This window comes from Pyrgilauda ruficollis, unplaced genomic scaffold (genome assembly GCF_017590135.1).
Source record: "Pyrgilauda ruficollis isolate IOZ18807 unplaced genomic scaffold, ASM1759013v1 scaffold1, whole genome shotgun sequence".
Lineage (NCBI taxonomy): Eukaryota > Metazoa > Chordata > Aves > Passeriformes > Passeridae > Pyrgilauda > Pyrgilauda ruficollis.
The window spans coordinates 20216715-20360893 of NW_024508100.1; the positions used below are offsets into that span (position 1 = coordinate 20216715).

Below are 144179 nucleotides of genomic sequence, written 5' to 3' on the forward strand. Positions count from 1 at the left end.
GTTTTGAGGGGGGCGGCCCTAGCCGCGGGGAAGGGGGCATCCGCCATCCCTCGTTCGTCCCCAGGAGAGGGAGCACACCCCTCCAGCCGCAGTCCCTACAGCCGTGCTGGAGGAGGCGGCATGCCGGGCGCGCAGGGGCAGCCGCGGGAATTGCGCGCCGCCCCGACGCGAGCGGCGCAGGCTCGGCGGCTGCAGGCGGCTCTGCGCGGCCGCGGAGCGCCCGGGGGGACGGGCGGGAGGCGGACGATGCGCCGTGCTGCGCTGTGAAATGCGCCAGGGCGTGCAAAACGCAAGGGTATGGGGTTTGGGTTTTTTTCGTCTTTTTCCCTTCTTGTCTCCTTTCGGCTGCTCCCTCCTCCCGGTCTCTCTCCGGAGATGTAGGCGGGAAAGTAGCCAGACATGCCCCCAGCAACCCCGCACAACACACCCGAACCCGAGAAAGAAAAGCACCGCGGCCGCGGCAGATACCGCAGGTTCCGCGCTCGCAGGCTTTGACCGGCCGTGGGGGCGAGTGGGCACGTCGCGGCGGGACCAGCGCTTAGATAACGCGTGTTTCTTCTCTCGGCTTCAGGCTGCCACCAACCCGAATCCCTGACCCCGGCGATGCCCTTGTTCGCAGCTCTGTACCGGGCACTGACGGAGTAACCTGTGCACCGAATTCTCGGTGGAAGTAGCAAACCGTTTTACAGCCATCATCATCATCCTTCTTTGAGTCAAGTTGCCACTGTACACAAATGTAAATAATCCCCCATCCATTGGTTCTTCCTATGAAAAGCAGTGTTATGTCTTCCTTACACATCATCATCTGGTTATTATTTTATATATACAGCTTACTGCTTTAATGGTTAAAGAAACTCACCATGCTTCAGAGAGCTGCAGCACATTAAATGAACATTCAACAACTTGAAAATTAATAGCCAGTCCTGGAGGTACTGGCAGACGGTAAAGGCACATATTATTTCATGACCTGAGGTCTCTTTACTGGTGGATTAACACAGCAGGCAGCATCCTAGCATGATGGCAAAGGCATGAGCTCAGAGCATATGCATTTATTGCAGAGTAAGTGCAGAAGCAGCTCCTCTGCTGCAGCTGGTGGCACTAGCTCCAAGAAGCAGGATTGCTGATCCTCTCAACAAGACAATGAGCACAGCCCACCCCCAAGTGCCCCTCTCTCTGGGAAGTCCCTCTGCCCTGAAAATGGCCATGGTCCTTAGGTTTATTATAAATTTATATGTCAAATTGACTGCATTTTGCAAAATATGCAATGAATGCTTATGTCTTTGCATTCTGATGTTTGTGGAATCATTAAAGCTCTTTACCAGTCTATAAATTTCCACCCTGTCACTGAAAGATATGCAATTAAAGTAACTCTTGCAAAAATTTGACATTAGAAGTTTAAACATACTTACAGGATACCAAGACATCTTTCTACATAAGCAGTTTGGAGCATCTACTTAAAAACTTAATTTCACTCCTGTGTAGATCCAGCAGCTTGCTAACAGTGAAAGAGGTGGAAGATTACAGCTAAAATAACATGTAGCATGAATAGTGAGAAAATGGAATTTTTCATTTTATTTCGGGGTTGAGAACACTAAGGCATATGGAAGTACTGTTAAAAAAATTAAAAGCGGCGCCAATGGTATTTCTCAAATGACACAAAACTAAGGATGGCATCTGGACAAGCTGGTTTGAGGTAGTCCCAAATCTTTATTTTTCTTGTATTTCCATGTTAACAATAGAAATCCATCCCTCTAAAAAGAGAAGAAATTATTCCATAATTAAATAATATACTAGATAAGAAATAGGTATAAAAGTTTTGAAAAGCAAACAGGGAACAGAAAATAACAAAAAAAACTTTTACCATCAGAAGAAAACATGAAGGGAAAGAAATCAACTCAGACTGTCTGTATTCCTAAGGAAAACAAAAGAAGCAATAAATGAATTTTAAAACTGCAAGATAGAAAAGAGAATATCAAATAAAAGCTGGGGAGGTCACCTAGTTGAGTGTCAAAAGAAGGAGATGTTGATACAGGACAATATACTAAAAGATAGTGAGTTAGTTACTAAGGCCTGCAGGTATTTCTCCTCTGCTTGGTACTGGCACAGCTGACCTAACAACAGTATTTCAATTCTCAGTTAAAAACACCTTCTGATGCTGGAAGTAAGAAGGCCGTCTTTAAAAAAACCCACTAAGGTGAAGAAGTGAGTTAATCATGTCTCTTCAGACCTGCTAAGCATAATTTCAGAAACATCAAATTAATCAAAGTTAAAGAAAACTGTAGGATTCACATCACTACTATTACTAAGGAGGAACAAACCAGAATGCCTTCTGCAATGGAAAACCACGTCTGTATCTTCTTCAGTCGCATTTAATGAGTCTATCAATAGAAGAACAGAGCTTCATAATTCAATGTCTTTCAAAACCATTTTAGGTCTATCAGAAATTTGTTAAAGAAGATGCATAGTTCTGGGGTCAGTAGGAAAGTAAGGCCAGCTTTCAGACACTGCTTGAGACTACTGTTAGCAATTAACTTTCCATGTTAAACAGCTGAGTTCTTACAAATCTGCTCTTGAGACTATTGTATTTAACTGATTACTCGCTAAACTAATGGTTTCGAAGAGAAGAAACACAAAAATTTGAAGATGAAAGTTTCAGATTGGTGAAGTCCATTGAAAAAAAAAACGTTAATATATTGTTAAGTCATCACAGTGTAGAATATCAATTATAAAATGGGAAGTGATGACATGCTGACAAATGGAAAAATAAAAATAATTCATGGGTTAAATTTGGTAAAGATTGTGAGTACCTAAATGTAAAATCACATCTCAGCTGCCTAGTAGTAGAAAATCAAGAGAAGACATATATTCAAAATTAACTGAAATTTCTCCAGGATTGTAGAGGAATACAAACAGGAGGAGCACTAATTTGAGCAGCTCAGCACCTAAACTTTGCCCAAGCTCACCGGAAAACTTTCTCTACTCTTTAGATTTATGGAGTGCAAGATAGGATAATCCAATGTAAAAGACCTCTAAAACACAGCCAGGCTAGATTACCAGCTCTCTAATTTCTTAAAAGTGTAATTATTGATTTGGATTCCATGGTAATACACCTAACCTCATGCACTATAAAAGGAGTAAAGGCACTTAGCACAAGCTCTTGATTTCCGGTCTTTGAGTCACCTACTCAACCACAAGGTACCTACAATCTATGATTCATCTAAAAGGATATGAGAATGAATTTTCATTATTAAAGCTGAAGTCCAAAGAGAAGGAGGAGGAAAAAAATCTGCCACATTAATATATAAAAAGCAAATATCACTGTATTTTTCACCTGGGAGGCTTCACACTTAATATTGAAGAGCATTTTGATTCTTCACAATTCAATTGCTCAGGACCACAGAGGAACTTAAAAACACTCTTATGTAATTTTACATAGCTGACGTCCTACATCTGCTGTATTTCTCTTGGATATAGCTACTTCTCTGACAGGAGCATATGAGGATTGATGCCAGATTTGTATGCCTGCATACCATTTTGAGTGCATAAGAGCTTTGAAAACGTGGACTTAGTGGATGGCCCATCTTCGTTCACTGTGCTTGAGGGAAGTTAATGGCTCTCATGTGGTTTTTTAAGGAGCACTTACCTGCTGAGAACAAAGTTATCCAGTGTGTGGAGATGGAAGAACAAATTATTATGGTGTTCTGTCCTTCACAAAAAAACAACCATATAGAACAGCAAGAGCTCAAGGACCACTGCAGTTATGTCTTCAGAAGGGTAGGTTTACATAACAATATTTTGATGAAAATGCACACCTTAACTGTGTATTCACAAAAGAATTTCCTGTGTGGACCTCACACCTTAGATTTATAGAATCAGAGAATACTTTAGGTAATCTGACTTTAAAGGTCATCTAGTTCCAATCTGCCTGTCATGGGCAGGGACAATTTCAAAATGTACACACATGTCATTGTGTGCTTGCATTTGAGTAAGCACAAACATAAGAACAGAGTCACATGCGTGGTATTTAAAACCTGCAATCAAATGAAAACACTTCCATTCTTCTGAGGGAAGTTCAGAAAATGTGGTTTTAAATATGTGTCATCATGGTTACCTACCTGAATGTTTACTCTAATATAAATTTAAAGAGCTATCTTAAACAGCATAGTAGCATAGTACTGCAACAAATGTAAAAACATCTCAAAAATAAAGAAAACTAATGAAAACATTTTGGTACTGGCCTTTTTAAAAGGGGCCTTTAGACTTGATGGTGGTGGATATCCACAGGTGGAGAAGAGAAAGATGCAGAAATGTAACTTCAGTGCACTTGTATTTTGTGATTTGAACCACAAAATAATTGCTTTCAGTGAAACAGTCAACATCTTAATAGAAAATAAATTATAAAATTCTCACTTTTCATAACTAAATACTATTTTAATTAGGATTTCATCTCTGATACATTGATTTAACTACTCACATTACTCATTAAAATTATTACTAACATACACACATCTTTAGCTGCACTTAAAAATTAAGCAAGGGAAGTAATCTCAAGTAGAGAAAAACTGATGAAGAAAGAAGACAGCGCCTATCTTTGCATCTAGGGGAAGGGGAAGTGTTGCAGTATATAAGATGATATTCCTTTACATTTAGCATGTTACACTTCTTCTCCATTCCTCATTAAGATGAAATGAAAAACAAATTGAAGTGTAAATGGATCTGTGGTAACTAGGCTGGAGTGCCTAGGTACAGAAAGGTAACTCCAAACTACAAACATTCCCTTGGTCTATTACTATTGTCATTGCCTTTCACTAGACCTTCAAGTATTTTCAACACAAGCCAGCAAACAGCAAATAAATACTTTCTGATCTTTCCTGTTTTACAAGGCATAAGTCCACAATCCCTAACCCCTCTTCACCCTAAGAGCACAATTTTGACTTGCTTCTCCTTCACCTATCTGACAATTTCCCAGTAAACAGACACTAGGACCCTGTATTTCTCAGGAGCCTGGATTTAACATCTGTCAAAACACATCCTCGAAGGCAGCCAACTTTGATAGGGACTAGTGAGAAGAGGGGAGGGACTTTCAAGTGTGAGACACATGTATGCTGCAGACAAGGTAAGGAGTCTTACAGGGACTTGTACACCAAGGTGCACTCTAGTTCATTTAGGAAGTTAAATCCAGCTTGGACAACCCCAAAGTCATGTGCAGGAGGTGAGCACTATTCAAACTCGTCTCCCGTCTGTGCTCTCTTTTCCCTGTCAAGGAAGTGACGCAGTTCAACCCATTGGACCCCAGTGACACAAATGTACAAGGAGTACATAGTTTACATTGGCACTGCAGTGCAAATGAGGAGAGCTCAATTCAAAAGTGGGCCATGAGATACATGAAGGTGATTGCAGCATCTTTCTGAGTGTGCTGGCCAGGACTGCTGGAATGTACTGTGCTCCAGCACTAATGGATCTTCTGTCCATGGAACTAGATTGGCGCTAGTCTAAAGTAAATCCCCTCCAAACCACACTTACTGTGGCTGCTGGGTTCTGGGTACAGTGGATTGTCTCTTAAGATCTGCTTCTATTTCGCTCCAGTATTTGCCAGTCTAGCCAAAGCCACAGTAAATTATTAGAGGACTAGGACCCTGGCATGAATCATGGCAAAACAGTGTGCCAGTGTGTGTTCGGTGTGTGTTCACCCATACTTCGAAATCCCATAGCAAAGAAATCTTTTTGCTGATTTCTCTTGTCTCCAGCTTGGACAAAAATTCCCTTCAAATGGTTAAGAATAAGAATAATTTCACGACTTATAGGATGCTCTCAGGAGAATACTGTTTGATTATCTGTCTGGTCTTATTTTGTTAGAGGCTAACAGGGCAGCTGCTCTACCTGACTACTGTGAGCACTTACTGTTCCAGCCAGATCAGGAGGACAAAGACATGTGAAAATGAAAAATAATGGGGCAGGCAAAGACTGTGGTCTGTACTTTTTCCAGTTTCAAAAAGATTTGGTTGATACTTGGCCCAGCCTTTGTTGAAAGTTGAAAGTGCCTTTTCAGTAGACCCTATCCTGAGTAATCCTCCTTAGAGTATAAGAAGTTTTTTAATCTGCAAAGCACAAGAGATAAAAAGGTCTCTTCAGAAGGCTGGTCTGTCTGATAATTGGAAAACATTTTCTCCAGAATGACAATTTAAACTCTTGGTAACAGTATCCCATAGCAAATCTAAAGGAAGGGTAAAGTAATTCTGTCCAGAACATTAACACTCTGCCTACAATATATATTATGTCACTTGCTGAACTTCTACAATTGCTATTAATTGACCTCTAGGTCTCTCAATTTTAACAAAAGTCTCTGATATTTAGAGATTGCTTTTTTGGTATATTAGATTGTATTTTGCTTCCTTTTACATTCTCTAAAATTTCACTACATTTATCCTTTTGCATCTCAATTTTTCTTGAGATTCCTCTTCCATCTTCCAGTTGTTGCTCACTGTACTACACTTTATGAAACAAATGTTTAATACCCCAATTGAATACATCACAGTCATAAGTATCTACTGTGCTTACAAGAGAAATAAGCAGAGATCTAGCTGAGCTTCAAATTATTTTAATTGTTATTAATATAATAATCAGATAGAACTGCCCAACAATATACCTTGGTGTAAACTCAGCTGTCAGGTCAATAGATTTACCTACATTTGTAGGATTGTGTCAGAATACATCATGTAAAACCAGCATTCCTCCCTAGTTTAATTATTGAGAGAAAAGTAGTCTATTATGACAGGTCCTAGATTGTGTAAGGTAAACACTGTTGATTATCAGAAATCATTTGTAGATAATGTCAAACATACTGACATTTAACAGTATTGGCATAGCATGGAGGTTAAAGAATATATGCATATTCCACTGTATCCCAATACAGAAGTCTGCAATATTTTAAATACATATTGCATGGTATGTTTTCAAAACTACTTCATTGCATCATCAGTATGATGAAAGTGCTTTGATTTTTATATTTTTTACACATGTTCCAAAGAAGAATAATTTTCCCTCTCAAACAATACCAGAAAATAGAAGACCCTTAGTCTTAAGTCTGTTGCTCCTTGACAAACTCTTTTTTCTGTGCTTGTCTTTAATCACTGACTTGCATATTCCAGCATTTGCATATGATGAAAATTCATCATTCTAGCATGACAAAATAAATATTGCTGTGCAGAGATAATTTTAGTGAATAACAGAGAAAACAACTATTTTTGAAACTGGACACATTATGCTGTGGTTTATCATATGCTGTCAGGAAGGCCATTATCAGTTATGATTATCAATACCAACTCACCCTTTTGATTGGAGACTGATGAAACAGCTGCTTTGATTTGCATCATTGATAACTATTCTTAAGAATGATCCTTCTCTGGAATAAATCAACCATTCTCTTGAAAGTATCTCCTAAAATAATACCACTGACAAGATTGGTGTTACTTATATTCTGCTTCAACTATGTTGCAAATGATACTCTGTATGTCAGTCTTTGATTTCCCTAATAGCTATTAAAAGCATTGCATGTTTTTGTGAAGATTCACCTCAGTGATCACACTGTACTAGCCATGTAAAACAACTTTATGTAGTCTGATAAAAATCATTATAATTTAGTCTGATTTAATAAAATAAAATGTAATTTAATTTTCTCATCTATTTTGTTTCATATCTCCTTTAAATTATTTCTTCTAAGTACTAATTTTTTTCCATTAAATTCTGATTAGCTCCTGGAAAAATATTGTCCACCCAGAGACTCACCTTTATTTTTTAGGAAGTATTGCAAAGGCTGCAGTATGTTAATCACTGCCTGTGTCAGTGTGCCACATTCTTATGACAGGTGTTGAGCAAAAACTCCCATTTGTGCAGTGTTTGCCAGTGTCCCAGAGCTGAGGAATTTCCATGATCTATCTTCCATATATCTTCATCATAGCATGCAGTGTTGGCACCACCATGTAAAAAAGACATAAAGCTATTAGAGAGCATCAAAACGTGGCCATGAGGATGATGAAGGGTCTGGAGGGGAAGCTGTATGAGGAGTGGCTGAGGTCGCTTGGAGCCTGGAGGAGACTGAGGGGAAACCTCATTGCAATCTACAGCTTCCTCACAAGGGGAAGAGGAGGGGCAGGCACTGATCTTTTTTCTCTGGTGACCAGTGACAGGACCCAAGGGAATGGCCTGAAGCTGAGTCAAGGGAAAATTAGCTTAGATAACAGGAAAAGGTTCTTCGCCCAGAGGGTGGCTGGGCTCTGGAACAGCTCCCCAGGGAAGTGGTCACAAAACCAGTCTGACAGAGTTCAAGAAGTGTTTGGTGAGTGAATCCTCTCAGGCACAGGGTGTAACTTTTGGAGATGCCCTCTGCAGGGCCAGTTGGACTCAATGATCCTTGTGGATCCCTTCCAACTCATAATATTCTGTGACAGATCCTACACCCTTCCAGATCGGTACCAGAATCTGGATGCCTGTTTACAGTAGAATTTGCAGCTCTTCCTGCATCACACTGTTTCTGCTATGGAAAGATTACTGTCAGAGCACTATAACCCTACTTGCATTTTTCCAGCTTGAATGTTTTTCATCCCAGACATTTCTCAAAGTAGCCACTGCAGTATCAAAGACTTTGTATAATTTCTTAAACTACCTCATTAAATTTATGAGCTAGTTGCACAAAATGCACTTAGTCAAAAGTGTAGGATTTGAATGGAAAATCCTATGAAAAAAAAAAAAAAACCCAAAAAAAGCAAGGAAAATATAAAGGCAGTCACTCTTTTCAGTGTTGTTGTTCTGCAGAGCTTGTGTCCATCATGAACCTTGCTTGGCTTTGCTAGTTCCACAAATTGCTTCCCGTAGATTGTTACCTTGTCATCTGATAAAGTCCTGCCTCCAGGTTTTGACGTTTATAGCCTGGTTATGAGCATTACCTGAAGTACAGCTGTGCTCCCTTGGGAAATCATGGCAAGAATGGGAGACTTATCTTTTGCTCATCTTTGTTGTAGCTCTACATGCTGGGTTTATAACAAAATAGGATCTACCCCTTGTAATAAATTATTGTTGCTTAGGAATGGTATTCTCCAACTCAGCATTTTCACTAAATCCACATACTGCTTCCCTTCCCACCCCCATCATGGAGTGAGATAAAAACAATTTACTGGAAACAGCAATGAGATGAGAAAGCAAACAGTAACAGCAACAATAACAAAAGATGTAAGAAAAATAAACAATCTGCATGGAAAACTCCCAACAATAAACAAATACCAGACCACTCCATTGGCCATACTGTTTACTCAAACCAGAGGATCCCCTTCTCCTGGGAAGAAGGAGAGTCCTTTTCCCATGGGGCAGCAAGGTGATGTGGATCAAAACACATCAGGGCCGTGATGCAAAAAATTAATCCCATCCTGGCCAGAACCGAGGCATGAATGTTGCACCAATGGAAAAGACACTTTGCTGCTACTTCTTGGCTTTGGGTCACACTCACATTGTGCCAAGCACTAGTCCATGTGTAAGCCCAGATAAAGTGAATCATAGCTGTACAAAGAAACAGGGATTGCCAGACCCTACTGCAAATACAAAATACCCTTCAATAGCAGTGGTGTAGCCCCCAGTCAACTTTGGTATCACAGAACAATTTTGTCATGGTGAGTAAATACTAACTGTCTTTAAGAAGGAAAGCAACTTGCATTTTCAGGATGATGAAGACTTTTGCTAGCAGCAAGTATTCTGGCTGGAACCTTATGTGAATATGTTAGCCAGGAGCACCTATTTCTTGTTTGGACTCAAAATAAGCTGCCTATTCACAAGTATACAACTCTTCAAGACGTGTGACAACTTGTGACCTTACACACTGCATCTGTTGAGGACAGATGAGTTAATAATCCTGTTCAAGCCATTGGTGATTAAGAATATATTGAAAATAAATCCAAAGATTAAATTGCATCTAAATAGAGTTTGGATAACATAAAATGGCAGGATGTGTTATTAGATGTACCTAATGTCATCTTACCTTACATCTGTTAGTGTTTGATCTTCTTTTGTTTTTGGTTTTTTTTTTTTTTTTTTTTTGTTTTTGTTTAGAGAAGTTTCAAGATAGCACAATAAGCTTTTATCCTGTAAGAATGCTCTCTGAAATAACATCATATTTTCCTTGGAGACGCAGTCTGTTAAAAAAAAATTGCTATACTGAAACAATCTTGCTTTTTTAATCTATACCCAGGAAAAAAAAAAAATAACATTTTTAAAAGTCATCTTTATGGTTTACTGGTATGTGTGTTTGGAAAGCAAAGTGCTTAAGTCCAAGTTTTAGATTATCTTCAGGCTGGTACAGCTTGACCACAGTAATATCAATGTCTAAAAATTGAAAGATGCTCCTGAGAACAGCTAAATTGTTTCAGTAACCAAGTGCTAATCCAAAGTTAAATGGATGTATTATCCTAAATTATTCAAGCTACCACATTTCTTTATTAGCACATATGCCTTAGCACTCTGTTGCAGTGGTCCTGTTCTCTCAGCTGTAAGTACTGAATCACTGCTGGACTGTTTCTGGAATGAATGGGTTTGAAAAAGTAAAGTAACTACTATACACACAAGCACTACTCTCACATTGTAGATTGTGGTGGTGGCAGCTTTTAACAGTAATTTTCCTATAGAGTAAGAGAAAATCATATTGCCCTCATTATGTACAGGTGAATTCCATGCAGCCCCATAGATTTGTGTCTGAGTGGAACAACAGGTCACTAACTACTTCCTCATGGGTTGCAGGGGATCCCTGTCCTGGTCTAGCAAGTGAGAAGCTGGTTGTCCTGAGGATAGCTGGCTTTTCTGTTAAAGAATGAGGCAGAGAAGGCATTAAGTACCTCATCCTTGGTGACAAGTGTGGAGTACCTAAGTACCTCATGCCTTTTCCTCATCCTTGGTGACCATGTTGCCCTCCACATCCAGTAAAAAGATGCAGATATTCCTTTTCCCTTCTTTTGTCATTAATATATTCATAAAACCATTTTTTATTATCTTTCACAGCAGTAGCCAGATTGAGTTCTAGCTGAGCTTTCGCCTTTCTGATTTTCTCTCTGCATGACCTAGCAACATCCTTGTACTCTTCCTGGGTTGTTTGCCCCTTCTTCCAAAGGTCATAAATTCTCTTTGTTTCCCTTGAGTTACAGCAACAGCCCTCTGTTCAACCAGGCCAGTCTTCTTCCATGGTGATTTGTGTTTCAGTACATAGGGACAGCCTGCTCCTGCACCTTTAAGATTTACTTTTGAAAGTATGTCCCTCCTTCCTGGATCTCTTTGTTGTTAAGGTCTGTTTCCCAAGGGACTCTCTGAACCAGAGTCCTGAACATGCCAATGACCACCCTGTGGAAGTCCAGTGCAGAGGTTTTGCTGACCACTTTTCTTCACCAAGAATTGAGAACTCTCTCATTTCATGGTCACTGTGTCCAGTACAGCCCCCAACCACCACATCTCCCACCAGCCCGTCTCTGCTTGTGAACAGCAGGTCTAATGGGGTCCCACCCCAGTAGGCTCACTCACCAGCTGTGGCAGGAAATTACCTTCCACTCACTCCAGGAACCTCCCAGGCTGCCTCGTGTGTTAAGTTTCCAGAAGACATCCAGCATGTTAAAGTCTACCACAAGAGCAAGGGCTAGCAATCATGAAACATCAGCCAGCTGCTCATAGAATACTCCACCTGCCTCTTCACCCTGATAGTTTTTAACTACACCACACGTTATAAGTACACCATGTCTTCACCCAGTCTGAAAAAATTGTGAAAAACTCCAAGCAAATCAGAGGTTATGTGCAGTTGCTTTGGATTTACCACGGTTACATTTGTCAAACAGACAAGTTGAAAGCAAAGAGCACTTAGCAGTTGTTTAACAAAGAACTACAAAGAGGTAGGAGATGAGGTATGTTGGTTTAATGATCAATTTGCAATGTGGTTCTCAATAAGAATTTTTGGTTTGAATAGCTTCCTGAATATGTGGTTGCTGGAATTGATGAGAATTGATAATTGGTACCTGAAGGTCTTAAGAAGGGCTGACTTTTTGGAGCTGATTTCTCAGAATACCAGGGGCGTGTTCTGCCACCAGGTCTTGGTGACACTATTTTTCCATCAATTGCTATACGTTTTAGTACCTTTCACTGCCTTTAAATCTTTTATTTAATCTTTTTGAACTCCTTGCCAGATTTATTCATATACCCTTTTGAAAAATCAGCTCAAACTCCACTAACTTGAAGATCTTCAACCAATGCAGCTTATGGAAGTTTTTTCCCCAGTTCTCTTTCTTTTCTGTAACAACTCCTTTCCAGAATTTTATTTTTATAGGTCTTTATTCTAATGTAGCCAGTCCACAGATTTCACTAAGGAATTCTAAGTAATATTTTAAATATGTAACTGTCAAAATGTCTGATCCTGAATGGAAGAGGGCTTGGTAATCAGCATGTTGGTCTGCCCTCGTTCTGTTGCCAACCTGCTTAAGGTGATGTAAATACCTATGCAAAACATAAATGGATTGAAACAACTGTTAAGTCTGTCACCAGAATTAAATCGTGGTTATAATACCAACAAGCTGGAATCAATGAGTGAGAAACTCCCAGTCCTACCTACCAATGAATTTTTCACATGCAATGCACTCAAACAGAGCTGCTCCACAGTTAATCCTACACAGTTTTGACAATGTGCAAAGTGCACTAAGGATTTGAATTCAACTGTTCAAATCTGCCCTCAGCTCCAGAAGCTACTAACTCATACTGACAAGTTATAAACACCAAAAGTAACACACTGTAAACTTTTTAAAATTGCTACTCCATTTCTAGTGACTGAAATCCCTTCTCTGGTAAAGCAATTTCCATAACAGTCATACTGCCATAACTAATAGGTTTTAATAACAAGTAGTTACCAAAACTTATCAGTACACAAATAGATGTGCCCATAGAGAATTCCTCTTTGTGGCATGAACCCTTGAGTTACTCTTGAATGAGGCTGTGTGCTTACTGGATTGTGCCAATATAATGCTACATTACAGGGAAAGAACAGCTCCAGGCTTTGAAGAAAAACAGCTCTCTCCAAAAATTCAAGCACAAGATGCAGAATGGGCCTTAAAAGTGAAAGAGCAGGATGGCATCAGAACTCTTACGACAGCAGACCAGGATAGTAGACTGCATGTAGAGGTAACAAAGGCAGCAAAATTCAAGTATCTAAGACATGGAAAACACACTACATATACTAAACCCCAATGATAACACGGAATTTGCAGACCATTGAAGAAAGAGCAGGTAAGTTATTTAGCAAACACATAAATATAATACCAAGTGAAACCAGAAATGTTAAGGAAGAAGTCCTACTATAACCGCCCTTTTCCTGTCAGTGAAGCACCTCAGATGCTGGATCCACAGTACAACCATGCTCCCCTATTATAATCTGCTTAACATTAACTCCATCTATATACTGACCTAGAATAATAGAGGTATGTGCAAAAGAGACTAGGAAATCTCGGTTCAACAATTGTATTTTAAATGCGAAATTGTTGCAATTGGCTAATTTCAACTGTATGTGCTAACATCATTGTAGCTAGATTGGTAATATAAAATTTGATTAGATTTCCAATACTTTAACTGGACTAACAATAAATTCCTGAATTTGCATGAGGTGTGTGTTTCATTAGCCCAGATGCACTACACAAAGCATTTGGTCTGCTACCTTACCCTTAACTGTAATTTGAATGCACTGTTCTTTAAAGTTATATAGTATATCTCATGCATTATTTATTCTTCTTTACATATTCTTCCAATGTAATGATAGACACATTAACAGGACAGCTCTTCTTTTAATGAAAGGCTGTGCATATATGAAGGCCTAGTGACTAGGTATGTTTCATCACTTTTGATGCCACAACAATCAAAGTGAGAATAGGGGGAATTCTGCCACAGGCTGTCCTAACACCCTTGATGCTGTGGAAACAAGCAGGGATAGCACAAGGTAAAGGCACAAGCTACAGCAAGGGAGGAGCACAAGCCTTCACAGCACCAGCACCAGCTTGCTGCCAGCACTGAGTGGTTCTCCCAAATCACAGGAGTGAGAAGCCCTGTGTCGCACACAAAGAAGTTACCTGTACCCTGAGTTCACTCATACAGGCACTGTTTGACTTCCTGTCCATCTCTGGAATGCCTGCATGCTCTAGTTGCTGCAAATGCAGAAAAATATGTAATCCCATCTTGGTGCAAGTCTGGCTGGAGGGTTTGTCTTTTCCACTTAATTACAGTTCCTCTTCCAATGCTCCTGTGAAGCACCTGAGATCAAACTCTTCCCTTTGCAAAGAAAGTCCTAGTTCCTCCTGTCTGCAGAAGACTTCTATCTAAAATTACATTTCTGAGACTTTTCTGTGAGGAAATCACACTGAAAAAATGTCCCTTAGATGTTTGATATTTGTTTGAAAAACTATAATTTTTCACTAGTAGAGGCAAATTTCATAAAATTACATAAAACAAGTATTTTTTTAAAACAAGTATTTATAAATTAGTGCTCATGAATAGAACTTCTGAAATCCCTTATAAAAATCATGGCCAGTCAGGCCAAGACAGAGTTACCAAAGGACAACAAACTACTTTATATACCACAACACTTTTTTTGATAATATATAGCAGCCCCCTTTGAATACATAACCCTTGCAAAAGTCCTTTCCAGAGAATCCATGTTTTTATCTCCCTGATGTGTCTGATTCCTTTACAGAGTTCTTAAATAATCTGCATCCTTACATAAATCAATATTTTTAAGGATAATACCTTCAGGAAATTTCTTTTAAAAGGAGTAACACAGTAGCTTGTGATTAAATATTGCAGATTATTAATGTGTTTGCTTGTTACTTTCTCCATTCTAAATTATCTATTTTTCCTTTTTTCCCCTGTATCTACTTTGTAGACATTCTTTCCACTTCAAAATACTGTCTCAGTCATAAAGCACCAAAGACCTATGAAAGCTGACTTTATGTGGTGTCCTGAAATCCCTTATGGATGATCCAGCATTCAGCAGATTTAAGTAGTAGTTCTTCAAGGCTGAAATGGCATCTAAGTGTGAAATGTCCTTTTAGGAAAAAAAATAACTCTTGGATACTGTAGTAGACAAACAAGTCTTTTAAAAGACAACTCTTGCAGAGCAAAGTCACCACCTGGGTATTACTATATCTCTAAAGCCTGTTTTCATACACTAAATGAAAGTGTCTGGGATAAAAAAGGCTGCTTGTTCTCCCTTATTGTTTACAGTAGGCAGCACTGAGCTTAGCTAATGCTTAGTCATCTCCCAGCTCTACCTGTTGCTGTGTAAAGGCCTCTCTAATGGAAAACAAACCATTCTCACTTAAAATTAACTGCAAAGTTACCAGCTGGGCTTTAAATACAGCATCTTGAAGATGCTGTGGTGGCTGGATATTGTGCAGCAGCCCTAACATTCTGACAAAACAACTGTTTACAGACAATGAGCTAGAAATGTTCTTACGGCAATAAAAGTAAAATGCTCATGACAATGAAAACACAACTAAAATTCAAGCAAGTAGTGTAGGTAAATTTACTAGTAATACAAATGTGTAGCAGAACTGAGGGATTCTGTTTGTGACACAATACCCCCGCAATTACTCTCCCATGGCTGCAGTACAAGCAGCAGGGCACTGCAGGCTCCTAAGATGTTTATAATGTTGGAGAGAAGAGCCTCTTGCGTTAGCAAAAGCTTCATAAATCTCAAAATCAAACTTAAGAAAAGGTATCTGAGGAAATGAGACTTTGAGGTTGACCTTTCTTTGCTATTATTTCTAGAGAAGGAAGTGATGGGACCATTTCACTCTTCCTGCTCAGACAAGAAAGTACAGATGTGTTCTTTGTGCATGCAAAATATGTGGGAGGAATTCTTGTAAGGCAAGGTAAAGGGAAAACAAGATAAAATTATTTTTCATGCAATTCATACTAACTGAACTGGGAATGGAAATACTGAAGAAAAGGAAATTGTAAAACTCTGAGCTGTATTTTATCAAGAGCTACAATGTGATCTGCTTTAAGAGAATTCCCTGGGGATCAGTCCAATATGCAAGAATTAATATATACTCCTACACAGCATTTCAGTAATAATTTGAAACACCATGCAAGTTGGAAGAGGTAGAAAATATCTTAAATAAATTTAAGTTAAATATCCCTTATAAAAATATTGTGAGTTTATTGAGCCAAGAAGCTCCTTTAGGGCTATTTAACACTTGTTATGATTCTAATTTTCTCCCACATTATTCCAATACTTAAACAATCTCAATTGCTTCTCAGTGGAAAAAATACAGCAAGCTACTTTGCCAAAATACACCAGGTAAAGTGATTGCTTACATCTGATGCATCTAGAGGGAATTTTATTCCCCAAAGTGCTTCTAAGGCACCTGGCTACCTTATTAACATAACAAATGTACTCCATAATTTTTATTATAGACTACAAACATGGGATTTTCTGGGAATTAATAAGGGTTTGAATTGTCTCTAGGCCCTTTCTGAGCAAATTTTGGTTTCTGTAGGAAAAAAACAACCGATGATACAGATCCTCTGCTTGACTTAACTGCATGTTTTCTTTGATGTCTTGATAAATTCTCCCACTGTCTCCAGCAAACTCACTGTAATTCTCCACCATGGATTTTTGGGATAACTTTCATTGCTGCTATTTTATCTTATGCAAGCCCTCTCGTGAGCTGCAAAAGGATGGGTCACACTAACCTGCATCCTGTCCTGCACAGTCTTAAGTCAGTTTGCAAGGGAAAGAGAGGAGACAGCAAACACCCTGGCAGCTGCCAGTTCCCTCCCTGCCCTTGCTGCCCTCCAGGAGCAGGAGGCTCAGTGTGCTGTTTGCACCCATCTGCAGCTCCAAAAACCTCTGAGCATCCCCTCCCTGAGCCAGTGGCTGAGCCAGCCTACAGGAACCAGGCAGAATTTCTCAGATGATTCAGAAAAGCTAAGGAAAGGATTATGGCTTTACATACATTATAAATGCTTACGCCTTCATACCTTCAAACCATCTGCAAAGGGTATTATGTAGTTGAGGTTTGCCTGGTATTTTGCCTGACTTCTCTCCGACGCATGCAGAAGTTTCTGTAAACAAAAATGTTTCTTCCCAAGAGTTCTGTGCCTCATAAATAAGAGGTGCATTGAATTTAATCTTGCTTGGGCTTGAGAGGAGATAGGAGACTCAGAAATGCTCTTTTAAGCTCTCATACTTTTATAGAAAAAAATATGACATTATTTATTGAATCCAAGGAAAAATTCATTTCACTAAGCTAAGAAGGCATTCACTAGAATGAAACTTGTCAGGAAAATAATCAACACCAAAATCTCATAGAAAACAACCCCCAGTACCCAAAACGAATGGAATTTAAACAAATTATTTTCAGAAACGTTTAAAGGTGTAAAAAAAAATTGGAAAAGCACTGGAAAAGCCTGACCCTAAAGAAAAATTATTTTCAACTAAACTGAGGAAAAATTCAATGGGTTGAAATGTGTTAGGAAAAAAAAAAAAAGCAAACATAACCAAATGGAATCTAAACAAACTGGTTTTGTAAAAAGCTATTCTTCCTCAATTGTTCAGCAAGTTTTCTTTGAGAAAGTACAAGTTCAATAGCTCTGTGTTTGTCTGACTTTCTGCTATGAGAAAAAAGCACAAAACTAAAACATTTTTCTTTTGATAAAGCCCTCCTTGCCTTGTACATGCATTACAAAGAGCTGAAACACATTAACAACTGCCTTTATCCTGAACAAGTCACCTTGAGAGGTACAATCTAACCCTGGTTTTATTTATGGTGACTATGAAATATGACTATTGAAATATGACTATATGAAAGGGATATATAGTACTGAACAATGAATATGAAATACGTTTAGTTGAAGTGGTACATTATTACATAATCTCTCCTTTGTTATATAGCCTCTTGTAATCTGATAGAAGACTGCAAGAACAAAAGGGAGACACTAAGTAGAGGAAGGTTTTCTAAAACTCAATTGCAACACGAGCTCTCTGTTAAGTATGAAATCAAATCAGCTACAGTCCCCTCTTCCAACATCTCTGTGGGATAGCTTCCAAATAAAAAGCACATCTAAGTACTAATGTTTTGGGGAAGAAAACTGTATAGAAGAGAAACTCACAAAAATATTTTTTCATTGATTTTAAAGAATCTGCACTTTTTCTTTCTTATGCATACCTCTATCAGAGGGAAACATGCCCAGGCTGGAGCTGCACATCTGCACCATCAGCTGCCTGGGATGTGAGTCGCCTCAAAATATTGCCTATTGAAAATAGCCATAACTTTTCCTAAACACTTATATACTAATTTTAAATTATTCACAAATAGTACGGGTACTGATATTCACATTCTGATGCTTTGTGCATCAGATTGAGTTACTCTCCAATTATCTAACTGATGACAATTACCTAGACTGTGTTTCTGACTCACAATGAGGGAAATAGTCCATGAAATGAAAATACATACTCCTATCCCACAACACATTTACTGAAATCCAGGTGCCTGTTAAATGTTTTTATGCTTTAAAGAGTATTACACAGTTGCATGAGCAGGTGAGATGGAAAATTTATACAGGTTTTCTTATTATTTTTCTAAATATTAAGGATGATTTCTTCAAAAGTAGTCCTTAAAGAACCAGTGATCTCTCTCATGGAAGACATCTCAGTTTTATTATAAGTGCTCCCTATGAATGAGAAACTTAGTTTTCATGCTTGTGTATACAATGTGCTTTGTGTAATCTACATTTTTAACCCTAATCTAAGACTTTACTGAAGTGACCATATTTCCAGCTTGGCAAGAAATATGTCTATTGTGCTTTTTGCTGAACTGTTTTTTCAAACATATTTATCAATGAATCATGTTCCTTTTTTGAAGTCAGATTTTCTGAAGTGCAAAAGAAAATTATAAGGATTAATTCTTTAAGGGTAAGTCAGACTGGGAGGTAGTTTGGATTAGAAACATGAGCATTTTCTAAGATTTTAATTTTAAAATCCATAGAAATATTCAAATATACAAATAATATGCCAAATTGACAAGATTAGTTCTGTAATTTGCTATGAAAATACTGTGAGTCATTATCCTGAAGTATTCTACTTGAACAATTTCTCTCCTTCCAATTATTTCTCAATTAAAGTAATTATTTTCTTAGATGCTTTGCATATTTCATTTTCTTTTATTCCCTATGGTACTATACCACAAAACAGATGTGTTGTAGCTTTTTGCTCTTTAAATTAAAGCATTTTTGGGGAGGAAGAATAATACTTGGGGGTGGGGAATTCACTGAGATACCATCAGAGGGCTGCTAAACAGATAGCCAGGTTATTTTATGGCATCAACATTTCTTTATATTTTAAAAGCTTTTATGCAAAATGCCAAACTATAAAAAATAATGGTCCTTGAAGGTTAGATAATGCCTTCAGGCTTAACTGCTGGCATTGATCCTGGATTAGGTAGTTTGAAAACAATTCTTGGTACAATGCCTATGGAAAGTAATTCTCTTTGCTGCAACAAGACCCCGCTATGGACCACTGCAAGGGGAGGACAGAGCACTGGCCTCATCCTCTTCGCATTCCATCGTCCTTCCTTTGGGACTGCAATTAAACTTATGAATGAGCTGGTCAGGTAGCAGACAACTATGGACTTCCCACTGGTGCACCTGCACCATGAGAGGGTGGTCATCAGGGCTCTTGCCTTCCTCAGGCAGATTTTGGTTTTTGGCTCCCTTCCTATGTATCAAACCAAATAAACTGTCACAGGTCACGAGAACCCACAGGATGTAGAACAGAGAGGTGTTGAGCTTCTACAGTGGCCCCACGAGGTGCCTGCTGGTGTTGAAGGGAGCCAGAGAACCTGGAGGGGAAAACCAAAGTCATGTAGGGCAGATCTGCCCTCACAGCCCGCCAAGGCAGGAAAGTGCTTTGTGAGGAGGCCCATTAATCCAGGATTACCTGAGGCAAGTCACCACCATGTGGGCAAGAGGGCAAACCAGATATGACATGAGTACCAAAGGGTTTTGCTTCAACAGAATCCTGTTCTGCCTTTGGGCACTGTGCCATTAACAAATGTGGGTTTCCTAGGGCCTTCCCCTGGATGGTATTCTGATCACTGCTGCTCCACGACAGGGAGCCCCTGAAGTTCAGCAAGGTGGGAATACTGCCCACACCAGACCACTTCAACCTGGGAGGGCTTGCTCTGCAATTCAAGAAGAGGTCTGAGCTAAAGAGACCCAGGGTGAAGAACTAGTACTTTATAACATTTGATTTGATCTTTTTTCAAAATGAAATTTAATGTGTAGGGTGTTAAAAATGGGAACATCGCACATATCATAAGGTCAGGTGTTCACCAGGTCAAAAATGCTTGCTTCCCTGTGCCACTCCAGCCTTCTTGTTGGTTTTCAGTAGAATGCTGCACTTAATTCCACACTCAAATGCTATGGCTTTCCTCAAGGAATAGACAGAAGCAGATTTTACCATCTCAGTGGTGATTCTTTCTAATACAGATACATCATTGTGATATGCAATGACCCACTACTCCACTGAAGAAATCTTTAGGTTGACAAGCTTTTGTTTCAGATTTTACATAAGGTCTACATTTTAGAAATTGCAATCAATAAATTAACTTGCAAATGAAACCATTAATCTTTGTGACTAATCTTTTCATCTGTATCATTTGTATCATCTTTTAATCAGAGATTCAAAACTTATAAGATTCCTTCACCATGGATCAAAATAAATTCTGATGAAGGACACTTACAAACATTCTGAAAAGTAGTATTAGTCTGTGATTGCAACACTTAGCACAATGAAAAAGAATTAACTGTACTGAAAAATGGAATTGGATGCAAGGATATAGTAATTGGTGCTTGAGCAGGTGTAAGGGATTCAGGAATATTTACTGAAGTGAGAAATGAAATACCAACACATAAAAAAATAAATGTCAGAAGTTATACTTCTATGTGGAAAGGGAATAGTTTAATCGCCTTTATTTTAAAAAAATCCAGTCAATAAAACCAGGCAGAAACTCCGAGTGGAAAATAATAAAAAAGAATAAAAGAATAAAAGAATAAAATCTGCCATGTTAGTGAGGAATTAGTGAGGGAAGTCAAGCTGAGACATATTTCTTGTCATAACCCAAATACACTGCTAAAATTAACAAAATATTACTCACAGAAGATTCTCATTTCATTCTGATCATTCAATTATCATTGATGATCACTATTTCATCAACAGTGAAATAATTACAATAATATTGATATGTGCATCATGCTCAAAGGTCTTAAAAGTTTTGCCATTATTATAATTTGTCAACAAAGAAATTATACTTCAGACATAAATACTTAGGCTTTGGCAACAAAACTGATGTGTGAATAGTGAGAAAGGCAATAATTTCAAGTAGTCATCTCTTTATGACATTGTGTCACAATAAATAGAAATAATCTTGTTGCCATGAATTGTCTACAGAAGTGAATGGACAATTTTGAAATTTCCATTGTGAAAATGGAGAATGGATAGCAGGCAAAATGTTGATCAGTTGCAGCATCTTAGCATTAAAATGACTATTTAATGCACCTTTAGAGTCATAAATACAAGATATCAAATTGTAATGAGAGATCTATTCATTCAACACAGAAGAAATAACTAAAGTCATGAAACACATGAAAAGACTTCTCACACACTGGTTTTCTGTGGTGGGCAAAAGGGTTCTCCTTACCAACACCAAAATGGGCCTGCAATTCTAGCATGTGTTCTACATGGGAAAAAGTCCTTATTAAAGGGCAGGTGTCTGTACTGTTAATATGAGATATTATATGCTTTATAACCTCAGAAGATACTTTTAAATACATCCTCCTTGTCTTACAACCTTCAAAACTCAAGTTTTTTGGATTCATTATAGTGTATAATGAATCTTGGCTCTTATCTTATGATTTCCTCTTTCCCATCTCCTAAGCACCAAAGTTAAAAATATGTATTTGTAGCCTGGCAGAGGAAACAAACCCTCTTCCATGCTCAAATTACTTAAATTGTCTTAATTGGAGTACCAATTAAATGATTAACTGATTTTTCCACAACACACTAAAATGACACTTCTCAGAAGTGATCTATTGAGTCAGATTGTCTGCAGATTCAGGGAGTGCTGTATCTTTTGATGTTGAGCATACACTTCAGAGGCTTTCTTTGTAGCTGCAAGGAATAGAAACTGTTGTTCTAAAGCAAAATGAGACATCAGCATAAAAGGTAAGAAAGGGGGCAATGGTGAAGGGTTGCCTACTGTGTTGACTGTTGTGGGAATGCTAGAGATACCACTAATTTTTCCTATTCTCTTTTATGTAGGAAAAAAAGTATCGGCAGAATCAGAAAAAAATCCTAGCAGCCTAATAGTAATGTTATACTACTGGAACTGCTGGACAAGATTCACTCCTTGATGCTAGACCTTCACAAGTAATGTCACACACATGGAGTTCAATGGGCCTGCTGTCTTTAAGATGTTTGAAAATGTTTTCAGGAGTATTCATTTCGTTACAAAGAAACCAATCAACAATCAAGGTAAAGATGACCTGTAGGTCACCAGACCCTCCTTCCACCCCTCTTTGAAGGTAGAAATAATATTTGTATCCTTCCCATCCTCAGACTTTTGGTTTTCCATGACTCTCTCTAAAAACTTAGAGAGTGTCTCTATATTAGTTCCAGGTCATCTGCCCCTCCTTCCACCTTTTTATATTTGAGTTTAGTCAAGGCCAATTTATCTGTACAGGCCTCCTGCCACCTTGGCTTGCCTTATTGCTTGCCAAGTTGGACTTTGCTTGATGCTGGAGAAGAATATGTTTGAAAACCAACTAGATGCTCTGGACCTCTTTTCTCTCCAGAGCCATCTACCAAGGGACTCTTTCAAGCCTTCTCCTCAGCTGCCCGGGGCTGTGAATGGAGATAATCACTGTGCAGAGTTAAGGGCCAGTCTGCTCTCTTGCAGTCCAGGGCTGGTACCCAGTTTTTGGCCTTGTTCCCTCCTCTAAGGATCCTGAACACCTCTATCTCATGGTCATCCAAGGCTTGCACATCACTATGCTGTCCATTCCTTTTGTAAGTATGAGCTGCAACAGAGCTGCATGAGCTCCTTGACTCCTCCATCACCTCAGCCAGGAAGTTGTCATCAATTTACTTCAAGAGCCTCCTATATTTCCCTGGGTATTTTTCAACTCTTTTTTTGGAGCTTTTTTAAAATACTGTGTCTTAGTGTGAGGCGTGAAGTTACCATTGGTAGCAGGCAAAGTTGCCAGATGGATCTAGTCTTTGACATTTCCAGTATCACCTGATCACTGGCTCATTGCTGGACACTTGTTCTAGCATATTAATGCTGTCAGAACTCTTCTGTTAAAAATAGAAACACTTACCATTGTATGCAACCTACAGTAGAAACAGCTGAACTCTACCTACAATGAGACTTGAAGCATGGTTGACTCTAAACTCCCACCACGGTCATTTCTGAGAGCACTTAACTCATTAGTGTCAAGTGTCTGAGGTATAAAAGAATGACAGAAAGATGTTTTGAAGGAAAATGTGTTCCATCAGAAAGGTTTAAGATAACTATGTCAAGCCACAACTTGAAGGCAATTTTAACTGCTTGTTCTGGTTCTTACTACCTCCAACATTAACAATTGATTGCGGGGGGGGGGGAGGGAGAGGACTGGAGGAGTTAAATATGTTACTCTACAAAAAAAACAGTAATCTTCATAAAACTGTCACATTCTTTGTCACTTATGTCCAGCATTAGCAAAAAGTGATGCTAATCTTTCGAAAGTTGAAGAGACATTAAATTCCTTCCTCTTTAATAAGTTATAGCAGGGTCTCAAAAGATCTGCAAAGAACTTGAAAGCAGAGTTGCTTTTCAATATTTAAAATGTTATGAATATTCATCTTTCACTTTTACTCTGACTCCTATCCACCACAAATGCACAGGACAAAATGTTCAAAATGTTTTCCATGCTGGATCTACTTAAATGGTTCTTTTCTCCCATATGATTTGTCAACTCTGCAAGTATTACTCAGGTCCCTGTTTGCTTCTTACCCATGCATAAAACACGTTTTTGAAACGAAATCCTTATTCATTACAGTCTGATTTTTGGATTAAGTGTTTCCTGAAAAAAAGATACTATATTTTGGGCCATTTTCTGCATTGCTGTTAATCCCTCAGCACTCCATAAATTGACTTAGGCAAGGACACCTTCCATTAGACCAGGTTACTCAAAGTCCCATCCAGCCTGGCTTTGAACACTTCCAGGGAGGGGGCATCCACAACTTCTTTGGGCAACTTGTGCCAGTTCCTCACCACCCTCAGAGTAGAAAGTTTCTTCCTAATATCTAATTTAAATCTCTTGTCTTTTACTTTAAAACCATTGTCCTCTCTCCCATCACTATCTACCCATGTAAAAAGTCCCTCCCCTCTTTTTAATAAGCCCCCTTTAAGTACTGAAAGGCCACAATGAGATCTCCCCATAGCCTTCCCCTCTCCAAGCTGAACAGCCCAGCTCTCTCAGCCTGTCTTCACAGGATGTGTCCCAACCCTCTGAGCATCTTTGTGGCCTCCTCTGGACCTGCTCTAACATGTCCATGTCTTTTCTGTGCTGAGGATCCCAGACCTGGGCACAGGGCTTCAGGTGGGGTCTCACCAGGGCAGAGCAGAGGGGGAGAAACACCTCCATCGAGCTGCTTTTGCTGCAGCCCAGGATGCCACTGGCCTTCTGGGCTGTGAGCACACACTGATGGGTCACGGCCATATTTTCATCCGTGAGAATCCCCAAGCCCTTCTCTGCAGAGAATGACATCTTCTCTCAGTCTGGGCTCATGTCTGGGACTGCCCCAACCCAGGTGCAGCACATTGCACCTGGACTTGCTGAAACTCATGAGGTTCCCATGGGCCCACTTCCCAAGTGTGTCCAGGTCCTCCTGAATGGCATTCCTTACTTCCTCTGTGTCACCTGCACTGCTCAGCTTTGTCATTGGTGAACTTGCTGATGGTGCATGGATCTCATTGTCCATGTCCTTGACAAAGATATTGAAGAGCATCAATCCTAAAACAGCTCCCTGAGGGACACCTCTTGTCACTGGCCTCCACCTGGACATTGAGCCATTTGCCACTCTGTCTGTGTCCATCCAGCCAATTCCTTACTCATCATATAGTCCACGTCTCAAATCCATGTCTTACCAATTTGGACAGGAGGGTGTCATGTTCTTCATCATCCATGAAGGACATTTATGTGACTTTACAGGAAAAGAAAGGATCATCCCAGAAAAATCTACAGCTTTTCCACTGAAATACTTGGAATCAGAATGCTCATTTTAAAACAAATGAAAAAAACAAAAACAAAACCAAAAAAATCCAAACCTAAACCTTACTAACAGTATAGTCTTCTGTTTCTTTCTAAGTAAGCTTTGTTACCCCACATACTCCCACTGATGAATTAAGCTGTCTGGCAGGAGGTTTCTTGTGCTCCACATCATTCAGTTGTTATTGTATACCCAGCAGCAACATGTTTATAACCTTCAGAAAATATGAAACATTGCCATTTGTAATATGAATACATGAGGGTATTCTCATAATATAAATGGGAAATCTGTTAAACTCTCGCCAAGCTGAGAAATATTTTCTTTTCAATATATTGTTTGTTTCCTTTGGGAAATACTGTCCTTAATAAAAAAGCACCTTCGTAGAGACTGTAATGGGTTGTTTAAAAACAAGAAAATGAAAAACCCACACGCAAGTCCTAAGACAGAAGACATGAAGGGAATTAAATATTTGTGCTGTCAAAGCATTAAAAACAAAAATACAAAATGTGCTATATTTAAATTAACTTTAATAAGAAGTACAAAAAGATAATGTTAAGCAATATTTTGCATGTGGTTAATAAATATTCTTCAACAGCAAGCAGTGACACATTCAAACATAAATCCAGTTATTTCTTTTACATTTTAGAAAAGTAACGATTTTCCCAGTTAAAACAAGGTCACAAATTACAGAATATTATAATCTTCTTTAATTATTTATAACTATGAAACCTACTAAATAAGTAAACTGTCACCCAGAAGATTTTATATGACATTGATGTTCAAGGTTAAGTATACTTATATTTATCATGCAGTTCCTTATTGTGCATATTTGATTGGTGTTTAATTTCAAAATTATTGGTTTCATTCTTCCCATTCCCTTTTTTCTGTTTAATATACTGGGAGTGCCTATTTTCCAAGTCCTATACATTTTCACACCTAAGTGACTCACTAAAGTAGATGTGTCATACAATGCATAAATGTTTTCTGACTCCCGCCCAGCTGAGAAATTGCAAACTATGTATGAATCAGAGACCACTTTGTTTTTACTATTTTTTTTAATCAAGTATAACAATACTTAGTGTAATCACTTCCATTAAAATTAAAGTGCCTTCAAATGTTTCCTAATAAAGTGACTATTTGGAGGGGAGAGGGTGAAGGGGTGCAGTTTAGGAACTGATGTTTTAACAGTTTATAGATACGGTGCATATGTATTCTAACAGATGTAAAGTACTACATTGCATTCCGTGCTATTGCTAAGCTACAGTAGCCTATAAACTGATAAATTCAGCCAAAATGAACATCTAATAAAGACTATCAAAAGCAGTTGATCAAAGTAATATCTTGTTCCATTCGCTATTTCCATCCATCCTCAACGGCGTAGTTTGATGGATAAAGTATAGGAAAGCAAATATAATGCTTCAACCTGTTGAAGCTCACCCCTTTTAATATGAGATGAATGAAAGCACTCATTGCAATCGTTAAAAACCTTGAATGCATAAGGACACACTCCAGAACACCTTATCAAGCAAAGTATTCACATTATGTAATTAATTTGAAAGCAAAATAGAACTTTTAAATTATCCAACAATAAAAATATAATCATATATATTTATGTAGACTCCAACACTAGAGGAAGAGTATACATTATCTTGCATATTTTAAAGCATCCTCCAAATTCCTTTTTGTTAGTGTTATCACCTCATCCTAACTTACAGCACTTTCACAATATTCTTAAAGGGCATTAATAAATATCAAGAAAAAGCAGACAAAGCTCTGTATTCCAGTATGGTTGACACTTCTTTTAAGGGTTTATTTTCATGGACTAAAGAACTGACAACCCATATCCAAAAGAGAGCCCAGGTGTAGTTAGGTGTACTTCTCTTCTGGAAAAGTCCTTACTGACTTCACTGATAGAGGTAAATAGGATGAGGATGTAAACTGATTTTATTTTAAATTCAGTGCAAATTTTGCCCTGATCTCCATCAGAGTTGTCAAGCCCTCAAAATTTATCCTCTTCCAGTAAGATAATCACAGATTCCATAAACATCATTTAAAAGATTCACCTAGAAAGATTTGAATCTAGAAAATTAAGTGGCTTAAAGTAGAGAGAAAGAAAACATTTTATGCAATTAACATATTCCAGGCATTGTAACAAAGTTTTGATCCTTTAACTTCTACTACTAAAGACCTAAAGTCCCTCACTGATTCTCAGATGGCTGAAATTAGTAACTGGATTTAGAAAGTAATTAAAAGTTCTATTTGTTAGGGAGTTTGGGTCATCTACAGAAATGAGGTGGAAGTTTCCTTGACTAAAGAGAAAAAAACAAGAGATATTAAAAGGATGTAACTTGAATTTATATTGTGGACTAAGAGCATTCTAGAAGGAGGTTCACCCGTGCTGGGATGAGATGGAAGGAATCCTAACACTGCTTTATGAAGAATCATTCACTTTACTCAAGGCTGAAGGGTGATCTGAATTTTACACAAATTCCTGTAATTATTTTAGCATTTAAATATGTGTAAGATAAAAACTTTATATGTGACATGAAATTATACCACATTCAGAGAGTCTATTTAGGTATGTTTAGGCATTTCTACAATTGCCAAACTGTGTTTTCTAAATGAAGCCGTTTAACTTACTGGGTTTATTTTAAAATGTTTTCTTCCTCTACTTTAAAACTCATTGCATGGTTTTATAAATTTTAGCATTATGTGTCTGCACATAATCGGGCACAGATGACGATAGCTTCATATCCACACTGAAATAGTCTTTCATGCAAATTTGTTAGGAGTGGTAACGTTCAGCACCATGGACTTCATCTCTTTCGTGAAGGCCAAGGCAAAACCTGTGCACTACTAAGCTTTCAGAATAAGAATGAGAGGTATGGAGGATGAGTGCTGACTCTCTGTGCTTAAGTGAAAGCCATGCTTTTTAAGAACACAAAGTGTAGAATTAACAAAATTCTACTTAATTTCTGAAGCTTCTTTTCTCCTTCCACCCAAGATGTTCCAAACAGCAGGAGACACACAGTATTGCATGGTCTGTTTTCACAAAGCAGTCACTAGAGGCCTCTCACTTTCAAAGGCACAACTCATGTCCCTCAAGCTCAGTAGAATTATACAAGTATTTCCATTTTATGTGCTCTAGAAGTTACTGTCCACAACACACATGTGGCAGTGAAGGCTCAGAACTGAAGCTGAAACAAAAATACATATTACCTCCCTCAGCGACTTCCTCCTCAGTTATCTCACATTCCACTGCCATGGTAACAAAGCCATTTATGTGCTCTCTTTTCTCCTTTCCTCCCCCATACATCCCTACCTCCTCCCTGCTGCTTCTGGTTGATTTCATGCAGGCAGTTTTTGGTCTCTTTTGAAAAGTCTCATCACCCTGTATGTTATCTGTAACCACTGGGAAGGGAAGGTGTTTCAGTAAGGCTCCTGTTCTGTCTCTAGATGCTCTTTCCTGTGACTATATGGGCAAATTGGCTCCTTAATTTGGAATAATGTTCAGTGGTGTGAGTGGTCTGCCAAACTAAAGCTCATATCTCAGAACGCCTATCATAATATTTTTTTTAAAGATGCTCAACAATGCAGCAGTTACAAGATGAATTAGCTCACGTATGATAAGTGGAGGTAATTTAACTGGCCACATCATAATTGAGAATTTCCTACTCTTCTGTCATGAAGTCTCCAGCAGACAACTCTGGCTGATAAACTGTGCTGATCTCTACTTTTCATGCTGATTTATAAATTACTGTTAAATTAACTGACACATGCATCCAGAAGTATGTGCCCCAGTACTACACTGGAAACCTACTTCATAAACCTCATTTAGAATTACTGTAATTCCAATCTAAATTTACCACAGTGTTTTATCTTTGTATTTATTTTATTTATTTCTTAAATCATAAAATATGACACACTGACCCAAGAATAATAGGAGAAGTAGGTTAGATTAATATGTCAACCAAAAAAATTCACTGTCAGATTCTACATGCAAGTCCTTGATAGAGAAGTGACTTGCATTTTCTCACTCATCCTCCCCACTTTAAGTATTTAAGATTTACTCAAATTATAGGAAACCTCTACATATTTGGCACATAAATTTGTGACAATAGCTTTAAAATCCCAGACACAGTTTCTATAGTAAATGAAATGACACAGATTCCTTCTAAAGGAAATAAGGCCTAACTCTTGTATTCTGGTATTCCTTGTACAATGCTCCCATTCACTTAAATCTTTACATTTATATTCACTTATCCAGTCGGCAGTCTTACAAATTTGCACCTGATGTGTACTCAGCTGGGCCACTGTAAATGTTTGAGCAGTGAAACAGTAAAGCATACTCCTTCTTCCCGTAGAAGGAGATTGCTTTAATGTTGACCAATTTACTGAATTTTCTGGAGTGTGCCCATTTAAAAGCCCAGCTGATGCCCACAATAACTGCAGGTATACATTTAAAATGTTTTGGATTTTTTTTTTTTTCACTAAGTTTATATTACAGTATGCCTACTTTTCTGTATAACTGGGCAATAAATGTAACTTTACCATGTGATAAACATGTTTTTTCTACTGACTCAAGCAAGGTTAGAGAAAAGGGTCAGTGAATGATAAAATAGTTGTACCTAACGAAAGTGGTAGCAGGAGGGCTGACTAACGTGAGACAGCATTGGGCTTCTTGTGCAAACTGAAGATGGGCTTTTGCATGCAGCTCTGAGTTACCCAGATGGCAGAGAAGTCTTGCTGGAGAAGACTTTACCATTAAAAGCCTTTGAGGAGGTCCCATTCTTAGATAAGGATGCAAGATCCTTCCTTATCAGGTAATTCAACATGACTAAGCACACTCATATCTGGCATGGGGAGACTTCTGACTATACAGTGTCGTGCATGGAGAAATACGCAACAGTTCCAACACTGTGAAGGGTTTGAGTACCTGGGATGTAGCCAAGGGTGAAACACAAACCTCTGTTTTTCACACCCCAGTCTAGTGAGGTTTGGAGAGTCCCTAGATCTTGCTGATAAGAACAGAAGGTAAGAGCTCTCACTAGGTCACAGGAAGGAGACCTCAGCCACAGAAAACATAATCGAGCTATTCAAGTTCAAGAGCATTTTAGCAGGGGCCTCCATTAAACTATACAGTCAGAGCCCTTTGCCAAAAACAGAGCTAAAAGTGAAGGGATTTTTCTACAGTCCTAATATTTACAATTATTTGTACATATGTACATATTTATATATTTATTCATACCTGGACAACGTGATGTTGAAGGGAAAATTTTTAATTTACAAATGAAACATCTTAAAAATGTATGCTTATACCATGAAAAAACCCTTTTTTTTATTGCTTGCCTTCTAGCCTTTTGTTCATAATCACACTATTGCACACATCTCCATGTTACATGGAAGATCTACATTTACATATAAATATATATGAAAATAAGGATATTTTTATTTCAATGTTCTGAGTAAAGTGCTCATTTTTAAGCTACTGTTGATGAGAAAGGTTTAGTCTGACAGTTTAATTAGAGGGAATTCAAGGGATACACACCTTGTCCATGCTTCTCCCTTTCTTTTATAACCTACTAAATGTCTTTATTTTACTGATGTCAACTCTGTCTTAACTATTAATTCTATTTATAATATGCATTTGTGACCTTGGTATCTATACTGTCACACAAAGTACAAAACAGAATCACATCAAAAGCAAAGAAAAAGCAAGAAAATAAAACAGCAAAAGAAAGCGGTGTTTCTCTTTGTTTTTAGCACACTTCCATGTCTTAAGATACTCTTTTATTTGATTTTAGAAATATTTGTACAACTTTTTTTTAAACTCTGAACATACCTATTTTATGCACTATACTCAAGTTACTGTACAAAACTGCAATAAATGACACTATACGACTACATATGTCTCTACTAGAAGACATCATCATAAAGGTGTATCTTTTTTAAAGGTCAACTAATAACTGCTAATGTATGTGTGAATCAAAATAGTTTTGATTGGCCAAGTATACTAAAATCTAAATACAGTACACAATTATTATTTATGCTATGATTTACCAGGCCTTTAGGGGCATAAAGAATCTTTGCAAAGGCTCAGAAGAAAAACAATTTTACTGATAGTATTAAATGTTCTTATAAAATTGCCAATGGCAGATCCAATTTTGTTGTATTTGTGTATATGAAATACAGTTGATGCCTACTGATGACGCATGACCTTTTATTAAAAAAATAACATTCAAATCTTAGCAAAATCATTTCTAGTATACAAAGTTGTTGTAAAGTTATGTCAGCGAAATGTAAAGTTGCAATTTACAAAAGCAGCAGTAAATTTTATTATATGGACATATTCCTGAACTTAAATCATGGTTCTTGTTTCCCTTGAAAACAGTGCTTCCTGGGACAAATACAGGTAAATATTGTAATGGCAGGCTTTAGGAAAACATTAAGCAAAGAAAAAAGTATATTATATTACTGATTAACTTAAACCTGAAAAATTTCTGAGTGATTCTATAAACCTGAAAATAATTCAATTAAGAACAAAATCAAAAACAATAATTAAAAAAAATCCAGCTTTGCTGAACCAGACAATCCAGCTTAATAATATCAAATAAATAAAACAGTGAAAAAATAAGTATCTCACTAGCAGAAGTTGGTGGATATTGAATTTGATTTACCCTTTTCCCTGAAATCAATTAGATGTATTTATTAACAACTTCAAAGAGGACAGAAGTAAGAAACTTGTGGCTTTTGCCATACAGTAGTGTTTACTACCTCCTCAATCTAACTTGTATCCAGAATGTCTGTGAAGAGCAGAACTGTACGACCTCCGTACTCTGTTATGTACATGGGTACTGCTATTGTATGAAACAATTACACCTTTTTAAAAAAATCACTTTTTTAAATGACAGTTTCTTTCACTAAAGTAGAATTAGTTACTTTATAGAAAAATATTTTAACTTTAAATTAAAAAAATACTGCTCCTAAATAATTATGTAAGATCACATCTTCATCTCATTGTACGGAGAGAATATAATTCTGTATATTTGAATCCTAGTTTAACAGAAGTCCCCTGGGTTTAACTTTTAAAGAGCTGGCTGTATTTGCCATGGGTGCTATCTGTTTACAGACCCATGAATTAACGCTGTGTCCCTCCTTTGGAGACACACAGACAAGACATTTATATACACACTGTACAGAATGGTTCACAGATTAGCAGTTATTAGTCGGACTGTACATAGCGAACAACCTATCTGATTAGAATGATGCTTGGAGTCCTCAGTGCAAGTCAGCTTTTAGGTTGATGGTGCAAAGCCAAGTAAGACAGGCTCCCTGTTTAAATATGTAGCCCAATACACTAAATTAAAAGTACCAAATAAGACTGGAAACACTATTCTAGACATTCTGTCAATTTTGCTAACACTGTTGAATGTCTTCTTTGCTTCTTGTGGCTTCGCTTCTGGTTTTGCCTTGTTGGGTTCTGCAGTTGTAGCACTCTTGGAGATGGTTGGTAGCACTGAGTCCTTGGTAATATTTGGAGCATAGTTGGCAACAGCCACTGCATAGGCATTGTTTTTCTTAATGACAGATGCTTTTTCTTTTTTCTATTGGAAGACAGCAGGAAGTTAAATATTTCATGTGTATTTGCCAGAATAGACTTAATAAAACATAATTTCAAAAGTAAAAGAAACGAGTGAGCATATTAAAATAAATACCATGCCAATAAATTCAGATATAAAGAAAGACATTTCCAGTCTATCCAGAAAGAAGGTTGAGGTGACATAAGATTGCTCCTGCACCATCAAATGCCCTACTGAAGTTATGTGAGGAAGTCTCTGTTACTGTGATTGTAAGCATAACTGGAGAAGTGTCGGCCTTTCTGTAGTGGCTTTGCATCTGTCTCCTTACAACAAAATTGCAAGTTCTTTACAATGTTTACTGTGAAGATTACCCGTCATGGTAGTGAAATTAAAATTAGGCCACCTGTCTCACATTAAACTAGCATGGCTATTATTTGGGCATGTCATAACATACCACTAACAAATACATGAATTCCAGTTAAGGGTATACATTTTTTAGACACTCTGGAGAAATGTGTTTACACATATATATAGATAGACACACATATAGAGAGGTCAGGAAGAAATTGCAATTAAGTGAAAGAATGCAGACTGATAGTTTTAGAACCGAGCTGAGATTCAGCCCTAGAACTATTTCTGTTTTTCATGAAGTATTGGTTAAAAAATGCATAACAATGATGAAAACAGGACTAAGAACCTAAAAAACAGCAGAAGATAAGGAGAGTGGGATAAAATTAATTTAATGAAGCTCAGAAAAGGGAAATTTAAGTCCTGCACCTGGGGAGGAATAAGCTATGCACCAGTGCAGGTTGAGGATAATGGGTTAGAAAGAAGCTTTGTAGAAAAAGCCCGGGGGGTCCGGGTGGCCACCAAGTTGAACACAAGCCAGCAGCAAAGGCCAACAGCCTCCAGGGCTGCATCACACAGTGCTGCCAGCCAGCCAAGGGAAGTGATCATTCCCCTTGACTCGGCTCTGGTGAGGCACATCTGCAGTGCTGGATCCAGTTCTGTGCTTCCCAGCTCAAGAGAGACATGGACATAATGAAACTGCCCTAGTGAAGGACCGCAGAGATGATTTAAAGCCTGAAGCATCTGAAATACAAAAGGCCAGGAAAGCTGGGGCTGTTCAGCCTGGAAAAGAGAAGGCTCAGGGGGAGTCTTGTCAATGTGTATAAGTATCTGAGAATAAAGATTAGGTTTTCCCCAGTGAAATACAGTTGAAGGACAAGAGGCAATGAGAACAAAATGAAATACAGAATATTCCACTTAAGTATTAAAAAACCTCCCAATTTTACTATGAGCATGACCTAGTGCTGGCACAGGTTACCTAGGGAGGTTGTGGAATCTTCATCTTTGAAGATATCAAAAAGATATCTGGACAATGACCCTGAGCAGCCATCCATAGGTGACCCTGCTTGCACTACGGGAGATAAATTTAATGATCTCCAGAGGTCAATTCTAACTTCACCAGTTCTGTGTTGCTATGGGACTGTGCATGCTTTCAAAGGGCTAAAGTTCCGCCAGGGGCAGTTCACTGGAGAGTCCATGTGTACACATGGGCACAGGGATGTGTAGGGAATGAATACAGGCTTGGGGTTTCAGAGCAATACACAGGTTCACAGACTAGTTCTGCAATAAGCCTATAATGCTGTAAATTGATCCAATGCTTTGCAGCAATCTCAGACTAAGGAATTTCTAATAACCTACAAGAAAGAATGGAAGGCAGTTTCTCAGGAAGCAATATATATTATTTACATATATATAAATATAACATGTATCATTTATATATAAAACAATACAATAAAATAATGTATGTATATATATATATTACATGCTATGTATTTAACATACATAAAATATATGTATGTAATTTAGAGACGAGCAAATAAATATTAGATTTAGTCCGTCTCTTCCACAAAATACAGAATTAAGCAAATGAAAAAATAGCTAACTTCTGGATCATATATAAATCATCAGTTGTATTGGTCTGTTTTGATTTTTAATCTGATAGAAGTGACACAACTAAGGGAATTCTCCATGACATTTCTCATATAGGTGCATTTCAATTTTTTACTTCCACTGGGAGGCATCTATTCCATTTGCAATTTTGGTTTTAAATTACATCCAATTTGATATTTATCTGGGCCATCTAAAAATCTTGCTCAGATCTTCATGGTTAGATTTGTGCCTAAAACACCTTGTCTTAGGAGATGGTGTCACACGAAAAGAGAATCTGGGAACCAGTTGGGAATTCAGCACTGTTCCTTGTTGACTGGAGTGTGAAAAATAGTTGATCAAACATGTAGCTTTTTCCTGCACCTGCCTTCCTGTGCGGCAAATTCCCTGTCAACAGCACTTAGACAAGAATTTCCATATAATGTGAACATAGACGACTGCCACTGAGGAAACTTATTTCATTTTAATTAGTGAAGAGTAAGCCTGGCTTTAGGTGCACAGATGCCTTCAGCTAAAAAAAAGAGCAAATTACCAAATCAAATTATGGGAGGAACACTTTAATTAATCTGTAAGTCCTTCTTTTCAGACACAATTAGTGTGTTTTTAAAAGGTATCTGTAATACCATTAATGAGACCTGCATAATAAAGCTGAACCATATTTTTGTATAAGAAACTATGACTACATTAAAAGCTTATCTTTTTGTTAAGTCAGTTTGAAGAAAGAAGAGAACTGGACACATGGATGGTATATAAATCTTAAAATGTAATGGATGCTATTGTCACTCCTAGGGAAGGAATACTGCCTAGCTTTTAAACAGTTGCCACTCCTAGGATGATGAAACAACACTGTTGTACTTTAAAGGAATGACCAAAGGATGATCAGGGAGTTTATAGGGCTCCCTACATTATTACAATTATAATTGCCATTATTATAATAATGGCAATAACTGGCACACAGGGCAATGTGCCAGTCTGAAAAGCTTCACTCATGACATGCTGATAAACTCGCCCTGATTTACCTCGAGCAGGAGGTAACAGATCCTGAAGTTATGGATAGTTCATGCCCTTCCAGAAGTCACAGGGAATGATGAAGAATGAACATTTCTTCTAATTCTCCTTTACTACTAACTGAACATTTTGCTTCTTTATGAATTGCTTCTTTGTGATTTGCTTCTTTATGCATGCTTCTTTATGCATTCAAAATGATAAGAAATCAGTTAATGAAACCTGCTTTATTTGCATTTAGGAAGCAAATAAAATTCTATCCTATTTTAAGAGGATCACAGAAATCCATGTATTTTTCAGAAGAAATCTGTTTTCATTGGTAAAATCCAGGACTGAGATAGGAAAAAAGGATAAAATATATTAAGTCAGTCAAAACGGGTGAGCTTTAATAATTGTTCTGCGTTAGAATTCTAAACTGCAAATACACAAATTTAGGTGTGTCACTAAGTCATTCTGTTTGTGAAATGAGAAATTCTATCAAATCAAAACTTCTTCATTCCATCACAATATAAAGACCAGAAAATTAAGGCATGACTGTGTTTCTGTGTACTGAAAGCATAGACACATTATAGGTGAAGAATTTTGTACATCTGCTGTCTAAAGTGGTTTTAAAATTAATGTCTAGCTATCAGTAGGAATAAGTTTCAGAATACTGGAAATGTTCAGAAATTCTAGATTTTGTTATTCATAGTACATACATATATGGATATTAATTTGCTTTTCTAAACCTTACATAACATGAAAATTAATATACATTATATATTTCTGTAATTTTTTTTTTATTTCCAACTCAACTAAATTAAAAAAATACAAAAAGTGATCCACCAATATAATCTGGATTAAATTTTATGAATAACCAGATAAATGGTTGTATCTGAGGAGCTGAAATACAAGACAGACAGTTCCCAAAATAAAAAAAAATAACGTTCTTGATAACTAAATCTGGATTAGTGAGACCAAATGAGATTAGCATAAGGGCAGATATATTCCTGTTCAAGACAGAAAATACATGTACATTCTTTTGATTTAAAGCTTTTTATATATATATATATATATAGCAAAATATCATAATACATTAGAGCTGGTTTAGGTAATTGACTGGAAATAAGACTATTTCCTTAGGACTTACCTTATCATTCACTACACTTTTTCCATCCCAGGCCCATCCTCGTTTTGTGAAATAATTTACAGTTGCAAATTCAATTAATGCAGAGAATACGAATGCATAACAAACAGCAATAAACCAATCCATAGCTGTTGCATATGCTACTTTGGGGAGTGAATTTCGAGCACTGATGCTCAGTGTTGTCATTGTCAACACAGTTGTTACTCCTGCAAGGGGACACAAAAACAGAACCAACAATTTCACTTGGATTTTGAATGTTAGCAAAAATAAACCAAAAAATATTATGGTATGCTTTTGAAACACAATGAATTTTTTTTTCTATGTTGGTGACAAACATTGCTAGAATTGTATAAAATGTTGTATCTGGATTTTCCTTTGAAGTAATTTCAGTTCAATTTCTTGTCTAAACTTTCCTTTTTAAATGAGCTGATGATTTAACTTACAGAAAATAATTTTTTTTTAACCTGTCAGGGCAGGATAGGTTATTGTAAGGAACAAAATTAATCATTTCTTCACAGATTCATAATATTTAGTAACATTAGAGTAATATTGATTAATAGGTTAATGTTTGGTAGCTGGCTTCTCTGCAATGGCTGCAGGTTTGGTACCCATATTTTCTGAAATTATCACACAAATACACTTTTTTAATGAGAATTTTTTTTCTTTACAGTTGCTGTCTTACTAACCATTCAGTGACATACTCAAAGACATAAACAGGGTAAACTCTCATTCAGGTAACATGGATTGTATTCTAGAACAGCATTGATTTGATTTACTATTGTAATTGTATTGTGTGTCAGAAAACAAGCGTTGGTGATACAGGAAAGCTGTGCATTCACTGTGGCAGTTATTAAAAGAATTTTGCGGTACTTTTTACATAATGAGGACCCAGCAAAAAAAGAAAAAAATCCCTCCCAAAAGAATCAGGAAGATACATGGGAGCAAAGTAAGAGAACTTTTGTCTGAGTCAGATTTAGCAAGCAGAAATCCACAGCCATAAATACAGTCTCCATTCCTTAAGTAAATCAATTCTCCCACCTCAGGCTGAATCACACTTAGACAAACTAAACTATTCCCTTTGTGGCACACCATTAAGTATGTCTGCAGAATTAAAGGCAACACAAAGTGATATACTCAGCACAGATCAGCAAACCTACACTTCACTATGACAGGCAAAGGAGATGCCATGGCAGAAATATTAGTAACAGCACATCACAGCTTCAACAAATACACACTCATAAAACTGGTGTAGGAGGCTTCCCAAGAGAAAGTAAAATCACTCTCCCTAAGCCAGATCTTCTGCTGTCAGCAATCTGTCACCTGGGTTCTGAAGGATCAACACAGCTCTGATTTTCCTTCTGCTACAAGAGAAGAAGCAATTTTATCCACTGTGTGAAAGAGAAGAGAGCCAGCAATTGCATCTACTGAGACCTCCTCGGACTCCACAACTTTCATCCCTCCAGTAAAGATTCTCCATCTCTGAAGGTGCCACAAAGGGTGACAGAGCAAAGCTAAGTGGACTCAGCCTCAGCGCTCTCAAAGGTCTGTGCAGCAGGGAAAACAACACACAGAAGCATCCTGCTGAGTCACACAGGAGACACCTTAGCAAACATAAATCTCTAATTGCTGTTTTTCAGCCTCCATAAATTAAAGTGGATGCCTGGAATCAGCCAGGACACTGTTGGCATCTACTAGGCTATACAATGAAAAGGAAGCAGCTATCATATGGAACAGTATGAAAATCTGTAGACAAAATATATTTTGTAAAGAACTTAGTCTCTCCTAATGCTTACAGAACACATGGCTTAATTATTTTCAGCACCTCAGGGAAAAGACAGCCTATCTTATGTTTATAAGTATCACATGTAAATTTTAACACGGGTCCTGAGCTGCAGATAAATCATTATAATTATACAGAGGGATCAGTAAAGTGAATGTTTCTCAGATCCAAGGTGACCTTATCCACATGTAAATATATACAGTTGCTAAGGTATTGCTCATATTCAATCCCACTTTATAGAGTAAATTAATCTTCTGAAAACCACATTGACTTCTTCAGAAATCTGATTTAAGATTTAATGCTGACCTTTCCTAGTCCCAGTTAAAACATTGTGAATTTTTATCTTGTTACCACATGCTACCACTTGACAATTCCTCTAAAAAGTTCAGCAAGTTACACCACTTTGTGACCCAAATGCTAATCAAGCAGCACACTGCCAGCCCATTGCCAACATACTTTCATTTATTCCTTCACTCTATAAATTCAGTGATGGGAATTTAAGCTACCACAGTCATTTAACCTGAATTGAATGGGGAAAAATTGGACAGAAAATTTCATCTGCAATATCTGTCAGTTTAGGATTTTCTAGTCCTTTTAGATTGCTATTATTCTTCAGAGAAAAAACGGATGATTTTGCACATCATAGTTAATTTGAAAAATAAGTTTTATCAAGTCTTCTTTATGAAAAAGGACTGAATGGAAATAACTGCCTCCATGCCACTGCTAAACCTGAGAGGACTGAAAAGTTATTAATGTGGAAGAACAGGGTCAACTTGAGAAAACAAAACTCATTTATTTCACAAAGATTAACTTAAAATCTCACAAAACCCATACACTGATCAGAACAAAACTGTTCCTCATTGCTCATCTAATTCATAACACTAGTGAACTAAAATTGGTATAAAAAACAGCAAGTAGATTGTAGCCCCTACAATGAAGTGGTCAAAAAAAACCCCAAAAAAACAAAACATTTAAAAGGCTACGTAAAGACTGCATGATATCTCACTGTGATGCAGAAAAAACAGTTTACATACAAGGCAAGAACTCTCTTCTATAGCCCAGCACCCAGCAGATGTGGCAACTGAATTGCTACCAGAAGAAACAATCATGTATTATTTTGTAAGGGACCACGAACAGTCATCAGTTTTGTGTCTTTGAAAAAGACACAAAAAATAAACCATCCAACCACCTTCTTTCTCCAAAGAAAGCATTTTTTACTTAACAGTAAACATCCTTACAAGGTTTATTCTCAGCAGTGCATGCCTACAAAGCTAAATATTTTCTATCACTAAAGGTTTATCCATTGCAGCCAAGACTGGAGCTATTTGATTGCCTGGGATTTTTTTTTTTTTAATGGTGCTACTTTTAAAACAGCATTTGCTTACTGGAGAGAGAAAACCCATCTCCAGAGCTGCAAATTCAACACTTTTCACTGGCACTAAACTTATATATCTGGAAAATAGCCGCTGTGTTATGCTCATAACAGTGGAAGAAGTAACCTGAAAAACTAGAAATGTCTAACTAGAAACAGAGAGTGGAAATTGGAGGAGTTGACACATAAATATTAAAGTTAAGATCTGTCAAGATGACTACTTTATGACCACATTTGTTAGTTACACATAACGATTGAAGAACAGATCACAAAAGGATTGATAAACTTTTTATTTTTTTAATTTAGGAAATTATTTTCATTGTTCTATTTTTTTAACACCAATTGCAACTGTGTTTTGGTAATTAGATATCCCAACCTGGTCCAAAACCCAAAGATATTCATAAATACAAATAACAGCAGAAAGAAAAGATTGTTGACCATTTCAGAGATACAGATTACCACTTCATTTTATCACTCCAAGACCAAATAGATAGAAATGCAAACAAAAGTTTCAAAATTCTGTATGTAGCATGATATTAAAGCATTGCACCATAACATTTTGCTACACACAATGCTGTTTGCTTTTATTTACTCAAAGTATATGTGTTAGCAGGGAATGCAATACAAAAGGAGTGTACTGTGATTTTGCTCCAACACCGGCAGGTAAGTCTGAACAACCATTGAGAGAAAGATTATAGAAAATAGCTCAAGCACTCTGTATACCCTTTTCACTAAAATAACAACACCAACCAGCCTTTTTAAATAGCTTGGGAGGCAAGAACCATAACAAAATCTATTTCCAGAAAAGTTGAATTCAGTCAGTTGGGTAAGCTCGTGTCCATATGGTGAAGTCGGTATCATGCTGCTTCACTGTATCAATACTGAGCAATGGAGCACAATTTCCCATTGAGCAACAGACAAGTTTATTCCCAAAGACAAATGGCAAATGGTTATTTAGCCCAGCTCCAGGAAAAGTTGCATGCAATTATTCCACCCCTGGAATATGAACTAGTGTCTTCACACATAACTTAGTTGAGGAGACATACTAGTTTGTTTGTGGCCAGCTCTCAGTCTCTTACTCAGGGCTAGTTTTCCACTGCCCAATGCCTATCACTGTATTATGATACCTACATTTAGCAGAAATTCCCAATTAAGAAATTATAAACAGAAATGTGTGAGTAGCAGGATATCTCCTAAGGCACAAAAGACAATCTGCAGCATGTGGAAGGAGAGAAGAATAAAGACAATTGAGATTTTTTTTTCAATGAAATGGGAAAATGTACTTTGTATTTATAAAACTGTTCAAAAGGATGGGTCTCTATTATTTAATTTCCATGTAAAAATAAGCAGAGAACAAATTTGAACTTTTCTTGGGTTCCTCTTTTTGTAGTGTCACAATTAAAAAGTTGCTTTGGGTCTGCATGGCAAGGTTTTGGTAGTGGGGCGCTGCAGCGCTGTCTTCTGTGAGAAGCTGCCAGGACCTTCCCCCATGCCTGAGAGATCCAAAGCCAGCCAGCTCCAAGAGGGACCCACTGCTGCTGGCAAGGCCAAGCCCAAGGGCAACACTGGCAGCGCCTCTGGGATGACATATTTAAGATGGACAAAAAATTATAATGAGCAGAAGCAACTGCAGCCAGAGAAGACAAGTGAGAATATGTGACAGAAACAGCTCTGCAGACACCCAGGTCAGAGGAGAGGGAGAGGGAGGAGGTGCTCCAGGCACCAGAGGTGAGTTCCCCCTGCAGCCTGTGGTAAAAGCCATGGGGAAGCAGCTGTGCCCCTGCAGCCCACTGAGAGGTCCACGGTGCAGCACAGATTGACCTCCAGCCCAAGGAGGACCCCACAAAAGAAGAGCTGAATGCCTGGAGGAGGCTGTGACACCATGGAAAACCTGTGCTGGAGCAGGCTTCCAGCAGGACCTGTGGCTCCACAGGGGACCCATGCTGGAGCACTCTGCTCCTGAAGGACTGCAGCCTATGGAAAGGACCCACATCAAGAACCAGTGAAAACAGACACAGGAACTCAGAGTAACAATAAAATTACCACAGTGAACTAACAAAAGAACACAGCTATGTGAATTTAAATATAATAAATAATAAGACTAATTTTTGTTCTTTCCTGCTTCAGTTAACAAAGATTATATACCTAACTACATTTATTTTATCATTCTCATTGATACTCCATGTGAGTTAAAGCACAGATAACTGTAGCACTAAGAAAACTAATTTCTGATTTTCTGTCACCTGCATCTAATGCTGTTATTCAAACACATGTGATGCTTCTAAGTGCTATGACCCATTAAAAACAAGCAAGAATCCAATAAGCTGCACAAGATTAGTTTTGCTAATATTGTTGACACTAAATGCATAACAATAAACACATTACTAAATGAAACAGATTGTAATCTTGCACTAAATGAAGGCATTATGAACCAGTCTTATTCTCTTTCATTAAGAATGCAATCAGATTTATACGCTGGAGAAAACACATTCAAGACTTATTTAATCAACGATGACAAAACTTTCTTTTTCCAAAAATTTAAAGCAAAGTTGAAGCAATAGAGTAATGTTAAATAGATCCCATAAAGAAAAGGGATTAAAGAGCTCAACAATAAAATAAGCCTCATTATACCAACCCCTAATGTTAGCCTAGAACTTGAAACCACATTGCAAGAGAATAAAAAGGGAAAAGAAAAGTAATTTCTTTTTCCCATGAAATAACACATGCTAAGTGGTGCTTTGAATAACTAGAAGTTATGTTTCATTGAAAGGAACAGTATTCCAGTAGTTGGTCCTTAACTCTCAAGAAGGTCATTGAAATAAATTTCTCATTGATTTTCAAAAACACTTTGTCAAACCCATAACTTCTGTTTAGTTATATTTTAAAATTGATATTTTTAATGTACAATGCAAAGATGGGTATCTAACAAGTGACTACTCCATATAAAAACTAAAAATTAGGTATGATCAATAAAAGTGTAAAGGAATACCCCCTACAATTTTTATATTCTCTGCTGAATGTAGCTCATTTCATTAATGTAACTGTTGTATGAGCTTCTTTTGTCACTGGATGGAGCCTACTTCAAAGCATCACCCAAATGAAACCTTGAGTGTACCAGCCCAGCTCCAACTGACAAGAATATTTCAGTACAATCAAAAACCACTAAAGAGCTAGAGAGGAACTTTGTTATGAAACTCTGAGTAACTGCACATTTTTGTAACACATTCAGGCAAGAGACCAGAGCGTATCAGAAATCCCAGTGACAACTGCTGCCAGTAGGAATGGAGAAAGCCTGGGAGATCCACTTGAGGCTGTGTATTTAGAGAGCCCATTGGCAGCTTATGCTAACAATCTCATCTAGAGTGTAAAAGAATGTTATGAAATAGCTCCTCAGGGAAAATCCAACCCAACCCAATGAAAAAGGCTAAGCCTGAGGAGCAAATGCTGCATGATAGGGCTATGGTTTCCCAAAAGGCAGGGCCTGGATGTGTCTTGTTTCCCTGGGTGAAGGGTGCCTGGAGGGGACAGAGCCCTTAGTGGTACACAGGGTGCATATCTGTGTGGCAGGAATAAAATACTAGCATGAAACTGCTATGTCTGCAATAAACCCATCATTTTTAGTCATGAGATTTCAGTTTTGGTGTCACTGAGTGGTGTGATTCTGTTCTTGTGGCCCTCCTATGCATTTCCCTCAAGACATCCTGAAGAAGGACACTTCATTATCCATGTTATACTAAACCCCAGCAGAGCAAAGCTGCCATGCAGATACTACTCATTTCTAAAAAAAAAAATACAAATTAAACAGAAAATAAATCAAGAATAAAGAAGAGGTGTGCAGGAAGGGACACATTTCAGGAAAATTATCCCAGGGCCTTGTTATGGATGGAGTGCCTTGTTAACAGTGACACAGTAACAGAAAGTGCATTTTAGGAAGAGCAGATGTGAGACTTTTTTTGGAGAAACCAGTCACTCTGTCCTATATGTCCTGGAGTGGATACAGAAAATACTTGCAAGGCTGGAAAACAGGAGTGTATATTTTCATAACCAAAAATGGATAAATTCACAGAAGATCTTGAAGAAAGACAAAGAATCTGCCTGATAGCTGCCTGGAAAACCATGGCAGAATTCTGGTCCCACTGAAACTACTGACCCATTTCATCTGACTTCTGTAAGGCTCCTATTCAAACCTGCAATTTTTACAGTGCTTTGTGTGGCATATTCTCTACCAGGAGAGACAGTAAATGCTTTGTTGTGCATCCTATTTAATATGCATTTGAGTTTGGCCTATATTTTGAAGAGTACATGGTGCTTACTGATGACTAAGCATACAATTTTATGCAGCATTTTTGATGGCTGATTCCACACAGACAATAATTTTATTGTGCTAATCTCTTTTTTTTTTTTTTAAAGAAAACAAATTAAATGTACTTTGCTTTGCAAATAAGAAAGACATTTTTTATTTTGAGAAACACCATTTTATTGCTTGCTGAACTCTCCAATTTGAATCAGCGAAAAAGTGTTGCCCAAAAGCCCAGAATAGGGTTTCTTTAAATGAACTTCAGCTTGAAATTTGAACAAAAATAATTCAAGAAATTCAAGTTTAATTTGCCTAATTTAAAAATAAATTTAGAAATTTGCCTATCTACCAAGTACCAAAATACTTGGATAATACCAAGGTAAGTAAGATATTTCAGAAAATCATCTAAGTTTACTAAATTTAGTTTTTAAATAGAAACATTATAATCTTTTTCTATTCTCTGATTTTTTTTTCCTCTTAAGAGTCAAGGATATGAGGACCGTTTGCTTGCATGTACTAATTTCTAAAACCTTTGGGATTCTCAGGAGATGTGTGAGCTGCAGCTGAAAGCTGTTTGGACTAGAAAGCATATCACATTCTACAAACATTTTAACTTGAATGAGAAAGCCCTTTACTTCAGAAGTACTTTCTAGCATCTTCAGCTACTGCAAACAGAGCTAATGCTACTCAGTATACTCACCAAAGACTGTCCTGGCAGGTACAGATTCTCTGTTCAGCCAGAATGACACTTGAGACAGAATGACAGTCATGATACAGGGGAGGTAAGTCTGAATGACAAAATAACCAATTTTTCTCTTCAAGTGAAAATGAGCCGTCATTACTGTATATTCACCTAGGTGCCACAAACAAACAAAATACAGTGAAACAAAAGGTTATCATCTTAAGAAAGACCATTTCTTTGGTGAGAGAAAGTTTGCTATATTTATGCCAAACAAATGTTCTAGGGTTGTATTGTACTTAAGGTATTTTGTAATAGAAAGCATCCTATAAAGTATAAGAAAAATTTTGCGTACAGCTATTTCTTATTCCCACTGTGTTCCATGAAAGGTGAGTGTTGAGGAACTTCCAGGAAGTTTTGTATGTGCTGAGAAGTACTTCAGCCTTGAAGGCTTCTGCTTATAAGCAACTCTCTGCATTCACACACCACCTCTCTGAGAATTTAATCACGGTCAGAAAGCAGCCATGGGGGTCCATCACAGCCTGGCACATGCAGGAAAACAGTCTAGAGTCTAGCAGAATAGTCCAGTGTTTCATGTCGAAAACATGATGGAAGGGAAACATGGTTGAAACCTGTCTGCTCTACCATTTACTAGACAAAATCTATGTCATTTGCAATATTAAATCTAACAAATATCCCAACCCTGGGTTACAAATATTAGGATTGAACATGAAGCTCCAGACAGCATTTTAAAAAACAGTCCCTTAGGGCAAGTTCACCTCTGCCATCACCAGTTAACTATAATTTGAAAGAATCAGTGAAGTGCTGTTTTGTGTTACTTGTACATTACATTCCTAATAGATCACATTTTGCAACATTCTTTTTCAGAAGCCTGTAACACCACCTGGAATATAGTTTTCACAGCTAGTAACTGCCTTTTTCTCCAAAATATTTCAAAATATCTTTTACTAACCTGTACTTGACTTAACTGTCTCTTTTCCAATTGTCTGGCCTAAAAGATCATACTGATTCAGTCTTGACCCATCTGGTGCCACTTGCACTGAATCTGAAGCATTGTAAGTCCAAATGTATGTCACTTCTGAAGTTGTGTATGCATCTGTGAGAAACAAGGTAAAATGTTTTGTCAACAATTTAAATTAAACAGCATCCATCAAAACTCACAGAATTACAAGAGCCACTTATTTTTCAAATAAAAACTTACCCCAAAGAATTTAAAATTATGTTATAAAAAATATCTTTGGCCATTTTAAATAGCTTTACTGTAAATTAAGTGCCTACTGCAGCATGGGAACAGGGCACTCATTTGTGAACTTATTAACCACAATTTCTTTCTATTAAACTACAAACAACATCTCTTCTACATGGTTAAAAGACTTGTCAGAGATTAGATATTACATGTATCCTATAAATTGTGATAAGGCAGATGAAAAGAAGAACAATTTGCAAGATTTAGGACACACAAAATTTTAAAAAATTCATTCCTGTATAGTTCTGACCTTCCATTGTCTTCACGCTCAACTTTGGCGATGTATCTCAATAATTTTATTATTAGTTGAAATCCAGACTTAAATATGGGAAGCCAGCAGTGAAAACACCCTGGTACTTTGTTCTGCCTACCCTCTTAAATCTCATTAGTGTTCATTATTTTGGGGGACACACCAACATTAAACAGGCTGCTCTCTCAGTACATTCATGATCAAGCATACATTTAGCCTGGTCTCTCAAAAGCAAATCAACACTGCATTTTAAACAGCACTAAGGCCCCTCCAGTAAGTAAGAAAAAAAAAAAAAAAGAGTATGTCCTGAAAGTTTTTCCAGTCTAATATGCTATTAACAAATGGAATATGAAAGAAAAAGGGTAAACCACTGATGGAAGAAGTTGGGTGCTCATTTTGATTGACTGAGACAAGTACATTTTATATCCTACACCATAATTGCAGTGCAATTAAAAAGTAAAGCAGCACTACTGTTGGTCTGCAAACATTTTCACTTGAGAAATCTCTAGAGGCTCAGAAAGTAGCTTCTTCATGCAACTAGCCATAAATTGCATGACTAACAAAATCTAGCAGGTGGGTAGCAAGTAGAGATTTTTAACACTTCCCATGTATCCTTCCAGCTTTACACAAAAAATATCTCTGCTTTAATGCAAACCAGCAGTATGGCAAATTGTTGATTTGTCTCCATTCTCTTCACTGTCAGCTAGACTTTTTGAAAAGAATAAAGAAAAGCAATCTATTAAGCTACAGCTTCTCCCATACATTCAGTTTGGCTTTTCTCTTATGTATAAAAAGAGACATTCATACATGCTGATGATCCTCCTAGCAATGTAAGATTAGCAGCATATGAAGAGCTGTGAGAAATGTATACCACTGGCAAACTTGCCTTAGTTAAACCAAAATCCTCAGGATTCCTGCTTATTTTCACCACTATTCATCATTCAGATTCTATCCCAGAATAAAAGGTGAAAAATGCACAGTTGTCTAGAATTGAGTCCTAGGTAAAGAAATAAAATGTGTGTGAAGCCATTCAAAATGAACAGAAGTAAGAGTCCCCTGAATGTGCCAACAGGCACGAGTGACTTTGAGGGAAATGAAATACACTTTTTAAAATCACACTGCTCACATTTAGAATTCCTCTGATTACTGGGAAATCATAGGCAGAGAAAAAAAGAGCAAGCTGGTAAGAAAAACAATCAAGACCAAAAAAAAGACAAAAAAGGAAGTGATTGATTCACACTAAGTCTAATACATCCAGTAATAAGGGTTTCCAACCTAAAATTGCTCCTGAAGAAGGCAGTCTTTTGGCCTGAGTATCAGTTCCATTATTACAGGAGTATTCAAATTGCTTTGAGGCTACATAGGAGTCTTTTTTTTCCTGTAACACCTTATAAATCCAACATGCCTTGCTGGGCACTTATATGTAAATATTGGTAGTCAGTAGCCGATTTTGGCTAACATCTCAGCCAATTTAGGCTACATTATGTATTACAAATATAATATTGAGGGGGCAGGAAAAGGCTCCATGATGCAAATAGTATTCACTCTAATGACCTTTCTCTCCATAGCTAAGATTTCCTTCAAATGTGGAAACATCATCACAAGCAAAGGCTTTGTTTAATTTGCTACAAAGTCCAAGGAAAAGGGACATTGGAGAGAGTGTGCACAGTAGCACAGTGCTATGACAAGCATCATGTGGCTAATGAGGTCTTTAATGGCAGCATATCCCGTTTTGTATTCTGTGGGTGCTACAATTATTGTAAAGTCAGCCAGAATTTATAGGCTTTAACTTGTTTCCTCAAAAAAACCCAATTTCCTTTCCTGGGCACAGCAGAGAATGTAGGCTGCAGCCAAAGAAAAAAGAAAAATAAAGCTTTTAGTGTAAAAAATCCAGGAAATATATATAATGAAGAAGAAAAAGAATGCCTGTAATCTAAGAAGGTGAAATAATGCTGCTTTTAAAAATAATACCAGTGAGGTCAAATTCCACCTGTCTGTGACATGCAGATGCACTAAAGAATGAAATTTTTTATCACATGAACCCATTCGTTACTGCCTTCATTGAATAAGAACATTAAAAATATCATTAACAATAAAGAGAAACCAAGTTTTGGTGATAAATTTAAAAAACCCACTCACTGAATTCCTTGATGTGCTCTTTGTTAATGCTACACAGGCTACGTGCATCCAGTTCTGTGTTGGTCAGTGTGATTTGCACACTGGAATGAAAGCAGATCAGTGCAGTGCTGATCAGGTGGAGGGTGTTTATTGTGAATTGGACCAATGAAATCTTTAACATACACTATAAGACACAATACTTGAATAAGGAAAAGAGATTTTGATGTGTCAGGTTACAGATTTTTTTGTTTTTAAGTCCCATCTTGTGGTTTACATTTCCCATGTAACAATTTACTGAAACAAAATTATGCTGAGAAATGTTAGAGATTCACTCATCAAAGGCTCTACTTCCCATTATGTACTTACAGCTGCCAAATTTCAGTGGGCACGAGTGAGCATCCATAGGGAAGTCCTCCAAGTGCATTGGACATTCAGCTTGGACTGTAAGCCTAAAAGGCAAAAGATCTCTATGCATTTAAGTAATTTAGCAGGACAAGAAAATCACTTCCACAGAAAAGAACAGTTCATGCCAATTTAGTAGACTGAATTGAAATTTTATATTGAACTAACAAGAATTTAAATCAGCTTTTACTTCTTCCATTTTATGTGTTCCTTTGAAAGGCATTTACTTATCATATCAAGAACCTGTAAAAGTTGACCTCAAAATTATGAACAAAGGCCATTTAAAGAAAAATACAAATTAAGTACTGCCAGGTTGTTAAGAAAAATAATTTTCTTCTCAAAATATTCTGTGGTACTTGTGTGCTACTACAGCTCTTAAAGGCTCATTGAAATGCAACTAAAATACAATTAACTTGCCTAAGAATCCTACTCTAGTTTTTTTAATTCAATTTTTTTTACAGTTTAAATAGAAGATAAAGAGAAAAAATATTTGTATTCTTTCAAAAGATTGCTGCTCCTCATTCTCCATGTTACTAGTGATTAGTCTTTACATTTATGTAAAGTGTGACAGTATGTTAACAAAACATCCACTTTTGCCCATTTTGTGAAATATCCTAGTATCATATATGGGGATTACTATAATAAAAATAATTTAAAACAATTTGAAGAAAGCTTTTCATGGACTTCTCCATTATTTGTAATTAAAAAAAAAAAAAAAGCCAAGAAAAACTCCTATGTTTCTCCTTCATATCCTTTTAGTCTTCTCTGGGTAGAAGTTTTTTCTATAAGCCTTTTCTTCATCCAGTCCCAAACATCAGTTACAGCCTTCTGTATTCCCAGTGGTTCTTAGTCATTGTATGCTCTGCCATATTCTCCTAGCCTTCCACCAAAAAATAGTTCATAATTCTACTCCTCCACTCCCCAGGAATGTTTATCTGAATTGAAGGGGCACCAAGAGATAAGAATCAGCAAACAGCTGAAGGCAAAGGAAAGAACTTCATGAGCCTCTGATGTAAATCACACAATCATTTTATGTAGACATGATAGAAAGAGCTGTTTAAAATCTAGGCAAAACAGTTAGATCAGTGTACACATTAATCTCATACCCTGAGAACCAACATACTCACAAGTAACAAAAATGCTTAGTCAATTATAATTAACCTGAACCAGCTTATGCTTCATAATGGTTTCAAACAGTATTTCCTATAATTTATAGCATATGATTATTATACTCTCTGGAGAAAGAGAATTTCAGTCAGCTTAGATAGATAATTCTCAAATATTGATTTGAGCCAAGGCAAAAATACAACATAGGGGGCCTGAATTTACTTCAAGCAAACTTTTTTGAATCTCTCCAAGCACTACGGCATCCAATATCATCATCAGTCTGCCCATCAACACACAGCAGTGTAAGGGTTTCAGAGCTGTGTAGTAAAACTGGGATTCAGGGATGCTGGCATGGCTGCATGGAAAAAAGTACCAGAGAACATGTTAACTTTGAAGCTCACATTTTCTATCTTACTTAGGCTAGGGATTTTAAGTCGACACTCACGACAACTTCAATTTATTAAGTATTCTCCAAGAAAAAGAAAAAATCTAAGTCAGGGGCATCTGGAAACCTGGGTAAAATATTCAAAAAAATTCACACAGGTAACATTGCCAAAAGAGTTACCAAAGAAGAAATCAGTCTTATAAAAGTGCTACTAATATCTGTGTATACATGATTTCTTTATAATTTTTCGTATTATATATTCTATTTTCTAAGTAAATTTAATACATTTTACCAGCTGAAATATTTATCTTAGCTACAAATGATGCACAAGATGAAAAAAATTAAAATTCTAAGTTAAATATTTTAATTAAATGTAAAGAAACAGTAATTACACAGTAAGACATATTTTCCCTTTAGCTCTTTCTGCAAAGAATTTGAGACCTTATTACCTCTCCATTCCTGCTCTGTTTTTCTGTTCTCCTGATCTTAATAAAAAATTTGCATAGAGGCTCACATATTCAGTAAAATGGCTGCAGTAACAGGCTAAACTCCTACATTATTTTAATCACTCTAAGACAAAGTTGGTAAACTCTACCTGAAGGTCTCACATAACTTTATTCAGGTGTTCAATATCTTCAATACATTACATAAACTGAGGCACACATAGGGAAACAGATCTAACTCTTTATCAGCCAAGAGACTTTTAACACAACTGGAAACAAAACATATATTTTTCTAGCTTTCTTTCTGCTTAGACAAAAATAAAACAAAGGAGAGTTCTCCTAAGACCTCATTTAATTGTTCAATGGAAAAACTGCATCAAGAAACAGCTTGAGTAGAGATGAACAGACATACCTCATGGTGTACAAGAGTGTCCCATCGTCCTGGATTCGTAGAAGCTTGTTTGGCATTGTCATGTTATGAGCCACTGACTTCTTCCCATTGTGAAAAAATGTATCTGGTGTCCAGATTTTGCTGGCCATTAGGTTGTTCAGTCGAAGAATGTTCATTGGGCCTTTAAACTTTAATCTCTCATCCTTCCATCGCTGACGGAAGAACACATCTATCGTGTACTCCTGTCATGGAATAAATATATGCTTTTTTTGACACAATGGAACACTAATCTGCTTGCTGAGAACAAAAATAGAAAAGCTTTGTTTGCACAATTCCCTTGGCAAAATTGTCAAGGGAGAACAATCACCATAAAAAATTGTGTAGTACTGAGAATAATAAGCAGGAAGTCACTGTATTAAGGGTATGACATTCTTCTTCATGATTGCTAGGTGTTGCTTTTATATTGAACTCTTTCCATATTTATATCTGTATCTGATATAAAAGTACCTGTGACCTGGGTAACTAGAGTAAACACAGTAAGGAAGGAAAGCAAGGAAAAAATACACAAGATTAAACAGTTCTTTCACTATCTCCTGTAGAGTAACCCAACATTTCAAGAGCATGGAGAACGGCTGAGCCTGGAAATAAGGAAACAAGGCAACCCATAGGGGTACAGCAGAATAAGCAGAAGGATACAAGATTTTTCCAAGGAGGAATGTAAGGCTCTGTAGTGGTGTGGATTTCATGAACAAAAGAACATAGGCAGGAAACAGCAGCTGCTGATTAACAGGTGACACACACTGCCTGGTGAACCTTACTCTGATGCCTAGTCTTGGGAAGGCAGTACAGTGGGGGAAAAAGGATCCAAGCAAAACCAGACGGATGACCTAGACCAGATGCCTGTGTCAACAGGCTGGGTATTCCATCTGCTGGGTTTTGTTGCTATTTAGTTGGTTGCTGGCTGGGGTTAAAACCACAACACAAACAAACAAAAAACTGATTAAACATTGATAATGTGAATTCATCAGCTATCTTCAAAATGGAGCTGTAAATGGATTTAGTGTTTTGCTTCTGTCAGCACAGCATATAAATTGGATGTGGGAGAGCTTAAAAACTATGTTGGAAGTAAACTGTATTTGGTGTATTGGCAAATGCTACCTTGGTGCAATTTTGTTTTGTTAGACAGGTACAAAATGTGGTCTCATGACTTCAAAATATTAGTATGCTGCAACAGTCTGTACTACTGCAATTGCTCTGCATAGACCATTTTCAAGTAAATTACTTTGAATGGACAAGACCTGATAAAATTTAACCAATATAAAATTTTCAAGGGATTTCAATATAAAAGTGACTTCAAGGAACTTATCAGCCTCTATCATTTTCTGCTGGCTCCCTTGTGTGCTGATTAACAAGGTTTAAGGTTCTTCTCCATCAATCATACAGCAATACAAAAGGAGTGCTGACTAGACAGAGACAAGTGACAGCTCTTCAGCTCCTTTGGTCTGCGAGCCAAAGAGCTGTGAGGACCTTTTCCAGGTCAGGGCCAGAGGCTAAGGAGAGAATGAGGAATAAAGGAAAGAGAATTTTGTTACATGGAGGAGCCCGACGGACAGAAGAGAAAGCGGTTCTCTTTATGAATGGTAACAAATGCAAAGAGATATTTTGGAAATTATGGATACTTACAAACTAATCTGACAAAACCCAGAAACTCAGTTTTTAGCTATACCAAGAGGTCGTACATTAATGTAATAAACTTTTGCATTTTTCTAATTAAAATTTTAAATTTTAACAATAATCTTAAATAAAACTAACATGACAGTACACTGAACTGTACTTTCTTCAATCCCATTTTCTATTTTCTCTAATAATATTTTAGTAAGTATATCTCTTTAATACAAAACTATGAACCTCAAAAACATGCATTTCTTTGGTATTATACTTGATTTTATTCAGTACCTCATCACTGCTAGAGACACTGCCTCATAACAAGTGGTTTGCTCACTTCTCTATGATAGATCACATTTAATTGTTCTTTTTTATTTGCTGATTTATATGTTGTTTTATTTTCTACATATCATGTGACTTAAAATCCCATTTACAAATAAAAAGTTACCTATCAGTTCAGTTACAGACCAGGGAAAGTGACAAAATGCATAATACCATGGAGGATCAGGAGCAGCAGGCGAGTCTATGAAATATGGATAGAAATACCAGGTAATTAAAGGAAAATTGCCCTAAGAGCCTCCTTGTAGTTTTCATCTGAGGGGCACTACCAATAAATCATTTTTATGGTAAGACTGATGTTTGAGGTATGAAGAATTGGGAAGAAGAGCCTGAAGGGATTAAGACTGAAATTCCACTGAAATTCAGCAGGAGTGAGTGATATGTCCTACAGGTTCTTTTGACAAACACCTCTGCACATAAATGATTAGAATATAAATTTGAACCTTTTTGCAATGTTTCCATCAATAAAGAACTTCAAAGATCCCACTTTTTCACTGTCTTCTAACATACATAAAAAGAATTACAAGAGAAATAAAATAGGAAAAAAGGCATGAAATGCCACTAAATCAAAACAGCAACATTTCACAAAAACACGCATCTGCTGCATGGCAACAGCTAAGGAAGTAGAATGAGCAGGAAAGAATGAGAAGCAGAATGAGCTGCAGCCTGGAGAGATCCTACTGGGAAATCTCTGACTGGTGCCCAGGTAATGGTTAATGGCTCAAACACTGTTAAGGTAATCACCAAAGGACTTTGCCCACTATGAAAAACTGTATAAAGAAGCAACTGCTCGTCTGAGACCACAGAACTCCCCTCTCTCCCTCTCCGGCCTCTGTGAATTCCTGGAAATTTGGACAGTAAGTTAAGCTTCCAGATGGGAACTTGAGATAAGATAAAGGTGCTACTATTGTCCCATTATCTCAGGTCTAAGGAGAGGTAAACAAGGCTGAAGCAATGTATCCAAGAAAAGCCAGCTCCACAGATGTGCTGAAAATAAGCCCTGGCTGGGTCTGGCAGGGGGGGAGCATAGCTGCCAGGCTCACTTCTGGGGTCTTCCACCTGAGGACTGCACATGATCCACAGCTGAAACACATCCATGGTATTGCCAAAGACAGTGTAAAGCTCCCCTCCCCATGAGAGGTGTCTAGGCACTCCCACTGTAAACCTGAACATATATTAATCCATTGTTAATACTAACATACATATTAACTCTATGTCTCATGGGATTCCCTCACCCCTGGCAGATCAAAACTGTGACTGTCACTTTGACTAACAATTTTCTTCAGTGTTATTTTTATGCTTTTGTACTGCTATATTGCTATTAATACTAATAACCAAAATGGCTACATACCCCCTTTCCACTGCAACCAAAATTTCCCAAAATTAACTCATATATAAAGATAAGATAAAGATAAAGATAAAGAGTAATATGTACATATATAAACATGTATGTATGTATGTATGTATGTATGTATGTATGTATTTATAAACACTGGTCATTCCGTGCTGTTTCACCCTTATCTGCTCCCAGGATCAATTAATAAGAGCTTGAGTTACCCTCACCTTTAGGGTGGTTTGTAACACCACCCAGACTGTGCTGGAGATCTTTATTTCAGAACATCTCATTTAGAAAATGGAAACGGGGAATCAACCAAGGTTTGGTGTGAATGATGAGAAACACCTTCTGTTTCCATTTCCCACAATAGTAGTAAAATCTTACATAGTTCTTAAATAACTTATCTTTCTACAGACTTCTTTGCATTTTTTTTCAATGGAAGTATTAGGATCTCAATTTTGTTACTGTCCATTTAAAATTATAATTTAAAGCAAAATACAAGTCCTGCCTTTGCATCCCAGTGCTATATTCACTGACCCTGTGTTCCTTTCTGTGCCAAATCTATTCTTATGATCATGAATATCCCTACTGATGTTTACCATATTAAAAAATGAAAAAAACAGGAAGGTATTGAAGTACATTGGATATAATCAATATGATAAAAAGCCAGCTACAAAAAGCTGCTACATAAAGATTTTGAGACTAATTCCTGTTCAATATATTCGATATATACCACCTTCTGGTAAATGCTGTGTAATGTTTACTTTTCAGTCAAGACTAATGTCCATGACAAAGGCAAATCTGGACTCCAGAAAAACAGATTAATACCTGATACTAATTTCATTCATTCTGCAAATATTCTCCTGTGAAAAACACCTGTTCTCTCTGGACAAGACATAACCACCCTGTAGTATATAGTGCAGTATCTTCATAAAATCACAGGAGCATACTTCCAGGTCTTCAGAGGACTCCTGTGATAATTTCTAGACAGGAAAGTGCTTCCTACATATGTTGTGTCTAAAATGGTGCTTATACAGCCAGACTCTAATGCAGTACAATGAAACATAATCTTGAAAATATGTGTTATATTACCTTACATGAAATTTTAGGTAGAGGTAATGAGATTCTTGCTACAGTTTTAAGAAGCACTTGACCCTCTGCCAGTTCAATGAAGAATAAAACGGCAAGGAAATTTTATTCCTCTTTTAATATGCAGTTGTTGTGCATTACACTACGCACCATAAAAAAGATGTTAATATATCTGGCAGACGCTTTAATTAATTGAGTACAAGCAATCCCTCCCCACTACATGACAGGTTTTTTTGGTTTTGGTTTTTGGTTTGGTTTTTTTTGTTTGTTTTGTTTTGTTTTTTGGTTGGTTTTTTGGTTTTTGGTTTTGTTGGTTTTTTGGTTTTTTTTGGTTTTTTTTGGTTTTTTTTTTTTGGTTTTTTTTTCCCCTAAGGCGAGATTTGTATGGAAAAAAGTTCAAACAACAAAAAATGTACTCTCATCCCTTCCAATAATGGTTGGCAGATTTTGGCAGTTTTAGCATCTGGAGTAAAGATGGACATGTTCCAAATATCTCAAAAATTGTAGGTGTCCATTAGCAAGCAGTATTGTCCTGAAGCAGATGGAACACTTTATTAATTACTTTCTGGAACACAGCATTTTGTTTAATGAATAGCTCAAGCCAGAGTTCCTCATTCCCTACTTGTAAAGATTTTTCTGAGTCATTTATCTAAAGTGTATTTGTCTTTTTCCTGAACACTCTTAAAGCCTTTAATGCACATATATATATAACCACAAAAACAAATTTTAAATACTGTAAAATATAAAACTTTTAAAACACAAATTAAAAAAATTAAAAGCAAACAAAAGGGAAATGGCACATACAGCTTTTCACTGAGTCCTTAAAACAGTTAGAAATACTGTGGTTGCTACACTGATGAGAGAGTTCAGATTCATGGACCTAAATGTCACCTAGCTAATATAGGGACTCCATATTAATATTTATTTTTACATCAGTATAATTTCTTAATTTTAATTCTTAAAACATACAGTCTTGTTTTCATATCTACCTTAAGGAAATGTGTAATTTTTCTTTTGGATTTGCTTAAAAACTCACAATTTTAGTACGTAAATGGTGCAGTAGAATACTAAGATGATTGGCATGTATCTAAGCATCAAAATTACATTCAAGAAAACCAAGAAGGACTTTAGACAGAAGATTCAAAGAAATGTAATTAGTCAAAGAAAAATAATCTGCCCATTATATGCACTCTTCCCATAACCTGATATTCATTGGTGTGACGAGTGTAATTTTTTGATGCAACTTCTGCTATTCAATTTATTAAACTTGCACACTAGATATTTTCAGTGTGTGCTGAAATTAGCTTTACAGTAGGAGGATCACATCATTAGTTGGTTGTCTTGGTGGCTGTCTCTGTGGGCAGATCCATGCACGGATGTGCAGATGGCACACAGAAGGACTAACACACTACAGCAGTCTGCATAAGCTACTTCATCATTGCACTGCTTGCTTTGCCCAGGCCCACCTACCAAACTGGACAAACAATCCATCTCACTTTTTACTTTTCTCTAAAAACAAGCAGTTGTCATACAATATGAGGGCTGACAGAATTCTCCTCCAAATGCCCTCAATGCTCCAATCATAAGCACTGACTACTCAGGCTCTGTACAAGCACTTGTCTGTCAACATCAAACCTCACAGATAAATAAACTGAGTCCATTTCCTCTTCTCCAAAACCTACCTCCTGATGTGTACACAACACAGAACATAGAAGGAAACAGCAGACAGACAGAAATTTTCTTCAAGTCTTTCAGAGTGTGGATCTTACATACTAGTGACTAGAATCCTTGAAAATATTTGGATGAAGGAAGATTATGGTTTGAAACTGCCCTGTTGGTTAGTTTTTATCAAAACCCTTAACAGCCCTGTTAAAAACTGAAACACAATCCCATCACTGCATTTCAAAGGAATGTGTATTCATTTTTAAATGCATAAGAAATGTCTGCCAGACACATATGCCCTTTCATGCTATCAAGAATATGTGGAATATTTCTAGGGAGTTGCAGCACAATTTTTCTCTATTTGAAGAACTCATTTCAAGCCTTTTATTTCTGCTTAATCCATCAACTTCAGTCATTTTTGTCTAAGCATTTAATCGAAACATGAAGTATTAAAAAAAATCTGGAAAGAATGTGTTCAACCAGTTTGAACGATAGTGTCTAGGGAAGAGAATGTCTTTCTACTCATATTCATTTATGAAAAGGACCTTCTCTGAATAATTTTCTCTCTCTTTTTTTCCATATACCTGATGTAGAGTGAACTCTGAGTCTAAAAGAAGCACCAAGGAGTGATAAGAGAGTTCCGTAAAAGATACAAATAGGGATTACTTAGAAAAGAGACTATACAGGACGTTTTTCTGCTGTCACTGAAAATAAAAACACTTGTCATTATCCCTTTTTTATTCAGACATGGAGAAAGATCAACCCTGAAACACAGTGGATGCCTGGTGCCAGGAACAGGAATCCAAACAAAAGTACAGAGAGAGCTAACTGCAGTGACAAGCTTGGACACAGCCTCTGACAAATCAATCTCCAATACTGATTCCCTTGGCAGGATGTTGCACAGAGGACAAAGCCTTCCCAACAGAATAAAAGGACAGAAACCCTGCAAGAGATCATTTGAGATATTCTCATCAAAATTTCAATGTATGGATTTAACTTGCAAAGGCAATGACCTGAGCCAACAATATATTGACTTTTCAGAAAAAAGTCAATATATAAAAAAGTTTTTATATATCAATTATAAAAACACAATCTAGATGTTCCCCAATTCTCCCCAAAAATTCAAAGTGTATTTATAATTTCTTTTACTCTTTAGTCTTCTCTGAGTTCAAATAGTAACTGCATAAAAGTAATTGCAGTACTTTTTTTAAAATCTTTTTGAAAAAGAAATCATCTTGATGCATTCCTTATTCTGTTGAGACTTACATATCATACCAGCTCTGTAAAGCCTCTCTTAAGTTAAGGAATTCTACCTAATAATTACACTCTGAAACATAGTTAAAAATAAGTTCCATACAAAAAACAACCACAAACAAAATGTGAAATACAAACTGAAATTAGGAAATCTGAAAAACATGCAGAAAAAAAGAAACAGGGTTCCAAGTTCAGCCACTATGTCTAAAGAACCATCCTCAATTGTAGTGATGAATGCTGTAACAATCCTTCTGATTATTTCTGTATTTGACTTTCAGTCTTCACTGAGAATTTCTGTTCTGGCTGTATTTGAAAAATCAGAAACACTTATTGACATTTCAGCTGAAAACTGATGAGATGGAAGTGTTTGTAGTGATGAACTAGCTGTGTATGACAACCTCTGCAGAGAAATGTTCCTGTTCCTTGACTTCTAAGTGAAAAATGGGAAGTCTGTCATCAAGAAATTAGGAAAATCTGTTGCTTGCAAGTGACTTGGGAACAAGGATGCAACCACAGTAAACGAAACTTCCCAATAACAATGAAAATCTAAGACTGCAAGTTGAAATACAAAAGTTTCAGAAGGCTTCTTAAATAGTCAAGCTAAACTGATTCAAGTCCTGCCACCTACTAACCATGTGCTGGAGGAAAGCAGGGAAGACCGCTCCCAACGACAGTCAGAAAGACTGTTCTGAGGCAAAATTTGCTAAATCTTGGCAAATTTTTCTTCACAGCAGACCTTATATAAAGGGTCTCCATACCTACATAATCTGTCTTACATAAAATAACTGTTGCTTGAGGAGTAAATAAATCTCATATATATATATATATATATATATATATATATATTTTTTTTTTTTTTTTTTTTTTTTCCAATTGTCGACATCAGGACTTAATTTGTTTATGGTTATGGGGGAAATTTTAGGAGCCAAAGTATTAGGAGAGCTTGGAAAGACACCAAGTCTGAGAAAAAGAGGTAAAAATACATTGCTTTCAGTGATGAAATTCAAGTTAACAGCATGTAGATTTATAATGAGGGTGCAGTCTCCCAGATTCCAAATAATTAATTTTTAAAAACAGAAAAATAATCAGGTTTAATGTTCAATCCTTTTATATCCTACAAATTATAGTCCAACCAAGTTCATCCCTTTCCTGTGAATTTTCAAAATTAAACACTTTAATTTCATGATAAATGCTTTAATTAGCCTCTGTAATAAGAATTTAGTCCTATAACTCTTCAGAAAATTAAGAGCTGCTTTGTTTTTCAGTTGCTCAGTCCAATTTTTCATTTGTTTGTTTTTCTAAATAACGCAGCTTTTCTTCTCTCGGGCTAATGTCAAAATAAATTTTTATCACTGATTGGGTTGGAAGCCTATAAGGCATAGCATCACAATACTGAACATGAATGTTTCTGAGAAGGAACAGCTCAAAAAGACAGAAGAGTGAAAGTAAAATCTCTTTAAACCCATGTTTTGCTTTGCCATCCTTGATTCTCACTAGTTTGCAAAAGGAAGTTGAAAATCCTTATATATTGGCACTGCATATTTGACATTAAATAGAGTGGTTGACATACAATAGCTTTTCTTTGACACAAATGATATAGATACCTAAATATTTTTGTTCATTTGAAGCACAGTTTGCAACTGACTCCTGGCCAAGAGAGAACACATTTGGTAGCTGACTATGCTGGTCAGAACAGATAGCATCTTTTGAACTTAGTCAAAATGTTAATCCACTGCAAGGACCAAATGTTTTTGACTCTTAACACATTTGGAGAAAAATCTCAGCCTCAGCTTCCACTTCCTGAATTTCTCAACAGCAACTTCAGCTAGCTTAAAATCAGTCAAATATCAAATTCCCCTGGATATAATGATTTTTTTGGCAAAGTTGTGATACTGGAAAAATACAGCAAATGTGAATGAAAACCCACAATGAACAATGACTGAGTCACAGATCGAACATCATACCATATTACCATTAATGGGAACAGCTAGTGAGGAAAACAGAAACCGCACAAATTCAGAGTAATTCAACAACAAAGGTTAGAATTAAATTTTATCAACTCTGTGTATCAACACTACGTGAGAACTGTGTCCTTAGCTCCAATCCAGCCATCACTGCCTGCGTGCCACTTCCTTCTTCCATGTTGTAAACACATATTAAACAACTCCCATGTCAGTGAGTCTCCCTCCTGTTTTCAAAAGTACCCTCCTTCTTCTAAGCACCATTATGCTTCACAATATACTAACCAAGGAGGAAAAAACAAACTGCAAAATAGATCATGCAAAGGGGTGCAGTCACACACCTGATGATTTTATCACTATAAGAAACCCCAGTGGAAGGAATCCAAGTGCAGCAATAATCAGAAGAGTTTTGGGCAACAGCAGTGTTCAGCTAAATACCTCATGTGACTGAGGACCTCACCATTCACATTGTGCCAACAGTGACAAGGAGTCAGGAGATGGGACTCAACCTTCTGAAAAAATCTGAGCTTGGGATCCTCTAAAAATTAGAGAGGACATGGGCAAGAGTCAAATTTATTCTTCCAATAAAGCCTTTTAAGGAAGAAATTTTAAAAAATATAATATCCCAGAGTTTCCCACTTTTACAGAAGAAAATATCAATGAATCCTCTGTATAATAGTTTAAATTATTGATTCAGTCATGCAGCTCCTAAATGAAAAAGTACTCGTAGTTAAAACACTAATGTCACCTTCATGTTCGACAGAATATGCAATGGTTTGGAAGCTATTATTTCAAAACTCACATGTTGGAATTTTCTCATTGACTGCTCATACGTTTCAAAATTATTTTATAATTATCAACAGAACAAGCTAAATTAACCCTGAAGCTTGTAGTAATAAGAATTAAACTGCTCTTACTCATCTATCTACTTATCTGCAAACAAACCTACCCATTAGAGCACCAGCTGGCATTCTGATGCACTGCATTCTGCTTTGATTAACACCTCTGCATAGATCTGTGCACTGTCTGTATGTCTATGCACATAGACACCCAGCGTTCTCCATACATTTATCTACTGATGTCAGAAGGGTGTTGGGAGGGAGGAATAGGAGGGAGCTTTTCATTACTTTTCCATTTAAGCACAGATGACTTGCACATCCTTGGTTAAGTCGCCTTGTGCCTCAGCACTCATCTTCAAAAGTGGATTAATATCATCTCCCTGTTAAACAGGACTACCATAAATGCAAGACTTCACCACTCTGAAGTCATGAGATACTAGACCAACAAGGTCAAGATGTTCATATTATCTTTGTACACAGCTGTGGATACCTTTTTTACAAAATTATTAACAAAATAAGAGTGATTTCATAAACCTAAAATCATTAGAAAAAAACACCTTCAGGAGAATCAGCAACATGTACAGTAATAAAAACAAAAGTCTAATTCTCCTATGAAATGGCCTTTCACGGCCTTTCATGTGAAGTCTTACTCGTGTATTCATAACTTTCAAAACAGAGCTTGGAAACTGAAACGATCCCACACAAAAAAAATGCACAAAACCCCACCAGAATATATTTTCCAAAGCTCTGATTATGTGGTAGTCAGTAAGCAAACAACTTTTAAAATGTTCAATGTACCATGAAAAATTTAGCTTCATACACTTGTTCACAACATCATAATGTTCCCTGTTTTGTATGATGCATAACCTGATTTTTTTTCATAGAAAAAGAAATGTTGTCTGATTTTAAAAAATATATATATTCATTTTTAATACCTACAGATACACCAAGGTAGTATTTAATATATCCCATACATAATAAAGAATATTTGAAACACTTCAAAAATAATTTCTCACAGGACTGGCAAGGGTGGTGTGAGAGACTGAGATGTTAATGGCTAATGGCTCGAACAATCAGCCATTTGCAAAAGCAGCAGGTGCTTTGCTGCGGATGAGCACAGTAACAGCCCAGGTGCAGAGGGTGTGAGCACCAGGGAATGACCATGACAAAGCAGCCTTTGCTTAGCAAGAAGCTGGGGTTTGAGACAGATGAGGGAAGAAGCCAAAAAGAAGCAGATCCTGTGAGGTGGATTAATACTTTTTATCATGCTGATGTCCTTCCTTACACAAGTGGCTCAGTTGTAAAACTCCTCCCCACCTGGGGGACATGCTGGGACATTCACACATAGGCCTGAAGATGTTCATCCTTTCTGATGGGGCATAAGGGGATCAACTGCACTGACTGAGAGGCAGTTGTCGTGTCTTAGAAGGTGTCATAAACCACCAAAGACTCTCAAAATACCCCCAGAATAATTCCTGGGGTCTTCCACCAGACGACTGCGCAGGATCCACAGCATTGCAACAGATCCAGGGTGCTGCAAAAGACAGCATAAAACTCCCCACCCCAGGGAAGGTGCCTGGGCATTCATCTAAAGCTAAGCATATATAAACCTTCTGGAATTTGTGTTTCCCGGGTTTCCGCCACCCCCTATGGATCAAGATACCATTTAGACCAAAGGACATTAAAATTGCAACAATCGAGCCTTGTTACTAAATCCACAGACGCTGATATCATTCTGCTCTTATCCTTTCCTTCCCTTTCTTTCTCCCTTTCTTCTCAAAATACATTGTCAGCCAGACTAAAAAATTCCTGTCAATGCCTTAGTAAGTGCCTTGTGTCTGAATTTGCTAAGGTTGGCTAAGTTTAAGTTTGCTAAATTAAAGTTGGTGAAGTACTTACTTTACCTGGATGTTATTTTAACATATGTCATGTATCTGACTCTATCTTAATGTTCTACATTTTGCAAGTAAAAGTTTGTTGTTGACTCTTCTGAGAATTTTGTTCTCTCCCATACATTGCCCAGCATCAATTAAACCACCTTCCCCTAAACCAGGCAAGTGAACAGGAGCACAACAGGTAAAGTAAGTTTGAGATTGTCCTTCCCTTTCCTTTTAGAGAACTATATCCATCAGGTCTTTCTACCCAGTGTGAAACATTCTCCCTAATCTCTGTATTATTTGCAGTGAGCCTACAAACAATTCCTATAATCCAGAGCAATATTCTGAAAGTTTCTTTCTTTTTTAATGTCATTGACTTCTTCAAATGCTTACTAAACAATGCAAGTTATCAAGGACAGATCTGTAAAACCCACAATCTTGTTGATGACCCAGCTTCCAAGCTATGCCTTTCAAGAAGTTTAATTTAGATTCGACTCCCATCAGGCCCCTCAGTCTATTGCCAATATTAAGAATGCTCCTTTCACTCCAGGTTTTCATGTGGGAGGAATCCAGTTCATCCATCTCAAGATTACTCCAGAATATGAACCAAAGTACAGTCAGTGGGAAAATCAGAAGATTTACTGGTCTAAACTAAACAGCTAACACAAGCACACTTATCATGTAAAGTCCATAAATCAATTTCCAAATTTCAAACTCCATGGGGTTTGGCATGTTCTGATTTCAGTGAAATTGTTTCACATTCATCCACAATAAGTAAAAGAATACAGGTTTAAAGGAAATTTATATATATCTTACACCATTTACCCATATATGCAAAAGAGTCAGGAACTCACCATATCAGTATCTGACACAGGTCCAAAACTGGTCACATAGATGTTAGTGAAGACTTCAGTAATACTATCTGATAGAAAAAAAGAGAAGCAAACATTTTAAATTTGTAGTATTTTTTCTAACTCTCTATGCAAGATTATGGGACATTTTTAACAGGTGTCTCTCCTTGTTTACTACCCCTCACCAGCATCCTATTGTAAATATTGGGGGTTTCTCTCCCACTTAACACAGAGGTTAACAAACAAGCATTTGTCCCACAGAGTAGCTTGTTCAAGTTAAGTTCAGCTATATAATCACCAGCAACTACACAAATATATCCCCATTCTCTACCAGGAAAAATAACCACAGCATCGTGGACTTAACATGGAAGGAGAGTTCTGAACACAAAATGCCTTTGTTGCAGAAGTGTTACCTTTGTTATTGCAGACTTCTCCTATTAAAGCCTTTTTAGTTGAAGGCTGTTTTCTACATTCTTAATAGCTTTTTCAAAGAAAAAGACATGAAAAGGCAATTATTGACTGTACCTAATGTAACAGAACAGCATCCTACTTTTCAGTTGGGTGTGTTTTTAAGTGGCATATATTTTAATATAACAGTTCCTTTCCTTGATATGCAATGCTCCTGATACATTACTGTGGCACTGTGAACACTTTGAGAAAATGTCCTTCCTAATCATTGCAGTCAGACAGCCATGAAATCAGAATATTAGATATTGTACTGCAGGGAAAAATAACTGCTTAGTTTTCTATCTTCAGTTTTCAATTAGGCTCAAAATAGAATGATATTCACTAAGAGGGGTAGTATGCACAGGAAATTTCTTAACAGCAGTTGCCAACCACAGTCTGCATTCTAGACATACAGTCAGCATTCTAGACAGTCAACACAAGGAACTCTCTGCCTAAAGCCAGCTGCTGATTAGAAAAGAAAAATTTGAATATAACTAGGCACAATTTGACTCATGGCAGAATTTCACATTCCCAAAAATAATACAACTGCCTGTTGTATAAGTGATCCTGCTGTCATATTAGGATTATATTTCCATATTTAATAATTATTAAATGGGGGTAACTAATAGTTTCTATTTTTCTGAAAGCTGCCTTTTAACAGATACATGACACAAGCAAATTTTACTTCTAATTATATCGAGGCCAACAGTATAATCCCTGCTCCTCACTGGGAGAAACGAGTGGTGCTCACTCATGACAGCAGAGTCTCTACCAGCCACCAGGAAAAGGCCAGGACTGATCCAGGAGCAGCTGAATGGGGAGCAGTGCATTTTCAAAGGGATGTAGCTGCAAAGATACAGTGATTTCAGACAACTTGTGGAGCATGGGCGAGGAATATTCATCTGTTCTCATCTATACAGAAACTTCTTTTTTCAGCCAAACGCTAGAATACGGGACTTCAAAAAGACCTCCTACCAAAAAGAGTATTTTTTTGCAGGATTATGTCTGCTTTTTAGGCAAATAAATAAAGACTGACTCCTAAAATACCTCTGCATGTCCTGAGATATGTTTATTTGCATCATAGAGACTTCTGGAATCCCTTATGAAGCATCCTTACACAAGCTGAGTAGATTTCTACTCCAAACACCTTACAAACAAATTTTAAGTCAGTGGACAGAAAAGGTGCTGAGTCTGCGCTGCTCTTGCTCCTCAACATGGACAAAGTACAGGTATGGCTGAAGTATCCTACAAAAGCCACAAGTACTTTTCAGAGGACTAGAGACTTCATGCTGACTCTGGGAGAGTCTCCAGAAAAAAAAAAAAAGAGATTACTATCTCCAAATGGTTACCTGGCACAGACTGGAATGAAATGGGAGAGTGACAAGAGAACTACTCTTCAGGAGGTAAAATGGAGCTGCAGGGACTAATTGTGAAATTTGGCCTGTACTGTGATGATAATAAAAAATATTAATTATAATTCCATGAAAAGCACTGGTGTTACAAAAATATGACTCACAATCAAGTATCCCAAGAGCAGAGTATCAAGGCTAAATTCAAATATACTTGTATAACTTCAAGGAACCCTACACAGGCAAAAAAGTCACATGGCAAATCTGTACCTGCACACTCCCCACCCTCCAAATGCTTGGAAACATGGTCCACTCGTAACCTCACTCTATTGCTACCAGTTATTTGTATATGATTTATTATTTGACACAGAGGAATGATTTTAATATTTGCATAGAATAAACTACAGGACATGGAATCTTCAAGCTTGCCTTGCATTCCAAGTTTTAATTTTTAAAAAAATTCCCATATTCTGTTATATGATTTCTAAACTCTTCTGGATCTATTTTTCCATCAAAAATGAGCAGAGAAGACAGAGAGGAGAAAAAAAAACATACTGACCACAACTTATGCTATTAGAACAGTCTATCGATTCCCCCTGTTGGTTTGTGTTAAGAAAAAGTACACTAAGGAGGAAATGGCAGTTTCTTATATTTTTGCCTCTTATTTTCCAAATTCTGCATAGTTAAGAAGTTTCTATTCACACCTTACCTTCAAGAAAACAAGCCCTTAACGACAAAAGAAATGTAATAAATCTTGAATTACTCCTGTTACTATTTGTGTTAGCAGCCTGAATCTTGTGCTTGTTTCTTCCTTGTTACTTTACATAGTGCTAAAATAAAGGTTCCTCTGAATAAAAAATTTAAACTTGAGGGTTCAAAATCAACGTCTACAAAAACAAAAAATACATAATCCTTTTTTTTACAACAGATATTGTAGCTATTGCTTTGAAGGAGTATATGCTTATCAAACAAACAATTCAGAAGCACAAAGCACAGTTTCAAATGGGCTCTCTAATCAAAATTCATCCAGCAGGCGTCACAGTCACAGGCTTTTTATAACTCATATTCTGTCAAGAACAGCACCAGTCATCGTACTTTAGCCCACCAGAAATTCAAACTGTTCTGGATCATCAGTTCTTGTGGAAAAGCCAAGGAATATACTCAGCTAAAAGATGTTCATGCAACATGTGTTTGCATAAAAATCTAGCTTGTTTTTTTGAGAAAAGTTAAGGACAAGCTTTTCCTACTGGGATTATAAAATTTGTTTCCTCAAGTGACACGTAAACACGTAACTAAAAGGCCTGATTTTCAAAAGTGCTTAAATCCATGGAGGCCCATATTGAAAAACAGTCTAGATTTTAAAGAACCCTCTGTTGGGAGGAAGGGCGGCAGATTCATTTATATTTGTGGGCTCTTAAGTTATTCTGAATCACTGCTTTTGAAAGTTATGCCAAGAAATGGGAACAGTAAAGGGTAAGGATATAATTTCTATTGAAGATGCTTCTTTTAGGGGAAAAAATCTCAGGCAAAGAATGTAACACATCGCATGATGTAACCATCACATGAAGTACTATAAAATTCTGCAAAGGCTATTACAGCACCATTTGTAACTTGCTTTGGAAATAAATGTTAAAAAAAGCCCTATCTGACTTAGATCAAACCAGTATCTCAGATGATAGAAGCTGAGGGTAAACTGACAAAATATAGTCAATAAAATTAATGATAAAGGAAGGAAGAAAAGCACATCCCATGGAAGTTAAAAAAATTTAGTAATTATTAAGATCATATTGCATGAAGTTCTTAAGCACTGGTTTCTTCTGATTCCCCTTCCTTACTTGAACTGACATGGTATCATTACTGGAAAAAAAAAATCAAACCAGAAAGTAAGAAAAAGGAATACATATACCAAATTGCAGAAGATTTTCACATCCTTAATTGTCTTTAGCTGGAATGTTTGCTGTGTACTTGAATTACATCTTGAATGTTTAGAAAACATTAATTACAACAACTCCTCTATGAAGATAATAATTCTATTTTCCTCAATTTTCCTTGGGAAGCGGAGGCAGAAGGATTAAATTAAATGTAAGTAAGGTGAAGTACAGGTGTTTGCCAAGTCTCGTTACAGCTGTCCAACACTAAGTCACCACAGTGGAAAATGTCAGTATCATTGACTTGCCAAAAAATTAGAAAAGTGGTTCAGAGCTCAGAGTTGGTATCAGTGGCATCACCAATTCCTTTATGCCAACTCTCCCACTGTTGGGATACCCTGTCTGATGGTCTGAAATCCTGCTGACTTGTTCCTCAGCAGAAGAGCTGGCTCAGCTGAAGTAGGCTGCTTGGCAGAGAATTTTCAGTGGCTGAAGTCTAAACCAATCCAGGCTGAGTAATGGAGATGATCAGAAAAGTCAGATGAAAAGGCTCCTCATGAGCATTTACCAGTTTGTCAAAATGCTGAGATTCCACAGAGGCATTTAAATTTTCAATGAGTTCCTTTGGTCTGCTGTCTGACAGCACTTTTCAAAATTTTTTTGAGTTCTTTCATACGTCCCTTCTCAGTCGCCTCCATCCCTGACAGGATACGCAGAGTTCCAGTCTGTGATGTGAGGTAGATAGATATGCAGGATTCTGAGTACCTGAGAGCTCTCCCTTTCCTGGAGAATGCTGAGAAAGCATTATCTTTATTGAAATAAATTTTCAGAGTATTTCCCATATTCGAGAATGACCTGAATATTACTCATTCTCCCTCTCACCAAAATAATCTAGAGTCCTTTCTTCACAGAGGGTAGGGACAAAACACACATGGCTCACTCTATGTATGTTTAAAAGAAGAGAAGAAAGGAGTGTGATCACTACAAAATCTTCAGAAAGGTTCCAGATGTTTGTTTACATGAAACTGTAAACTGAAAACTGGCTATATTATTGATTAATGTGTCAAGGCTGTTTTCACAAGAAAACAGGCCTGGAAGATTGGGTTGGGTTTTTTATTTTTTTTTAATTTCAATTTTTATTCAATAAAGCTGTACATACAGGTTTTGGGCAGCTAAAATAGAAGACAATCTCTCTGAGGTAATCAAAAACCATCAGAAGTCTTCTTGGTGGGATAGAACTTTGAAAGTATACATAGGCAGTTCTAATGTATACTACAAAAAATATTCAGACAAACATTATTTTAACTGTAGAATTAATGTACCTGTGAGAACACTGGAAGGCTGTAACTGAAAGGCTGCTAAAGCATGCCAAAAAAAAAAAAAAAAAAGAGAGAAGCAAAAATAAAATGCTGCTCTTTAAATAACTATGTCAACAACAAAAACAAAAAAGGAGGTCAAGTTGCAGTGATATGGGAAACGTAACTGAGGATTTCTGAGTTTTTGTGGAAATGCTGTCAAAAGCTTGATGTTAATTTAATTATTTTTCTATAAAAATTTATTTATCTGGAATTGACATTGTTCTGACATTGCAATATGGTCTCCAGGGGCATGCTTGGCAATGTTGCCCAAAGGCCTTGAAAATGTCATTCATAATACAAGTCAGAAATTGCACAGGTGAAAGAGCCAGAGTCTTAATCCATCAAACACTGTTCCAACTCAACGTGCTGCCCTTATCTGACAAGCTCCTTAGTGTGTCTGTTGACAGCTCAGGACACTGACTGGCTGGCAGGGAATGGGGGTCAGAGGAGGTCATGCAATACGGAGCTGTAAAAGCAGAAAAATCCATGGGAACGCAGATATTTCAAAATCATGTTCTGCCATTTCTTTATTTTTGGTTTAGGTGGTTTATGCAACCATTTTATTTATGCAACTTCAGCGTCTTCATTCATTATCCACTATTAAATTACAACGGTCTCAACCTACATAAAACCACTTCCAATTTGTAAACTGAAGTCATCTGTGAGAAGAAAAAATCCATTTCTCCCCTTGACATTGGTACTTCACTTCCAATGGCCTCACTTTTTCCATAAACTATCAATAAGAAAATTTCTTCATATGGGCAGGCCATGATTGTCTTACAAATCTCCATCTTTAACAAAATATATGTAGAATAAGCTTACCAGTTTAACTTCTGGAGCTTCTAGCATAATACTACTATTATATTAAGAGTTGCACTCTTCATTCACGTTGGTGTAAGCAAGACCAGAATCAGACACTGTACTTAATTTCTCATGGTGTTGACTGGAACAAGAATATATTCTGGAGAAAATGTCTGGAGGAAGAGACAGGAATTGAAAGCCAGTAGGCTAAGAGACCCCAACTGACTTACCTCTGAAGAGCTGCTATCTATTAACAGATATTATATTACTTATTAAATTAATGACAGCTCTATATAAAGTCTATCAAGGGCACTCCAAAGGCCTATTCAGAACTTATTAAATTCAGCAGCCCTGTAAAGCAGTACCATAAATATTATTATGTCATTTACACTAACAGAATACTTTGGCTGCATATAAGCCCACTCCATTATTCTAAAATAATTAAAACTTGTTCAAAATGACAAGAATTTTCTATAAGACAATAATTCAGTTAAACATTAGTGTTTCTTTGGAGACGAGTGAGACTTTTTGACTATCAGAAAAACACACTAACCTGGAAAAAAGAATTCAGCTTAACTGTCAGCACCCTTCTCTACTGTAGCAAAAAATATGACTTGTGAAAACATTCTCAGATATGTTTTTAGCTAAACTAACAGCTTTTTTAGGAGTAGATTACCCACAAAATGTGCATAGAATGATATGTAGGCACATCTGCAACACAAATAATGTGATATATTATCATAATCAGTATTTACTCTTTGTGCTGTATGTAGAAGATGCTGGTGCAAACTGCCTTAGCACCATTACCAGGTATCAAATGAAAAAAACAAAAAAATTCTGTGCTGAGAGAACCTTTACACATTACTAAGATAATTTTCACATGTATATGACAAATTTGAGGTTTAACTCTCAGTCAAAAAGAAGAGTGCAGATCACACACAAATGTTATATTTACTACATTTTCTTCTCTCTCCCAAGTGACCTTTAATTTGCAAACCTTATTACTTCAGATCAGAAATTTAAATTTCCAAAGGGTCCTATGAATGAAGAACCTTGGATACAAGCGACATTTGAGGTGCAGTTTTAACTTCATTTTATGCTTTCTCCACAAATTTGAGAAAGTTGCTCAAGGATAGTGCTAAAGGCTGATTTTGGTGCCAAATTATCTCTTAAAGTATATTGGACAAGCTGCACAAAATTATTTAAGCTCCAAGTTTCCATTAAAATCAATCAAAGTTATTCTGAATGTCTCTGTGGTCCAGATCATAATGACTAAATTTTGCAATTATATTTGTCTGAATCCCCTTTATTTCTAAATTGCTGTCTAACATTGTCAGTACCTAAAATTCCCTGGCTGCTTATATTTCCACCTTAAGGCAAAAATATCCCAATGCTGCCAAGCAGCCTAAAGAACTGGCTCTCAACCAAGTCCCAGCGAGTTCCTCAAACTATAAATAATTACAAATTTACTGAGCCAGAAAGATTTTGAGAGAGAAAGCAAGAAAACAAGCAAGAGACTGATTCCACAGCCTAGCAGCACTCATGGGATAGTGCAGACTTAAACTGAAGCCTCTGCTCAAGACCCAATTATTTACACAAAGCAGAACAATTCCTTCCAAAGACTGAGGAAGCATGCTGTGTCTTAGAAAATTCACCTTTGTGGTCAAGACAGAACCTGACACACAGTAACTGAGTTCATGTCTCTGCTTCAAATTAGAGCATGCACTTGACAAGAGCTGCTCTCTATTTTAGAAGTTTCCATTAAACCTGACCATCAGCTTCTCTCATGGCTCTTTTCAGGAAAGGAGGAATGACATGAGAGGGAACACCCCTGTGAAAAGATGAAAAGGAGACTGGTAAAGTTTTCACACCCAAACTTGGTTGTTTCACATGTGTCGGTAAGGAAACACTTCAACTGCATGCTCCTCTTCAGCATTTTTAATTACTTAGCTTGACAGATTCCTACTCAGTTTATCGACTTTAAGAACCACATTTGTAGACAGTTATGCCAACACTATCTCTGAGATGTGCCAACATGCCCAGCTTTGTTCATGTTCCACATAGGATGCCCAGCTGTTGGAAGCAATGAATTCTACTATATGTGGGGTACAGGAGATGTGGGAACTGACAAACCTAAGCCCTCATCTTTGTGGGGCCAACTGGCCAAAGACCATGAATGCCTCTAAAGGCCAGCAGGAAAAAAGAGATCTCAGTCCATGTTCTGACACATATGTAGCTGTTTTATACAAATAAGTAAGTAAAACATCTCCAGTGAAGAAGCCACTTCCTCAGAATGATCAAAAGCCTCGTGTCTACATAAATGGTTTGGAAAGTGGGAAACATGGATTCAGATCCCTTTTCCAAATCAGGTAGGGAGTAACTAAGACGTTTAATCTGGAATGTACTTTATCCCTGATGGGAAGGCTGCTGTACTGACTGGTGCAGCTCACATCACACTGGGCCAATCAACCAACCAGTATCCAGCCTGAACCCGACCACTACTTTAACAGGAAAGAGATTTCAAACCCAAAAGTGCATAACTTAATTGGTTCTTTGCACTGGGAAAAGAAGATATTTAGATGCTCTCACTCATTACTGTTGAACTTCATAGACTTTTGTCACCTCCGGCAACATTTTGACAATCTCAGAGGTATTGACTGCCAAATGATTAGGAAAGCAATTAACTATCTAGACAGCTTTTTGGATTTTTTCCCTATCATTTAAACAGAGTATTCCTCCAATTTAGAGGTTCATTGTAAAGGTATTAATACAATATGGATGCTTTGGTTGTATAAATACTTGTAAAAGCTGGGTAATTATGAACATTAGTGTAGACCATTAAAAGGGGAGAGACAAAATATTGAAAAGAAGTAAATTAAATCATTGAAAAGAACAATCTGAACACATGGGCAATATGAAACTTGTTCCCATAAGACTGCCCTGAAATTCACCAAATCTCCCTTTCTCCCCTTTTCATTACATCCTCACACACCACAAAGAAAAAAAAAAAAAAAACAAAAAAAAAACCAAAAAAAACTTAAAAGCACGCAGCTTTAAAATAAACTACCAGCATGAGGAATTTTAATTTAAAGTTGCACAAAATGTTCAATAGAAACATGAGATTGAAAACATAGTTGAGTTTGGCTGGAAGAAATGTGATCTTGCTGAAACAGATTACTTAAATGTTGAAGTAAAAAGAATTTAGCTAACGCACAACACATTTGGCAGCAAACCAAAACCACATGTCACACAAATGAAAACTAAAACATCAGCACTAAATCTTGTCCCTTTAGACACTACAGCTTCCATCAGGATGAGGAGTTTATAATTACCAGGCTGAGTAATAAATATGACTCCTGCATTGTTTAGATCAACTGGATAAGCATGATGGAGCTAAAATGAACCAGACGGCCCCAACACTCTCTAAAGCACGAGACAGGGAAGACAAAAAGAGCACTCAAACAAGTCTGGAAGTCTGGAAGGGAGCAGACTTTGATAAAGTAGAGCAGTAATTATTTGAAATGACCTGAACTGGTGTCATCACACAAGTAGAGAGGGCAAAGTTATTACTCGCATGAGACCGTATTTCTGTCTACTCTGCTCAGAGATTTGCGCTACTAGAGAGAAAATCATAACATGTAGGTAAGGCAGAAAAATTCCCAAAATTATTCCAGGTTGCAGAAACTTATACTCAGAGGTCTTTATCTATCTTCTTTTTTCTAAATGTTTGAATTTTATGACCTCAGTACTTAGAGTCATGGAACACCTTGGCAAATTCTGCTGAATTACACTTCTAGGCTAATATCAGGTTTAATCTCTGTGCTTTATTCCAAGTCATAGCATTTATAAATCATCCCATTTGATACACTCACTCTGACGGTCCCTCCTGCATTTCAAACCACATCTACCCGTAACAGCAGTATCGTTTTTAAAAAGTAGCAGCTTCCAGTTTCTCTTTGCAGTCATAATGCAGCCAAGTCAGGGTTTCTTAAGAAGTGTTTTTCTCGTATAGTGGCTATTGGCTCTTCAAAAACTTTTATTTTTTTGCTAGCTTACTTGCTTGCCCATCACTTACATAGGCCCAGCTGCTTTTCTAACCAAGATCACTCATCCTGGATTTTACCCAAATTAGATTTCAGACGCCACTTTGGTTCACATATATATATTAAATATGTAACATGTAAACTTGCCAGTGAAAGTACAAATTATGAAAGGACGCTGTCCTTCATGACCTTCCCACATTCTAAACATTTAAAAAACCCTAAATTCTTGTCATTTCCTGGAAGAACATCAGAAGTCTTTTGCATCAAGCACCTGTAAAATGGCCACAGAATTCAGTGGAATGTCCAGGAAACTGTGATAATATATTATCACATATACATAGAGAACAAGTATGCACAGATATATATATATATGTATATGATATACATAGAGCATTTCATTCCTTGGCTACACTACTTTTTCTAAGCTAAAACAAACACTGTCACAGTGCTTATTAGCCTCGTTAATTATTTAATGAGGAATTTGGGTAGCATGCCAGAGCCCACTGAAGTCAGTGAAAAAGTCTTCACCTAGTGATTACCAGCTTCAGCAGAAGCCTTTGGATTATGTCTGTCTCTGTGGTCAGCCATGGCAAAAAAGTAGCCACCCTGGAGCTGACAGAAACTGTGATGAAGCTCTGGGAAGGATTGTCTCGCTTGTTCTGTGGCAAGCAGTCACATCACCAGAAGCTGGCATCTTCCCAAGGCTTGCTGCTATCAGAATAAAGTAGGAAACTCACATGTTCCAAAGTCCCAAAGGCTGATGGAGATCCTCTAGAGATCAACAGACATAAGAAAGCATTGAAAATGAAGATCCTTTCAGACAGATTAATTTAATATCTGTGCTTAGTGTCTGGGTATTATAGTCCTGGATTGTATAGTCATTAAAAATGGAGCTGCAGCTCTTTTATCTTTTGCTAGCCTCGTACTTTGCATTCAAGCATGACAAGAACCAAGGGTAGAAAAAGGTAGTGCCTTTATTTAATAGAGCTGCATATTAGTGGGCACTTTTAATGCATTTTTTTGAAGCCGGATCCTCAAATATATTTTTCATATGTAATGCTGTATGAAATTCTATAATAGTATTTCAGAAGACTGTGATGCACTATCAAAAAAAAAAATTAAAAATAGACAGCGTTCTAATCCTTCTATCAAGCAGGCAGCAGTTCCTATTTCAAGCCAGGTAAAATAACTGTGAAGTACAGGAAATTAATGTTTATGCAGACTACTCTATATTCTCAAAAAAGCTAGCCAGAGGAATTACCAAAATCAGCCAGAGGTTGTGTGCATGTTAACACCCTAAATACCTAGCATGCTTTAGCACACATAGACACGCACTTTCTTCACACGTTCCTGAGCATCACAGTTGCTGAAACGCAGGGAAGTCAGGAGTAGAGTTATGGTTTCAAGACACAGCACAAATCACACTGACTGCCAAGCTGTCTTTAATTTTTTATTTTTAACATTTTTTGCCTAGCAGGACAACTCCGGGGATGGTCATGGGTAATAAGCTCCTGCTAGAGAGGAATCCTGACAAACAACGAGTTCATGGCTTGATCCAACAAAGAGTAATTTTAATACTTCAACAAGCATCTCCCAGATAGGCAAAAAATACTGGCATGGACAGCAATGAAGCAATTTTTAATTCCCATTTTAACATGTTACAGAGTTGTCAGTTATTCTTCTGTTATCCAGTTAATACTGGATATAATAAAAAGGTCTTAGTCTAAGGCTGTGCGAAGTGTCTACAAGAAGTGTACTGTAGCACTCAAAAGTCCCACAGCTGAGTCACTTGAATGTCTCCAAGCTACTTTAGAGATAACAGTGTTTCCCTGAATCTCCTCTAAAACATACTCCCAGGATACTCCCAGAGCTTGGATTAAGCAGCCTCAAATTTGTCTTTTATTTTTGCCTGTGACAAGAGAATTTGCCTCTGCCTGTCCATGGAATGTTGAGGATCCAGTAGGTTTCTATATGTGGAAAGACTATATATTTGGGACCGGAATCTGCTTTTAATATTAAATTAAGAGATTGGACATTTTACAGGCATAAATTAAAAAATAGGGTGGTTTTGTTGTTTTTATTTTTAATTTGAAATAATGCCTAATATGATTTTAACCAGAAACCAGTTCCTTAAAGTGCATATTGTTCTAAGCAGAAGCATTTGTGAAAATGCAGGTAATATCTACTGCAGATATTATTTTAAAACAGTCAATTACTTTAAAAATAGCATATCATGCAGTAGCAAACCAGATTATCTATTTTTTTTTTTCTTCTAATGGTCATTAAAGACAAAATGCCTAGTAAAAGCATAAAGAATTCTCTGACAGCTTTTAGCACCCAGCAGATGAAAAGGGATTATAAAAAATGTGACCATTTCCTCATCTCAGATAACAGGAATTTATATTTTTCCCTTCTCTTCTTCACTTCTTTATTTATTTATTTATTTTCCCAGGTGGAAGACTCTTAGCTTTTCCTTTCAGAAACTGCATGAGACAATGCAGTACCAAATTCACATTTAAAGATCTGGTAAAAAAAAGTTCACCGTTTGATGCTCAGTTAAAACTACTGACACAAACAAGTCCATGAAATGCTGTGGAATGCCTTAGGATGGCAGAGAGGTTATGTAAGCACAGCATTGCATCTATGACTAAAACCTTTGGGTTTCTCATTTATATACACCACAATACAACACTCTTCAGCTGCTTCTCATTCAGTGAGCCTTTAAATTATTATTTCAAATAGCTGGAATAAACAGGCATCTACAGTAGCCTTTAGATTGTCACTCAGAATGAAACATCTAGAACATTATGCTGGTGTATTAAGGGTAGGAACTGTCCCTTGAACCCACCTCTAAATTCCTGAATAAAAACGGAGACTTTCCCACCCGTTCCATTTCTTTTCTGCTCTCTGGTGTTGTGCTAAGAGGCTTACACACTTTTAAAAGTGGAAATAATAATAATAATAATTAAGAATAATAATACTTCCTAATTTCCTGATAGGAGTCTGAGGAACCTATTGTCTTAGAACAACTGAGAATAGATACAAGAAAGAAGAAGGAGGGAATGTGTTAGAAGACAATTACCCCTCTTGGATGAGAGAATCAGCACCAAGCAATTGAGACAAACAAAGAAGAACTAGCAACATTCAGGGCAATCATTCAGTCAGAACATACATTGCCTTCATGTCATCTAGGTATTTAAGAGATGGACAGTATGCAATTTTTAAAATTAAAACAAAGAAAGCGCTAAATGAAGATACTTAACTCCAGGAAACTACCTTCACATCAAAGATCATAAATGCAAGCAGTCTTTAAAATTTTACAGCATACACCAGTTTTTAACTGATTTCTATTGAACCATACATGAAGGTCAGTGGTCCATAGCACTGAATTTTATCTTCAATCAAGTCTATTAGTCATAGCACTACAAAATTGTAAAATACTTAATTTACAGTCTGTGAAAAAGCATAGATTAAGCAGATGGAACAGGGGACACCCACGTTTTCCCAAACAAATTGCAGATAAGGACATGTGATCTCTACTGCTTCAATCAAAAAAAAAAAAAAAAGCATGGGGAGGACCAAATATGTATGTATATACATTAAAAAATCCAATCTCTCCAGCTGCACAACTTCACTAAAGTGTTCAATGTTCTCTGATGTGCACAATAATCCCAGGTAAGAGGGGAATTGATTTACATTGCTTTCACAGTGTTAAATGCTCTAATTATTAAATAGCCCTCAACATATGGCAAGGAATTAAGGAATGTAAATCAGGAGCCATGTGCTACACAGTAATCACATAAATGGTTCCCAAATAGCAATACCACTCCTGGAAGACTAGCAGAATCATACTTTTGTGATTTACACACAATTTCCACAAACTAGTGGTGAAATACTCTGCAAACTATTAATAGGGTGGCAGTGGTAAACAAAATTTCTTTTAGCTGCTGATTAATTTCATTAGAGCATTAACATGGAAAAAAAACCAGATATAAAAATGTGTTTAAAGATTAAACTTGGCATACTAAAGTCCTTTGGTTCTTATAATTAAAATTTATTAGACTTTTGACAGTATTAATTCAAAATCTTCTGCTGATGCTTTAATTTAGCAGTTTGGTGAATAGTACAGCAACACATCCTCTGTACCTGTTTCTTGAGATGGATGACTCATTGTTGAACAACACTAATATCAGAAATTTAAATGCATGCATATACCATAATAATAAAATATCTATTCTACTTTCAAGTTTCCAAAGAATATCTGAAAAAACTATCATACAGCTATTTAAATCTGCCAGTTGTTTAAAAGTGGTCAATGGTTAGTATGAAAATTTTATCTCCTTCTTTCACTCATCATCTCTTTTGTTCTGCCCTCCTTCCCTCTCCCATGTTTCTTGTTCACAGTGGTTTTTCACCTTGGTTTGTATTACCCCAATGCCAGGTTATTTAAAAACAGGGTTTTTTCTACTTAATAATGTATGTTATTTGGAGTATTTAGAAGCTACTGTTAGATATTAATTGTAGCCACGAATACTGACAATTAAAACAGACCAAAATACTGGGAAAAAAATAAAAGCGTGTGCTGTTTTAATATACAGACAATTACAATGTCCTTCTGCATGATCCTTTTTGATGAAACACGTCTCTCTCCACACTATTAATTCTAAAAATTGGATGCACTAGATTGTGCATTGAAAAGGTTATTCTTAAAGACAGTCGCGAAATGGTAGCATTGCAAGAAAACAGAAACAGGAATATGTAGTCCTAGCACCTAGGAGTCTGCCTTCACATCATTTCAACCACCTCCATCCAGTTTCACTGGATAAGAAATCTTTCAGGCAGCCGGATGTCAGCAGCTGTACCTGGGAGGAGGGGAAGGCAGTGCTGGGTATCCAGCCACAAAAACACCCCACATAGCTGCATCTACATGGCAGGTCTCACCTGGACTTGGCTAACACTATACTCAGACAGAGTAATAAATTCATCAAATTAAATTCATCAAACCAGCCACAAAAACACCCCACATAGCTGCATCTACATGGCAGGTCTCACCTGGACTTGGCTAACACTATACTCAGACAGAATTAAATAAATTCATCAAATCTTGGTCAAAAAAGACAGATGGGCTTTTTTTTATAAGAATGGATAAAATAGATAGATATTTCAAAAAGAAAAGGGCAATATAAAAACAGAAGAACGAAACGGGAGGAACCTTGGAAGGTGTCTCAGGGCACTTCAGAGTGGCTGTGATTAGAGGTTCCTGGGTGCTTCCTGAGGAGGTGTTGATCTCTAGGATACACAGTGTTCTGCAGCTTTTCACTTCCCTGTACACTGCTGAAGTAAACTGAAAAGTATTTGATTAAATACAGCACCTGTCCTTTAAAATACTGTCTTTTCACATATTTAACCCTTTCCAGGACTTCAGCATAAGGTGATAGTAGGAAAAATGCGGCTAAGACCATAAACAAGGATATTTCCACTTCAATTTTGCAGATTCTGTCTACCCAAAATCTTATATTTTTCAGTGGGGTCTTTATGAATAATAAGCTCAAGAGTTGTACAACACTGTGCATCCTGCTGTTCTGGAGCAGTTAAAACTTTTCATTTACACAGACTTCTTTCCTTCAGCTGTATATTCAAGATCTAATATACTACATTTTTTTTTCACCTTTTCCAAGTAAGATGGAAAGCTGCAGCCATTATTTCAATGTCTTGCTGGCTGTCAGTTAAAGAATCTTAGAACAACTGCGTCTAAAAAGAACCTTTGGAAGGTCCAAAGCAGGGCAATCTCTGAAGACACAGCAAGTTACCCAGGTCATATTCTGTCAGACTGTGAGGGTCTCCACAAAGATGGAAACTCCACCACAACTCTGAGCAGCCATTATCTCTGCAACTGTTGAAAATGATCAGCATTAGCCTAATAGCTATGACTTTGCCTAGTAAAGCTGAGGAGGAGAAGAAAATCATTCTTTTTTTTTTTTTTTTGGTCCTTTTAGATTATGTCTCACAAAGAGACAGTATTGTTACACTGTTTTGCCACAATCAGGCCTTGAATGCAGTAGAAACCCGTTGTGCTATGAATGAATGTCTTGTAGCAGATTTTTCTTTATGGGTGCTAAAACACAGAAAATATATTTAAATGTATATTTACCATTAGAGGGCTCCAGAAGAAAGGTTACAAAAACTCCAACCTTTTCTACACAAAGAAGTTGAAGGAGTTATACGCGCCCATTTAATCCCAAGTTTTTAGTTTTCATTGAAAACAAAATGTGAAAAATTGCCCATTAATTGTCTTGAAAGTTATGCTTGACTATTTGCTTAAATATTGGTTGTTGCCACACAAACAAAAAATCAACATCACTAAATAGTGATGCTAGTCATATCACAGTGTGATATAATTGCCATTTTTCCTTAAATCAAACATATTCTAAGGTCCATTTTTTCACCTTTGTGAAGTTCAGTGTATTCCAAACATTGTCTGCATCCCATACATCTAAACCCAAAATGTCAAAGACCATCAGTGCTTTATTATAAAGTGATTTAATAGCTCTTCACCAAAATTTTCACAATATCTACATATTATATATATATATATACATAATATATAATAGGTGATTATATAACTGAAAAAGAGATCTCTATAGCTTCCTTCTTACATTCTTAATTAGCATTCTTTTTTTGGTACATCTTACTTAAGAAAATACTTGAAATGTAATTCTCTGTGTGTCTCCTATAAAAATAATATACAAAACTGAGTACTCCATGGATGCATCACAGCAGTAAACATGAAAGCATTTGCCTGATATTCTTTATAAGTACACCTTTTAGTGTAACCCCAAATACTATTAATTTTGTATTGCAAAATCTCTTTGTTTCTACAGATTGAATAATAATTTTGTTCTTTGTAAGCAACATCTACATTGATTACGACATTTTAAATTAACATTTTGCTTGGTTAAAATCCACTAGTAAAAACCCATGAAATCCATTAAAATACCCAAAGTTATCCTGGATGAATTTCTAATGCGCTTAAATATTTCTGAAAATGTTTTAGATTTACATTAGTTAAATAATAATTATATTTCTAATTCAGGTAGCTTTATGGCAATTGTATCATTACACAAGGGTAATAAAAACTTTGGAACTATGATATTGCATTCCTTTGGTACTTAGCTATTTAAACTAGTCAGCCTGAATGAGAAAGTGGTTGTATATTTCAGATAGAAAAAAAATCATTGCAAGATTTAACAAGATAAAAGGCCTTAGTGGAAAGCAGTCAACAGTAGAATACCTTGGATACCACAAATAACTGCATCACAGAGAAAAGGTGATGGTTTTGATGTCTTTGTCCATCAAATCTGGCTGAAAAAAAGGAACCACCCTGTCAGTCTGATTTACAATGAGCACCAATGAGCCACAGAGAAATCTGCAGTATCTGCTTTCACAGCTTCCTTGCAGATAAGACAAAAGTAAGCAAAGCTCTAATTCAGCCTTGGTGTCGTCAGCAGTAATTCCAGCATTAGAAGCAAATGCCGATGCTTTGCCAGGAGAGAAAAAAAAGCACAAACATACATGTTCAGTGAACTGGGAGAGCCTCCCAGACTAGCTCCTCTACAGGCACATCTAACTACTGTACAGTACCTACATTTCTGATAACTCATCTGAGGCAGAGCATTTGACTCTGTGGGATGGTGCTGTGCAGGCCCAGGAGTTGGGCTCAATGATCCTTGTGGGTCCCTTCCAACTCAGCTTATTTTGTGATTCTGTGACTGTTTTGCTTTGCACCGTGCAACACTTTCCCCAATTGTCCTACCCTGCACAGTTGTAGCATTAATTTTATTTTTACATCTTCACTGTTGATTTATTCACAGACTTCCAATAAATAAATAACCAAATAACCTCTGTATAGCTACTCAGCCCTATCGCATACGAGACAATTTTTCTGGTTTGTTCTTTAGTATCAAAGAGATTTCTGTAGGTTTTTTATCCTTCCACTTTCCTAATGAATCGTTCCCTGGAATGCTTATAGCTACTGAGTTAGTTCTGCTCTTGCATCTTAGCACTGCCTGTCTGCATGCCCTGGATAAGTTATTAATGAGATTTTCATATCCTGCTCTCTATTGCTTCTCCATTTTTTACAAGGAATGCTTTTTGCCAATATACATTATCCACAGCTCTAACATAAGTTTCTCACTGACTCCTCTGGAAGCACCATTATGGCCAGATTCCATGTGGCCCTTCCAGGTATGCCCAAAAGAGGAGCATACATACAGTAGTTTATCCCTTTGTGTCCCAGCATAGCTACAAAGACAGTGGGCTTTCAGATGATGCAAGTGCTGCTCTGAATTGCTCTGCACTAGCACTGGCAGAGAGATATTACCATTTCCAAAAGATTAACCTGGATCAAAAAAAAAGGCTAAGGAAGCAACCAGAAATGAGATGGGGAACTGCACTTTTTTCCTTTAAAAACAGTAGTGGAAGATTTCTAGTAGTGCTCTGCAGAAAAAAAAAATAGACAAAGAACCTTCCTTTATGATTCTCTGAATTTGCATTAAGCATGTTTGGGGCTGACAAACACCACTAGGTTTGGCTAGGGGACTAGCCAAACGAGGATCCCCCAGCTAGAGACTGCTATAGCTACAAACTCTTCTGAAGCTCATTAAAAACTCTGAATCACAGCAATGTATAAATACAGTGCCCTAAATTCAACATATTCCAGATTATCAGCATATGACCATGGCTGTGTCTCCTGGCAACTCAAAACCTCCAACTATTTGATGAACACACACACACACATATATATGGATACAGGTCTCCTGATCTGGGCAGGAGACAAAGGTAATCTGTGAAAAAATGGGTTTCCCTTGTGCTCATATTGGTGAGCACATCACACAATTTTTAATCACCAAGTCTGATATTCTACACCATTACACTGATTCTGTGCAATGAAATATCCAGTTTTCCAAAGATGAAAGATCACACCTGCAAGTGCTTACTGCTGACCATCTCTCTGATAGAAATAGTCAGCAAGAATTCCTCTCCATTCTTTTCAGTTTTCATCTTCAACTGATTTACAAAATGTTCCAAAGAAAGAGGATTTGGTCTGTCTGTATGAGAAATGCAATGCAAATGCTTGCTTAAAGCAATCAGGACATTTGAAAGCAGAGATGGTTCCTTCAAAATAGATTCACAGTGCATTTAATTTTCACCTACCTACTGTCTTATCTTCCTCTTTTTTTAACAACCAGCATTCAACTCTTTGGTTACAATAAGAATGCCGTTCCTGAAGCTGGTCAAACTGACCACAGTTTGCAGAAGGATCCTGACATTTTCATAGATCTTTTCAATGTCAATATGGCACTTGAAATTATAGGATATGAAGTCCATTCTTCTGTCCTTGTAACCTCCCTCTTGTTTGTTTTGCTGTTTGGTTTTTTTTCTCCAACATTTAAGTTTTCTGTTCAGTTCTGGTTTTTAAGTTTCCAAGAGTAGAAAAGACAGAAGTTCTTTAGCAATTGGAAAGGCTAATTTCAGATGTGAGAAAGTAAAGAAGACTGAATAACTTATAGAGATAGTCACAATACTGAAGTATCCAGCATTATTATCGTGTCTGTTCATGGGGCAGAGGGGAGCAGACAAATAATTCAATCACTAACAGATATTTTGGTTCCTTGCTTAGTTTTAGTGCCCATTAATGTGTGGATTTCCTTTTCTACATGCTAATAAAAAGCAAAAGATTCACGAAAAAATGTTACCCTAAGTGTATTGCAAACATACAGCAAATAAAAAGAAGAAAATACCTTCATGACTTGTAGAAAGTCATAAACAAATAAGGTCTGTATGACTTGCCATTTGCATGGCTATATTTCATACAAATTAATGCTAATGATACAGTAAAATTTGTTTTGAAGTCAAACATGTAATGTATTTTGATGACTAAACAGAAATGGTATGGAATGTTTGGGTAAAATAGTTCACTTCAGAGCTGAAAGTGCAGTCAAGAGTGTTCCAGCTGCAATCCTGTGCTTAGCATAAAATGAGTACAGAGAAAAGATTATCTCCCCTTGAATAAACCCATGCTCATCCATATCAATACAGCAGGCTGGGGTATATATCTAAGTCATATGAGATGTCTCTGGCTTCAGGAGATGGTGCAGTGTCATTTTCTCCCTGCCCACACCCATTTTGCAGGTCATTTCATCATTGTAGTGTTCATACACCACTCAAGATCACAGCTGCTAGGATAGCCAACAGCCAACAGCCAAAACCTGTTTATCTGACTGAGGTGTACCACCAGTAAAAGTTAAACCTTCCTCAAGAGCCTATAGAAAATAGTCTGTTTTGAATTGCATCAGTAAAGCATCAAGTTGCATGCTGTCAGTACTCACACTAAGTCTCGCAGTAAAATTAATTACAAATCTATCCCTTAATTCAAGAACTACCTCCCAATCAGACATTCACTTAGTTGAATTTAATATACAGACTTTCAAGAAGCCTGTACATTTCCCTTTTGTTGGTCAATAACTAGATAAAATGTCGGTATCAACCCAAAACATTTCATTACTAAAGGAGCAGTTTTCTACCATGAGCTAAATTCTTGCTATAAAGCACCTCTGAAAATGTCTTTCACAGCAAGTGAAAGTGGGCTGATGAACAGCTCTTGCTTTCAGATGACTTTAGAAGGATCTCAGACCCTGGACTATTTCTGTTTTACACGTTAGGCCAGATTGTGATGCCAGTCATAGCAGTGATATGCGCACGATAATGCAAACTGCTGTGCCAAAGTAAACACCCTGCTGCATTCAAATGATCTATTTCAGATTCATATAAAGGGAAGTGAAACACAACTGAGACTAGGTATCTTAAATTAATGATGTGTGGCATGGTCAGAATGCAGTAATCTCTTGCAAAAACACTTTTAGAAATTCCCAGGCTTACTAGGTATGTAGTGTTAAAAAAAAAAAAGGTTCATTGTTTCCACATCTCTTTTCAGACTACAGGTCAATAAAGAAAAAGGAATAAACTGCTAGAAAACTCCTGAAATATGAAACTACATAATTACTAAGCAATATGTACAAAAGTCTTGTTTGGTATGTTTTGTATCATGAATTATCACAACTGCCATTTACAAGTGTTCTTTTAAACTGAATCCATCCATCCACAACTGAAGTATTCTTGAAGATTAAGATTAATGTGTCATGAATCACCACGGTTTAATATGCATGACACAGTTTCATTTCACACATATTCTGCATGGGTTGATTGCCATGTATACCAATATCAAACAGATGTTAATTCTTTAATTTTTTTTGCTCTCAGAGTATGTTTTAATTATCTATGAGGCTTCATAAAGAAAAAGAGGGAGGTTATTTTGAAGCAAATTTAGTGACAGATATAAAAGAAAAATCCATTAGATCTTTTCTTTATTTCATGTTCTCAACAATATTATTTCAATATTAAAAAAAATAATTGGTATGCAAAGAAACTGCAGACTGCTCTCATTAAATGGCTCATTCCTTTAAGCAAGAAAACTGGCTATTTTTCTAATAAAATGCATTATTTTAAAAGTCCCATCAATTCAACATGAGCTTGGTGATATGAAATGTTTCTGCAAGTCATTGTATGTTTATACTATCCCTAAATTCTTACATCTGAGTATTTTGCAAAGAAATCAAAACTCCATGTTAAACATTACTATATAAATTCTGGCATCAGTAGTGCTATAGGTCCCCTGTATCATCCAAATTAAGAAATCTTTGACTACAAAATATTTCACAAGCCTTCACTGTAAAGAGGCCAGAAATGGAAATGAAAAGACATCCTAGTTTAAAAGCAATGTATAATGAGAAAGCTGTTTTAGTCAGCATCAGCTCCCACTTTCTGCTGTGTCAGATTCAAGCCACAATTCCCCAGGACCAGAACAGCAACAGAGCCACAGGTCAGGATGGAATAGTGTTGGATAAAAACTCTGAGCTTCAGCAAATGCGTAATTTGATCAGAGCTGTTATTGTAATTTCCATGGAAGCTGGAGCATGTCTCTAGCTTTGGGCCTGATCTTCCTGAAATCAACAGGAACAGGAATGGCTCCCAAGGATTTTGTACTAGAATTAGTTTCACCAAGCTGAAACAGTCTCTAGGTTGAAAATTACAATTACCAAAACTGTTACAAATAATAATAATGGCAGTATAAGTGTATATTTGAATCATGCATGTCAATGTTAGATAGTATAAATACAGATAAACAATAGTAGTAGACAAAATATTGTCAAAACTAAGATATTCAGCCCCTCCCTATGTCACATTTTTCTGTACACAGTAATATTTTCAACACCATAAAATTATTTAAATTTCTTGCCTATATAACACATACTGACATAAGATGGCATACAGCTTTAAAATCAAAATGAGAACTGACATTTTGAAAAATAACTGACAGTCATGGCACAAGAGTGCAGTGACCTCTGTCCTTCAATATTCTCTTTTTCTGTATTTTTTTTCCAAATGCTCAAATAAGTGCAAGGTGCCCAGAAACGAAATGTATATTACCAGCGACACCCTAATTCCAAAGAAGTCAAAATCACAACATTTTCACTGAACTTATTGGGCCAAGGAACGAATCTACAATGTGGAATTTATATGCATCTCACAAAACTCTTGTGCAGATTTCTGAAAACATACACCTATCAGATTGCAGGGAATTAAGCCTGCATTCCTTGTTCAACCAAAATTCCCTGACTGGAATAACAGCTTTAGATGTTATTTTTGTTCACATTCTGTTTTACTATGTTAAAACACCCGATTTTTTTTTTCCTTTTACTTAAGATAAATGTGTGAAAATGCCTTCTTTCCATTCATAGATGTTATCTTCCTCAAACTTCAAATGATTCATCTGGGTGAATGTAGTTATAAATAATTTATCAAGATACATACCAGTTGTTAGGGAAAAAAAAACCCTGAAGGAAGAATATCACTGCATAAAATCTGAACATTAAAATTGATTTTTTTAAATCAATCTTTAATTGGTTGTATTACCTCCTAATCCAGGTCTGAGGCGATTATCATAACCATCCAGAAGTCTGTCTAGAATTCTTGTAAAGATGGTGATGTTATTCTTAGCTTCGTCTTCCAGGGAGTCAGCCAGCACTGATCTAAATGGATATTTTACATTTTAGAAGGTGCTAAGTATGTTTTCACATACACTCAACATGCATTTTTTTTGTGCTGGCCTTTACTTGCTGCATTCCAACAGGAAAGGTGTATTTAACAGTATACAAATACACAATTTATATATAACAAGTTCAGACATATAAGGGTCAACAGCATACTATTTAAAACATCCAGGAAGTCATTTTCCAGTAGCCTCTACTTGTAGGCATCATCGCATTACTGAGAGTGTTGCTTCAAGCTCCACAAACACAGTTAGTGGAGGCTGTGCTGGTGCAAAACCTTAGAAGAGCTTCCCAGGCTCTGGTGGCATGTCACTCCTGGGCTGATAACCCGGGATCCCATGCACAAACCCATCTCCTTCCAGCTCTATCTTATCTGTCCTCACTTAGGCATACTCCATCTCTGGATAAATCCTGTGGATTTGCCTCCACCCAATGGTCATGTAATGTACATGACCAGAAGAACTAACATGAGGGAAAACTCCAGCGATCATGCTCAGGGAGTCCTCTGACGCCAGCAGTTGGTGGGAGGGAACACCAGTGCTGACTAGCAAGCTGCAGGATAGCTGTGGCCAGCCTTCATCTTTCTAAAACGCTATTTTGTCATAAAAAGCACTATCTGATATTCCATTAGATGCAGACAAACCTTACAAAAGTTGGATGGAAAAAGGAATCATAAATGAAGTGTCAAGAAGAATCTGTAGATCACTGATTGTTTCAAACTTCCCCAATAAAGAGACATTACAGCCTTTATGGATCAAATCTCGGTGGGACATGCTATAGGGGCTGGAATATGAACCTGCTGCCCTGCCAGCCGTGGTGCCCCACAGTCCTCTGGCACCTGGGCACCCAGAACACAGGGTTTGAACCCTGACATGCAGAAAGCCTTACACATGCAAATGTTACCGTGCCAACAATTTTAAGCACGATGCATGTGAAATAAATGAGCTCATCAGTCTTATCTGCTTAAAACCAGCATATTGGTATCAAGGAAGTAAAGCATCAAATGCTACTCGCATTACCATTTACACCTTTTTCAGCTACCTAAATTTTTAATCCTAAATGTTTGAGTATTAATCATCTCGAAATGAAGGCATTCTGAATGCCATAAAAGCCAGCATGTTTTCCTCCTCCTCCTCCTCCTCCAAACCAAAAGTAGGTTTAGGTGATATTTTCTCTAAAGCAAGCTATAAAAGGATTAAAGGCTGTATGTTGGTCCCCAGCTCAACAGCATAAAAAAGTATTTAAATGTAAATCATTGCAGTCTGTGCTTTCCATCATAAAAACCATAGAATCGAGCCAAATCAGATAATCTGCAAAGAACCCATGAAAATGTCATGTGTGATTTTATTCATGTGTCAGTTTTTTCTTAGTTGCAATTACTGGATGGTTCCTTTTTGGTTTGTAAAATGTATCATTGTACTCAGGGACAACCAGAGTACATCTCAGTTTTTAAACTCAAGATTCCACTAAAAATATTAGATCAATGCAATTACATCAAATTAGGGTCGAATCTTGCAAACTTTTCTCAGGCATAAAGTCTTTAATAATGCTTATAGTCTCTTTGACGTCAGAAAGATTACTCACTTGAGTAGGGTTTGCAGGATCTGGCCCACTGTGACTCAACTAATACTGCACCATAGTTAGGTATAAAGTGAAATAGAAAACATAGTTTCAGAACATATTTTGTTTGCTGGGAAACAAACAAAAATATTGGAGACATGTTAAATCATAGGAAATTTGCATTATATAGCATACAGTCTTTACCATATTAGGACAAGACGTACTGCAGCCACAACCAAAGCAAGTAAATCAAAGTTACAAACTACAATTAATTATGTGTTTAGGGACTGTGAGCAACACAAAAGTATAATGTAATAAAAATTACTTGTCCTTATACTGTCACTTTAGAAATTGAGAACTTTACACAACATAAGAAAAGTTGATTAATAAATGATGCTATTGTTTTATTCTATGTAATTGTGAAGTTGTATGCTATCTCCACCTAGAGGTTTAAGGTTTAAGCATCATTTTGAATTCTATTATGCTTGACCAAAAAAAAAAGAAAAAAAAAGGCATGCCCATATTAATAAATATATGAACATTATTTTAAGGACAGTGATTTTCAGTGTGACTTAATAAAAATCTGTTTCTCCATTTTGTATGGTACAGAACCACAGTTATGCAGTAACTGAAGTCTTTAAGATCCAAAAAGGCATTTAAAGAAATTGTTATTTTAATGGTGGAATAAAGCATCAATTCACAAACCCTTTAAGGACAAGAGATCAGGCTTTTAAGGTCCCTAAACTACATTCTGCTGCATTTGCTCTCGAAACTATGTAATACTGCATTCAAACAGCTAAGAAAGATTTTTTATTACGTTACTACACACTATACTTTTATAACCCCTCAACCAAGCTTACCCTTATCAGATTGTAACATACACGTTCACACTGAACAACAAAACTAAATATCCTCTCACCTTGTTGGTAGCCACACCAATAAAACGAGAAGAACCAACTGCATCTCGGAGAGTGCCAGCTTCTTCTTCATCGCTGCTCTTTGCAAAACCTAACGGTGCAAGAAAAACACAAACCCACTCTCAGCCACACTCAGTCTCCGCCAAGCAGCGCTTTCAACTTAAACCGGAGGAAAATATGTCACTTCACTGGAGAAAGGAAACCACTGGATTTCTGCAGCACTTTTCAGTACTAGCAACTTATTGTATCTCCATCTTTCCCAACGATCCTGCTCTGTGCAAGGAGGCAATGTATGATCAGAAGTGGCATGTGAGCCGGCGCATCAGATGCTTTCCTGTTCCGTGATGTGAAAGCCCCGAGACGAAAAGGAACAAAAAATAAAAACCGTATGTATGGGAGGACGGGGGTTTAACCACCCCTCGCCTCACTACGGCACACCGCAGCCGGGGGGTCGGGGGGCGGGCGGGAGGCAGAGTCATGCCATTCGCCGGGGCTCGGTGCGGGGACCGACCGCGGGCGAGCCGCCCCCCGTCGCCGCCGAGCGCCCAGCACGTTTGACAGCTGCTCGGCAGAGCACCGGCGGCCGCCGCCGGGGAGCGCAGGGGGCGCGGGCGCGGCGGGGGCAGCCCCGCAGGGCGGCAAGTTGCGGAGNNNGCCCCGGCCGGCGCGGGACACGGAGGGCGCGGGGTCCCCGCCCGCGGGGCACCGGCTCCGGCCCGGGGCGGCTTCCGCGGCCTCGGAACCCGGAGCGGGCGGGCGCGGCGGCGTCGCCGGTGCGCGAACGAGAAACGGGGCGAAAAGCGCTCCCCGGACCGGTACAACACATTTTCCGTAGCCCTCCCTCCTCAACCTCTGTCGCCTCCGGTCAAGCGCGCGTTTGGCAGGGCACAGCCCCGCCGGCCGCGCCGTGATGCCCCGGACTGCGGCGGGAGCGGGGAGCCGCCAGCCCCGGCTCCCAGCCCGCTCCCCGCTGCCTCATTAACATTCCCTTCCCCGCTTGCCCACTGGAACACTCTAATTGGAATGCAGAGAGAAGAAAAGTCTATCATTTAATGTGAGCTCAGGATGAAGGCAGACAAGGAAACAAACCTCGCTTGTATTTTTTTTTCCTTTTTTCCCCCTCAAATTGCATTACTTTCTGTTACATTGTCTTTTAAAGCACGTTGCTCCCCTTTCGTATATGCAGCCCTTCTCTGGTAGTAACTGGATCGCTGCTGGGATTCATTCTCATTGATTTCAGGTTTTCCAGTACAAGTAGAACAGGACGGGCTTAATAATTAAAGATAAGGGTTTATATTTAGTGTACCCTCATTTTGCATTGTTAACTCGGAAATAATTAAATAACACTGGCAGTAATATTTCACCCTTCTTTTTTTTTTTTTTTTTGCATTTTAAACCAATCCTCATCTATCCCATTTCCTTTGAATATCTTAACTGCCCAAAGCACCATCTCAGTTACCCTCTCTTAATGTCACGGATCCACTTATTGTGTTTAACTGAAATTATTTTTATGAAGTTTGGTCCTGAATTAATACCAGTTCCAAAATGAACATGTGAAATAGGATGCACAGACATGGAGGGGGTCATGGGGGAGGGAGGGGCAAGGAAGGAGGGGAGGGAAATAGGTGGGAAGGAGAAGCAGGAAAAAATTAAGAAAAAATTTCTTAGGTTACTTATAGAATTGGGGTGTTCCTGCTTCCTAATTGTTGCAGTTTGCAATTGGAAGTGTCCTTGTTTCCTTCTCCTTTCATGGTTTAATGACTCCACAGTAGAGGATGAGAAACAGAAGAAAGAAGAAAAAAACTTTGGCAATCAAGACAATTTGTTCGTTCCAACTTAGAGATATTTTGTAACTTGGAGTAAGACTGAGAAGAGAGGGGGAATAAGCTCAGTGTTGTTGTTTTAGAATAGTCTATAAAATGACAGCCCAAAATGTGGAAAATGACAAAGATAAGGACACAGGAGCAAGACCTGAAATCTGAAGAACACTCTTTCAGCAGCCATCTAACCCTGGCTGTGTCTAAGACACAAGGCCCTCATCTCTCCCTGTCCAGATGTGAAAATGTGCTCTGTTCATTGTCAGTTAGGACCCTGCCAGGTCGATCTAAAGTCTTCTTTGGATCCGCCTGTAAGCCCACTTGTTAGGAATTAACAACTGATACTAGATGCAGAATCAACCCTCCAAGTAAAGAAAACTAATTTTAACTACTTGCCCTAAGAAAAAGTGACTTCACAGATATCAAAATGGAGGGGAAAAAAGAATAACTGAAAGTGAAGCTTCATGATTTATTCTTTTATGAAATACATTATGTAATCCAAGCAGAATGATTTCTTTTTCCACAGGTATTTGTGGTATTCCTTCTCAAAACACACTTCCAGTAATAATAAGACTGAAGCTATAATCTAATTTTCATATGTTAGTTCCATCAAAAAATAAAAAACCACATTCATTAAGGAGAGCAGTCGCAGTGGCTCCTTGTTGCTGTGATAGCACATTGTCATTCTTCAAAGGCCACACAGGGTAGGAATGTATTTATACTGAGCTTGTGCTCATAGCCTTTCCCAAGGAAAATGTGCTGGTTTTAAGGCTCTAATCACAATTATTACCCGTGATGTTCCTTGAGAATTACCATAGCTTCATGCACTGAAGTCATGCTTCAGATCTAAAATTTTAAAATAACCCCTAATACCCATTTTAAACAAATCAGACAGGTCTGTGAGGCATCCCAAATCTCAGGAAAGCTGAGTACAGGGACAAACTATGTGGCAACATGAAAAATCAGAGGCAATATAATTACTAACACAGAGAAGGCTTTTTCTGCTAGGCTCACATACTTACAACCTGTGCTGCTGGTGAACTGGGGAAGTATTTGGGGAGAAAACTGTGGTATTGCTGGGCTGTTATTGTTTTGTTGGGTTACATGAAAGCATAGCTCAAATGTGTTAGCTCTAGGTGGTTAGAAAAGGTGTGCCTCAGGTGCACAGTCAGCAGGGAACCCTTCTTTCCTTCTGCATTATTATTTCTGGTGTGGTATTGAATGCTGCCATTCGTTATTGAATTTCAATTAACTCTAAGTGATATGAGGCATCCAACACATCACCTGGGTTTGTGAGACTCTCCTGAGTCCTGATGCAAGCACCCTGGAAGGTTGGGAGTCATGCCCTTGGTTTGAATATGGCTTGAAATAGTCCACAGAAAGGCAGCAGGTCTACAAATTGTTACTTTCAAAGTATAAATAAAATATTTTACTTAAAAGGCTTTATTTTTTTTGTGCTATATTGGCTGCAATATATAAATAGAATTCAATCCCAATTTTGATATTTAAAAAATCTTAAAAACAAACAAAGGACCTTACAATCCTATTATCCCCCTTGCCAAGGATCTCAAAACTCTGCACAGGCAGATAAACGATGATTCAGAATTCTTTTGTGAGATTGGAATGCCTTCCTCTGTGAGCACAAATTGAATAGCAGGGTAGGTATGTGACATTTCATAACCACTTCTTAGAGTTTAGAGGTAATAGAAACACAGGAGAGGTTGAGCCAAGGCCTCAAGTCATTATCCAGACAGCAAAATACTAGATTGAATGCTTCCTTTAAAATTGTGCTTAAAAGAATCATTTATGTGACAAAGTTACACCATCCTTCAGACCAAATAAATTGCTTAAAAACAATACCTCAGATTTGTAGCCACTTGGGAGGTCACAGTAATAATTTTCTGTCATGGACATAATCAAGTAATGCAAAACAGAACTTAATACATAATTCTGATCTGGGGTACATTCTGCAGTATAGCATTTCCAGAAAAAATTTGGCAGATTGAGGTAATCAGCATTTACTTTGTACTGCTTGAGAATAATCCCCACCCTTATATCTAGGCCAGCAACACTCTGAGCTGTAAGGATATAAACAATAATCACTGGAGTTAAATGAAGTGATACATATGTGTGAAAATTGAAGTGATATATCAGAAATTTTTGTATGTGATAAGTGGATTTTTTAATATAAATTATGCTTTTTATAAATATTCTTACCTCTAAAAAGGCATAAAACATATTTCAATATTATATTAATTTTTTGATAGACTGTTTCATCCTCTTTAAATTTCTATTTCTATTAATTAAATAGTTAAATATAAATTCAAGTTCAATTGAGATATACATCCAAGACATAATTTCTATGTAATTTTAAACATGTATGTTATCTTTTTTCTGTAAATAATGATGAAATAAAATGTTGGAGGGGGGAATTAGTTTTTGACCCTAGACTGGCTCATCACACAGGTACATGATTGCTAGTCTGAGAAAAAAGAAGGAAGAAGCTGGCTTTTTTCAGGAGCCCCAGAAAGCAATGATGGAAATCAGATTTCTGTAAGACTCAGCTGTCCAAAACTCCTCCTCCTTATGCAAAATTGCAGCACAAATTTCTCAGAGTTGAAATTATTTTGAGATGCACCATCCAGCACTAGATCCTAGTATAACAAGGAAACAAAAAATCTTACAACTTTATGCAGTACCCACCATTGTAAGGATCTGAGCAACTTAGAGTTTTCAATTTGACTGTGTCCCCTGTGGATTGGGAAGGGTTTCTGTGCTTGTTCAAAAGCTCTAGCTATCATAGTCTTCCTGACTGAAGAGCAAAAGGAAAGGGCCAGTGCCAGCTTCATTTCAGCTGTGTGTAATCGGCTTTAAGTTGCTTTCCAATGTGCACTGAGAAGTTCAGCAGAACAGGAAATTGAAATGAGCTTTTCCACTTTAAATATTGATGAATGTTTCTTCTTTCCCAGGTTTATACTTCTCCCAGATTTGAACCTTAAATACCAGATGAGGATTTTTCGTTTTCTCCAAACGCAAAGATATCTACAGAAGGAGTGAGCAGAGAGTCTTTGCTGTCTATCAGGAGTAGTGAAACTTTCCTCATCCTTTTAGAGTAGATCTTCCTTGATGGGAAAAATACAAGACAAGCGACAGAGGGCAATATAACACATTTACCAGCTGGGACAGGAAACCTCTGCTAAATAGAACTGGCTAATCACGCTGGGTATGAGTTGAGAGGAAGGGGAGAACTGCTTTTATAAAAGCAACACTTTTCTTCATCTGCAAATCCCTGTTTTCTGTTTTATAGCTTGCAAGAAAAACTTTGCTTGAGTAGACAAGGCAGAATGATGAAAATTAATATATATGTTAAATTTTTCTATAAATATAATTACTTTTTTGTTGTTTGTGTAAATACAGTTTATCTTTCAGCTGTTCACTCAAGTATTTTTTGTACTCTGAAGATGTTTTTAAGGTAAAGCAACACAGATCTATGATGTTTCATGTTTCAGGTGTCCAGTTTGGAGCAAGTAGAACTTGTTTATTAGAAAGACAGAAATATACTTAATTTCTAAAAATCAGTGTTACAACATAGAACTACTTTGAGTTCCCCTTTGTTTGAATGTATTTTAAGGCTCAAAACCAAATCCCTTTGTATTGCTACAATGAGATTGATATTCAGAGAAAATTTTACAAATGTAGGGCCAGTTATAGTCAACCTTTTTTCCAGGAATAGAAAGAAAGGAAAGACACTAGACTTCTGCCACTTTGTGTGGCCTAAAAAATTGCCATGTGCTGACTTTGCAGCCTGGTAATATGAGAAATCATTTGTCAGTGGTTGTCTTTGTTTCTGCAAAGGCCTCATCTCCCCTTGTCACTAGCTGATACTGGCCATCCTAAATAATGTTTGATGCACATAAATTTATCAATGACCACAGATTTGCCTAAGCCTCATGGCCTCAGACAACTTCTTAGAGAATGTGCTTCTGCACATCTCTTTGCAGCACCATAATGCAGGCTGTAGGCAGATGACACAATTGAGTGGTGATATTTCTATGTTTAAAATATCTATTTAATTACTTAAATTCTGCTTCTGGGGATCCAGTAACATGAATGATCAGTTAAAATAAGCAGAAAGCCAAATGGAGCATAGTATGACAAACAAAGGGATTAAGGAGGGATGAACTTTTCAGACAAACTGGTTCAAAAATACTGTCTTTTGTAAATAAGCACAAGTCACTCTAGAACAAGAAGCACAATACAGACATTCAGATTGCCAGAAAATTGCTGAAATTGGCAGTTCTGGCAGTGCCAGGTTTTGAGCAGAAAATAATAATGGGTTGTTTATTCCTACCAAGAGTGCATTTAAATTTTAGATTTAAAAAAAATAGATGCTTTTCTAAATTCCTTACAAAAAAATTTCATCCTTTGGCCTTATTTCAGTTCTCCTCAAAAAAATGGCCAGAATTCAGTTAGCAGTCTGTTCAATAACTGCTCCTAGTCAGGAAAGCTTTTGTTGCTCATCCAAGACTACATTATCTTGGGTGGCAAAAAGTTTGCATTTTAAAAATGATTCTGCCTCCCAGGACTTCAAAGAGTTTCCTCCTGTCTTTGACTAATGTTAGCTAAAACACACACAAAGGTGTTCTTCTATCAGTAACAACAAATAATCCGAAGACAGCTCTAACATGAAATGTCTTGCCTAGCTTCAGCAAGAGCAACAACAACAACAAAAAAATCACATCTCTCCATACTTGAGTTAACACAAGTGCAGCTTCTTCATCGATGGTGTCTAGGAGGAGAAGTGTTGTGCTATGTCCCATGTTTTTTTAGAAAAACACCATAAACCATATAATTGCTTAGGGGTGTAGCTGTAGTTTATAAGTGTCTGCTCACAATTTGCAGAAGCATGGAGCTATATATATCTGGGTTAATTAACTGCCATTACAGTATTTTTATGCATTTAAAAGAAGAATTTAGCTTTTCAACACACTGCAGATGACATATTATGCAGGATGACAATTAAATCATAGTACAGACAACTGCATAAACAAACTGCTGGATTTCAGTGCCTGCTCTAAGTATTGCTGTTTCCTAAACTGCCCCTTGCTGCACCAACAGATAGAGAGATCGGAAATCTTCCAAGCTGGGCAGGTGAGAACCACCCCAGGACCGGAGGAGGTGGTTAGATGGGTGCTCAGCCTGCCCTGCTGGAGGAGGTTGAATTACCCAATGATTTCTCCTAGCATGCACCTAAGGTGGCAGTATGAACCCTTCCTTCACTCTTCCTTGCTTAAGCACAAGAGATCTTTGCGTGGATGAAGGTTCTCCATCTCATCTCTCCTCATTTCCAAACATGCAGATGCCAAGTACAGCCCAGAGCCTGAGAAAAAGCTCCAGGATTTGGCCACTGTCAGTCTGGCTGCACTCCATTGCTTTGAGACTGTCCCGGGCTAAAATAAATAAATAACCAGATAAATTTATGACAGCTCATATAAACAGTCCTGATTTGCCTTCCTCTCCTTTCAAGCAATGAATCACCAGTGAAAGGGTGATGACTCACTAGGGGAATCCAAAACATGCTTTCTCTTTCATATGTGAGTCTGCAGTAGCCATCCATTCTCCAAAGGGGGAGAAAACTGGGCTGCATTTTAATATTCATTTTCACAAAGCTTAGTCAAAACTGCTGGTAAGTGCTGGTAAGTGCCAAGGGATTTTCAAGGAAAAACAGCTGCCCTCATATCTCCTGGATGTCGTGAGAATGTATAAATAGCTGCACATGGCAGATAGTTTATGTCAACACAATATTTTATTTGTGAGAGTCTGGGTAGCAACTGCTGGACATAAGACAGCATCTGCAATAAAAATAATCTGCTATTTTCTACAAAGTAAGAACTGTGTTACCCAAAAGCTCTGCATGGTGCTATTCAAGTTTGCCACACAAAAAGGGGTGCCCGGGGTAAGAGTTCATTAAACATCACCAAGATTATTTGAGAAGAGAGCTTGTGTCCTTTTTTTTTTTTTTAATTGATTCTGTGGTACCTGCCTTTGTGCTCTGAGCTCATTCTGGTGGTCTCTGTTGTCTCTCTAAGAACCTGGACAGGTTGTCATCTTGGCCTGGCCAGTCCTGACGTGGGTGGACAAGTTGCATGCCACATTTTGGGAACATGGCATCAGGCCCCTCTTCCCTGTTTGGGTTTCCCTTTCTTTTCTGCGCAATTTCCTCGCTGTGCCACCTGGCTTTAGAGGCTTGCTTTGGTGCATTGCAAGTCCCTTTTTCCTGGGAAGCCCTAAGGGGTGGGGTGCTCTGGGTGCACGGGGACAGCACCCACCCTACCTGGGGAGAGCAGGGCCACATTTGATGGAGGAAGCTTTTAGCTAACCCCAAATTGCCACTGTATTGAAAAGCAGGCACGAGCATGGCCATATGTCACAAACATGCTTGTGAGCTGGGACAAAATGCTCCCCAGCACTGACTCTCCCTCAGCACCTCAATCTGTTGTCACAAACAACAGAGGCAAAGGGACAGTGATCTGGGATGCAAGAGATTGAAGAAAAGAGTCATTTGTTAATCTAATTTACTGAATCACACAGCTTAAACTTCCAGCTTTACAGTCCTCACAGAATTCCCACTCCTCTCTTTTGCTTCCCATTTACCACAGGCTGCACTTCACCAGGAACCTCATATTGTCATATCCTTGACTGCAAATTTTTTAATTATGTATTTGCCCAACAGGATTATTTCTACCAAAAACAAAAAGTGTATGTAGCTGTTACAATTCCCAATCAGTTTCTCTTCAAGGAAAAATATTGTAGCTGAATAGAATCCTATTTAGTTTTTGAAATTTTAAAGGACTAGCAGGGGGTTCTCTTTATATAAGGACGTTTCTACTGCTCCAAATGTAAAGCCTACATTAAAATCTGTAGGTAAAAAGAAAGAGATCAGTCTACCAAAAACCAACAGCTCACATTCAAGAAACTGAAGAAAACACGCAAGATAGTCTTTGTGCACTGTTTCTATCAGAGACATACCTGCAGCCCAATTTGGCAGACTTGTAGCTTTCACATACTTTCATCTTTCATTGGAGTAGTTTGGATTGCAGAGGTCTTTCTTCTCTGGTTTTTACTCATGAGGGACTGGATTGAGTCCCTCATGAGTACATTCAAGAAATGGGAAATACTATGTTTTTTTCTTTCTGCATAGCAGCACATCTATCTTTAATTCAGTATAAACAGAGTGTTTCCTCTAATTAATTTTTGTCATGCATTAAAAAAAATTTTAAAAATCAAATGGGTCAAGCTATTCAAAGAGACTGTAGAGTTGGGATTTTTTAAAAATATAATTTATTTATCCAATTGTCTTTCTTTTTCAGGGTGATTTTCTTCTCAGCTTCCTGCATTTTTTACCAGCCTGTTCCATTTTAAGAAAAATATCACAGGCTTCAAGCTGCTCCTGTGTTGCATCATCAAAATAATGGTAAAATTACTATATCAAAGTTAATTGTTGCTAATATTTTAATTTTGTAAACACTATTTTAAATGTACAATGAGTCTTTAGTTTTCTATCCCTTAAACTGCAAAAAATATTTTGGCAATAAAGAATTGTGTACTTTGCTAGTACACCAGCCACGTTAATAACAAGTCTCAAAAATTATAAACAATACTTGTAAAGCCACGTAAATCTTCTCAAATGACACAATATGGTTTTATTTGGCTGAAAATGAAAGAGTAAATTTAAGTTTATTCTGAATACTATTCAGACGTATTATTTAAGCAAAGACTGTTTGCAGTGTGCATTTATTTTATATGTTTTGTACTTCAACTCTGTCAAAATGCACTTGGTAAAACATTAATCACATGCCACCAGTTGCATATTGTTGCTGTGTTTCCTCAAGTTTTTATGTATCTCTGCATTCCAGTCACCTGGCAAAACCAAGCTGCAGTGTTAAAACTCCAACCGGTTCTCATGACTTCCATAGGACCCACAATTCTGTCTAAAGGTTTTCACTTCAGAGGCTGCTTTGAAGGTGAGTCCTTTGGATGTGTTTCACAGAAGAATGACAGGAACTAGCACTTTATTCCACCCAAATACCTGTGCTTGAGTGAGAGCATCTGCACACTGCGATTTTTGGGGAAAGAAATGTGAAGAAGCTTCAAAGCAGCTCAGATTCTGTTAACAGTGTGGAATTTGGCAATAGGAGCAACAAAAGTTGCTTAATAATGTTTGCACCTTTGGGATGGCAGGGTGAACACTCAGTGGTAGGTAACTCCATGACTTTAGTGCTATTAACCCAGATTTCTCTGCAGGTTGCTCTATACTGGATGTATCAGAATGAGTCCCAGTAAAAACTTAATAATTTTCATACAGTATTTATGAAACATATTTCAGATCTAAAGTTTTGCATATGGTCCACAATCTCTTTTCTGTACCTGTGATCTGATGGATTGAGGAGGTAGAGGAAAATTAATACATTACCAACTAAAAAAATGGAATTCTCTACATGTATTGGTTTTGGAATAATCCTGAAGTATTATAAGATCATGGAAGGACTATTAACATAATATATTTATACAAGGACAATGTATATTAAATCAGTACTTAATGGTGATATAATAATAGGTTTCCCCATAGAGAGCGACAATATGATTTTCATCTTCCTGAATTAATAATCTTGCAGAATACTGAAGACCATTTTTACATTTCACTCACATGCAGAAAAAAGAAATCTTTTTCTGAGCAACTAAGGAAACCTTTAAAAAAAATCAAAGCTATGGGCAGTGAGCACAGAGAACTAATTAACTCAAGGCAAGTAACTCAGGAAAATTAATGCTGGACTGGGGGGAGTTCAAAGACTTTAAGGGTAACAGTTTAAAATGAAGTGTTTATGGCCTTGAATAGTTAAGACCTTGTGAATGACTATGTTCTCTTCAGAAGGTGTGAAACATCAGAGTAGAGGGGAATAGAAATAAATCTGTGCACAAAAAGAACCGAGAAAGAGAAAGGAAGAGCTTTCATTGTGTTCACAAAAGGGAAAGATTGCTCAAGATCCTCAGAGCCTACTCAGGAGATAGTGACCACTACTACTGCACTATCAACAGGGGCATGGATGCAGGGAGATTGTCAAAGGATCATGTGCAGGGCTGCAGATATGCCGGGCACACAGGTGGTGTGTCTGGTGGATGCTCCAGCTCTGTCAGGATCTTCAGCACAGTGTGTCCTAGGTCTGCAAGAAGTTTCTTTTATACTGTTCCCAAATTCAGTGTTCATTAGTCAGAAAAAAAGAGAGGTGCTTCTGAATCACTGATGTAAAGTGGCACTGCAAAGCAGTTATGATCCTAGGACTCACCAGGAGGATTTTTGCAGGAGAAATAAAGTTTTAGTACCTCAGTAAATGATGCTTATGTGGCATCCTTTAATAATAATGATCAGCTTTTAAATGGGTGTATCAGAAGAAGGAATTGAAACTTGGAACATCTGTTCAAAAGGGCCATGGAATGACAGGATTACTTACATTACTTACAGAAGAAAGTCAAGAGTTTTTTCCTTGTGCCTACTACAGTGAAGGCTGAAGAAAGAAGGGCAAAAAAAGGTAGGAAGCTCTGACGAGGTGTCTTTAGGAAACATCAAAGCAAAAAAGAGATTTTTCTACTGAAGGACAAAAGAGGTGGGTAACCACAAGTCTCACATAGATGTACCTGTGAAAATAGAGGGTTTCTAGCAAAGCAGAACAAAGGCAACAGGAGATTGTGAGAGAGAAAAACACAATGTTGGTAACAAGAAGGGAGCAAACCAGCTGTTTGAGCATCATTTCTCTGGATAGTTGTTGCTTTGGGATATATTTCTTATTCTTCGACTAAACTTTATACTGGAAAATACTGGAAACCCCTCTTTTATCTTCTGCAACTCTATTTTCCCCTGAAAGGCAGTTTTGACTGGGAAAACTATAGGCAGGAGCAGAGTGAGTTTTTTTACTTCCACACATCTTGAATGCTTCAGCACTATTGCTTGGTGGAAGAAGAAAAAATCAATGACAGCAATAATTTTATAATAAATATGGTACAAAACTGAGGAGCTCACTTTGTAACAAGTGCTTACAGACACTGCTGATGGGTGTTAGTTTGGCAGCACTGGTAGCATGTACTGCACAGATATTTAAACACTATCACTGTCCAGATTTTGGATGGAGCTGTCTTGCAGAAAATTGTATTTTTGAACAAATAATGTGTATACTGATTCCTTACACATGAAACCTTCCCTTTTCCAGGCAACCACACTATGTCAGCTCATTATGGGTATGAAAAGGATATAGTATTAAAATATGTTACCATGCCTGCTCTAGAACTTTTAAACACAAAATTTTTTTTTTTTTTTTTTTTTTTTTTTTGAGATTTATTAGCTGGTTGAGACAAATTTCTTCCAAAAAGAACAAGTTACAATTCTTTCCCTTGTTTTGTAAGATTAGGATTTTTCCCTTAAGGCTCAATGGATTCAGTGACATCACAGTTGTATATTTTATAACAACATATATTCTGAATATCTCAGAAGAGTAAGATACATGCTGACAGAAGTCAGAAATAAATGAGGTGTCTCAAAGTGTCTCATAAAAATGTACACATGGATGAAGATCAAGTTTGGATATTTTCTGCTGAACAGGAAAGTATTTCTACAAAACTGTCAAAGTATTTATTAAAAATATATTTTAATAACATAGCATCTCATTATCATTTTACTCTACAGTAAAAATTATTGGCTCTGCAGCATCACCATAATTTATTTGATATGTTACTACCTCAAATTTATTCTTTCTCTATTAGAGAGAATGAACCATGACATATATGTGTGTGTGTATATATATCTACACATGAAAAAAGTGTGATTGATTAGGCCTGATTTTGATTAAGCAGATATGTGTTGTTCATTTCAATCCCAAAAGGGATGAAAGGTAAAAAATGAATGAAAAATGTTACCAAAGTAATTTAAGAATGAATGTGATTAGAATGCATATCATTCTTACTGTACCCAGAACTCTCAAGAGCAAATGGCAAATGTATTCCAGCCACTGGCAAGCAAAGATTAGATAATAAATCTCAGAGAAGTGAGAAAGGTTAATAGAAGACCATAATAAGGAAAGAAAATTATCTCATGAATTCAATTAGGAACTTTGATATCTAAGGCTAAAAGTAGAAACCAGAGATTCAGAGGTACCTGGACATGGAATTGTATGTCATTGAAACAAGAAAATATAGAACGAAAATGCTTTTTGGTAGAGAGCAGTCAGTTTTACATGGGTGGAAGAGGGACAGAAATATTTAGTCCACTGAAAAAGCTTCTTTACTAGCTGGATTGGATACGCTTGTGTTGCTGTATTAAAGCTGGACTGAATATTTGTGTGTTTTCTACAGCGTGATCATCTGTCAAAGCCAGTTTCAGTGGTCAGGAATGCTCCCTCTTTTCCTTGTTTCACAAGGGGTGTATTCTCCAGTGAATTCTACAGCCTTGTTTTTAACCTTGATTAGTTGAAGAAGATAAATAGATAAGTATAAATAAAAACAAACATTTTTCTCTTACTTTGGTCTGTCATTACCATCAGATACAGTTAACAGAGTAGCTTACAACTTCTACTAACACACTTCCAGGTCCTTATCCAGAATTACAAACCAAAAATACAGAAAAGCTTTTGCAAAATGTTATTTTATCATTTTGTAAAAATCATAAAAGACAATTCCCCTATTTTAAAGAAGAAAATATAGGGGTAAATGTAGTAGGACGTTCGTAAAACTTGAAGTTAACATATATGTCTTTCTGCAGCAATAAAGCAATTAAGTACCAGGGAAAGAAAAGAAAAAAAAAAAAAAAAGGAAACGTCTCCTAGAGCTCAAGGAATAGTTGTTCACACACTTAAAAAAAAAAAAAAAAAAAGGGAAACGTCTCCTAGAGCTCACGGAATAGTTGTTCACACACTTGGCCAGGAGAGGGACTGCTGATGTCTGAGCCATGCTATGCCCAGCAGAAGCTGCTTTAGTTATGCCAGAAAGGCATTCCAGGACAGCTCTGCTGCCAGGTAGGGGGGGTTTGCTTTTGATACTAAACTGCAGCACGAAAGCTGTCCATCTGGAGAGGCAGTTAAGTGCCCAAGTTTTCAAAAAATGCACACACACCTCAAAATACTGCATTGTGCCCTAATGGATGAAGGGGTTTATTTAAATTTAAAATGACAAAGACATTTCTCCAGGCTTAAATGAATTGATTATTCAGGAACTACAATACAACTAAATCTCAGCAATACCCAGGCTGTTTGTATGTAGGCTGAAACTACTACTCAGCCAGTGTCCAGCATTCCTTTCCCTTCCTCTTCCTCCCTTACCTGCCAGGCAAGCCTTTGGCCCTCTCTGCACATTCTCTGTTTCCTTTTACAAGTACAGGCTGGACCACTAGTCCTCCCAATAATATGAAGACACAGCAATCTCTGTTTTAACTTGTATACTTTTATGTTTCCAGTAAAGGACCCAGAATTCCAAATAAAGCTTTGAAATATGTATTTTTATCATCCTACTCTCCCCTCCTTTTATATAATGACCTAACGCACTTTGGTTTCAAACATTTTCGATTTACAGACTTCTGAAATCCTCCCTGTGGAGCTATATAGTGAATTAAAGCCTGCCAACATTTCATGGTTCCATTTCTTAGAACCTTTGAGAAGGAACCCATAAACTTTACAAATTGAAATCTGCCATGGTGTCCAAGCCTTACCCTGATTGCAACCAACCAGTGAGTGTCTTGTGACTCTAATTGTACCATTTGATTTTCCAGGCCTTCCTAAAGACAGAAGGATATAATTCCCATTTAAAGAGTATTAAATTGGTGAGAATTTACTTATATATGTATATTGAAGACAATTTTGTATTTCCTCATCAAAGCTTTGCCAGTGGTGGTTCACTTTGAAGGGATATAACTATGAGAAATTCTTCCTTAATTCAGCTAGAATATCTTTATTTCTGTCAGTCAAGTGCAAACATATCAAGAAACTCAAGAAATCACTTTAACTCTATGCATGTACTTTACAGCCAGAGGAGTAGTATTCTGGAGAACAAATTTGCCTTCTGCATGTGCAGTTGTACCTCAGATAGGGCACCCAGGAGGAAAATGGACCTGTCAAAGCCTGGCTTGTCCCTCATTTTTCCAGTCCTTGGTGTGTGCACAGTCCCTAGGTCCTAGGCACCCTGTGCTGAGAGAGGCATCTGTATACAAAATAGAACTTAAGCAGAATCCAGACCTCATGTTAGATACCCAGAAAGAGGGAGAGCTCAAACAATGCCCAGAACAGCTGCCTGTTACTTACAAACATCTTCTCCTGAGCTTACTACTTTAAAAATCAAGCTGTTTTCTATTTTTAGAAAATACTGAGGCACTTGGTTCTTACATTCCAGGCAGATATTTATCTGCCAAATATCTTTTGACCCACCTCTTCCATAATGGCACCCCAGTCACTGTCCTACATCTGTGTGACACTATGGGAACTTGTCTATCAACATACGAGAGACCAAACTCCATCTCAATTATGGGACCACAGGTTGCTATATAGAAAAAAGGCAATGACCAAACAGGGTGGAGATTATGAGAAGATTCAGGGATAATGCTATGAAGGCATGTTTCTTCAAAGATATTTCCAGAAGGGATATGTTCTGGAGGGGAAGGAAAAAAAAAAAAAAAAACAAACAAACAAAAAACCAACCCAAGAACAAGCAAGAAAACAACCTCCCATCACACGCAAACATACACACAGGGTTTTCATTACTCTGCACTTCTCACTGAGATTTCTGAAGAATTTGCCTGGGGAAAAAAAATAGAGAGAGAAAAGTTAAGTTACTCTTTCTTCTCCCCACATGCTTCAGATTTGCCTAATTTGAATGAAGAGTGGTGGGTGGGTATGTTGGATTTTCAAGGACACTTACTCCAATTGTACAGAAAAGCTCAGCATTCATTCTGCTGTTGGCAGAGCAGAAAGCATGTAAGTAGCTAGCAAAATAGAAACACCAAAATCTGTAGATCCTTCCTTGAAGTGAATGTCCAAGCTTCTTCCTATCGGTGACAGACTCCATTTCCCAATGGTGCAAATCCTTTTAATCAATGTATTTCTTCAAATAATATAACTGTAAAATAAAGTAATTTGTGTTTGAATTTCTTGTGCTGCAGAGAAATATACTTCCTGTTGTCAAAGGTGTCTGATACACAAGTCACACAAAACATTATTTGGAGAAAAAGTTTAAATTCCAATGGCTTATGCAACATGAGACAGGAAAGTGTTGCATGAAAACGCAAGCTGTGCTGTGTAGAGGTTTTTGCAAAGCAATCACTGGTTTTAAAAGCTATTTCACAAGAGTATTTAAAAGAGCTGTAAACCCAACATTCACATGTAGGAGTTTCATAAAAATTCATTTTAGAATATAAAGCAAATGTCTCCCCAGCCACTTCAAAGAGATTGTATCCCTTGTTGTTTCAACATATTAAGATGCTGAGCATACTATTTTATGTAAAGTTTTAATATGACTAATAAGTTTGAATTAGTGTGTTAAATAATTAGTCCTTAAAATAAGTGAGGGTAGAGACAAATTAAGGCATTGTTATGTTTTTCTTCCTCTGGATTTATAGTTATAGCTCTGCTATTACCCTCTAAGCCTTTTTTTATGGTGCATTTGCATGGTTAATAAGTATTACAGTCCAAATAAAGGTTTAAATAGACAACAAGAATAAAAAAAATCTTAAATTTCATCAAGCCAGGGACACAAATGTGTCAGATATATTTGAAACCAACTACATTAGTAAATTGCATTCATTTAGAACCCTTAACAACAAAGTAAGTTATGGCTGAAAAGCCATTTAATAAATTCAGTCATCATGGTCAGCAGAAATCTTTTCTCTCAGGTTTCAAGAGACATGACTGCTATTTCATATCATCAGTATTTTTGCCAGTGAACTCTTGTGATCACACTGCCCTGGTTTGCAATACTTGCTTCCATCCCAGTGGCACGACCGAGCAAATAAGTAACTGCTTTTTGTGCAAAGATCGCACGAGTTACACAGGGTAAAGAATCTGAGTTAAATATAATCAAATTTCAACACTGTGCTGTAAAATTACAGCTTGGATTATTTTTGCCTGCTTGTAGTCAAGAGATTTAAACAAGCATTTCCAATAATCTCATTTTAACATTTTAGATTGACACTTTACAATAGCTATAGTTGAGTCAATTAAATGTTTGGGTACCAGAATGAGGAAGAAAGGGAACTTTATTTGAATTGATTTACTTTTTCAGCTACTCTCTGAAATACATCCATAGCATGCTCACTATCCTTGTCCTACTCAAAAGACACTATTTTGACTGTAAAATGAGGTTTCAGCTTCAACATCAGAAAATAGATGGGAATATAGGAATGGCAAATTATTTGCATTAGCTATCTTTTCTTTTTCCTTGAAAATTATTTATCTCAAAAAGGAAAAAAGGGACTTCTAATCAGACATTTCAATTCAGTAGAACCCAGCACTTCGACATCCTATAGACACTGGCTTTCTAACTGATAACATTGTCTTTTCAAATATGTTTGAGACAGCTCTGACATGAGAATTGCTATGCAGAAGGCATGGGTGAAGTACACCTAGTAAGTTTTACAAGGAAAGCTTTTTCTTTCTTTATGCAAAAATATAACTTTTTCTTTAAGAGCTTGGAAAAGAAGATCACTTTCTCCCTTGGAAATTTTAACTTCAGTTCTCAAAAGAATTTGGAGACACCTAGAATATTTTGCGTCTTTATGCTTAGTTGCAATTAAAACCTTCACCAAACTGGAACATGCCTTCATTGCTTAACATTCAACTGTGGTGACCAGTCTGAGGTAACTCTCATCAGGGTACTTGAGCATCTTTAAAGAAAATGGATGGAAATCCCATCCTATCATATGTCTCAGCTCAATTTACTCTCCATTCCAAATGAACATCCTTTTTATATGGACACTTAATAAGCATTTCAAGCTTCTAGATTGATCTCAAGTTTCTTGTTTCCCATTCACTGTTGCACAGCAATCAGTACAACTGGCATTGTAATATTTGTGCTGACGTGTAGTGGTGGAAATCTCTGCAGTGTGTATGTCTGGAAGATATTGCTTCCCAGAAATAATGTGCCTATGGTGGCAACAGGAGGACACACCAAGTTAATTTCCCATATTATCCGCTGGAAAAAGACATTTTAAATGAACAGATTTTAAAATTAACAGATAGAGAGTACATCAGCAAATTGCTCATCTCTCCAATTCATGCTATTCAAATAGCACTTGGGGACTGATTTGTGATAATCTGGTGATTCACAGGAAAGAGCTGAAGGAACAATGCCCCCCCTGTTGACAATGATAAGCAAGAATGAGATTTCTTATTACTGCTGATGTACCTGCTGAAATTACTGCTCAAGTACTTTTTGCTGTTGCTGGTTTTCCTTCTGTAATTAAACAACACCAGAACACTGCCTTCTGATGTGTTTCAATTAAACCAAAGTCAGATTCTCCATTAAATCCTATCCAAGAGGTTCACAAGGGGAACAATATACTAACTTTAACACTCTTTCAAAAGTTTTTAGCACTTTCACTATTTAGTGGGTCTTTATGTCAGAGAATTTCATTTCCAAGTACTCATGAGAGTCTAGATGATTTTGTTTTTTCTGAGGTCACATCCTCATTATTAATTTAACTGCAGTAGGATTGCTGGTTGATCCTAGAGGTACCTGGAATGCAAGGCTGCCAGCATGTGACCTGAGTGCTTATCATGCAACAACTCAGATAAAATTCCATTTTCTTTCAGTAGCTGATTTGATGGAAGGAAAACAAGTGTGGAAACACACTCCATGATCTCATCCAAAACTTCAGCCAGATTCGCTGACGTGATAGTAAATGTCATTTGAATGCCAGTATCAGGTTTAGTAGAAAATGTTGCTCAGCTACTAGCTTTCTCTGCTTACATAAATTGGACTTGTCTGTGACTTAAGTCTTCAGCCAAGAGCCCAGCCCCTTCATGGATCAGCCACTGAGACCTCATGCCTGCAGAGCCAAGACATACTCATATCAATCACAAGTCATAAGGAATGGAGCCTTCACCCTACTCTTGGACACTGAAGTACTTGCCTCATTAGAGGGAGTATGCAAGGTGATTATTGCTTAAAAGGACTGGGATTAAATTACTGCTGTGGGATATGTAGAGCATTTTCCCCTGGAGACTTTTCTCTTAATCACACAAGCTATGTCTTTATTGCTGAATAAAACCAGGCAGGCAAGTGTCCACATGTTTAAGGACACTGACATACCAAGTGAGATGGTACGGTCCAAAACAGGGACAGGCAGCAAGCTATCAGTTCAGTAATTCAGATAGTCAGGAGATCAGTATTTGATCTCAGTTTCTGGGCCTCTTGTTAACAGAATAGAGGCATGATACAAATGCTCAGTAACCCACTGCACAGAACCATGGCTAAAGTCACTACCCTCAAGCATCTGCCTTTATGCAGTAGCCACCTCTTCTGTCAATGGCACAGGGTTCCCTCTTTCCCCAGACTGTCCAGAGATGGAGTGGCTTAGGACATGGATCTAAGGTTTTGTCCATACCATTTGGAAATGTGCCAGTCCTAGGGGAGAAAAGAAAAAAAATAGCAAAAGGAGGTCATAACAGATGTCAGTAAATATAAAGACAGAGAAGCTATGTCCATCTCATGTCCAGTTCTACTGACACAGCTGTTTCTTTATAATCTGTATCTATCTAGCTGAGTGCATATGTTTTTATATGAAAGTAAAAGGCAGTTTCATTATTACAGCTAAAGGAAGCTGTAAAGCAAGTGGTCCCAACTTATATATTCTCCTTATACTATATTCTTAGCATTTGTCTCACTTGCAATGAACCAGTTTCAAACCCTAAACTACACAACTGTACCCTAATTTTGTCAGCTCAGGTCCCTGAATAAATTAACTACTGAACAGGACCCCATCACTGTGAGGCTGCACTGGAACCCAGAAAGGAAGGTGCTTAACTAGGAAGCAGAAGGAGGAGCCGAACTGGCCTTCGTGTCAGCCATCAACTATCTGACAGGCTCAGCTGTACTTGCAAACATACTGTCAGCCAACAAGATTTTTATTTAGCAGAGATTTGTTTGGCCTAACAATATCTACTATAGCATACATACATTTTGACAAAGAAAGATTTATTCCTTAAGACCTGAAAACACAATTAATAAATAGATTTAGATACATGAGTGTGACAACACTCACCGCAGTTGAGATGGCCACAATACACATAGAATCACCGTACAATTTCAGAAAGCTTTAAGCATTCACCCATACAGAGTAAAACTATATCACAGCAGAAGGCTCCAGGCACCTATAAAGAGTAATATCACATGGGTCAATACACATAGGTCAGTTGGAAACTCGGACACTTTCTACTTCTTAGGATGTGATGTCTATCCAGTCTTTCCTTGAATCTCATGTCAAAAGTAAGATCCCAGCATATATCTGCTGCTTCCTTTTCAGTGAAGGACCCATAAGTACATAGGCAGCAAGAAACCTCTGTAACTTTTGCTTATCCTTTTAGAACACTGCTTTCTGGGCATATTGAGAGTAAATCACTTCTATGGGATGAATCTCTCAGATCACTGCATTATTAATAGCTGATTCAATTTAGCTAGTTAGAACAAGAAACAAAGAATTGTTTCTGAAGTTAGATTGGATTTCAACTACCTTTTTTGGATTTATGTTATTTTTATCCACTAATTGCTTCCAGTGCATGGATTGTCACACAGCTATAATTCCTATGCAATACTAAAATGAATAGCTGCTAGGCAATGCTAATCCTTTCTACCATCATGCCGGACATTTTATTGCCCCCAACCCCACCCCTCCCATTTGGATCTTTCCCTAAAAATGCTTGTTAACTTCATCTTGAAATTGCATGGTTGCATTTTCCTAGTCATGCCTTCCCACTTTCCCCACCTCCCACCAGAGATTCTTCTGCTGCTCATTTTTCATTGAGCTCTAACATATCATAGCACCCAAAAACATCTTGGGTTGGAAGGGACCTTAGAGATCATCTAGTTCCAACCCCTCTGCCATGGGGAGAGGTTGGAACTGGTCTTCCTCCAGACCACGTTGCTCACAGCTCCATCCAAACTGGCCTTGAACACCTCCAGGGATGGGGCATCCACAACTTTTCTGGTAGTAGTGCAAGGTAGCCTCTCTGCCAAGATGTATGAGGTACACTCAGCCATGCTGATTTAGGAAAGTAGACAGCACAAGGGCTGTCCTCTACCAACATGGCTTTTTTAACAATGAAATTTGTTCTAAGAAGAAAGTTTCCAAGTAAAAATAATGCTTCAGCCCCTTTCAAAAGGCAAAGACAGTGGCAATATATTACCCTGTACCTTTCTCTAAAATCAAGAATAAATATGGCATATCCTTCAGCTACTTCTTTCTATACACCACTTATTATCTGTAACTGTATAATATAATGTATTATATTATTTATATTTATTATCTGTAACTGAATAATATAATGTATTATATTATTTATATTTATATTTATTATCTGTAACTGAACAATATACAGCAACATTCTGCAATGAAGCCCTAGTGATACTGTGTTCACTTAAAAAACACAGTAAGTCTCGAGTCACCAGCAGATATATGGTTTCTGCTCTGAGACTTTTTTGACTGAAGAATTTCTTCAATGGTCATAACCTCACATACACATATAATAAAATACTTGCACAAAGGATTTTAGTTAACATTTACAAATATCTTAAGAAATGAAGAATGGTAATGATTTTTCTTCTTGCTGCCTATTTTGAAAAATTACTCTGGTTGTTATAATGGAAAGCAGTGCATATGGAGACTCCAAGAAAGAGTAACAGCAACATATTCCCAGATACAGTGAAGGGACATGACATTGGCAGTTTTGGTTTTTTTTGGGTTCTTTTTTGGGTTTGGTTTTTTTTTTTTTTTTTTTTTTTTTTTGTGGGAAAAGGGAAAAAGTGATGGTAATCTTGGAAAAATAGACAATAAAGCAGTTTGAGTGCTCACAGCATATGAGACTTGAAGCCTCAATATGCTGAGCCTCTGTTAAAGAAAGACTGAGATTTACTATGGAAGGAATAAAAAGAAGACATGCATGAAAAGCAGCCTGGGTCTTGGAATCCAGCAAGAAATGAGGGTCATCTTGCATTTTTTATAATCCATATCCCAAGACAGATAATAACACTTCGAAAACGTTTATTGCTTTCAGTTTTATTAAATTACAACAAGTTACTTTCTCATCAATCAATTAAATAGGCAAGACTATAAGTTGATTATATATTCCTGAGTTGGTCTGCAATAAATCAAGCCCACAGTTGAATGAGTGTTTAATTATGTGTTCACAAACTGTAGTGTATGAAGAAATTTACCTATCAGGTCATATTTTTTACTTCTTATTTGAAGAATTTGTTTCTCATTAACCACTGACTAGCCACAGTGAACTTTCTTTTCAGCCCAGTGTCAGGACAGAATCTCACCCAGGAAGATCCTAAGAGGAAGCTGTATGGGGGACAGCTGAGGTCACTTGATCTGTCCATCCTGGAGAAGAGGAGACCGAGGGGGAACTTCATCGCAGTCTCCCCCTTCCTTGTGAGGGGAAGAGGAGGGGCAGACACTGATCCCTTCTGTCTCGTGACCAGTGACATGAGGAAAAAGCACAAAGCTGAGTCAGGGGAGATTTAGGTTAGATAAAAGGAAAAGGTTTTTCACTCAAAGAGTGGCTGGGCACTGGAACAGGCTCCCCAGGGAAGTAGTGACAGCAGCAGCTTGACAGAGTCCAAGAAGTGTTTGGACAATGCTGTCAGGCACAAGCTGTGACTCAGGGATGGGCTGAGCAGGGGCAGGAGTTGGACTTGATGACCTTTGTGGGTCCCTTCTAATTCAGAATATTCTGTGATTCTATGAGTCCACTGACTGAACTAATTGTCAGCTTGAGAAAAGGACTCCATACCTTGCAGAAAGAGGATTCATTTTCAATCTGAATGTGTACACTTCTGGCTTTATCTTGAATTTGTGGTATTTGGCTCACATTTGTGAAGTGAGTACAAGATTGAAGAAAGCTTTATATCAAGATATAAGTAGCAAACTTATTTTTAGACAACAGACTGGGTAAAAAAACCACAAAGAGTAAGAGCTTTTTTCATCTATTGTAGAAAGCTTTATATCAAGATATAAGTAGCAAACTTATTTTTAGACAACAGTCTGGGTAAAAAAACCACAAAGAGCAAGGACAAGAAAAGCCACAGGATAGGATGATGCCTTCCAGTGCACCCAAGAGCAAAAGAATGAGAAAAATAAATATTTTCCAGAATGGATTGTGTGCCCAAAAGGTGTCATGACATCCATTTTTAGTGAACTTAGTAAATAGTTGGACCATAACCAAACCACAGTGGTTCACAATCTTTCTACATTATTTATTGAAAAGCATTGCCCGCCTGGGGTTTTTCTGCTTGCTTTTAGGAATTTTTAGCCTAATGGGTGATCACATTTAATCAGTCTTCACTTCCTTGTTAATGCAAACAGTTGAGTGCATTGGGTTTTTTAAGGCTATCAGGCTATTGGTAGAGGTATCTCAGACTCCTAATCCAAGTCATTACTGCCCCAGAGGGAGAGTTTCAGAGATGGACTTCATATTTTGTAAGGACAAAGCTATTTGAGAAGTCAACCCTAAGATCCATAATCATAATTTCTCTCCTACTGATACATACACCATTAAGAACTATTCTCCCATCTTCTCTATTTGGTCTTTTCAATATATTGTTCTCTTGAGAAGAAGCCAGGAAATCCACATTTCCAGCGTGACTCGGTGCCTGAAGGATGATACACCATCACTGCCATCAGTTAGTGAACCACTATGATGAGTAAGTCATGAGAGGAAAAGAAGTTTCTAACGTCAAAACTTAAAGTGCTTAAAAAACAAAAGAGCTACATCAGATAGAATCCAAATAATTCATCATCTTTGACCCCAACTTATACATAAAGTACTTTAAATGGTAAATCATCACAAGTTTTGTCCTGATCTTAAACTTTCTTCTGCTATAAAAACATGCCTTTCAATGGGCAGATAATCACAACATTAGGAAAAGTACTCTCTCTCTTCCACCATCCCAGCCGAGGCTGGTGATGCTTCACAGAATTTGATTTCTTAGAAATAGCAGGTCTTTACCAGGTTTGGCTGGTCACAGATGCCATTATGTGTACAGAGAACAGATCACCCTATCACAGTGCCTTTCAAAATCAGTGGAATATTCTTTAATAAATTTGCATAAGGGCACAGGTTCAAACTGTAAAGTAAAAAATAATGTCTCAATTCTAAATCATGATGCCAAAATCTTTATCTCACATAACTTCTGCTAATACATAGGAACGTTTGGAATCCACAGAGGTTCCTACTGGAAAACCTAATTTAGCCAGAGACCCGAGAGTTGCCACTAAAACTGTACCTTAACATTTTGTTGAAGAACAGTTAATTGCATGCTCTTTTAATCAACCTCTAGCTTGCCACAAGAAAACCATATCCACACTCATAGAAGGTGATCTGAGAGCAGTAAAATTGTACATATAGTGCAACTTTTAGGGTACCATGGAAGAATTACAGACGAATTCGAAAGATTAACTTCAGGCTCTTTACTAAGCAACTAAGACTCTTGGTGTGGGAGGAGAATGGTCACATCCAGGCAAAGCATGAGATTTCCAAGAGGCATGACGGACATAGATGTTTCCATCTTGCGCACCTGTAATTAGTACTTTCCTGGTGCAACCATCTTAGCACATAGTAAATGAGACACTGGCTATTTTTACTCAGGTCAATTCTTGCCAGACTTGATCAGCTTTGCATTTTTTACCGGTGGGAGCCAGATAATGGCTGCCCTTTCTACAGTGGAGGATACTCTTGCATGGAAAAAAAGTGAGAGAATGCACAAAAACCCCCAGTGTTATGTTTCCCCTAGAGGGTAGGGAAAACTGCTGAAATCATCTAATTATTTTTTGTATGATTTTTTTGGGAGTGTGGAAGTTCTCCTGTTGAATCATGAGCATTGGCTGCATAATAATGCATCACTGCTTGTACAGAAAAAATGTGGGTCATGATCTTTGGTGTACCAAACATCTATGATTTCAGTTCCTGGGCAGCGTCATATGCTCAATATTTTGTAATATTCTGAGACATGAATACGTTGATACATGAGTATAGGCTAGTTTAAATTCATAAGCAAAGTATTTATTTACAGAATCCCAGGATAAGTGTTCTCCTATAGCATGTCCAAGATTTTAATTTGCCTCAAATATGTGTCCTTGCCAAGGACATATCAGAAGCTAGATAAGGTAATTCAGAAATTTATTACAGCTACAAGGCTTTGAACTAAGACAAATCAAAGGCAGATTTTAAATTTGAAGGTAGTAAGTCCTTAATATCCCTTTGGTACTTGGCAAGTGCAATATGTTGAGGTTTTTTTTCTGTGGAGTGGGAAAGGACTGCATATATTTCCCAAAATCAAAGTGTATTTTGTATTTTCTTTCCTTTCGAGCAAATTAACATTTTTTTCCCCTTTCAGCATCTTCATAATTTGTTCTGATTCATCAAGGTGCTCAAATTTAAGGCTACAGATAAGAATGTAGAGTCAATAGAACTACATGTGTTCCCAAGCTAAGGAACATGCTTAGACATATGTGGACTTCAGCCTTAATTAGTTTCTAGCTCTAATAAATGCTTCTTAAGACAAGGGAAGGTACAATTACATCTTGGTTGAAACATTTCATATACAGCAGGAACCAGGGTTATCTTGTACTAGCCATGAATGTCCTAAGGAATTAACCAGCGTCAGGATAACATTTATCAATGTATTTATTTATTTTAAATAAGGAGAGAGTGAGAAGACTCCTAAATTTGGAGTTATCCTGACATTTCTAATACTACAAAATAAATGGCTAATGAGAATGAAACAAAGAAATTCCTGAAGATAGAAATACAACCACATAAGCAGAAAGAATGGCATACCTTCATTGTTGGTGAGGAATTGATTTATATAATCACATTAGGTCTCTCTACCTATTTGTTCTTGCAGATTAAACCAAATGAGTTGTTTAAACTCTGTTTACTTAATGGAGGAAGTAACTGCACTTTTTTAGTGGAAAGAGTGGAGACAAGTGGATGGGTTGATTGTGTCTTGGAAATATATTAATTATGTTTAGGTACCTCTGTACATACACTAGGAATGCTAATGGGAAATCAGAAGAATGCAGGAAATGGAATCCTCTGCCTATAGGACTCCAGGACAGAAAATTTCTGTCTGTGTATGTAAGACTACATATGAAGAAAGGAAGCAGCTCTAGTAAATAAAAGAAATAGAAAAATGGTGGGTAGGGAGTGAGTTTTAAGAACAGCCTTCTAAGCAATATTTTAACTGGATGGTAAATTAATTAGAAGCTGATGAAATTAGTTTAAAATACATACCTATTTTTTGCATGCCAGCTCAAGTCATAGCTTCCTGAAATCTTCATTGCCACATCTTTCTTATTCTTCAAACTGGTATAGAAACCTCTGCAAGTTGCAAGGATGAGTGATGCTTCTTGATTCTGTTCTGCATACTTTCTCTGCTACTGAGTTGTGCAAATTGTCTACTTCCAATATTTTAAACTACTTCCTAATACAAATAGTAAGAGTCAGAAAATCACTGGAGTAAAAAGTTTATTGACAAAGATAAACACAAGTGAATGAAGAAATGAAAAAAGACAGAGGTATGTACACTTAAATACAGAAGAAAGCAGCTGTCTGATGAATTTGCTTTCCCAGAGCAAAAGCCATTTAGCTTGTGTTTAAGAATAATGGAAAATAGTAAAAATAATTCATAGAAACAGATATCACTGGGGCTACTTAAGTAAGAAAAACTAATATGGTTAAGTACTTGAAGCAATATAACATGTAATGATGGATACTTATAGGGAACTTTATGTGTTCCAGGAACTGCACTTACAGCAATTAATCCTTAGGACACCCCAGGGAGACGACTTTGTAAGAAATAGCTTCCTGCTCAGTTTGCAGAAGGGGTTCCAAGCGTGGAAACAAGCTGTCATTGTAATATGCCCAATACTAAGTAGCACTTTGATAGGAACAGCAGGGCAAGAACTCCTGAGGTTCGGGGTTTTTGTTCTGCATTCATGTCATAAAAGTGGCAGAACAAGAGTGATGTGGGAGATAAATGCACACAATTATTTTGTGTGTTTGTGTCTGCGTACTCTGTTGCTAGGAGTGGATATCATACACTGAAGTCCCATAGAAAGATATCTAAAAAAATATTGATGCAATTTTCAGGATGTAAATCCACAGCTTTCCTTCATTATTTTCAGTGCTATGACTAATAGAAATTTAGGCTGATTTTAAAAAGTTCAAAAAATAAATAATATTTGGGTTGTTTTGTTTGAGTTTTTATTTCAGAAATAGTAGGGAGAGAAGAGTATTTCTTTGCTGGTGTTTTGAGGATGAAACAAGATCTGGCATAAGTTGAAAATGTCTCATATTTTCCCTTGGTATCATCAACTCATTTGAACAACAGAGGATAGACAACGAAAAAGAGAAAATGTGAAAAAGGGCAAAACAGAATATAATCAGAAAGGGGAGGAAAGAAACTTAGCTTGCAATTTAAAATTCCTGTGTTATATTTTAAATACTCGGGTTTTTTTCCCCCAACAGACTCATATAAGCAAGTCTTCATCTACCTTGCTGAGGTTCACACAATAATTTTATGTGTTCCCATTTACAATAATTTTATTGAACATAGCAATTATAGGCTTTATTAGCACTGGGTACAAGTAGTAGACCAACCTGCCATTATAGAGACAACAATAAAATCACTCCTCCTTCAAACAACTTATACATTCTATTTAATGGAATGTGCAAAATATTATAATGAGAACAATTCTGAATTGCAGTGATTTTCCTGATTAAATGGTGGCATGTACAAAAACTTCAAAGACAATTTTTTTCTTGTAACTCTTACATTTAAAATAACCAGAGTTTTAAAGCAAGCTTGAGAGAGAATTAATATGGGCATGGTCATTATTCATTCAGACAATACATTTTTTTATTTGTTCTAAAACAAGTAAAAAATGAAGAACCTGATATTGCATTAGCTGTGTGTCCTGAATAATAAAAATTGAATTATCCTGTCCCAAGTGTCAGTGATAAGGCTATGGACTTGAGCTTGCATGCTCAGAATGTCTATTGTGATGTTTTCACAGTTCCCGCACAGGAGGGATGTATAATAGTTTTTCTTAGGTAATATTCTCTGTCAGATATGCTCAGACATTGGTTTTTGTATTCTGCCATTCCAGCTGGATCCATAATCCATTCCTGCAAAAAGGACAGTACAAAGACCAACCATACTGTCAAAGCAAAAAGTGACTAAGAGGGGGCAAAGAAAGAGGAAAAAATAGTATTATGCTTCCCATGAGGCTGTGGGCTACACACAATTTGAATCTATCCTGTAGGTTTATGTATTGTAGCTCCCCTAGTTTGCACTTCTACTTTTTTATTCTACATCTCCTCTCATTGGAAGAAAACAGTCATGATGTATCCATAATAACTCACAATTACAATGCTACATATTGCAATGACATGACCTTTTTCCAGAAAGCAGATGTCAGATTTTTTATTTTTACTATTTTGCCACATACAGTCTCTGAGAAAGAAGCTAATGCAAAGTTGGAAGTCACAAACTCTATATTGTGCATAAGCAATGAATCCTCCTCCTAATCTAGGGAGATGAAGTTCTCTTACAGCCTTAAAATATTTGAAGAAAGACCCAGAAGCCAGGAAGACTAATTAAGGAACACGGTGGAAATAACTGTGTGAGGTTGCTACAATTCTGATTAATTAGAGGCAAATTTGGAGGGAAACAGGAACTAAATCTAACCCCTGGTAGCAAGGGATGAAAAATCATCATTCTTACTACTGGTGTTCACACAGCCTCACGAGAGAGGAAGTAAGTTCACAGCTATGCATAAGAAAACCAAGAAGAAAGTCTACTGAGCACAATGGGAGAAACTCACTCTAGAGACAATAGGGTTTTAACAAAGAGCAAAAGAATTTCTTACAGAAAGACCTGCTAAAACCCCCAACAATATAGGGTAATCCCCCAGCACCTATCCTAGCAGAAATGCTGAGGCAGTGAAAGAGGGAGCTTTAGCAGAATCCATCTTTAACTAAAGAACAAAGAGGTCCAATAAGAGAGGAAAACCTCCAAGCAAAAGATATTCAGAATATCTGAGCTAGTTACTGTGTCCTAACAATGGGCAATTTGGAGCAAGTAGGGAATTCTTGCAGTGCCAAGACTGAGGCAGAACTGCGCTTTGTGGTGGCTTATTGGTTTGGGGGTTTTAATTTGTTTTCTGACTTTTATGTGTTAAAATTTGTATTTTAAGAAAATTATTTTTAGCCTGAGCTGAATGTGGCAATGAGCACTCTCAGACTGCTTCTCAGAAATGCCCAGGGCTCATTACTAAGCCATTCCCAGATATTACCCCAGTTCTTTCTTCCTTATGGAGTAACACATCACAATACAGTGAGGACTGAGGGCAGAAAACTCAGCCAAGAGAAGAGTTCCTGTAAGGGGGTATTCCCAGCAACAACTGGGATTTGTGGTTTACATCAAAAATATCCTGAATTGTGCAAGATGTAAGTGCTGCCTTCATCAAACAGAAACTAAGGAAAACTTGTTAATGCCTTTTTTTCCCTTTTGGTTTTCTCTTTCTCCTCCCCCTTCCACAATTCTCCCCTTTTTTTCACCCCTTTTTGAGAGGAGTTCTTTGGTCTGAGAACTAATTCATCTCAGAAAAGAGGCCAGATTTTGCTGTTAGGAGCTATAACTCTTTCTTTGCAAATCTCTTTGCTCCAGACTTCTTGTATCTCCAAGACAAATTAAATTCCTAAATAATATGCTTGGGGCTGGTGTTAGCCCTAAAAGTTCTGATCCTCCACTCACGTAAAGCAAAAGAAAAAACAATCTCAGCAGGAGCAGTCTTGGGGGAGGGCTTCTAGTCCTGATTAACAGCAAGTCCCAGCACTTCACATTCACTGTCATTTGTTTCTGCAGCACTCCAGCAACATGTAATTCCTTATCCTGCAGGTGACAGATATCTTTGGTGTTATTGCTGCTCTGTGGGCAGTAAATCACCACTCAAATATAAGCTTAGGTCATGCCATGTGACAACTTCTTTACTTATTTGCATCACTGTAAGGCAGCCTGGCAATTATACAGAAAGTATGTTACCATGGCAACACAGGGAAACTGCAGCATCTAAAAAAAATTAGACTGCAGAATTACTTAACATTTTATTCTCCAAAGACTTCAGTATTCTGAGTTTAAACTTTGCACAAAAAATCATAACAAATGGTGCCTATTTCATAAATAGTGCTTCCTACATCTTTTAGAAGTAATTGCTTCTTTACATCAAAGCATTTTATATTTTCATCTTCGTGGAATTACTGAATACAGAGTTTAATGAGTAAAATACTCCTCTATCCCCTGTCCAGAATTTTTTTTTTTGCAAAAAATACCACTTATTAGTCAAGTCAAATATGGTAATTATTTCAGCACAGTTAATGCGTAAGTCTCCTCACACACCTCCCACACAAATGACTGCAGACAGCTCTGACAGAGCCTGAGTCTTGGTAAAGCTCTGGAACAGCACAAAGGAACACCTGACATATTAGTCTGCATGGGATGGGAAGAACCAAGCTGTCTGAATTGTGAAAAGGGACACAAAATGTCAGAGGGACACAGCTATCCAATGTCCAAGTCACGGGCTGGCACCCACCAACTCAAGATAAACAACACCCTGGCTTCTAGCACAAGTCAGAAGGTTCCTTCTGGCTTAATGTCTAATTCAAAACTGAGGCTCAGACAATCAAAGATGGCTTTGTCATCCAAGTCCCACCAGCTGCACTGGTTTTGGATGTCAGACGTCACATTGTTTTAACCTTTTAGTCACGCGCTGCTGATCAGGAAAGCAATGGAGATAGTGCTGCTGCAGACCCCTCATAAGCCAGGGTTTTGTAATAATTTAGTATAAGCTATTGCTGTCATATTATTACTATAAATAGTGGCAATACAATAAAGAACACATACAATATTAATGAAATTCAAATTAATGAAAAAAAAATCACTATATCCCAGGGCATTTTATCTCATGCTGCTACCATTTCATCTCACAAACATGGTCAACACATCAAAGGCAAAAGCTGTTTAGTTCCCTGAGAGCTATTCTGTTCCTCAGAACAGAAATAGTTATAGGCATACATGAAGCAGTCATAGTTTTAGGACACCTTCCTTGCAAGCAGAGGGCAGGCGGAGAGCCCTTTTTGACAAAAATGGAAGTGTGTGACACAGATACAAAATTTTAGAGGAGCCCATTAATGCATGACTAATGCTCTCCACTGAAGTAAATACTCTGGCTTCAATTCTTTTTCTAAAAGATTTGACACTAGTAGCAGCCTGCTTTAAAGTCTGATTTTGTAAAACACGCCATTCATTTCTATTGGCACAGTCAATAGAAAAATACATATTGACATCTGAACATCAGAATTTGCAAAACAAAGTCTTGCTGTGCAGTGTCTCTGATCTACATTTCATGCTAATTAACCTATATATTTCAAATGAAAACAGACCTTGATTCCTTATCAAGAAGCCTAATTATGTTACCTATATTGCATTTCTGAAATAGATGATAAAGTCCAGTCTCAAGTCTTTGTTAGCACCATTAACAAATAAAATTCACAAAGAGCTAATTAGGAACAGAAACACTAAAAATGTTCAAAGCATTTGCACAAATAAAACACACATAATTTAACCACCATGGCATATCCGGAATTATCTATTGCCTTACTATGTGCAATAAATATGCAAAAAAAAAAAATTCTAAATAGTAATAGTAAAATTCTAGATCTTAAGTCCAACAATACAGCACAACATAAACAGTTTAATAAAATCTCAGAAATATAAGCAGCAAGGATATGCAGACTTTTGTTCCAAACAATAAACCCATTGAACAAGAACCAGATTGCCAGGCACAGGAAAGAGCAGAAGCAGCAAGAGGAGGAGAGGTAACACAAGAGGTTACTTGATGCTGTCAGGGAGTCTACTGACCTGTCAACCAGAGAAATAAAATAAGAGCTGTGAAAAGAAAGTGGTAAACATGAAGCAGCAGCTCAATCATTAAAAAGCAACAGCCAACTAATGGGAAAAGACATTCAGCTACCAGGAAGCCTACTTTTAACTAAAGCTGCCACCATGGAAAGGTGACCACCTGGCCTGACTGAGAAGAAAACACCAGCTTCACATACCAACAAAATTATAAGAGGAATTGAGAGGAAAAAGCAGGAAGAAGGGAAGCCTGAAGATAAAGCTGCAGGAGGGTTTTGGCCACATTGCAGACATTATTTGAAACTAATTCAGTTTTGACCACAGCTTCATGTGATTTGGCACAGCATTCACAATGAAATGAACAGATTTACAGATACTAAAAAAACTGTGGTCCTTCTGGAGAAAATCAGGTATCATCATAGGAATAGAATTACTTACCACCAGGCTAACTGCTTACCTATTCCTGTTTGTAAAAGTGCTGAATTGAGTGATATTTCTGTCCATAGCATAGGATTGCTTCCATACCACAGCGGTATTTCCCATCATGCCAAGCCCCAAATAAAACCACATGTCTAACTACAGAAAGGGAGAAAGTACAACACAGTGACATCAACATGGGAAGTGAGGAGTCAAGCAGGTTCAATTCCCTGCCCTGCCACACCCTTCTGGCATAACATTTTACAAGCCAATTTGAGCATTTCAGGTCCTCCCAGTATACCATGGTTCATGGCTTTCCACTGGGCTCTGCAGGTGTTACAGAAGCCTGCATTAGGATACATCCTGCAGTCACACTGGAAGCCTTCCTATCTGTTGGATGAATATAACAATCTCCCACATCCTATAAAAATGTGATCTGGGCAGAGATATGGATGGCAAAGACCTAGTGAAATATTAGGTCTGTATACCCTCTTTATTCACAGAGCACAAACTGTTGAAAAATCTAGTGGATATAGGCTGAAAGGAATGTACAGCCACCTCTACAGAAAACATATGGCTGAATTCAATCTTGGTGTAAACAAAAATACTCTAAGTTTCACACCATTTTTTTTTCTTCTTTATATTTCACACTTTTCCCAATAGCTGCAAACTATCGTCAAAGCCCATCACAGATGAAGTCATTTCTGAAGCCAAGCTATGCATTTTTAATGTCATTTTATCTTTTCCCATATGTCACTCTATCTATTTCTGTTGCTCTTCTTCACCTTAAGCTGATTATGTATCTGGTAATTCACTCTCCAGCAAAGCCTGATTCATCTGCAACCACGTAAGGACAGATTCCATGATGAAATCTTTAACTGAGATGGTTTGGAGGAGGGAAACTTCACAGTTTCCTCCAAAGATATTTTTTCAAGGCATTCTGCTTCTGAGAAAAAAAGCTCTCTGAAGCCTGTGGAATTAACATCATAAATAATACAAACCCTAAAGCCAAAATTGCAAAACAGAGAAGACTGTTTCTGGATAGGTTTTCCTTCATTCCCCTGTGCATATTTTTTCCTTTTTAAGGACACACTTGGGAGTGATAAGTTATATTTTACTGTGTCTATAGTAATTAAAAAATTATTTCATCAATTTTAACAGATATCTTTCCACATTGTCACTTTATTTTTTTGCCTGTAAATCTAGTCTATTGACTCTAAATCAATGTTTTCCCTAATATTTACTCTGAATGTTTGGAACTCATGGATACGTTTTACCATCAAAAGCAAAACCAGGTCATTAAATACCTATATTGTTTGAGATATTGTTATTTTTAATAAATCTGTTAGTCCTTCAGCTCTTTTTTTTTTTCCTTTGGTGCATGTGGTATTTTTTTCGAGTAAATGTGAATTAATTTTTGTCAGGTGATTTCATAGAATGAGATAAAACCCTGAAATTAAATCCAAAGATATTTAATTTCATCTGCTGCAGTCTGTACAGACACTGATTTTCTACCGTACTTTTAAAAAAACAATTTAAAACGTGCCTAACAAAAAAACAACTTTTATAAGAATCATGACAATTCCTGCTCAAAATGGTTTTATATATTTAGAGAGATGGTTTTTGCTATGATTCTCTTATGTTTCTAGAAGCAGAAGTTAAATGTGTGGAAGGCTCATGATTATCTTGCCACCTCCATCCCTTTCTTCTCTACTCCCAATTTACTAATCAGTACAAACAGGTGTTTTTCTCCCATTTTCAAGCAAGTGACAGATTGTGTTCAACCTGAACACAACAGAACACCATAAATTCTCCAGAGCAGCAAGTCCCCCAGGCTCTGCTTCAAGTGTTTCTTCACTTGCTCCCTTGTCCTCTCCTGAAATTATTTCTGTATGACCTTTTCTTATTTCTAGTTTGTGTGTGCACAACAAAGAAATTTTGCAGAGAATCCCAATCTTTGCCATTTTCAATTCATAACTAATTCACTCCTCTTCATTTATTAATGAACTAATTTCTTGCAAAGGTTGAAGTTATTCAAAAATGAAAAAAAGGAAGAACTTTTTCACTGCATGAAGGGCTCATCAGTAAAGAAATGTGTTTTGGAGGCCTAAATCTCATAGGAATCCACACACTTCAGCAATGAATAACAGAACCTGAATGTCTGAGGAAACTGGGACCTGACATCTGTTTTGGACTTGTTTGCACTTCTCCTTTGTAAGCCATGTAAGTCTATTTAAACTCTTTAGAGGAGGAAAACAAAACCAACCCCTCAACCATTCCCCTGTAAACATCCACAGACAAAATCTTCTTCACAGCTTTTGAAGATGTGCCTCCCTACCTTCATACGTGTGAATAGTATTTATTTTCTGAGGATCATAAAAGCAATTATTTGAATTTGTATAAAAAAAATGTATGATCATTAGCATCCTGGAATGGGAAGCTCAGGATTTCAGGTGTCTAAATCAGGAATTCTAAAGGCCTAGCAGGCTATGTCCCAGTGCAACTTTTACCATGTTGGAGCAGTGCAGTTGTGCAGGTTTGGCTCTCAATTTACCTACACAAATTGTCCCCTATACATAGTCTGATCACTACACTGAGATGCACATTCTCTCCTATTCATTGCAAGGTAAGGGGAAGCATGGTAAGGGAAGATCCTGTATCCATACTGCTTGCAGAGATTTTTTTGAATATTGCATGCCACTAACCACATCCTCTGGATTATGCATGCCTCCTGTTCTCCCTACCCTCTTGCATGACTGAATGTTGGACACTGATTTCTGATCAGGCTCACTCTCTTTTCACTAACATTACGTTCTCATTTCTAAGTTCTCTTAGAAAATGGGTCTTTAGCTCATTTGACTATGTGATATGCACATTTCTAAAACAAAAAATAAGGTCAATCAAGGTCACCATGACTAATGGAGCCTATTCTAAAATTATATAGCCCAGATGTGATTTTTTTTCTTTTTTAATCAAATGTAGGACAAGAGTAAAGAGTACTTGAATTGACACATTAATATAGGAGGCAGACTATGTGAAGAAGGAATTAGAGTTATAATCAAAGCCTGCTGCATAAGAGCAAATTGCTTCAGCTATGTTCAGAGTGGAGCATAATTTGATCTGTCTATCCATTTTGATTTCTTTATTGCTTTGTTACTGAAGACTTATATTGTGTTTCTATACACAGATACACAAGCTGTAAGCAAGAGATCATAGTTACTGTTGGCAAGGAAACAAGTTACTGGGTGCTGAAAGTCACATTTCAAATTAAAATTATATTAGTATTTGAGCCAATTCAAACTTATAATTGTCAGTGAATTTTTATTTGTATCTACTTAGAGCAGGAAGTCATTAATTGACTTGAATATATTTGAAGGATATAAAATATATTTGAAATATATTTGAAGGAAAATTATTTACTCCCCTAGTGTTGAACTCAGGGAGAGATACAAGCAATAAATTGCTAAAGAATGTGTGGCCATTCCTGCACAAAAATCAAACACATAAAATTGCAATAATGTGCTTCCCACAGCTTTCAGTAACTTGTGAGGAACCAAGAAATCAAAACACAACATTTTTTTGTTCATTTCTGTTAAATTACTCCTTTAGACTGCACCCAAATTATTTGCCTTCCCACAGTTGCTCTCCAGAAAGAAAACAACTTTAATTTCCCTTTCTCCTATTCTTGCTCATGTTATATTCACATGCAGCCTTCCTCTTACCCCTCTGTTGGATCCCCTTCATGTTTTGTGCAGTTGTTCCAAGCAATTCAGCACCTATATTTCTCCTTACATTTTAGCACAAGCAAGAAAAAAGCCTGAAAATATTCACTGGACCAAGGTTGTATACATTTACCAGCAAAAGTGAAAGAAAATGTACCCTTTATGGCTCTTCTGAGGGCTTCAAAAAGGAGCTTCAAAAAGGAGCCAGGTACACAGGTTCTTGTGTACCACACATCACTAGGATACTGACAGCATTTTCCTGACAGGAATTGTTTGTTACCTCAACAAAAGCCAATTACATGGTCATTAAACAAATTTTATTTTTTCTAGATGTAAAGATCTGAACTTGAATCGAAGCTTAGTGCTACACCAGTTCTTTCTGAAGTAACATTTTTGGTTTTCCTTCCATATAGCAATTAAAGAGATTCAGTAGGGATTACTGAAAATGTTACCAGTTTATGTGAAAACATTAAATGTGAAAATATAAAGTGTGGCAGTTCACGTGATAAGTGGAACAAGTCAGCATTTTAAGTTTTCCACATATAATCAGTTGTCACATGTACCTTATTAAGATACTATAACTGACGAAACCATAATTCACTTCCCATTCTGCTCTCACGGTAAAGCTTGTATAGTCTGGGAATGTATCATCTGCTTGAATCACTTCTGGGAGTTACATGCGTACTGTATAATGAGAATAAAACTTCATGTCATATTTTGAAAATGGCATTTATGGTCTATTTATGGATTCACAGTTCAAGGTCATTTATAGGAATCATTATCTCCACTTATTCTGCTCATTCTTTCAATAGTTTGACATAGTCAACTAGCAAGGTTTCTGAAAGTATTAAAGCACAAGTTGCCTTAGCTTAAAATAGATGATAACTTAGATACATTGTGGAACTTCAAATTTAAAAAAAAAAAAGCACATAATTTATAGACACAGAATCAAAGAATATGCTGTGTTGGAAGGGACACACAAAGGTCATCAATTCCAACTCCTGCCCCTGCACAGGACCATCCCCAAGAGTCGTACTATGTGCCTGAGAGAATTGTCCAAACACTTACTGAACTCTATCACCCGTGGTGCTATGACCACTTCTCTGAGTGGCCACAGCACCAAACCTGACAGAGCTGGTTCCAGTGCCCAACCACCCTCTGGACCTTTTCCCAACATTCAACCTAAACCTCCCTTGACTCAGCTTCATGCTATTTCCTTGAGTCCTGTCACCTATCACCAGTGAAGAGATAAGTTCCTGCCCCTCATCTTCCCTTCATGAGGAACTTGTAGACTGCAATGAGATGTCTCCTCAGCCATCTCTTCTTCTTCAGGCTGAATAAACCAAGTGACCTCAGCCACTCTTCACAAGGCTTTCCCTCCCACCATCCTTGCTGCCCTCCTTTGGATGCTCCCCAATAGCTTAATGTCATTCTCACATTGTGGCACCCAACACTGCACACAATATTCAAGGTGAGGCTGCCCCAGAGCTGAGCAGAGCAGAGCAGGACAATCCCCTCCCTTGCCTGGTTGGTGATGCTGTGACTGATGCCCCCCAGGACAGGGCTAGCCCTGCTGGCTTCCAGGGCACTGCTGGCTCGTGTTCAACTTGCCAGTGACCAGCACCCCTAGGTCCCTGTCCGTGGCACTGCTTTCCAACCTCTCGTTCCCCAGTCTATACACACAACCAGGGTTGCCCCATCCCAGGTGCAGAATCCAGCACTCATCCTTGTTAAACTTCACAGGATGGTGATTGCCCATCTCTCTAATTTGTCCAGGTCTCTCTGCAGGGTCCCTCTGCCCTTGAGGGAGTGAACAGTGCTTCTCAATTTAGTGTCATCAGCAAACTTATTTGGTATTCCTTCGAGTCCTTTGTACAAGCTGTTAATGAAGCTGACAACGAGTGCTGGGCTGGGGATGGAGCCCTGTGGAACCCCACTGGTGACCAGACACCAGCTGATGCCACCCCATTCCCTGTAAGTCTGTGCCAGACCCGTGAGCCAGTTGCTCACCCAGTGCCTAACACAGTTATTCAGCTGAAGGATGGACATTCTGTCCACAAGGACACTGCGAGACACAGCATCAACAGCTTTGCTGAAATTCAAAAAGATTGCATCTACCGCAGTTCCCAGATCAGCTAGGTGGATTACCCTGTCATAGAAGGAAATTAGGTTGGACAAGCAGAACTTTCTCCTCATGAAGCCCTGTAGGCTGTGACAAATGACTGCTTTGTCCTAGAGATTTTTTCAATACCACCCTGAATAATCTTTTCCATGATTTTATTGGGCTCTGAATTGACACTGACAGACCTGTAGTTTCTGGGGTCCTCTTTCTTTCCCTTACTGAAAATCAGGATGTTAGTCAGTTATATTATTAAATACAAGAGTATATAATTGAGTAAGAATTTTTAAGCTTTTTTTTTTTTTTTTAAATTCCTACATTCCTGGAATAATTATTGAATTCTGTATGGAAAATGGCTCTTCTAACTTTATGTCTTTATGCAAAAAATAATCCTTATAATTTTAAGCTCAAATACAATTTTAATGGGTTTTTTTTGTTGTTAAAAAGAGCATATTTTGGAAAAAATGAACAAGAAAAAGATGCTTAGGAACAAGCTATTAAATCCTACTACATTTGGGAAGATGGTTCTAAATCTCTTGGACATTTTTCAGGCAGCAATATGTCACAGACTTATTTTATTAAGAGCTTTATTTCATCTGAATAGAAGGAAAATTCTTACTGATTTAACTTCGTTAGCTATGCATAACCATCAGCAAATTTAAAGAATAGAATTATTAGAGAGTTTCCCCGTTCCTCTAGAGGGAAATTTTCCTTCTCTTTTCAGAAAGCTGTGCAGAGCTGCCCTACTACAAGTATTAACCTCTTAGCATCTACAGTAATGATACATTTTCTTCCTCCTCTCCTAATAAAAATAATTCAGGTGTTGAGTACTTTAATTATTACTTCTTAGTACTGATGGCTCTTTATGCAAGTGGATCTAATAGCACTAAATTATCAGTGCTGATATATCCATATAACTCCAACAATGAAACTACCTGGCATCAGGTCCTGTGCAATGCTGTGAATCTTATTATTTTTAATTTCATATGGCTGCAAAAAAAACTTTATTTACCTACAGATGATCAATAGAAACAAGTGATGGATTAAGTTCTTTAAAGATATACATTTCTTTAGTAAGACACACATAGCCAAAATATTTGTATTTGAATGTAAATACAGACACTGGCTACACCAGACTTAAACTTCACATGTGAGGTTAGAAAATCTCAGTTTAAGTTTGGTGTGGTTACTTGCTGTAATTTTTAAAGGTGCCTCACAACCTAATGATGATGAATTTATCATAGTTGTGTTCTCAAGGGACTTCAAAGCACTGAACTCATCAATTTCAATAGGAAATGCTTGGTTCTTTCAGAAATACCTATAATAATTTTCTGGCTATATTCATCCCAGAGTCCCAGTGCTTTGTAAGCACTACTGAACATAGCACAGTACTTTGTTAGTGCATGGAGGTGTAGACAAATTAACTAATCCCATCACATGGGGATTATTCTAGCCCGAAGACTGGTGATAGCTATAGGCAATATTTATAATTAAAATAGCTAATAATAAATGACAATTCCTTCATTCCTTCTACACTGCCATCTACTGAAACAAGTCTCCTTTCTGTTGCATTTCACTTTAAGCAGGTTTCAAAAGCAGGATCCAGAGCCACATGTTCAGCACCCATATGGGAAGTGGAGCATGTCCAATCCCACTGTGCTTGGGAGCCATGGGCAGAAGTGTGGCTGCCTGAACAAGCTAAGGGAAAGAGTCTCTTGCTGACACTCCAGTCTTCAATGACAGTGTGGGATTTTGTGCTATTGGTGAGAAATCAAGCAGCAGGAAGCCAAAAATGTTTTCTAGAATAGCTAAAATGTTTTCCAGCCCTGAAGGTACATTTTGTTTTCTCCTTACTTTGAATGCTTTTCCTGACCCTCTTGAAATTTCCCTTTCTTCTCTGGTGTTTGTCTCACACTGCTTTCACCACACTTCTCACAGTAACCAGTTGCTCTACTTGTGAAAGATAATTTCATGCTGTGGTGGTACATCTAGGAGAGATGATGGCACAGACAGAAAGCTATAGAAGCTTTTGCTGGGTGTGGTTTCGTGGAGACCTGTGCACTTCAGTATGTGTACGTGCACAGTGTTTTCCTCTTTCCTCTCAACCAACCTCAAACCAGAAGGGAATGTTTCTGAAAAAAAAATGCAAAATAATTTATTTTGCATTATTTTATCTGTAAAATAATTTAAAACCAACACCATTTGGGTCCCCAAATTATTGGCAACAGCACTGGCAACTATTGTTACTGACTGCAGAGTAATTCAAAGGAGTCAAGGAGACTGACAGCTCTCTCTGGCTAATAACCACTGAAGCTGAGCCATTTTTTCTATAGCTGAAGCACTCCTACAGAAGCTTGAAACAGCAACACAAACTTCTGCTTTTCCTCCACTTAAAAAAATATCTACATTATTAGCTGTTTAGAGCCTCCAGAGCATTTTTCTGCTTTCTAACCAGATTTTGGTCATATGTCATCAAATACACAATGAGGCATATGTCATCCTTGCAACAGATCTCCTTGCTTTTCTTCTCCTTTTAGGTTACCTACAAGAAAATAATAATTTTTTTAAAAAAGAAATCCAAATAAAATCTGATACTAGGAAAAAAAAAAAAAAAAACAAAAAGGACTTTGTTTAGAGTCAGAAACAGTTCCCAAGATCTGAAGAGAATTTCTGACATTACAGTGGAAGTTTTCTCCTCCAGAGCCTAGGTGTACTTTCACACATTCCCTGAGTGATTCATGGAATAGTCACTAAGTTGATGGAATAGCTCTAAAGGACTTAAATAGATTATACCAATTAAGTTAAATACTGGCAGCATATTAAAGTCATCTAAATTATTACACACTTCAGAAAACATAAAGTTATTTAAGTAGAATATAAATTGTATATTCTGTTACAATGTAGTATATTAAGAAACCACTGACTCCTTTTTTTCTTTCCAATAAGCCCTGGGTCGAAAATCTATTCTTTGGCCCTCGGGTTTGTCTGCACATTTTCTCTCAACAACAATAATCCTGCTCTCAGCAGCGTGTGTTTTCCTTAATGCCGAGTCTCATTGAGAAGCAATGCACTGATGTCTTTGGTGGAATTTGGTGCTCAGCATATGCAGCACTCAGATGTGCTATGAATAGCGTACATACAAATCACCTCTAAATTTGTTCATTCCAGTAGTGTAAATTAGCAACATTCTGAACAGATTTTTCAAAGCATTCATCACAGAAAAAAATTTTTAGATCTTCTATGAATGCTAGTTCTGCTTTAGTATCAGAGCAATACAAATCTCTGTCTTCCTAAACTTATGTGAACATTCTCTTCATTCTATCACAAACAAGACTAACCTTAAAAGTTAGTACTTTTTTTTATTATTTACTTCACTAAAGCAGTGCTCTAACTCCACTAGTGCTCAAAGTACAGCCAGTCAGCCAGCTGTATGTCGGTTCAGCAATGCAGAATCTTTTAAACCTAAAACACTAAAACATCTGTTTAAAGACGTGTCAAACTATTCTGTGGTGAACAGAATACTGAACAGGAGACACTGCTTGCTGGCTAATGATAAGCAAGAGGTATAACTTCCTACCCATGAAAACAGTTAATTTTTTAGGACTTGCATTGTTGTTATTAATGCCTCCTATTAATTTGCAGTGCACAGCACTGCATGAAAAAAGACTCACATAGAAAAGAAATAACTGAGCTGAATTCCATAGGCTGTTGCCAGGCAAAAGGCATTACTCAATTAAAGAGTGCAGAATTTAGCACACAGATCTTGACCATTTGTCTCATATACAACAATGTATGGTTTTCTAAAATAAAATTTGACACTAACCAATTTTATTTCATCTTCCCATCTGACAGACTGCAGAAGTATAAATGTTTATATCCCTTCTATAATTCCCACTTCTAGTACAACTGTAAATACTGTGAAGAGATATATAAAATGTTAAGACTTTTTGGGTTCCTGTTTGCCATCTGTCTGCAATGATATCTTAGGGCAATACATGATAGAGTTTAATTATGCATCTCAAAAAAATCATAAGCGTTTTTTACTTAACTTCATGTTGATCTGATTAAATTCCCTTGCTGTCAGCATCTAGGAACTGTGAACATGAAGAACTAAAAGAGACTCCAGGAAATCATCTAGATTAATCTCCTCTCAGAGGAACATAAATACCACTTACTGTCAACTAGAAGGACACTCTAGTCTATGACTTGTCAGTTTTGAATTGTATAAGATGGACAAACATCACCTGATTTTTTTTTTTTTCTGAAAACATATTGAAGTCTTTTCTTATTTTCAGTAAGGATTAAGTATTGCCTATTAAGTTCAAATTGCAAAAGGGGGACACAGAAAATAGCCAATTTCACTTATCTTAACAACATCAACAGTGCCATTCCATGATTCCTGGGTAGCATTTAGTGTAATTTCAGCTTCTAGTGTTGGTATCTTTAAAGTCATTACTACAATTCTTCCCAAGGGACAAATTCCTGCTATTTGTAAAGACACACAGGAATTTTTGCTGCCTTTCCTACAAAAGAATGCACAATGGACAGGGCTGACTTTAAGAATAATAAAAAAAAATCCCAGAAAAATCTCTGGTGGGAAAGCAGATAAGGCAAAAAGACTATGAATTTCAGCATAGTCCAAATTCAATATTCAAAGGGCTTCTGGATCCAAGATAATTTGCTGGGTCAAAGCCTATTCAGCTTCAGGGAAGGGCTAAATTTTGTTGCTCATCTAACAAGATGAACAATCTCTGAAATATCTGGAAAGGTTTAGCTGACTTCTCTATGCAGTTGTACTCAAGTAAGCTTCTGCAGTAGCAAATTCCATAGTGTGGAGCCATTTAATAAGTCAGTACTGATACAACATACCCAGGACTACATCCTCATGATGGATACAACATACCCAGGACTACGTCCTCATGATGGATAGCTTCATCACTCAGAGCATTTCCAGCCTTTCACTGCCAAATCTGATCTGCCTTCCAACTCCCTCTCTGAGCAATGCATGCAGCAGAAAAAATTATGTGCAGCAGTCCCTTCTGACTCAATTCATTGCTACCTAGTGTTTTATTATGTATATGCATTCTTTTATTTCATTCTCAAGTTTTCCAGTGAATCTATGAATTCAGTTTGTACCTGTAGCAATAGCCAAAACGTTGGATTTTACACAAGGATGAAGAGAATATAATAATCTAAATACTTTGGTCAAAGTTTGGAAACACTGCTACAACTTTTCCAGGAAAATTTGTGTGCTTCATTCTTTAGCTGTCTTTTGTAGGTCAGTTTCTTCTCCTGAGGAAAGCATCTATTTTCATACACAAGTTCTGTTTAGTCAAAAATTACTCCTGCAGTGAGCATGCTCAAGTGCAACTTTCCATCAACCATAATACCAGCACAACAGCAGAAGTTAAAATTTAAATTCCTGTTAGCATGTTCATTTTATAGTCTGCTGCTTCTCATTCTACTCTCTAAACCTCTTATACTTGAAAGGATGCATCTCAAGAATACAGCTAATGCAGGGGAGCATAAGGTAGGAACCACTTACAGTCAAGGCTAAACCAGTCCTCACCTCATTAAAGTTATGCTCTGGCAGCTGTTACAGTCCATCAGGAAAGGAACCTTCCAAACTGAACAGTGTAAAATAACTCAGCACAAAAATAAGAATTTTTTGGTCCTACCTCTGCATCTTCACAGTTTAATTAGACTCCTGATGTTAGTTTAGCATATTTTTTCTCTGGATTTCCTTTTTGGTGTTCAAAAGGAGAGAGGCTAAATAAACATTTATAACAGACATTTTATTTAAAATTAAGTGTGTTGGTGAAAACAACCAGGCACACTTCTGATGGAACCAGTACAGCAAAGCTCCAATTTTCCCCAAAGTGCAGCAGAGTTTCACAGGAGTAATCATTTTTCCCAACATGAGGTCTCTCATGAAAACATGCACTTTTCACAAAGGGCTCCACCTGTCTAGGAGCACCAAAACCAAATTCATGCCACTAATGTCATTGTTTCAAGACTTCAATCACACAGACTTCTGAATCAATCATTCTGACCTTGTACTGTGATACCACAATAATATCCTTCCCCTCAACCTCACAGGCTCTACTACTAGTCAAATTTCCACCAGTAATACTGGTGTCATAAAAGATGACTGTGTAATATTTAAAAATAAATACATAAGTAAATAGTTAAAACAAAATACTATTTATTACCCAAGCCACTGAAGAACCAAGTATACTGTGTGTTTCACAAAAAAGACCTAGCTTCCCTCCTTTCTTAGATTTCTTCCAAAATGACTGAAAAATTTCTTTCATTGTCTCCTATTTAAGGATACGTCTTTATGAAGGGTCTCCAGCCCCTTGCACAGTGTCTGTGCACCTGACAGCTCCAGCCACACACTGAGGCACAGCAGAGGGTAGAACTTGCTGTCACAACACGTTTTACATTTTCAGACTCAAATTGGGAAGGACTTTTGGGTTTAGTAATTAACTGCCCCCAATCAGTGATCCAGGAATATAAATATATGCATCAATAAGTTGAAGCTTATATCTTCAAACTTTTATCTTTAGCTGTACCTAAACTAAAATATATCTGAACAGGCATGAAAGGTAAAGAAGCTTATATAAAATGGCAGACTTATTTTTACAAAATACTTAATCACACCACCCAAAGATCAGTTCCATAATTTAATATGTCAAATACCACCTTCAACAGAAAAAAAATATCATAAATTCAACATACTTCATTGAGTATTGAAAGTTATAAGAACGGACAATATTTTGTTATAACGACAAGCCCATTTTTTGTATGCACCTTTCTTAACTGGAACAGTAGCAGTAATTAATGGGAAGTCATTCTGGGATAACTTTCTATTCTGTGTCAAATGAGATGCACAGACATTCATGAAGTGTTTCCACACATTTTTCAAGTATTTTTTACAGAACTACCTAGAATACTGTCACACAGAAGCAGTTTGTCCAAAAACTAAGACTGTCTGGTTGCTCTTATTTCATACTAGATTGAGGAAAAGAAAAACCAAGCCACTATGATTCATGTTTTCTACTCTTGACTAGATCACCACTTCTCCTATTTTTTCTTGTCTCTCAGGCAATAAATATTTCCAAATGTCTTCCCTCAGACACTCTACAACTAAGTTACAGACTAAGTCCTTAGGATCAAAGATGACTCAATACTTTTTTTTTCCTACAAAATGCAAAAAAGAAAGAAATTTGTTCAAGGAAGTCACCTTTCTTTTCTCTCTAAAAGTAATAGCAACAGTATTTGAAAGAATATCCTTTCTTACCAAGTGCAATTTTGGTCCAGTTATCTATGAAGCAATCTCTTACAATGGTGAGGAGGGTAATAAAGAAGAATGAAATGAGAGCAGAAAGCAGCCAGCTAATAAAAATGTAGTGACTAAACAAAAGACATAAAGGAAGTTCCAGTTTTATGCCATGTTTATAGAGCTTAAACAAAGAGAAAGGCACTACATTACCCACATTAATCTGTCTGGCCTTCCTATCACTGCTGATCTACAGCTTACTAAACAACTAAATGCACACATTCTTCATTTCTTTATGACTTGCATGTAGGTACAAGTAAATCTAATGCTTCACAATGATGTATGAAGGTTTAAAACATGGGTAACCACTGTCATGGATCATTGTAATTTCCTGCAGACACACTTAGACAGAGCCCCATCAGTTGATTTATATGAAGTTTTACACTTCTTAGATGAATAAAGAAACTGATTTTTTTACAGACAACAAACAAATGAACAATGCCCAAGACAAGGAAATAATGAAACATCCAAACTAATTTACAGAAGCCCCATTACTACCTTCAGTTTTAAGAGAAAGCCCCTGCCAGGGAAACCTAGGGAAGGCAGCATCCCAGATGCTTGGACACTTCCAGGGATGGGGCATCCACAGTTACTCTGGGAAACCTGTTTGAGTGCCTTGCTACTCTCAGGATAAAGTATTTTTTCCTAACATCTAATCTAAACCTACTCTGTTTCGGCTTAAAGCCATTCCCTCTTGTCCTGTCACTACATGCCCTTTTAAAAATCCCTCTCCATCTTTCTTGTAGGCTCCTCTCAGGTGCTTGAAGGCTGCAATTAGGAACTCCAGCCTTCCCTTCTCCAGTCTGAACAATCCCAAATGTCTCAACATTTGCTCATAGGAGTGGTGCTCTATTCCTCTCACCATCTTGGTGGCCTCCTCTGGGCTTGTTCCAGCAGGTCTGTGTCCTTCTGCTGCTGGGGACCCCAGCGCTGGATTCAGCACTGCAGGTGGGGTCTCATTACAGCAGAGAGAAGGGGCAGAATCACTGTTCTTGACCTGCTCACTATGCTGCTTTTGATGCAGCCCAGGTGATGGTTGATTTTCTAGGCTGCAAGTCTGCAATTGCCAGCTCATGTCCAGCTGTCTTTTATGTACCTGCAAATGTTAAAATCATCCTAAATAGAATGTACATTTTAGTTGTGCATCTTAAAAAAAATAGAGAGAGAGAAACAGAACATACAAAATCATTGTAGGAAATATTTTGCCTCCATTCCAAGGTATCAGAAATTACTGCAGTGTCATATATCCAGTGCCTCTTCTGAAATACTGAACTATCCTCATATGAAGGTGCCTGCTGCTTTGAAACTGGAGGTTTCTAATTTCAGCTTACATCTCCTGGGTTTTTATGGAGATAGGAGTGGACCAGGAAATGCTTTCTGGTTTGGTGCCTCACTGGGTATGACTGGCATAATATTCTCAGCCATTATATGTTTTGCTTTTTTCTTGGTCAGGTCACAGGTATTATTGAATGCTATGTTTGGGAGGGAGATGGGGTTTTTTTTGGTGTTTTTTATTTTTAATATCACCCAGCTGTATTGTTTCAACATCCTCATGGGTTTGTGGGTGAAGAAACATAATCTGGAGTAAAAATACAGTTTGAGTGCCTTTAAAGGTCCAAGTATATGCCTTCAAAAATGTAGATTTGAGATGTTTAATTTTCATAGATAAATGTCTCACAATTCCCTTTCTTACAACTGGCAACCTACCTACCACAGCCTATTTACTGGAGCTATTACTCTGCTTCAGAATAGGCTATCTCTTGAACCACTTGCATCTGTATTATTACTTATAATCAACATGTAATAATAGCTATGTCTCTAAATGAAGGCCTTTTATTCCTAAGATATATCAAAGAATGTTTACATGATTTTTAACCAAAGTAGTCATAGATATTTGATTATTCCTTTACACAATTTCCTCAGCCATGTCTATGATTAACACTTACAATATATTTGATTGCATTTATGCAATATAAATACTTACCTCTCCTTTAAGTAGAATGGATTATTACTTAGTGTAATGTCCCATGCTACAACTCCTTCCAAGAGTTTAAAAGTGTCTCAGAGTGGTGTTTTTATGAAACTGCTTTGGATTAGTCTCTGTAAGGAAGCTTCATGCAATATCATAACTTGGATTTTTCCCAGAGACAGACCAAAAAATACACACACACATACACCCCAAAAGTGTTGGTGTCTCCTGGTGTGAAGCAGAAGTGGCCTCTTCCAGCACCAGGCAATCAGAGAATTCTGAGCCCTCTTGGGTGCTAAATTTCACCTCCACACCAACAAGAGGCAGGATAAGAACAGCAACAGCCGCAGTACCTGTCTCACTTCAAACTTACCAAGAGAGCACAGTTCCTCTGACACTCTGCTGGTTTGCTACTCCATATAGCACTCATCAAGGCAACTTGACTGCAGGAGATAAAGGAAAGGATACATACAATTAATCCTTACAATCAGAGAGGATATAAAGAACATTTGTCTTAATTTGCTCTCGGACTTCTGGCACACTTTACAGCTCCTGTCTGGCAGACACACTTTGCTTTGAAATCACTGGGACAAACCTGACTCTTGTGTATAAAGGGATAATACTCTACCAAAGCAACTCTGTTAGCATAAATAGCTGCAATGGAAGAAAAACCTTCAAATTAACTTCAGTAGTGGATTATTTGGCCATTTAAAATTGCCACATTCAATCTCTTCTGTTACCTTACTTAGGTTTTCTAACTGCAGCAATGAAAGGAAGTGTTAACAAAAATAAAAAGACTCCTTAACACTCATACAGCACTAAGAACCAGGTATTCTTTATTCAGCCAATGCACAAGGGGATATCTCCTCCAAAAATCATGCATGCTCAGTGGAGAAAAAGCTCCTACTCATGTACTGCACATTACATACATGTTTGTTGATTCTTCCAGAATAAACATGCAGATAAGAATTATTTCCCCAAAATCATTAACCTGTTTTCTCTCCCCTTCACACATCCAGTCTTCTGTCCTGGGAGACTCTTTGGTGGTCAATGACCTCAAGTCATCCCTGACTGCCTGGTGAATTGGTAGAAGTTGGCACAACTGGGCTGGTTGTTTTCCAGTTCTTCCTACAGAATAAGCATTGTGCAGCTCCACAGGTCAGTGATTTTTTAGGAATGAGCATTTTTATTTGCTCACCAGATGCAGTAAACAGAAGTATTACCATGTAGAGAAACATCTCAATTTAAAGCAGGTGACAAAGTACTTCATTTTGTGGCATGTGTGCTGCAAAGACATAGTGTGTGAAAACAAGATTTTTGGTGCTGTTGCCTGCTAAAATCTCATCCGGTAACTGTGAGTGCAGATATCACATGTGCCTGCAGCTAATGGTTATTGCTCCCACAGATCCCAGCACCTCTATATCTTCCTGCTTTTGCCTTTCCATGGCAGGCATCTGATCTGGTTTTGGAGAGATGCTTACCTGGCATGTAAAGCTATTGGTCTTAACACTAAGCACTGGTGTTTAGAGAAGGCAAAAAACATCCAAACTCCAACAAAAACAACCAAGCTGAGTAGAAAGCAGCTTTGGGAACACTGTAAAGAATTGTAAAGAATCTGTAAAGAATTGTGCATTTTATGAACGGCAAAATCCAGTGGGCAAGCTGCTCAATTCATAAGTCGCATTTAATAGTTCTCTTAAATTATGTCAAAGTGACATAATAATAATAATAATTCAGGAAACACGTCAGAGCCTTTACATCAATTTTAAGGTATTCACAAGCAATGAAACCTGAAATCAAAAGTATATCTGGTTTTATGATGATAAATGTAATTTTACAACCTGCTCATGAATAGCTTCTACGTTGTCTGTGGACTTTGAACAGATGCATAATAACCACAAAATAATTCAGATAATCTCTCTGGGACATACCACCCTATCAATCTTATGCTTTTTGATTTGCTGCAGGAGTCATGCACACACACGGAATAAGAAAAAGCTATGAGGAAAAAGATATTTTCCTGCTTAAATAAGGACATTGTATTTTCCTGGGGTAAATTTTGATTTGTTAATTTTGCCTTTAATTTGTTATAGGTGACAGTATTTATCCCATTTTTCATATTCTATATAGGTGATAAATAGCAATCAAGGAGTCAGTAGTAAACTAAAATGTTTTATTTTCTGAAAGTATCAATCAACAGTCCTCAATATTGATACCAAAACTGATTATTTTCTTCATATAATTCCCATTATTTTGATCCTGATTTTGTCCTAACATTCTGTTGTGAGAAACTTTCCAGTGAATTTCATGCCCTTAACACTCAAAGAGAAATTTCTCAAGTGTTTATATTTTGATTGCTTTCTTGGTGACACAAAATGTTTAAACAAGTTAAGGAAATTCATACACAATCTGTTTTTTACTAACAGAAGCCAAAGGGAAGCCACCCTCTTATCTCTGAACCCAAGTGTACTCAATCTAAAGGAATGCAAGTGATTCTAGAAAGAAGGTTTGTAAATTTTGTATTGTTTCACATCCTGTGTTTTTTTTAAACAAGGTTTTAAAATAAACACAAGAGTGTATAAAATGTGCACTATGAATCATATCAAGTAATGGAACATTGGGTAGAAGTTTTATTTTTACTTATAGCCAGAAATGGCTATAAATCTAAAAACTCTTTGGTCAAAACACAAACAATACAACAAGAATGTCTTCTTGCTATACTGAACACATCATTCCTGTAGGGGTAGCAGCAACTTGCTGAGGTAACTTGTCAAAAAATTGAGTCATGGTTATGTTTTAGAAGGGGATCTGCATGTATAAAAGAAGTATAATGTACAAAAGAAGTATACTGAGCAGACAGCAACCACAAAAACAGAAGTGATGCCAATAGTATATGTCATGAGCTGAAATTCATAGAGTTTTATCATATCCATCTTTTTGTCTGAAAAGGAGACAAAAATGTCAAGTCTTCACCATAGAAATAAACTTGTTAAACAGATTAAAACAGTGTAATTTCTGTGTTACAAAAATAGCAAATTTTTTTTGTTGCTATAACATCAAATGTCCTCACTTATTTATAACTTTACCTGCGGATATGTTTACTCTAAAAAGCAAGGCTTCAAGCTTTCACACAATTGCACAAAACTCTGGCTATATACTGGTGAAATGCAGTACATAATCATGTAATAAGCCATAACTTATTGATAGGTTGTTCTTAATTGGAGTTAAAGACTGCTAAAGAATCATCTATGTTTTGAAAAGTAGATAGTCTGACAAATGAATATTTTTTTAAAAATAAATCAGAAGTAAAACTAGAATTATGTACAGTGAGTTAAGGCCATCTGTACATTCGGGTTAAATTCACACTTGGAAATATTTTTTTTTAAGATCATGTAATTGAAAAAGTCAAAGAATAATTAAAAATGCTAAATAATCAAAATGGAGTATTTCTGGTTAGATTACAAGAATTTATCATACAGGAAATATTTGATCCTCTCATTTTTTGCAAAATTCTGTTCCAAAAAAATTTGAATTATATTTGCCTGCTCCTACTCCATGTTGTGGCAAATGCAGAGAGGAAAATAAAGGTACATCTTCACTCTGATAAATAGGTAAAATAGATCCCTAAGAAAGATGGTATAAGAATTAACATTCAAAAGATGTCCCAAGAGCTTTCCAGCTCCTGAGGTGAAAGCAGTTACACCTCCACTGCATTAGCAACACTGAATATACATTTTTATGACTGGTCCTCTGCTCGCTCTCTGCACTGACTTCAGATAAAATTCACCTGGTACAAAGTTGTTCTTATCTGGAATAGCCTGCTACACAGCACTGACCATGCCCTTAATATCTCAGGGATTTATGGAAGATGAAATAACAGTGTGTGAGTGTGAGCTACATGGAAACTGTAATGATTAATGAGGATCAAATGAGAAACATGAACACAGACACACACACAAAATGCCAAATACTACTTCTCACATCTAAGGCACTTCCAATTAGTTGATAGATAAAATTTCTAATCCTGTAGCTCTCAGAGATTCCAGTGTTGTGGATCTGTGATGCTTGTTTGGTCAGGCAGTATGGTGCCTAGTCTAATAAATATTAAAAGGCCACCAAAAGCAATCAGAAGTTTCTGAAAATTCAGCAGAGAACACAAAGCAGTAGGGCAGTACCAGTCTCTGATATCTTGAAATAATACTGTATTTTGTTAAGATTTGTTCAACATTTAAGACTGACAGTAAAGTGTTGATAGGTAATGTTAATAACAAAAACAAAAGCCAAACTAAACAAACACATAACACAAACACAATAATTAGTGTCCAAACACCAATAGAAACTTTCTAGATCTGAGGAACCTGCTGTACTCTGACAAGCCATTGCAATGGATGCTTACCTTTTAATAAGAATCTTCATTTATTTCAAGTTTAAAAATTTCTCCCTTCACAAGTCAGATACTGAACATCTCTTATCAAAGTTTGTTCTCACTGTTATAAATAGATTTTTCAGCACTTAAATTTCTCCTTGATAAGTTAAACAGACTGAAAGTCTTTAGGAACTATTTAAAGGCCTATTTTCTACTTGCTTCCCCATGCTTTTTTTTTTCCTTTTCTGAATCTTCTTCCATACTTTTTTTGTTTGTAAATTATAGACTTCAGAAGTGAATGTAGCATTCTTTCAGTAGCCTCATCAGCATCAAAGGGAATACAGATATTAGCAAGAACATATAATTCCAGCATTAAACATTATTGTCTTGATATTGTTTCTTAAGCTCATGAATAGATTTTCAGTGGGAAAATGCATCATGAAAAAACCAATTTGACATTCTCCCTATGACATTTATTTTGCAAAACCTCTCCATAGGTCTCAGTTCTCTTGGCACAACCCTCCTATTCTGCTGCTCTTTGCGAAATGGTTTCCAACCCTTCAGATTGTCACTGGCATCCCCTAGATCACATTTTTTCAAAAACACATGCTCTTTTTCATTTCTTTCATACTTTCTCTGTGCTTTCCAGTAAAAGTTCACCTTTGGAAAGGAGCTTATCAGAGTTTAAGTAAAAGACTGATGAAAAAGCAGTCTTAAAATTTTGATTTCTCCTAATTACTGTAGAGTAGATGCTTGCTCTCCCTCATTTGGATCAAAAGGACCCAAGTGAAGTGCTTTGTGGGTTGACTTACCTGAACAAGGAGCTATGAAAATGGGGAGGCAGATGGTAAAGGTGACACTGGGAATTCACAGTGAGATCATGAAGAGTAACTTATTCCTGCTAGGCTTGGAATGCCAGCAAGAAAGGAGACACCTCAGCAGAACCTTGCTCATTTCACCTGGGCAGAGGCAGCCTAGGTGTTTCCCAGTGAAGAGGACACATCACACCTACACAGCATGTTGGAACAGGAGAGTGGGGCAGGCCCCAGCAGTCTGAGCTGCCATTGGGGGTGTGCAAGTGAGAGGACACCAGCGAACGAGGAGCTGAGGCGCTTGGCAGTGGCCACAAAGCCTGTGGCCATCCCTGAGGGGATGCAGACTGCACCCTCCCACCTTCACCAAGGAGCACTCACAGATTTGTATGAGAGCAGCAAGCCTGGCTCAGAGGCTGTGCTTGTTCTGCTGGCCGACGTGTCTGGCACCGGGGCTCCGTGGATCGGACAGACACACAGACCACAGACCACAGACACACCATGAGCGTCAGCAGCTACGTCTAGGCCAAGTGCTGTCTTCAGCAGCTGGCTTGGTTCAGTGGAGCAGTTATGAGTGTCCTGAGGAAAAAATCACAGCCTTTGAGGCTGTATGATCCTAAGAAGCAGACAATAATACTCTTATTTCTGAGAGAGATATTTTTTTCCTACATGCATTCTATTTTGACAGTAAACACAACACAAAGATAATCTGTGCAATATCCAATGTTGCTTTACCCCTATGACCTGTGAAAAAAATGAAAATGGCATTAATATGCTACCTTTCCAGATGTAGACTGCAGTTGCTGAGGATCTTTTAATTATGTTTAATTACACTAACAACATTTAAAAATATATTAAAAACCTCTGAAAGACAGAAAACCACACCTGGCTCAAGTACACCTCAGCGTGTTGGTTTTAGGTCAGTTTTTAAAGGTAGAGTTTTTCCTTTCGTCTACTTCATACTATCTTTCTAATTTTAGAATTTTCATATGAATATTAAGTTAACAGCAAGCAGCTTACATATAATGTCCGTATAACATCTTTGAATTTAGTTTGGTGGCACTTCACTCTTAGTGTCAGCAAAGATAGTAAGGACAAAATATCTCAATTTCTTCTATTCATACAAGAAACAGCTTGTAGGCATTCCCTGAAATGTATGGAAAAATGGCAGAAACCTCCTGCAGATGGAATCTTCCTGTGTATGAAAATCATTGTATGAAAAAAACACCATATGGAAACAAAACTAAGATAATTTCAGGGAATTAAACACCAACAACCACAAAGATGTTTGCACAAAATACAAAACACACAGGCAACAACAAAGCAAAACAACTCAGGCATTCTGAGTCGTTTGACTCAGTTTCCCCACTCACCACAGACATGAATATCCAGTGTGACAGACCTCTGGTCCCTCGCGGTTTTCAGAGCCACGCTGCATGCTGTCCATGGTCAGCAAAGCCACAGAGCCCGTCTTACAC

The 144179-nt window shown here is 37.3% G+C and overlaps 1 protein-coding gene across 2 annotated transcripts; it reads right to left on the bottom strand.

Moving 5' to 3' along the window:
* Positions 1 to 32042: 32042 nt before the first annotated feature.
* Positions 32043 to 90003, bottom strand: GABRA2 (gamma-aminobutyric acid type A receptor subunit alpha2). Of its 2 annotated transcripts, XM_041476453.1 has the most exons (10): positions 89915 to 89999; positions 87299 to 87414; positions 64404 to 64471; positions 51549 to 51769; positions 49166 to 49248; positions 46138 to 46281; positions 45186 to 45338; positions 37040 to 37242; positions 34536 to 34538; positions 32043 to 32973 (listed from the first exon to the last, which is right to left on the bottom strand). In XM_041476453.1, the coding sequence occupies exons 1-10, from the start codon at positions 89983 to 89985 to the stop codon at positions 32665 to 32667; spliced, it is 1371 nt and encodes a 456-aa protein (XP_041332387.1). In that variant the 5' UTR covers positions 89986 to 89999; the 3' UTR covers positions 32043 to 32664. The 2 variants fall into 2 exon arrangements, with proteins under 2 accessions (XP_041332387.1, XP_041332468.1); XM_041476534.1 differs by lacking the exon at positions 34536 to 34538 and having other exon boundaries at positions 89915 to 90003.
* Positions 90004 to 144179: the final 54176 nt, after the last annotated feature.

Bases quoted from the DNA above. Each gene is read 5' to 3' on its own strand.
- GABRA2 (XM_041476453.1), bottom strand. From the start codon at position 89,985: ATGAAGAAGAAGCTGGCACTCTCCGAGATGCAGTTGGTTCTTCTCGTT. The intron at 51,770-64,403 runs GTGAGTTCCTGA...ATTCCATGACAG, and splicing joins CTGTGTCAGATACTGATATG to GAGTACACGATAGATGTGTT. The intron at 45,339-46,137 runs GTTAGTAAAAGA...TGTGGCACCTAG, and splicing joins GACAGTTAAGTCAAGTACAG to GTGAATATACAGTAATGACG.